The following is a 144179-nucleotide window of genomic DNA, read 5'->3' as shown; positions in this document are numbered from 1 at the left end:
ACTGGTAAGAAGGGAGGAGAGATGGAAACAGAGGTGTCTTTGAGATATCTACTAGACTGATGGCTTTTAGAGCAGGCAGGGAGATCACAGCTCATTTGTCAAACCTTGCTCTCTCCCAACAGTGGGAGAGAAAAGGGGGGGTGTGCGATTCCACTCAGATACAGCATATATCAGAAAATATGGCTGCCAGATAAGAGAACCCTCACCGCACTCAGCTAAACTCTTTGTAAAGTTTGCAGAGACGCATGTGCTGTATATTTTATGACCAATTTGGATACTCAGAAAATATATGTGTTCCCTACTTCCTTACATCTATCATACTTGGAATATTTGGGATGAGGAATATATAATCCAGTAACGTATATAAACATCTGTTTGAGACGTGTGACCAATGCTTAAATCATACTAGTTGTGTGCATGTCATAAAACTTGTGTCCATGAGGCGTAATTACTGTATTATGAATGTAAAATTAATCACAGAAAGAGCTACATATTTGCTGGGGAGGATTAATTCTGTCCCAGTTATGCCAAGGGCTACAGGCATTATTCATAAGCTCCATCTCTTTTCTCTTTCAACGCGGCGCGACTGATGTTTCGCTGAGCCAAGAAGAGCCTGGGCAGAATCAAGGATTTTTCCTCCAATTCACAATTCTCTCTAAAGCCCTGCTCAGATCAAAATGTCATCAGCCAGAGACACGCTTGCAGGAAAATTTGATCTGTGTGAACTACTGTGTTCTCAAAAAGTGCGAAAGTGCTCGCTATTTGCGTATCCAAGATTTAACACAGCGGATCTTGACGGACTCAGGGTAGTTGGAAAAATTGCCAGCCTTGTCTTGGCTGCTCTTTTTAACATCTTCAGAGCGAAGCCTCCCACAGCACAGTGTCCTCAGAGGCTTGAGTAAAAGTAGGTTTAAGAAGGTGTGTGTGTGCATAGCTGGTTTATAATAGTATCAATTTTCAACACTAGACCAATGTGTTTCTAGACATCCATGCCAACAACACCACATGTGTATGACATTATGCTATACATATGGACTAAGATTTATGACATTATTCATATCCACTACTTTAAGCATAGTTTACTTGATTTAAATATGTCTGGAACTGAAAATTATAAAAAAAGAAGACTTTGTTGTAAGTAGGGACTACATGGTGATTGCACCAGGATGTATAGATATAGAGATTTATATATTAAACTGCTGTGACTAGTTTTTAATCACAGTTTTAGTTTTTCAGACACAGATTACATCTCCCATATTAAATTTCCTACCAACAAAGGGGAACCCTGAAGGCATTCTATGCCTTTAGAGAAGGCCTACTGATTTTTAGGAATTAATGTGGCAATTATTTTGTTTCATTGTTAAACTCTTAAAAAGTTTTCAAATACAGCCAACTAAGCTCTCCATTGGCTAGGCCTTCAGAAGCAGGACAGAAGGCCTTGCACATTAAATTAACTACCAACATAATTCAGAACAGGCAGTAGAATCAACCAATTGCATTTTGATTTACAATGGTTGGGACCAATTTCAACAGAAAAAAAAAAAACATCTATCTAGTCCTAAATTCTCTAGTCCTGAATGCAAGCACAAGCAGTAGCTGAAGCAAATTTCAGGCAGTTGTTGGAAAAGGGTAGCACCAGCAGCTCTGTACCAGAACTCTTTAATTAAAGGGTCACTGCAAAACATGGTAAAACAAGGTAAAACACATGGTCACTGTTCAAAGAAAAACAAGTATCTCCAAAATGATAACTTTTCAAGAGAGGGCAAAAAATTTCTTTACTTTTAATGTAAGTATAAATGTCACGATTGGCCCCTCCCAGTCCTCCGTGTGCTTGTGTTTACCTTCTGGTCTTGTCCACGTGCTTTCCTTCTTTTGATTCTTCCCTGTCCTGCCCCTTGTTTCTAGACTCCGCCCTTGATTGGTCCTCACCTATTTCTTGTTAACCACCTGTGTCTCATTAACCTGTGCCTGTATATAAGCCCTGTCTTGTCACCTGTGAGTTTGCTGGTCTTTGTATTCATTATTTGTATTGTTTATGTTGTATCTGCTAGCCACTGTTGTATTTTCTGTTCTCGTGGTTGTGTTTATCCTGTTCCTTTGTCGTCATGCCTGATCCCTAATCTCTCTGTGTTGGCTCCTTGACCCTGGACTGTCTTGACCCTGATTATGGATTTGCCCCTAATAAATCTCGCTTCTCTCAGTATATATGTCCGCCTCAACATTTAATCCACAGAGCTTTGGAGTATTTATATTGGTCCATTTATTATGATGTTTCTTACATAAACACATGTAAAACTGCTGAGCTGAAACTAAAAAGAAAAGAAAGACTGCAAAAAATGGAGATACTCGAGGTTATATTACAGTGACAGTACACTAATGTCTGTTACAAGCTTTAAATCATGTATGTGTAATGCTTTTAAACAAACTTAAAATGCCTGTTTAATCTAAAATGGACAAAAATATTTATGTGCTCCCACTTTAGCTTAGTGCCAGCCTGATATTAGAAATCCCCTAAGAGAAATAGCAGAAATTAGCTTTTAGATATGTTTTGGCCTGAACCGAAGACCTAGCTGTGATAGTCCCAGCTTGCCACTGCTTACCAATGATTAATCAAAATTCAGTTTCACTCTACACTTAGATCTTTAATTTGTGTCTGGAAAGCCAGCCGTCAGCAGTAAAAGTCCTTTGACGTTTCTGTTTGTAGGGAAATCTAGACCATAAGTTTCTTTTTCTGTGTGCATTTCAGACGGCACACACGTTCCAAACTTATGCAAGTTATTGCAAGTACACTAGGAATTGACTGTAGCTGCACTGCTGAAATAAACGCTGAAATACAACATCCAAAATCCTGCCAAACCTGTCAATGAAGACAAAAGAGAACAATTTCATCCATATTTATGAAAAGAAACATGTTAAGCATGAATGAATGATACTGAAATGTTCACCCACAGCGCTTGTGGATAAGTAAACGGTCACAGCACTCAATTGAAACCATCTTGCTCTTGCACGCCTAGTGGTTACATTCATTGAAATATTGAGGGCAGTGCCATGCTCAAAGGAGGAATTACAGGACTTTTACTCCTTATGGAGGTGAAAGACGTTCTGAGCTGAACAGCAATGATATGAAGGCAGATGTGGCTGAAAATCTCAATAAATTAATAAATACATATATAGTATCCAACATGTAGGTTGGATACGTAGAGGTGTCTCCAGACTCCATTAATGCATTAAAAAACATTTGGAGTTCTCTGCTTCAAATCAGTTTCCACTAAGAAAGCTACTGAGAGGCTGAAAACTGGTAATCTTCACTAACATTATTATAAGTACAAGCTGATTCATAGTGACCAGCCAATCCTGGAGCAACTAGTGGATTTTCCACTGGGATGCAGCTGTATTCTGTAATCGAGAGCTTACTATAGCCACCATGGAGTGCAATGTACTATGAACAGTTAACCCTTCTATGTTCGCTGTGGATCACAAGACTGTTATGTTAAATATTTCTCACTCGTAGACCATCAAAACAAGCAGAATTCAACTGAAATTCAACTGAAAGTGCAAATTCTAAACGTATTAGAATTTGAACTGGATACTAAGTTATAGGAAGAATCTTGTACATTACATTGGCATAAACATGTCATGGCAGATGTCACATACTCTCATGAGTTTGATCAGTAATACAACAGTGTTTTCATTCTTGAGAGCTATCATGACAAATGTCATAATGCTTGATGTCACATGCTAATTGTATGTTCTAGTTAGCTGTCATGACAGCAAACATTTTGACATACAGTTCTGTGCAAAGGTCTTAGGCACCTATGAACAATGGGCCTCATTCATCAATATCTTTTCTCAAATGCCTTATTGAGAAAGGTCTTAAGAAAAAGTCTACATCAGATTCATGACGTGTTTTTAAGCTGCAGAATTGTTTGCAGCTTTGTGCTCGAGTGTGCAGATTCTCTTCTTAATAAGAAAACATTGGCTACTACCAGAATCTTCGTGGAAACTGTGTAAGTGGGATTTAAGAACAAAGTTTAGGACGCCTCCAGCCAGCACATGGATTTATTAAATTCCATCATCAGCACACCAGATTCAGCATTAAACATTTTGACATACAGTACTGTGCAGGTGCACGTGGGAACAATTGGCCTCATTCTCCTGTATCTTCCCAAGTTTTTTTTCTTAAATTTGATCTGATTTAACATAATGAAGTTGAATGAGCTGACCCAGGTATCAGATGATGTCTATAAATAATACTGGGCTGCAATGACACGAGGTTTGAAAGAGGGTTAAAGAGCACATTGTTATGTGTAAAATAATGACGTAATGTTTAATGCTGTGTTTGTCATAATACTTTTCTTAGCAAAAACATCAACATTACAAAAAACATAATAAATTATATAAATATTAATTTAGGTTTTATTTAGGTGCCTAAAACAGTGTACAGTATTATACGTCATGATAATTACCAGTAACAGTAACATGACACTGATATATTACTGGACCTGATCTGTCATGATGCCATCTTCTACGACATATGGATGGCATGGTTAGATCACTGTTGTGTAGCAAAGTTCAAGTAAAGTGTTCTTTAATCTTTAAAGATTGTGTAATTATATTTAAATAACAATGTAAACATGAATGACCATGTTATTCCCTTTTCTTTGTTCAGTTCCAGCATGCCAAGTCTCTGTCTCTCTCTCTCTCTCTCTCTGCATCTCCATGGGACTCGTCTGCTCTTTGACTCAGCGTATGTGCATATCAATCTTAGCAATGTACTCAAACGGGGAGACAAATTACCCAGCAGCCCCATCTGTGGCCACTCGCCGTGTGTGCTGTCAGCTCATTGGTGGGCCGCGCCCTCGTTTGTCTGTGACAGACGCCTGTGCTCGGCTCCCTGCCTCATTCATCTGAGTGTCAGCCTCTAAATGGGAAGCCCCATTGTGAGAGCCTGTTCATTAATATAGATTTGATCGGAGCAAGATAGAGGGTGAAAATGTGGGCCTGTAAAATCTCCTGACAGTGAGGCGACACTCATGTTGAACATATGTCTGTTGGCACGATGGAAGGAAAGAAGCTTTGTGACGGAATTTGTTTAAATAAAATCTACATGTCAGAAATGCTCAATCTGAACATTTTGGTTGGTTTAATCAGTTCTGGATTCTGTAGTCTGGATTCTGTAGTCTGGCACTAGTTAAATTGTAGCAGTAGATGAATTTGATCAAGTTTAAAATTAAGTATTAAAATAAAATAAGTAGCTAAATTAACTTGGTCAAAAGGGATTTTAAGTAGTGGTGTTTCAGTGAGCGCCATGGTTGCTGGGCACCCATGATGTTTGATGTCAATTAAATATGTTATGAACATTATCAAGCTATTTTCCTTCACTTTGCTCTTTGAAAGAAGAGACAGTAGTAGCTAATATGTCCCACTGCTTACTCCATTCCTCTGTGTAAGCTAAATGTGCTGTTTCCATGTAATCAAAGCACCAATAAGAAAGTGACTAGCTAGGTATTCACCTATGTAAATATTTATGAAGATTTTTTTATGAAGATTCATGTTGAATAAAAGGATGTGTTCAGACTGATGGCAAAAGTGCCCCATGTGTGATTTACTTTCCAAATCAAATTTTGTTGTTTGGTTGTTTACATCATCTTTTTGAGGTCCCCATATCAGTCTGGCTAGAAGACACTTCCGAACTGGCCCAACAAACATAACCGTTATCCAATCAAATGAAAACAAAGGTTATTTATATAGAGCTTTTTACAACAGGTGTTGTCACAAAGCAGTCTTACAGAAAAATCCTGGTCCGATCCCCCCATGAGCATCGCCAATGGCAACAGTGGCAAGGAAAAACTCCCTAGGAGCAAGAGGAAGAAACCTTGAGAGGAAGCAAGACTCAAAAGGGGAACCCATCCTCCTTTGGTCAACACTGGATAGTAAACAGCGTTAGTATAAAGTATTGGGGAAAATATGTGGATCAATGGTTAATTAGATTAGTTTTAGTTTATGCAGCATCATCATCATCAGGAGGGTCAGTTCATCAGGGTTAGGTTTGCACAGTGTTGTACAGCATGGAGCTCAATGGTGGTCAAGCTGGTTCAAAAGGCTAGCGAGCAGTGGGCACCTGATCAAGGCAGAGGAAGCAACAGCATCAGAGGCACAGGATGGGCAGCTATTCAACTTGGCAAAGAAAGGAAAATACATAGAGAGTTAGTTCTGTAATGAGTGACTGATGTAGTTATTATAGCCCTTTACTAACAGGGAGAAAACAGAAAAGTAACAGAGACATGAGGCTCCCTGAGATGTCAGCACCCCTCTGCTCCACCATCAGCAAACCTGAGTGAATGAGTGACAGCAGCAGGACAACAGCACCAACACTCCCAGTTTACCATAATACTCTATGACCTTGTGAACCTGCAGATCTGCACCTTTTATCTAATTACCAGAGGCTTGACTAAACAAGTAAGTTTTTAGCCAGGACTTAAAGATTGAGGCTGTGTCCTGAACACTGACAGCAAGATTATTCCAAAGCTGGGGGGCTTTGTATGGGAAGGCTCTCCCCCCTGATGTAACTTTATTAATTCTAGGTAATAGTAGTAAACCAGCACCTTGTGATCTAAGTAGACACGATGGTTCATAATAAGAGGCAAGTTCTCTCAGGTACTGAGGGGCGAGTCCGTTTAGAGCTTTATATGTCAGTAAGAGAATTTCGTGATCAGTGTGAAATTTAACTGGTCACCAGTGTAGGGTTGATAAAACTGGGCTGATATGATCAAATGTTCTGGTTCTTGTGAGACCCTGGCTGCAGCGTTCTGGACTAGTTGAAGCTTCTTAAGGCTTTTGCTGGGACATCCAGACAGCAGGGCATCACTGTAATCCAGCCTTCAAGTAATAATACTCTACCTTTCCTTAAGATTAAGATTCCCTTCATGTGGCTTTAAACCTTAACAGGTGTAAACTGCTGCTTTAACACTAGAAAGGCCAAGATGGTCATTTTGACCATTTAAGATTTTTACATTTTAAAACATGACAGTTGTGACAAAATAAAAGTCTCATGTACACTGTTCCCTGTGCACATTTCAGTCTGACATGGTTATGAGACCAATTTTCCAAAATACAAAGAGGTTTTGAGTATTTCCACCTCTTAAGTGGTAATTTTTTCTGTTAACTTCTGTTAAAGTTTTTTTTAAGTTTATAAATAGTTATAGATAGTGTGAACATAGCAAAAAAGACATGATGGAATCCACAAATATTGAACAAAATCACCAAAACTACACAGGAAACAGTCATAAGCTGATTAATGTGCATTACCAAGCTCTTACAAAGTAAAATGCAGTGCTAATATAAAACAACAGAGCAAAGAGAAGCTGCTCAGTATTAAAGACTTCTCTGTAGTTCTCAAAAGCATTTGTATGAAATTTCCTTGTCAATGTTTACAAACCTACATCATATTTATCTGTATCATACCACTAGTAGTGCTAATAGTATTTCTGCTAATTGCGATGTCACTTCATTTGTCCCTGTCCACTGTGTTTGAGTCACTGTGGTGGTGAATGAGATTTTCGAGCAACTAAATGACTTTTTCAAGCAAAGCTTCTGCTTTACGGCTCTCGTATGTAAAGTTATGTAGTGGTTCTTGCAGACCACTAATGTGTACACAGTCTCAGAAATTATACTGATACATTGCAAAGTTATGAAACTGGTCTCACAAGCTTCGAGTCTAAAACTGCAGAAAACCAAGCTGACTGTGTGAAAACACAAAACTCTGAGACTAGAGCTGCCAACAGTTAACAACTCCCAGCAACTGCCACTGTAAATAATGCAAAATAAACAAATAACAGAACAAATAAAAAGAAAGAGGGAGAGAGAGAGAGAGAGACAGGGTACAGACAGACAGAGAGAGAGAGAGAAAGCGAGTATGAGAGAGAGAAAGCGAGTATGAGAGAGAGATAGCAAGAGAGAGAGAGAGAGAGAGAGAGAGAGAGAGAGAGAGAGAGAGAGAGAGAGAGAGAGAGAGAGAGAAAGCGAGTATGAGAGAGATAGCAAGAAAGAAAGAGAGAGAAAGTGAGTATGAGAGAGAGTTAGCAAAAGAGAGAGAGAGATAGCAAGAAAGAGAGATAGAAAGTGAGTATGAGAGAGAGATAGCGAGAGAGAGAGAGAGACAGAGAGAGAGAGAGAGAGAGAAGGGCTGGTGGCTAGCAACAGCGTCCTCTGATGCTTATTACATTTTCATAGTGAAAAATGATTGTTTTGTAATAATGACCTTTGAAAAGAGTGATGGAGGAAAGGAACAAACAAAAAAGAGAAATGAGACAAACTTCAACGCGCCTTCAGATCATTCTTTTCTCTCGAAAACAGCGCCCAAGCCAAAGTCTTACTGCACAACTTCTCCAGATTCCATCCTGCTTTAACATTTGGAAAATAAATGACAAATAAATGGTCAGCTGCTTTCAGCATTGACTTCTGAGATACTGTCTACTTGTAATATGGGTCTTTTTTATAGAAGTTAATGTTGCTGTCATAGTTACCGAAAATGGGGTTCATTTGAGGTCCATTTGAGAACTAAAATGACCGTTCAGAACTGGCATGTGGTTTGATAATGTTTGGTTTGCAGATTGATTTTTGATTGATGTACGATTAAATAGCCTAAAGAGACTCAGAGTTATTACTGTTGCAGTATAAGTTCGCCCACATTGCGCCAACATATACATCAGGCTTTTATTTTTTTCGGTCCAAGTCACAGCTTGAAATCTGCTTCGTAATTTACACCTTTAAGCAAAACATTACTATCCATTGTAGCTAATTCAGGTCATCTCACTTGCACCTTTCCTTCTATTCCAGCTCCACCATTTCCACTCTCTCTTCCCACTCTGTTTAATTCCCTTTAAAAACGAACCTGGGCTTATAAAGTCTGCTATCTGTCCTTGTGCTCTGATTGACCACTTACTATTTACAAGTGTGGAACCTTCAAGGTCATCTAGCATTCAGGTCATTGTATTTAAACTCCACAAGTACTGAATTAATACTCTTATTTCATTGCTAATTTTTGATTGGAAACAAAAGGGTTAAATTCCTGAAATGCTCAGTGAATAGTGGCCCAGATTTTTGTTTCTCTGTGGTATTCAGGTGAATACAGCCAAGCTAGCTTTTCCATTGGTTAGCACTTCTGGAGCTGAACTTAATGCCTGAAGGCTCTATCAGATTAATCACTAATATAATTAGGAACTGACAGAGGAATCAACCATGTTTTTATTTACAGTGAGTGGGAACAATTCTGAGAGAAAAAACATCACTTTACACTCTCTAAGTGAAATACAGGTGCGAAACTGTCACTGGGGTGGGACCCTCAAGGGTACATCTCAGTACCTTTAGTCAGAGAACATAAATGTACCATAATCCCTTGATATCCCTCTTGTCTCCATGCTTTTTATTGCTCTGTTTTAAAACATTGGGTTATGAAAAGTATACAAATATGTACTTTTCTGAAAAACCTTGGCTAGGGTACACAAGTATACCTTAAAAACACTGTTGTACCTTTGAAGGTACATCTACATTGTTTGTATCTTGATGAACGAAAAATATACCTGCACAGAACCTTTTAGTTTTAATAGTACAGGCATTCTGGAAGCTCTAGATACATCACTGACTGCAAGTACAAGGTTTAGCCTGACCAAATGTGTTTCAGTCAGATGTTGCAGCTCTGTGTCAGGGCTTCTTACTGAAGGAGCCAGTGTAAAATTGCTGGTGAAGCTTCTATACAACAAGGAATGCTCCAAATGTTTACATTTAATCTTGAATCATGGCTAATGTTAAAATACTACTGTAGGGGTGGAAGCTGATATTAGCATTGTCATAGAATTGTCCTTCATTCCATTTGACATTTATGGCCCAAACTGAAGGCCTAGTTCTGATAGTCATGGTTCACCACTGCTGTTTACAGCATGCCTTCTTTTGAGGGCTGCTAAACAGGCTCTGGAACGTCCTGCTTACTCCAGCCATCATTAGAAGAGGACTGAGAAGGAAGCATTCAAGATGCTGTTGTCTCTTATAAAGCTGTAGTAATACCTGCCCATTGACTGATGTCATTCTTGGCAGAAGCACACAATTGTAACTGTGCCAAAGAGAAAGCACCTCACTGGACAGTATATTTATTACATACTTCATTCTAGTTAAACACAATGCACTTACTTACTGACAGCATATTATGGTGGGTATTGGCTAAGTAACCAGAATCCTGCCTTTTACAGCAGCGGGTGTTGATGTCAGGGTCTTTACGATTTATTTTTTTTTATTCAACATTGAGCTTTGTATTTATTTATTTATTTATTTGTACTCTTTTAGCTTTAAGCTGGAAGGCAGGCACAAAGATACAAGAACTTTGCACCTTTGGGTTCATTCTGTATAATAAGACAGCAAGACGAACTACATTTTTTCACCTGGAGCACGTTTTTTGAGCAGACTGAAATCTGAGGATCCTGGCTTCCAAGTAAGAGCATGGATAGATACGCTCCTAGTGGAGAGCTCGAACTGTACCACGAGCCCTTCGAGCTTCGAGTACAGCTCGGCTTGACCCACCATCCTTCAAGGCGCGTGGAAGACAAGAATGTAGAGAATGTTCTCTGTACTGGCACCCAAGTGGTGGAATGAACTCCCACTGGCCGTCCGTACAGCAGAATCTCTCGCTGTCTTCAAACTCAGACTGAAGACACACCTCTTCATACAGCACTTAAATGAGCTCTGAATTATAAGCTGCACTTATATATTTTATTGTATTGCACTGTGTATTGTAGTTTATTGTATTGTATTGTATTGCATTGCATTGAATGGCACAGAGTTCTGTGTTAAACTCTGTTCCTTATTCTCTCGGTATCTACAGTGACTTTTTGTTTCTAGCAGTATCTGAGCTCAGGACTCTCTTTTCTCTAAGCTATTGGTAACTAGCAAAGATTCTTTCTCTAGATAGACAAAGTACTCCTTGTAAGTCGCTCAGCATCTGCTAAATGCTGTAAATGTAAATGTAAATGTAGTGGTGTGTACGGAGGGGAGGGTGCATGTGTTTGAGGATGAGAGACATGAATATCAGAGAAAGAGCAAGTTTATTCTATTTGTGACTTCCAATTTCCTGTCACTTTTGAGCACTGTCATCATAATTGCTCTGAACTTCAGTCATTGTTTATGTAGTCAGGAATTGCTTTGATGTAGTTAATTGTGATCTTTCATTATTTAGAAACCAAATTTTATAACTGTGCCTAACAGCCCAACAGTCCAATAGCAAGAACAAATCTTGTAAAAAGGGATTCACTGACATCTTGAAGATTATTTTCAGCAAATATTGCTGTAGGAAGAAGAGCAAAAACAGCTGACTACAGCTGTGACAAGTGATCATTTCTCTCCATAACCATAAACTCCCTCTTAGGGCCCTATGAATTCATGCATTGTAAATAAAATAATGGGCAACCTGTATACGGCAAAAAAGAACAAAGGTTTTTAGTTATTAATGCCATCATCACTTCTGTCACTCCTGGCTGTGAAGCTGGGCCAAAAACAGATCCCTTGAAATTTCCTTGTCAGCTGGTGGTTGAAGATAAGCGAGTGATATTTCACACCCACACACTAATCACTTTGGAGAGCATTAGCTGCGACTCCTTCATGGTCTTCCACAAGCGTGCCTCAAAGCTGCGACTTCACAGAAGGCCTCCAAAGCTCCTTAACTGGAGGCAGCTGATGAGAACAGGACAGGGCCAAGCACCCTGAACCCTACCGCCTGCCTCTCGCAATCAGCCAAGGGGAGATCTTTACCAAATGTACTGCAGCTGAAATTGCTTTCAGAACCAAAAGGGCGTGAGAACCAGTGGGACATAAGGAGTAGGAAGAGCATTGAGCTCAGCTGAAGACTAGCATGTACCTGCGATCTGGAATTCTTCAAGATCTGCCAGATTTCTCTCCTCATCATTTAGGATTAGGCCATCTTGCCATTGCCAAGATTCCCAGATGCTGCTGGAAAAGTGAGGTCATGGAGGCTCATCCAGGATATCTCCTTCTCCAGGGCTTGGAGTCAAGCCTGCTCAAATGGTTCGACTACGAAGCAAATGACTACAATCAACTACATATCAGTAAGAGTTAGTCTAGTCTTCAGTGTTCATGACCAACAGTACAGCCAAGCTCAGTGTTTTTCCTTCTCTAACTCATGATTCAACTTACAAAGGTAGTGATCAGATCTCCAATGCAGGAGTGTATACTTCTACATAGTAGCAGAACTCAATGCTCACGCTTTATCGAAAAGTAACAACTGTTTTTATAAAACCGATAGTGAGAGTCCTAAAATGTGATTGGCTGAGTCACATTCATAGCCGATGCAAAATACATGTACACCTATGACCATCTTACACCAAGTGAATTCTGTATTAATGTGCCATTATGTTGCTCATATGGACCTCAGAGTGAACTGTTAGATAGGACCAGGTATAAGCATTTTTTCAAGCTTATTTTCTTAACAACTAGAACAAGGCTGATAATTTTACAGCAGATAGCTAATAGACCAGCAGGATCCTCAATGTTAGGCTTTGAATCGAAGTGTTTAATGATTCACTGTAAAACTGCAACATGCAAAGTAAATAATGTGGTACTTGAATTTTGTACATGTTCTGTGTTTTAGTAGATCTGACATAAGAAGTATTAAACAGAGTGGAAAAACAGAAATTTTTTAAACATGTAGTTGATAGTTAACTGGCGGCTTATTGCTACATTATTAAACATTAACTATGGTGTATTAGACATTTTACAGAGAACTTGTAGTGCTTTTTTCAGCTGAGTTATTCAAGTAATAACTGCTATTTAACTGGCTGTTTGTTATTACTTTATGAAGCAGTAATTAGGATGATTTAAAACATTTACCAGGGCACATTTACTCCTTTATTAAGCTTTATTGAGACACAGTCAGGAACAAGACCAGGAGCCAACAAGACTGTGAAGACCAAGATTATTTATGTATTTAATTAATTTATTTATTTATTATTGTGTAGTTTGGTTTATGTGCATTATACATGATTGTAATCATGATAAGAATGTCACTATTGGCCCCTACCAGTCCTGTCCATGTGCTCTTGTTTTGTTTCATCCCAGTCCTGGCCATGTGCTCTTGTTTTGTTTCTTCCCGGCCCTACCCCCTTGTTTTCAGACCCTGCCCCTGATTGTAACCACCTGTTTTCCTCCTGTGTCTTGTTAACCATCATTATCCTTGTTGTATTTAAGCCCAGTGTTTTCTCCTGTGTGTTTGCTGGTCTTTGTTTGATGTATCGTTTGGACTGTTTGGTGTTTTCCGACTTCTGTTGTGTTTATCCTGTGTTCCTTTGCTGTTATGTCTGTCCCTCCTGTTCTCCGTGCTGGCTCTATGACCCTGGACCGTCTTGACCATGAATCTGGATATTCACCCAATAAATCTCGCTCTTCTCAGCATATGCATCCACCTCCTCATCGCTCCCAAGCATTACAAAGAAAAATAATATTTAAGTAATAATAATAAGTTTATCAACATATCTTCAATTCTGTATATTGGCTTTTGGAATCACATGGTGGCTAATTACCACTGATGGTCAATTACCATCCACTGGCTCATTATGGTTTACTAATGCTTCTTCTAATTTGTTAAGTGTTAGTATGCACATTATAATGTCACTCTATACTGCAGTGATACCAGAAAATGAATGCTTGATAGCATAGAAAATCACATAGAAACAGATATCAGCATATCATTGCAGTGGTCATGTGATAAGAAAAAAGTTACCTATAAGGCCATGAAATGACTAATGTACACTAATAAAGATCTGAATGTTTGCCTCCAGCATCCCATCACTTCGTGGAGATTTAAAATTAGCCGCTTTGCTTCATGTTGTGCCCATCAACCCCCCTTCTTTTTCTTTTGGGGTCGCCACAGCAGATCATCTGCCTCCATCTTGCCCTATCGACTGCCTCCTCTACTTTCACACCAACCATCTCCATGTGCCCATCAACCCCCCTTACCCATGTTAAATCACTACAAAGTACAGCCTCTCATAGCTTTTTGCTCTTATACGGTGTGATGATTAAACAGGGACAGGATGAAGTACTTTGACTGAGGACCTTAGTAGCAGACACCATCACCTAAAGCCTTTAAGACAGGGTTTTGTAGATAAGCTATAGAGAACAATCAAAATGAAGTGAACAGACACTCTATATACCAGTCATGCTCTACAGCCAGGTTTCATCTCCATCCTCTGTGGCTGGAAAACCCATTTTAAATTGTTCTTAATCCTCCCCAACAAGCCACAGCTAGCACACTAATGTAGGGATTCATTTCAGTGGCGTTAATGGAAGTTTCACCCCTCAAGACATTACAGGAGCTGGATTGGAACAATGTTTCAGCCATAAACAATTATAGTGTCAAACTGAGAGCTCCTAAATAACTGAGTGCTACATTTTACTTCAACATCTGATACATGATCACAAAGTCACTACCAAAAGAGACTAATTCTCCTAAAGAAGCCACAGTCTTCAGTTCCCCTCTTGTCTGTGTGATAAATAGGCTGAACTGTTCCTGAACCTATGACAGATTGTTTCCTCTCTGTATGAAGTGTAAGAGAATCACTTCATTAAGATTCCTCTCCAGCCCCGAAGCCTCTCCTCCTGCCGTTTGTGAAGTCTAGCTCTTCTGCCATGGCCCTTATCGCTGTTTTCATGTCTGTGCTGTGTTTGTCATTTCACCCTTGTTTTTCTGTGGCTCCAGAGATACTGCATTCCTTTTACTGTAATTACTTATCACAAACCAATAAAGCCTGTGGGGATTGGCTCTATTAATGTCTATAAGTCTCAAAGCTTGTCAACAGGTCTTTTTGAAAAGAGTTATCCACAGAATGATGGCTCTACATACTACTTGCTTTTCAATTCGGGACTATGGGTGGCTACATTTAATAATGCTCAGGGGAAGAGTTTGAAGTTTTTCCACACAGGGTTAGAATTTCTGCAGAAATGCATAGCTGAACATTCTTCTTGAAGAACTGTTTTGTCAACGCTGCACTGCAATTTGTCTCCATCTCCGTAATGCGTCTCAGATGTGTCTTAGCCTTTTGTCGCACCACTCTCCACCTCTCACCTCCAGATTATTTTCCCAAGTGGAGAAGAAACAAGGCAACAGTTAGGCAGTGATTACATGTCCAGGTAGACCACACTCACTGCTCCTCCTGTGACTTACACTGAGAGTCCATGACCTCCACTTAAACCAAAATATTAGGCCCGAACATTTCTGGCCCTTTGTCCATGCCATGGCCAGTGTTAACACACTCTCCATCATCCACAGCATGTTTACATGACAAGGTTGTAGCCACTGAACCACTGCAAGACGTTTATATTTCATAAAGGGGGGCAGCAATTGACTTCATTTGTGTCCTCGGACATGTGAACTGATTGCAGTAAACATTCATGCAGCCGCGTGAATAAGAAACAATGGCTGGTTAGTAGTGGGTGATGTGTTTTTGGCTTGGATGGAAATTTCTTCTCACACTGCAGTCAGGCCTTGTTTACACTTGGCATTAACATCCCAACAACTTGATCATGGTGATCAGAGCATTATCCAGTTCAACCCCTTGTCTTTTCAAATGTGGCTTCTGCTCCCAGATATTGATGAGATCCTATTATTATTATTATTATTATTATTATTATTATTAATAATAATAATAATAATAATAACAACAACAACAACAACAACAACAACATTTGTACATCTACTCCAGCCCCACTCTCTAAAAGAGTGATTTTTACCATTAATGCATTAACTATGTATGAGCATTGAGTAATATTGAGAATTGTGTATCCAGAAAACCAAAAATATTTGGTTTATTTGGTTAGCTGCAGGGCAGAACAAAAACTGTAACACATTGCAGTAAACTTACGATTTTTGATGATAACACTGGTGTTATGAGAAAAACTGTATGGCAAAATATTGCAATACAGAGAAATTAGTTTGGAAAAAAATGTTCATTATTATTATAGCTGAGGGAAATTGGTACACTCTTCTTTATTAAAATGTTCTTGAATGTTTTTGTGTATATATATATATATATATATATATATATATATAACACAATGGTTTTATATAGAATGCCAACACTCATAGAACCATTGGAATGCATGAATGCTTCTTTTCATGATCAAATAATTGTTCTCTTTAATGAAAAATTAGTTGGTTTGTGTCACCAAAATGGGTTTCACTATTGTCAAGTCAAATAACCCCTACATAAAACACTTTCTTATAATGTAGGCTTTGGAATACAGATGTTTGGAACAGTTCATCAAATGCTATACCCATGTACACCCCCATCAGCAACACTTGAAATGTATGAATATCATTTTATAGGATATATGGTACCAATATAGTCTCTTATATAGAAAAAGAGGCTTTTTATAAAAGAGATAGTGGTGTAGGTTACCTTTAAGATGGTAACTTACATTTCAACTGTTCTCAATAGCTAGCATGCTTTTTGTTTCTTTAAACAGCATGCTCCATAGGAATTTTATCCATAAGTCAAATCTGATGAACGCTGCTATACAGTGTGATGTTTAATGCTTTTCATATGACAGTCAGTTCCAATGGCACAAACTAATTGGTTGAGAAGAGTTCAATCCACCTGTCCAGGGTTTTTCCTGCTTTTCACCGAATGACCGCTGGGATAGACCGCTGTGTGTGTGTGTGTGAGAGCTCAACTCATGCCATTTCTTTTTCATTATATTCCGCTGAGCACCTGTCACTAAGTAATGACTTGCTTTATGCTGCAGCTAACCATTTTTAATTTAGCATGCATAAAATGAATTAGATTGCTTCTATAAGATAATATAAGACCTGATAATATTTGCTCAGATTCCGAAAAAGACCGTGACCTCGGCTCAACATCATCGTTGCCCCAAGTAACCTTATTAGTTGCTGTGATGGAAGAACAACTAAATAAATTATAATTAACCAGAAAGTGTAGCAAAGAGTGTGGGCTGTGAAATGCTTTAGAGATTGAACAAAATGGCATACATTTTAATCTGTTAAATACTGGAAAAACAACAGTCCTATGTCTCCATCTGTAATGCAAAAGGCTGTTCCTTTTTAGCAGAAGGAACTGCCAATACTAAAACACTTTTGATGCAATGTTTGAGGCTTCTTTGCTTTAGTTTGTGGTTTTTATTTTGCAGAGCTGTGGTGTAATGGCAAGAGAACATTCAATAATATCATTGCTTTTAATATGTGTTTTCCCAGCTGTAATCCCCCCCCCCCCAAAACACCTGACTCAAATAATCAACTAATTAGCAAGCCCTTCCAGAGTTGAAGTGAATGTCTTTTAGCATGGATAACACAAAAAACATGCCAGACAGGGGTACTCCAGGACCAGGGATGGGAACTACTCCCCTGCAGATGAGGGTGTAAGAAATGCAAGCCATGTTGATCATGGAAAGGTTTGAGGATGTTGGCAGACCCATAGATCCTTCCCAAAAGCTGTTCAAATAAATGGAGATCTCTCCGACTGCAAGAGAGGAAGCACATTTGGCAAAGCATTTCAATGCTCACCAGCCATAAATGAAGCAAGAGATGACCACTAGGCACACTAACCACTGGACCACAATGTGTTATTGCCTCAGAGGGAGGTGAGGGTGTTAAAGAGGTATGCAATGGTATTTGACTCTTTTTGACCAAGAACAATAATCACAGTGGGAAGTAGGCATTGCAATTCAAGAGAGTCACTCTGAAGGAGTATTGTGTTGGATACATGCTCTGTAGTGTGTCTACATTAGGGTCTGGGTATACAGCCAATACATGTGGAAAGGTTGCAGTGCAGTGGAATAAGAGTACTGTCAGGCATATTGTAACTGAAGTAAATTTACATAAGGCCTAGACTGTGGTATATGAGCAAGGAAGCATTAAAAAGAAAGATAAGCCAACGCTAGATCAGGCTTCACTGCATTCAGTTTGAGCATATCTGTACCCCAAATCTTTGGCAAAGCACTCTAAACACCGCCACGAAAGAAGGCATGCCTGCTGCTCACATGTGGGAAAGTTTTGCCTTTTCAGGACAGTTGGGATTGATTTTGCAGAGCTAAGCAAGCGATCAGCACTGTTGCTGGAAAAGATGGTCAGTCACTGGCCATTGACATAGCATGCTATTGTCTAAGGAAAATTGCCAACGAGTTTACTGAATGCCTGCATTTCATCATATTTATGCATAGACAGACCACAAGTGAGGGCAGACACACAACCTTATTTGACCTGTAATGTAAATATATTTACTATGCAACCATTACAGAAAAGGATATTATTCAACAACAGTAGACAAACTTTGGCGAGAGCTGAGGAAGAGGTGATTCAAAAGGGGATTTTTTGGGGCACTTCTGGAAGAGTTTATATCAAGATTTCTTTGGTATATGAAAATTTCAGGTATGAAACATGATGGTATGCATTCTACCTTAACCTTATTTCTGCCTGTTTTTTGGCAGTCAGCTTGTTAAAGAGGCTGGCAACGTAACAAGGAGAGAGGAGGTGGACGCATGTGCTGAGATAAGCGACTTTTATTAAGGGCAAATCCAGGGTTGTGGTCGATACAGTCCAGGTTCAAATGGCCAATGCGGAGAGCAGGAGGAACAGAGATGACAAAGAACACGGAAATCCAAATGTTGAACCAAACAAGCAAAACACAAACAAATGAACAATCAAGCACGATCAAACAGGCTTACAAACAAAGACCAGGGCAAACACAGGGCTTATGTATCAGAGGCAAGATGAGGGACAGGTTGGAAACAGGTGGTAACAATCAGGGGTGGAGTCAGACAACAAGGGGGCTGGACTGAACCAAAATAAACACACATGGAAGATCAAAAGTAAAGAACAAAAAGCACATGGAGGAGTGGGAGGAGCTAATCATGACAGGCAACTTGACTAAACATTAAACTATCTAAATAATCTTTAAAAAGGTATATGACATTCAGTTAACAAAGTAAAAAAAAATTTCAAATGGATCTAAAAGCTATAAAATGATCAGAATTGTATGCAAGTTTTTCAGAGAGCAGGGTAATTAAAACCATGGCAAAAACCCAAAGCATCATAGCTTTTATTTTCTGACAGGAGCCAGACTTTGAATTCTGTCTTTTCAAATCTGTCCATAAAATATTGGATTAGGAATGTGATTCATTCTACAAGGAGTGACTACAATAACCACCAAGAAGCTGAAGGTAGCTTCTTCACCTGTTTCTTGTTTGGATTTTCTGTCCCACCTTAAAAAGTGAGACTGTACAGATGCCAGAACAGATGCACCATTTAAGGTGGTACAAGAAACTTAGCCCTTGTGTAACCACTGAGATAAAGGTGTCTGACTAACATTAGTTCCTAAACAGGAATTTGGCCAGAATTTGTCTCTCCTTTCTTGGCATACTGTTAAAACATAAGATAGAACAAAGACATACTCCAAAGCCAACCCAAACTTGGTTATAACTAACTTGAAATGCCATGAGATTTTATCAGTTTTTCAGAAACCTAAGCACTCATTGTCTTTGTATTAATATCAAGCTACATTGCATCTGTAGTCATATTCATTACGGCATACTCATTTCCATATATAACAAACAATGTACCTTACAGTCTCACATGCTATGAAAAGCTGGCTTATGTAAATGGACATTTAAAAGTCAGACAGATCAAAGATATTGTTGACAAACACTGAAAAAATTACTCAAGATAGAACAATGCCGTATTTACATTTTCTGTCCCAGTTTGCCCTGATTAACATCATCTCACCTTGGGTCAAATTAGATGTTTCCATTAATATCTTTGTGATAATGCAACAAAGAAATATGGTTCAAAAAGTTCCTAAATCTGTAGAGTTGCCCTTTCCATTCCATTACATCGCAAGATTGTATGTGACTCACATCTGGAGTTATAAGCCAATGAAGACAAGTTGAGACAAACCATCTGCAAATCCAACAGTCTGGATTTGTGCCTGTAATTGGTGAATGTGTGTGTCTATATTTTGCTTGAAACTGACCAATAGGACTGACCTAAGGACTTACCCATCATGTGGAAAACGATTTTTCATTCAGGTGCCTCAGACATAGACATGAGTAAGGTGTAAAAATGAGTAATGTAAGTAAAGCTATTTTTTCTGAAGAGATTTTAAGAGTTTCTAAATCTGGACTTCAATTTTTCAGCTTTCAGGCCCAATTATCTCTACACGGTGCTCCAGGTCAAAAGGGCCTCATTATATAGAGAGATGAGATTGTACAGAACTATAAAGAAATATAAGTTGCAGGTATCATGTCATTTGCAAGTGCCTTTAAAGCTGAATAAGAACATATGTCCTCAGACCCCAGAGGGTTGAACACCCTGGTCTCCCAAAAGGCCCAAACATAACATGCTGAGGTTTAGTCTTATTCCATTAAATTGTACACAGGAGTACCTTTCAGGAGTTAGATGGTTGCTTACATAAGGGACTTTCAGAAGTTCAATGTTCAATTTTCTGTCTTTCCTTTGTGTGGAAAAAAAATTAGTGCAATTCTTTCTACAGCTTCTTAATTGGGCTGTATTTTGGCAGCCACTTTGCGCATAAGGAAAGAGGTGTGTGCCTACACTCTGCTTTCCCTGGCTGGCCACAGACGTCCAAAAGGAGGTGATAAATTCTAACACAAACACCCATGTGCTGCAGCGTGAAAGACCTCCGCTATCTTTCTGTCTCTGTATTCTTTAGAAATTCTTCAATTTGATCACACTGTATCACTTTCATTAGCCTGTTTGATCTGATGGAAAAACAAAGCATGAGAGGTTGGTTTTGGCCTGGAGAGCCATCAGAACGTCCACAGGCTCGGTATGAGAAGATCTTTCTGTTGCATGTAGTGTGCCGAACAATGGGAAATATTTCTTTCATGATGAACCTCATACTGATTACATCTAGCTTAGATTTTGAGGATCACAAGCTTATAAGAAACAGTTGATGCTTTGTAGTGTGAGAAATGTGCATATTGCATAGTTCAAAGTCTTCAAAACACATTCAATGCATAATCACAGTAATACCTACAGAAGCTATTTCACTATTTCTTGAAGTTTTTGCCAGTTGATGTGTGCCTGTTGCATCCATGAATCCACATAGCTAATGTTTTGGATGTGGATTAGTGTTTCAGAATTTTAAAAGTCCCATTTGAACTAATGAGAAATGGATAGTTCCAAGAATGTGCATTTTATTTAAACTATAAATTGTTTGTATTCCATTTACACTTGAAGATATCTTTCACATCGAACCATTTTTGGAAGATGAAAATGCAACATTGTTTTACTCACCCTCCATTTGATTTTTATGAACTTTATGATTGTGTCAAAGCCATTAGAACTTTTTGACAAACAACAAAAGGATTCATTTGTGCTTCATCACAGACATCCAAGCTATCTATAAATCTGTGAAGTTTCCATATCCTGAATGAGCAAAGGATGTCAGTTACTTGATGATATTTGCTTGTTTCTTATTGCTGCTCTTGGAACAACTTTATATCTCCTTGTACAACCTTGTAGATATTTGTCATTTTTCAGTTGTTGACATAATTTAAAAATGCCTGTTGTCCTTTATATTGTGTGTAAATTTTACAGTGAATGGACCAAAAGAAATGTTCCAAATTGACTTGGAAAGAGGTCTGGTTCCACTGACTTACATTAAAAGTAGGATTTTTCATTCTCCTGTAAAGTTACAATTTTGAAGATATAAGGTTTTGTTCAGATAAAAGCATTAAACTAGGTTAAACAGCCTAAAAATTGCTCTGATGAAATAAAAAAAATGTCTGAATATTTTGCATTTTCATGTAGTTTATTCATGTTGCATTTAGTGTGCGATAACCTTAAAACTGCTGTAAATATTCTGCTTAGCCAATCCATCAGAGGTTTACCCCAAATACCTCATTTATACTATAAAAAACATATGATCTATCCCAATGAACACATTTTGTCCAAAACTGAGGTGTGCATAATTTCCCACTTGGTTGAATGGGACATTTTGTAAAACTGTTATAAGGTTGGATGTCCACAGAATTATGTAGACATGAATAGATTTGTGGACAGGATTTGTTGGCAGTGAACAGTGTTAATGTGGGTTTTAGGGGTGGAGATTGAAAAAGGTCAGTTGTGTATCTGATGAGACTGTCCACATGTCTCTATTCTTTGTATAACTTTACTAAATTAAACCACAAAAAAAACGTCATTAGATCTGATGATATAGAGTTAGTAAGCTAGGCTTTGGCTCTAGACCTGAGCCGACACAATGGGATGTATTTTATAGCACACTTTCAATTTCAGCCTTTAGTAACTGAGATGACCGTCTTCGGTGACTGGACAATACAAATTTTCCTTTAAACAAATGTGATAAGCATGTCCACATCTTGTCTTACTAAACAAACTGATCAGTCAAATTGTTAAATGCATCTGTGCTTTTGACATCAGATCAGAATAGAAGGTATATTAAAGCACCAAATCTCTTATTTTTGGCCTAGAAAAAAAAAGACATAAGCCAGCATTCACTGTCAGGGATGCATTACTGACCTGACCAATGGGGACAGCTTCAAAGGCCGTCTAACTGCCAGGGATCTTGCGAGCCTCAGACCACAAGGCACAAGGTGGCTCAAATACCTGAGAGTTCACAGCAGATATTATTAGATAGCAAATAACCAATGAATATACACAAATTAATTCAATAAAGGAATGTCATGTTTTCTCAGGCCCTGAAAATTTCCCTGTTATTATTGGACTTTATTACTTGGCATTATCATTATTGGATTTTGTTGTTTCCATTCAAATGGGATGTTTAAGATGATGCGTCATAGTGACATTAGCTTTTACCCTTTGCTACATACAAAACTACTTTTGCGTTTGCATTACAATTTAGTTTGGCTTAAAAGAAAGAAATTCATGATTCGTGTTTGTGAACAGACTCACTCTACATGATTTAACTTTCAGAGCTTTCTGAACTATATTACTAAGCACTAAAATGAATGTGCTTTCAATATGGTCCAGAGGGTTTAAATTGAGAGCAGGACGAGTGAAAGGAATAAAACTTTTGCGTAATCATCCAAAAATGTCAAGCAAAATTGGATTTTGTTAATTGGGTTTGCTGTATTCTGTCTAGGGACAGATTTAAATTATAAACTGAGGTAACATTACAGTATCCATGACAGTGGATATTCATGACATCATTATTTGCAAGGCCTGTATCCAACTTCTGGCTATTGAAAAGGAAAAATATTTTCTTTCTCCAAAAGATAAAGTTTCAGAGATCTTATAGAAAAGCTTTGCACTGAAGGAAACTTGACGTTTCTCACTCACCAGAGTCATTATGATGTAAACGCACTCATTTCTGGTCTCTTTCACTCTTCGAAAAGTCAGACACTCTCAGACTAGACCATGATCATACATATCCAGAAACTGTATGACACACTAACATCACAGCACCTCTGGCTAAACCCTATCTTACACTCTGTCAGCTCTTTTTCCACTACTTTTCATAAATGTCTTTGGCACCAACCACATATTAGGAGAGAAAAGTAGCTTTACCACCATTCAGGATTCATAGAGTGGCTTTCAGCTTCTCTTTCCACATCACACATGTCAGCACATTAATCTCCGCACTTGGAGAGTGATAAGTCTGACATTTCTAACTTATCAAAGCAGATCAGATTACCCACGCCGCCACTGTGATTTTTTTCTTCATGGTTCTACAGTCGAATGTAAAAGTCTAGGCAGGCGCTCCACTCAAATTACATTTATTGAGCTAATTGTGTTTATGTATAGTTACTGTTTATTTGCTGAATTTAATATACTGGAATGCAGTGCAAACAGTGAAGTTTGGTGGAGGAGAGATAAAGGGCTCAGGCTGTATTTCAGAGTTTGGGCCCCTTAGTTCCATTGAAGGGTAATGTTAATGCTACAGCATCAAAAGATATTTTAGACAATAATATGCTTCCAACCCTGTGGTAACAGTTTGGGGAAACTCCTGTTCCAGCATGGCTGTGGCCCTGTGCACAAGGAGAGGTTCTTTTGGCCATTTAGTGAAATTAAACGCTGGAGAAAACGTATAAAACCTGAAGGAACCTGCAAAGAAATTCTCATTTAGCAGGTTTAAAATGGTCTAACTGTACTAGACATAGCACTAAAGTTAGAGTAAATAGCGTAAATAATAAAATGATCTTTGCTTGTCTTAAATACCTTCATATACAGTTAGAATCACAAAGACTTTGGCTAGCTACTTCATGCTTCTACCTTCTTCTCTCCAAACAGTGATGTTTTCACCTAGCCTGTAGTTTTTACACTGGCTGTTAAAGCGGCTGACTGCTGAGGGATCAATTACTTTCCAATTTTTTGCCATTGTTGCTGAGCCAATGTTATAAGTGCGGCTGTTTATGTGAGGGAATGGTGACCAATAATATCGTTTTTTCCCCTCACTCTCACTCTTTTTTCCCTCCCTTTCTTAATTAATTTCTGTGCAGCTGTTAACAGATGTTGCAACAGAAAGCCCTGAAATCTGTTTCATTAAAAGTGTTATGGGTGACCAGGGAGAGCCCTATAAACCAGAAACGTGCGAGAAAGCTCGCGGCCAGCAAGACGCGGCCAAGAAAGCCTTTACATAAAGCAACCAGAGCAGAGGGAAAGTCCTAAGTGATTTGCGGGGCTTGGGAAGGTTCCGCTCACTCCGTCACTCTGACCAAGAGAAATAGCACTAAAATTGATATGAATCTGTGAACAAGCATTTAAAATCATCGGGACCTAGAATTCAGCATCCAGAAATGTGGTCTGGGTGTTGTGTTAATCTTACCACTGACTCTTGGATGGGGGGAAGAGGAGAGACGTATATCAGTTCAACACTAAATTGTGCTTAAAATGAAGTGTATCAGAAAATAAACTACAAAAGTATGAATTTAATATGTGGCAATATTAGGTTTTTTGTAGCCTTGATGCTTTTCTAGATAGGTGAGAAATGAAGAAAAACAAGCTTTTAAAAGATTTATTTTGATGTCTCTGTCAATAAAATTGAGCAGCACAGTCTAAATGTTCACTGCAAACAAAAAAGACCATTTTGATGATTTAAAAGAACATTTTGCCAAAGCTGATTTATGAAATGTCTGTAGATCTGAGCTGATTGTAATTAAATAATGCATATGCTCTATTTATGTTAGATCTATGATGTATGGGCAAGAAATCCCAATCCCACCCAGAAATGGCAAAAGTCCTCCGTTTTACACACTGCTGCAGACATATTTTTACTTTGATATCAATCAGAAAGACGTTTCATTGACTACACAGAATTAGCATTAGCAACGAACATTAGCAACTAAGCAATGAGCTATAGCAATGATTAGCTTTATGAGTTTTTCAGTGAGGCAGAGTTACATCCACACCAGATCAGAGCCCAGTTTCCCAAAAGCATCTTAGTATTGAGATCATCTTAACTGGTAGAGAGAGTCTTCAGTGTGATGCTCGCGCTACCATTTCAGAATAATAATTATAATAATAATAATAATAATAAAATATACCTGTAAAAAATACACATCATTTATTGGTCAGGGGTTTACTTAATACATGTTTACTGTTTGCCAGCAAGAACATGATTTACCTAATTAGAAAGAAAACACAGACTTAGGTTTCCTCACTATAAAAAGAAAATGGTCTGCTGTTCCAGTTCATTTCCTCTGTGTACAGGTTTATGCATCATCATCCTGTGCATGCTAAAACTCCTGTAGTGATATGATTTAGCTTTACAGTAAATGGACATTGTTCTCTGTTGGTGTATTTCCACCAGTTTCCCCCACAACATGGACTGCTTTGAAAATCTGGGATTTTTCAGTTAAACCTGGAAACAAAGAGGTCAGTTTAATAATGATGAAAATTTTAAAACAAAGCAAAGTTATTAAAATGATAAAACTGTAAGCAAATCTGACATTGCCCATGTTAAGGCCTTTGTACAAAAAAGTCTTCTCTTCAAATGAAGCACATGTTCAGTCATCTCTCAGGTGGATCTGACCTACTGAGGCTTTCGCACAAACTTTTGGACTCCACACCAGCTCAAGTACACATTCAATGAGATGTTTTTATAGCACACACATTTCAGTCATTTGACCGGAGACAAGAGTCTTTTTGTATCATCCTATAACCATCAGTGACTACAAGTTCATAAGCTGAAGCTCCAACTTGTGTCTATATTTCCTTTTTTAGGCCTAATAAGCCAGCATTCACTGTCAGGGACAGACTCCTGATCTGACCAATGGGACCAGCTCCCAGTGGCCTCTGACTGACAGGTACCTCAGACTATAAGGCCTGAGGTGGCTCAAATACCTCAGAAAGTCCACAGCTATATAAATAGATAGCAAATAGCCATTGAATATGTACAAAACATTTTAAAAAATGAAGTAAATATTATTTTTTCTCAGGCTTCTCATGTTTTATATTACTGTGGCATTCTCTGCTATTAAAAAGGTACACCATTTTCTGCACAAGTCATTGTGCTTTATTAAAGGCTGAAGTTGGCCCCAGCCACACCATACAAAGAGAAACTTTGTCTAATAATTCTCTATAGGCCTAGCTACATCTTGGCCTCCTCTGCTGTCAGAGATAGACTGACTGAGTTCTTCTTGAACTAAGCATAAAAGCAGTGAAAGAAGGCTATTCTGTTTTCACTATAAGCGCCCTTGCCAGATAGAAAAGAATGCAAAAGATAAACATTTTCACTAGTGTCCTCAGTCTGTTGAGTTGATGTGTATACACATCTTTATACACATTTATATGCAAACGTTTCAGTGAATTTTACATATTGTGGAAAAAATATCAAACTCATCAAATCAATAAAAATTGTATTTTACATTTTGGAGAAAAATGCCATATTTTCTGATGTGTGAGATGTGTGAACTTTTCACTTACAAAATCAATAAAAGATGTTACTTGACTAAGGATCTGCAAACTTTTGCATGAGACGGTTAGATGTAGTCTGTCTATGTAAATATTTACTTGTATAGAGCTTTAAGGATGTGTGTGCCAGCTTTAACAGCCATTCCCTGACTTCCCCAGCTAAAACACACTGAATCTTAATACTGCTTCGAGGATGTTCCAAAGTAAAGCAGAAGAGCCGTCAGAGACATGATACAGACTGGAAAATGAGGACGCCATGGCCCCGTCAGCAGGCGAGGGAGGTTTTAAAGCGAGAACCCTTACTAGAGGACATGACAGCTATCCAAAGCAATGCAGGGACTTAAAATGCTCCAAACACACGCAAACACCCCAAAACACTCTACTAACTCCACCAGCGGCCTCATGGTGGTCTGACTCTAGATCTTTAGATCTAATCTCACGGCTGAACTTAGAAGCACATAAATTAAAAACTCTCAATATGAAGAGGAGGAGTGGGATGAAGGAGACAGGAAAGGAAACATGTAAATATGGAAGTTTCAGATGATAAAATAGATGTAAACAAATAAAAACAAATACACTTTCCAGTGATAAAGTAAAAGTTTGGAAAACATACACAATTTTCCTTTTCGCTCAAATTTAGTTGATCAGCCAAGTAATGTTTGGTGTCTGAAGCTACAAGGCTAATTTAGCTAACTAATGGAAGGTCACCACTTTAGCACTGCACAAACTGCGTGTTTAAATGATCACTTTTAAAAGGATCCTGATGCTAACTGGTGGAGTGTAATCAAACATTGTTAGCTACATTAGCCTTCAGTGCAAAACTAAAAAAAACACATCTTGGCTGATTGATGGCCTTTGAGGTAAGAAAACTTTATAAATTTGATTTGTCACTGAACTATCACTTTAAAAGCATTCCTTCAGTTTCAGAGAATAATCCCAAATGAACAACAGCTATGTTTCCTGTCAATCTCTGACTTTAATAAAAACAAGAATGGCCACAATCATGAAAACCATGACCGCACATTCTCCCAAAACTATTAAAGCTACCCGAGAAATGTCAGAGACGTTTGTATTGCAGTTTTACCACAACAAAGGGACGTAATGACATCCCGCTGACTCTCTTAAATGCCTCTACAGAGATGACACCAGTGTCCCAAGACTTACTGGCATGTAAAACCCCTTACAATCCTATGAACTGCTATTGGTCAGAATACTCTGCGTGCATGCATCGAAAGAGAGATGGTTAACAAGTCCCCACAGAACAGACGAACAGGGCCGAATGCACAAAGGGCGCGTTTTACTGAGAGCAAAGGAGGAGAGAGAGAGAGAGAGAGAGAGAGAGAGAGAGAGAGAGAGGGAGGGAGAGAGAGAGAGGGAGAGAGAGAGAGAGAGACTGACTATGTGCAGCTGTGAGAAGAGTAAAGGCATCTGTAAGTCTGTTGTAAATAACAATAACTGGACATATTTCTTGCTATAATCTTTGTGGGCACACACACACACACACACACACACACACACACACACACACACACACACACACACACACTTAAAAGGAATGATACTTTCAAAATTTACGTTTATCAATTTAACCCAATTGACTTTACTTTTCACACAAGCTATGTAATGAAAAAAAAAGGCTCACAACATTATTTAAGGTGGAAGATCAATTGCACTTGTCATTTTATCTTAAATTTCAACTTCAGTTTTGTAAATTTACATTTTTGCATTATTGTGGTAGGATTATGGGTCTAATTTAATCCAAAACCACCAGTGAAACTACACGTCTTATGAGATTCCATCAGATAAGCCAATTATGTCAAGTTGGCCAGTTCCTGCAGAAGCAGCCCCAGACCATCACACTACCACCACCATGTTTCAGTGTTGGTATGATGCTATGGTGCAGTGCTGTGTTAGCTTTAGGCCAGACATAACAGGACATGTGTTCCCAAACTTCTTAAAATCTACATGTTTTTGGCAAATGTGAAATGAGCAGTTGTTGGTACCTTGCAACTTTGCCATGGATACCATTTTTGCCCAGTGTCCTTAACCTTGACCTTATTGATCTTAACTGAGGTAAGTGAAGCCTTCAGTTCTTTTGATGTTTGCCTGTGTTCTTTTTTAACCTTGTCAATGCGCTCTTCATAAAATTTTGCAAGACTGGCCACTCCTGGGAAGGTTCACCACTGTTCCAAGTTTTCTCCGTTTGTTAATAATGGCTGTCACTGTGGTTCCTTGGAGTCCCAGAGCCTCAGCAATCACTTTGTAATCTTTTCCAGACTGGCAGATCCCAATGACTTTGTTTTGCTTCTGTATTTCAATCTCTTTAGAATGTGACATATTGTTTTTTGAGACCTTCATGCTGCTCATGGCCAGACAGGTTGTATTTGAGTGATGTCTCAAACTGCTGATTTGTACTGATTGGCGGTCCAAAGAGTTACCACTGAGCCACTGGGAAACATGGGCAAAAACAGGAAAAACACCTCAAAGAATGGGAAATTAAAAGATGGCGGGAAATAGGCAAATAAAGCAGCATGCTCAAGCAAAGGCTGAAACAGAAAAGTGAAATCAAATATAATCAGACAACATAAAACACTTCCTCTGTGATCATGAGACTTTGTTTCAATTGTTTGCTCTTTGTGGAGCAAACACTTGTGGTATGGCTTGGAGCTGTTTCTTGCTCAAGCTTTGTTTTTGGTTTTAGTTCTAGGGCAATTTCTCGCTTTTCTTTTCTTTACAAACCTGGGCTAAGTACCGTACCAGTCACCCCTCAACAAAGGTGTGACAAAAGGCATCTTTTTTTTTTTTTTTTTTCTTGCCACAGCCTTAAGTAGAGGAATGCACAGGTGTGCCAGGTTGGGCCTAATCAGCCCAAGGGCTTCTGGGAATTGGAGTTCCCTGAACTTCTGGCACCTCACCGCCATCGCCCTCTGCTGGAGGCTGGCTGGGCCCTAAAATTTAGTAGCATGACTAAGTATAAAAGAGCATCCCAGAGAGACCGAGTCTTTCAGAAGTAAAGATGAGGAGGGGTTCACCACTCTGAGAAAGACTGCACAATCAAACAGGAATGCTTCTGAAAACCACTGAAAACCAGTGCATCCACAAATGCAAGTTAAAAGCCTAAAATGCAAAGTAGAAGCCATATATAAACAGGATCCAGATCATCCAGGGTGATGTTGGAAATCGTGGACACAGTATCCTCCAGGCTAAAGACCACTCAGCTTGTTAACAGTGCACAGTTCAAAACCAGTATTCATGATGTTATAGGGGTGCATTAGTGCATATAGCATGGGTGTGTTGCATACCTGCGAAGGCACCATTGATGCTAAGCGATATATTTTATCGACATATGCTGCCACCCAGATGATATGACAAACCACATTCTGCATGTATTACAACAGCATTGCTCCGTATTAAAAGAGTCTGGGTGCTAAACTGGCCTGCTTGCAAGCTACACCTATCATCCACTGAAAACATTTGCCACATTATAAAATGAAAAATACGACAAAGGAGATCCAGAACTGTTGAGAAGCTGAAATTCTATATGAAGCAAGAATGGGAAAAAATTTCACTTTCACTTACAGCGGTCAGTCTCCTCAGTTCTTAAATGCTTACAGAGTGTTGTTAAGAGGTGATGAAACAGTGGCAAACATACCACCCATCCCAACTTTTTTGGAACTTGTTGTCAGCATCAAATTCAAAATGGGCATACATTCTTCAAAAAACAATCAAATTTGTCAGTTTCAACATTTGATATGTTGTCTTTGTAGTTTTTTCCATTAAAAATATGTTTCACGATTTACATATCATTGTATTTTATTTTTATTTACATTTTGCACGGCTTCCCAACTTTTTTAGAAATTAGGTTGTCATTTTTTAATTTTTAGTTCATTCTTATGTAGTCTCTCCTTGGAACCACCAGGGTTCGTCATATTCTTCGTCATATTCTTCATAACTTTCATATTTCATGAGCTACATTCAAAACGTGGGTGTCATATGAGAGCTGTAACTGTCTTCTTTACAGTCAAAGAGATGGGTAATTTTAAACCCTCATAATAAAAGAAGCTGAATTTTTTTGTCTACTGCAAGTCAACCTACTTTTCAACCTAGGCTATAAACTATAAACAAATGGCGTCTCTTCAGTGATCTATAAAAAGTGTTATGTAAAATATTTTATAAAATTTTCTAAAAACAAAGAGCATCAAAGATTTTGGCTTTGATTGGCTTTCAGCAGTGAATTGTAAGCATGTAGCAATATGTGTATTCAGTTTAAAGATAAAAAAATCCTACACGCTGCATAGAAACTTCACTGATTGTCAATATGAGTGGTAGCCAGGTTTCAGTCAGGGCAGCTCCATACTAGGTCTCTTTATCTTAATCAGTTATAAGCTTCAAATAGTAATAAAATTAATAATAAAATTATTAATAATAAAAAAATAACTTTTATGAACTTCAGTTATTAGCATAATAAAGTTACTGTGCACCAGTGTGAACTTAGTGCTAACACACTATTAGCATTATTAAAGATGTGACGTTTGTGTGTTTGTTCTTTAGTTTTTTGGGTTTGTTTTTGCTTTTTTTTTTTTTTTTCATTTATGGCCCAAACTGAACTCCAAGCTCTATAAGGCATGGTTTACCACTGCATATACATGAGAATGAACTAGAACCATTACCTATGTGAGGCATTATATAGAGCTAGAACAGAAAAACACAGAGGAATGTCAGCTGTCAGAAAAAAAAACTTTACACCTGCATAACACTCCCTCTACACTGACGTAGTCTGGCAGCACCAGTGATGAAACTTAGGCATTAACCACAAATCTCATCACTTTAGCAGCCAAGTCTAAGTGTGTAGGGGGATGAAGATCACTCTGATAGCCGCCATGCTGTTTGTGAAAGCTGAGCAGTGGACCAGGGGTCAGTTGGCAGTGGGCACAGTGTGTGGATGTCTCCCACTAGCAGGCTGTGCTGCATCGCGTGTGTCCGACAGCTTGTGGCTCTTCAGGTTCCGTAGATACTTGTTGTAAAGTTTCTAATCGTGAGTACGTGGGATATTACATCCAAGAAAAAAGGTGACAGACACCACGCTCCTCTACACTCATTCACTGCACTGGAAGGATCATGAAGTACATGTGAATGAGTCACAAGTACATCAGACATGCTGTAATCACAGTAATATTGTACAACACAAGTTTCATAGCTTATTACTTTAATTACACAGAATGAAAATGTTTGTGGTCATTTACAGAATTCACTTTTTCTCAGATGTGTCACATTAAGGGTTATTAAGGGGCAGTCATGGCCTGGAGGTTAGGAAACTTGCCCTGTGACCGGAAGGTTTGATTTCACAGATGGGTTAAATGCAAAGATGAAATTTCCCCACTGTGGGGCTAATAGGTATATAAGAAAAAAGGCTTCAAGCCTTTTCTGGCTACTGGGTTTTAATTAGCTCAAAGAAGAAAAGACACTGACAAATTAAGTGGAAAAATTCATCACTTGAATCAAACTGAATTGAATCATTTTGAAATTATGATGTTTACACATACAGAACTGCAGTCTCTGGACTCCAAGTAACATGGAAGTAGAGCCAGTTTTTAACATGAGGATCAGGCAAAAAATGCTCAAAGAAATAAATGGAAATCTTATGTAAACTTGATTTGAGAGCACTGGTGAACTCCTCTTAAATCAAGTTGACTCAGAACAAAAGCTGTGAATGATATTGCTTTAAAATGTTGACCCAGCTTTTCTTTTTTCTTTTTGTTTTCCCCTGCAAGAAAGACACTTTGAAGATTATGAAGCTGAATGTTGCAAGACTTACCCAAAGCATTAGAAAACATCCGTTTTGTTGTACTGTTTAAACAACGCATCTCATCCCATATTAGTAATATTGTACAAATCCATATTCCATTCATGGCTATATGTTACAGTGCTTGGTATCTCTGATTTGGGTACTTGCACACATGCTTTGGGTAGACTGGCTGGCATGTCACCATGGTAACTAAGGGTGCCTCTCCTCTGCTCTCCCTACAGATAACTGATGGCCTGTCTAAAGAGTGGGGGTTGACTTAGTGAAGCAAGACTTGAACATCAGACTTTGTGCCTGCTTATGGCAATGAAGAACATGCTGTTTCACTATCTGTCAGTGTTTTCATGTTTTTGTACATTTGTAATTACATGTTTCATGTAATTACATTGTAATCAGACTGCAACAACAGTTGTTTTCAGAAGTATTTTAATGTTTAAAGTTAGTTAATTTAGTTAATTTTATACCAGTAATTAAATGCATTAACCCCAATGTCTATATTACCAATCCATTAGTCCACAGTACCTACATAACAACTACACAGGAACTGTCCACTTATTTTAAAGTGTACCTTTTACACTACAGGCAAGTTCCTGTGCAGTTGTTAGGTACAGTGCAATTACAGACTGGTATAAATCAATGATATGTGATTAGACTACCTTGTTACAACACAGTTATTCCAGAGTAATCAGGCAAAACTTAAATGTAATGCAAAAAATACTTCCTTTTAGTGCTGGAAAATGCTTCTGATCTGGAGTGTATCAACAAGATACACTTGTATAATTAGTATCTATATTACATAGGCTGTAGTTTCGTGATCCATCTGTAACTTTGACTAAATCATCAGTAGTTACATTGTTGTTACACATGTTATTCATATGTAACTACACAGTTATTAGACACTTAATATAAAGTGGGACCTATTACACACTTCTATAACCTACGAATAGCTCAGCCAGTTTGAAAGTGCTGAGTAATTTGCAGAATTGCAGTGGAAGTGCATTGAACATCTATCAACATAAAAAGTGAAGTGATATTTTCCTTTTGTGTTGTTGATCATTTGAGTCTAACCTAAATGCAAACTCCAAATTAAGAGATGTGTTCAACAGCAAAGCAGTCATGGTGTTGAACCAGCAGAAGTGAATTAAATGAAGCCCAAAACCTATAAAAGTGAGTGATTGAAAGGTAATAAATAAGGAATAAAAAGGCAGATCTCTATCAAGATAAAGCATTATCATTTGAAAATACTCTTAAAAGTCCTAACACAGTTCTATCACAAATCTATCACAGTTTTATTTATGTACAAAGCCACCTGTGCTTATAGATCTTTATAATAGCAATTGTTTATGATTAAACATAAAGCTAACATTTAAATATGTTACATTATGTAAGAAAAAGACCAACAAAAAAACATCTGCGTCAAACTCCTTGTAGTTTTCCTCTGATCTTCAAAATATATCATCAGAAGGGGGCTGTGCAAACAACTTCATGATCCAAACACTTTTATTGTGGTCAAAATGTATTAGTACATTTGTTTGTTTTTAGAATTTGATCTCATTTCCTGGGAGGATGAAAACTGGTGTGAGTGGTCATAATTAATAGAAATGTAATACTGTACAATGCTAGCATTAGTTTGGAGATAAAGCCAGAGAGGCCAGGTTGAGATGGTTTGGACATGTGTTGAGGAGGAATAGTGGATATATTGGGCAAAGAATGTTGGAGATGGAGCTGCCGGGTAGAAGGAGAAGAGGTAGACCTCAGAGAAGGTTTATGGATGTAGTGAAGGTGGACATGGAGATGGTTGGTGTGAAAGTAGAGAGGGCAATGGATAGGGCAAGATGGAGGCAGATGATCCGCTGTGGCGACCCCTAAAGGGAGCAGCCGAAACAAGAAGACAATGCTGGCATTCCATTCCAGAGCAATACCAGTATCTTTCTAGGTGGCACTAAATGAAATCACCAGTAGGGGTAGTAGAGAACAGTAAGTGAGCAAGCAAGTAAATTAATTAAACATACTTTGTAAAGACAGCTTGTGTTTGCAAATCATCTGCTCACATATCCCTTCTAAAAAAATGTCATAGTCCATATTGTTGTTCCATTTTGATGTTAGACCTCATGTTTGTAGAAGACACCCACCTTTTCTAGAGTACTTTATCTGTTTTTCAAACCAGCTTATATATGTGAATAATTTGCTGTAATTATGAAGCTGCCATAATGTTACAAGGGAGCTATATGAGCTACATGAGCACTAGCAGTGAGTAGTGAGTAACAGTGGGCAGCATGAAGGGCCCGGGTTCAGTTCCCTGGCCAGGTCACCAAGATCCTTTCTGTGTGGAGTTTGCATGTTCTGCCTGTGTCTGTGTGGGTTTCTCCACAGGGAGCACCAGGATTCCCCCCACAGTCCAACGACATGCGATGCTAAATTGCCCGTAGGTGTGTATGCATGTGAATGTATGTCTGTGTGTCTGCACTGGAATGGTCTGGCAACCTGTCCATCACATGGTGTGGCCTGCCTTCCACCCAGTGATCACTGGGATAGGCTCCAGTTCCCACTGCAACCCAGAAGATTAAGCGGTTAAGTGGCTCATGAATAGCATGAGCCAAAGTAATGGGATAAACATTTTAATTGGGATTGGTGTGTAACAAGAATCGTCACTACAGAAACACACATTTTCTGCAATTGAGTGAGCTTTTTTGTGTTTTAATAAAAATATGATTTTATATGTGTACACCTGTTCAAAGCTGTTTGTTAGTCAGGTACTGGGTAGTGTTTTTGTGACAAAAGAAAATTTACAGTCATGGTCGTTCAAAGCGGAAGGTCAGTCAAAGGTCTGAAATAAAAAAGGTCTGAACAAATTTGTCAGAATGTTTCATCTACAGCTAGCAGTATCATATCAGTGACTGGCAGTACTTAAACATAACTGGTCTTCAGAAGCATGAAACATTCCTGAGTGAAGGCATAAGAGATGATGAAGTGGGTAATAATGGGATGTGGAAGTTTCACTTGGTCCTCACATTAAAGGAGAATGAAATATTTATCTATTGCTTGGTGGTTGTGGCTGATTATTCTTTAATGGGCTAGAAGCTGGGGCCTCTGACCACACGTATATGTTTCATTGTTCCTTCTCTCTGATGTCTGGCTCTGTTGAACCTCTGCCAAATCTCTGAGCAGCCAGTCCCCTCTGGACCAGGTCAGGCCCAGTTTAAAATCACAACTCAAGTCTAAATCCACTGATGCATCTCGGCCATTTTCTCTGCTCTGAGATACTCTCTGAGGAGCACGGTCTCCTGATAACATCCACAAGAGCGGTCAGTCTGTGTTAAAAAGTTTGACTTTGGATTGATGTCATTTGCAGTTTCAGTGTGTTTGAGTTGGGCCAGAAATAAGATGCAGTATCTATGATTGCGTTCACGCATTTCTGACTTGCACTACATTTACCTTAAAGCAGTAGTTTGGTGAAAATTTAGATGGCGATTTTTCTCCCTCACACCCGACGTCAAGCGGCCAAAATATATTTGGTGTCTGAAGCTGAGTTTTGCCCTAGCACTTTCTGGCTAATGGAGCTAACAAGTAATGGAAGGATGTACCCCATCAGCATCATGTGCACATTTCTGTCCAATTTTATACAAGCCTTAAATCCAAAAAAGTTGGGACATTAAATGAAGTACTACTAAAAAAATAAAGCCGTGATTAGTAAATTCTCTTTGACATGCATTAAATTGAAAACAGCGCAAAAACATTTTTAAAGATTTTCTTTTTTTTATTGTTTTGTAGCTGGACATTGTCATGTTCAAACTAGCATGGATGTCCTAGAAAAAGATGTCATCCAAAAGACCACATGCTGCTCCAAAATGTATACATACGTATCTTTCAGCATTAACAAATCTTCCCTCGTGTCATCACCCATGCCATGGGCAATAATAGACCCCCATATGCTAGGTTTTGAATAACACTGCAGTGATCACATGCAGCTGGACCAGGCCTTTCCAGGATGCTCCGTTTATACGCAAGCAGGACTATGATATTTTCCAAACATTCTTCAATAATCCTGGTCTTTAATTGCTCTTTTCTCAACTTTTCTGGAAGGTGTTGCAGAATGGATTTGAAGTTGATAACATAAAACATTATTTTTTACTGTTTTTTTTTTTAATACAGGTTGAAGCGGATTTGCAAATCACTGCTTTTTGTTTTTATTTGCATTTCGAATTCTGTCTCAACTTTTTAATTGAGTTTTGGAGTGAACTGGTAAACAGCGTGAGACACCACTTAAGCAAGCATATTTTGAGATTACCTAGCAACTCGACATGATTTGAAGCAGGTTTGTGATGATAGGTTACTTGCAATAATGCTAATTGATACTTACTAGCTATCGTGTATGTCTAGTATAAAACACTTCACCAAATAAACTTATCTGTGTTAACAATAAACTTATCTATAAACGTATATGAATACATTTGAGGGTGGAGAACTGGGTGAATCTTATTTTTTTGCCTTTAAGATTAAGCGTATGTGAGCGTGGGTGCATATATGTGTGCTCCCTAAATCCTCCATCCTGGAGGCTAGGCTGGGCCGTCTTATCAGATGCAGCTCCTCTCCTGCACTCCTACATCAGAGTGTTGGGCAGAGCAATCATCTGCGGCTAATGTGTGCTTGCGGCTAATTGCTGGTTAAAGCAGGATTAAGTGCTGGACTCAGGCCCTGAGGAGAGCACTGATAAAGCCCTTCATTAGCTACTCTGCTCCATGTGCCAGTCATGTGCTAGTGCACTGAGCTCACAGATTACTGGAACTCACAACACTGATGCAGAGAAGCCACTCGTGAGCAAGGATCGCAGAGATGGAGGGAAAGAGGTGGCTTCGTTTCCAAGTGGCAGCTAGACCTGGGAATCAGGCCGCTGAACTGGAGTCGGCTTTAAAATTCTGGGGGCTCGTGCAGGTCTGGGTCAAATTCAAGTCATTTTTTTCTAGGGGGTGGAATAACAATAAAGGCAATGTCAGAAAGATACCAAAATAGATCAGCCTAGTTAATTAGCTAGTTAGCTGGAGAACGAGGACCATTTGATTTGCACGGGATGGCAGCATCATAAGGACAAACTTTTAAAGGCCCGTATCCAAAGTTTTTCTTGTAAAATTCATGTTTTCAAGACTGTCTTCTCTTTAATCAGGCTGCTTTCTTATTCTTTGTAAAAAACTGCTGTTGGCTAGATTGGTGGATAAATGTAGACATTGTTGTGAAATTCCATTCAAGTCTTGGTTCTGCTCACTGCTCTTTATACTCATTAGGGATTATCTCCTTTTGTGATTTGGTTCCTCTCAGTGGTTCTTCTTTATGTTTTTAAGGAGTTTCTCATTTTAACTCTTGGTGGTTCTTCTTCATTCTTTCAAGGAGCCCCTCCTTTTGTGTCTTGGTTCCTCTTGGTGGTTCATCTTCTTCTTCTAAGAAGTTTTTCCTTTTGACTCTTGGTTTCTCTCTGTGTTTCTTCCTCATGCTCTCAGGAAACTTGGCCTTTTGAGTCTTGGTTCCTCTCAGGGTTTCTTCATGCTCCTAGAGAGTTTCTTCTTTTGAAATATGAGTACTCTCAGTGCTTCTTCCTCATGCTCTCAAAGAGCTTTACATCAGGCCCTCGGCTTAATCATTAATGGATGGGCTTTTATTTTCTGGAAGTTCTATGGAGCACTATAATGCACTACATAAATAAGGCTGAATTGAAGATGTATTATGCTCTGTATACATACTTTGCATTGATATACAGCATGTATTTTAAAATACAATATATATATATTTGATCAAATATGCATTAACTGCAATCCATACTCTCCATAAAGCTGACAGCACAGTTGATTGAGCCTCTTCATTTCCAATGGTGGTTTATTGTAGATCTGGGTTAGATCTGTGCTCTAAAATCAAGATTCATATATGCAGTTAAAATGTGCATCTTTTACATAGAACATTCTTTACTGCGCAGAGTAAATATGCCTTCATTTACCAGGGTTATACACCCTCAGCACTTAGGTGGGGTCACAGCATCCTTTAATTGTAGAAAGAATATAATTTTCATTAGCCTTCCACACACTGACCTCTATCCATTATATAATTTTATGTGCACGTATAAGAGGATATGAAAATATATCTTTATCCTAAGTGAAGCACTTAGCTCAAGTTGTAAAATGTATTATAAATCTATGTAAATTTCATAGGAAACAATAACTGGTTCTAATCTTAAGTGAACTCTGAAGGTTAGATATCAGAAACACTTTGTTAACCCTCCTGAAATCATTCATAGCTCCTTTGCTGCTCTGACTGCCTTCTCGAGAAAGAGAGCATTCTGTCAAATTGTGTTACCATTAATTTTGTGTTCTGTTTGTGAGCAGGAAGTCAGGGGCAGTGGCTGCTTATGGTAACCTTTCCTGTGTGAATTGGCCGCTTGTTTCTGGCTGTCTCCTACCATCGCGCCGTCCAATCAGGAACTTTAATACCGTTCACCTTTGACCCATTCGTCTCCCTATTTACATCCCTGAGAATGGTCACATTACGACTCTCATCGCTGTTGCCTGTGCGAGTCTGGGTCAGTACGGCTGGCCTGCACTGAGAGCTATTGTGAAAGGCAGGCTACATCATTTACTTTGCCTATACAAGCACATTAATATTGTTCCTCCACTTCAATGTGGACATTGTCTCAACACAGCAGTGCTGTTGCCCTATTTGCTTTTAGGAAATTCAGCATCTAAAGTCATTCATTTCTACTGATGCAGATGTCACCACTGTTTTCTCCAGATGTTTACTTCTGTATAGAATTGGGGAAAATTCTCTCAAATATATTTACTGTCCACATACTGTTACCTTCTATTCATACTCATTGGTCACTATATTAGAAACACCTACCTGCAATTTCAACTGACTGGGCACTTTACTAGAAACAACTAACTGCAATTTCCACTGAAAGGCCACTTTATTAGAAAAGCCTACCTTCTATTTTCCCTCAATAGCCACTTTATTAGAAACACCTACCTTCTATTTCCATTCTACAGAAGTCCAGAGAGGCCATGAGCTGTTGCTATAATTTTCTGGATTGTTATTTTGAGATAACGAGTTACTTTTCTTGTGATCTTGTTATCTAGGACATTTTTCATTTGGACCAGAGGGGGCGACAAAGCCTTAAGACCTTTCCACACGCAGACGCATGTCAAATTTTGAAAACATACACATGAACATTAATGTTGTCTTTCACATCAGGGCTCATTGTTGCATTTGTGGATCATTCACTCATTTTGAAGATCTGAGCTTACAGTTGAAGCAAAGTTTCAAGTTGAGGCAGTTGTGGGCTGGAGGTTAGGGAAGCAGCCCTGTGACCAGAAGGTCACTGGCTCGATCCCCTGAGCCAATAGTACTTGACTGAAGTGCCCTTGAGCAAGGCACCTAACCCTAACAACTGCCCGGGAGTAGGAGCTGCCAGTGCTCCAGGCAAGTGTGCTCACTGCCTCCTAATATGTGTGCATTCATGTGGTGTTTCACTTCACAGATGGGTCAAAATGCGGAGGTGAGATTTCCCCTGTTGTGGGACTAATAAGGGCCACTTAATCTTAATAGAGTTCCACCACTCACACTGCTGCAGAACTTCAGATTATGTGTCTGTCAGTTAAATTCCTCATGCTTATCTGAGTCTTTCTTCTTGTGCTCTTCTAACCTTGTTCCCGTATCCCGCACCAAACTTGTATTATAACCAATGCCCACCATGCAAGTCGACAGGTCTGTCCTAAATGTTTAACCTAGTGCCCTCGACGTCTCTTGCCCTGGAGGTCTGTCTGCACATTGCTGATGTCACTGAAGTGTGGACTTTGATGTCACTCACTAGTTTAATGCATTCCTTTTGAACAAGGAAGTCAGAATTTCTGAGCTTTCAGTAGGAAGTTTCAACTGGAATGCCCCCACAAGTTGGATTTCCTACCTGGAAACTCGGGGAGAGCCTCACCAAGCCTGACTTCAAAATCCAAGATGGCTGCAATGGGCATAAACAGTAAGTACATGGAAAAACAAACATACCTTCTGCACCTTCATTCTTCTTCTCTGATGTTTTAATATTTGTTACATAGTTGTCTGTATTCCAAAAGAGGAAGCTCAACAAATGTTTGCTTGGTCGCGTCTAATTTAGTTTTCTGAATGTTTTACAGGAATGTGATCAACTTGGGCGTGATGTCATTCCCAGCTCTGACTTCTGAGCTAAATGGAACCCATGATAAATGTCTACTGTGTGCGTAAATGAAGGGCTGGTGATTCACCTAGCAGACGTGTTTAATAATACAAAATGGAAAGATTTTGAAAGAAAGAAATTTTTAAATTCTAGTTATTTATTTTATAGCTGTTATCAATAATTATTATTAAATTAATAAGTGATCCTAGCCTAAATAGTATCAAAAGTATCTTTTTACTCATGATTGCTTTCTCACAACAAACCTGACTAGTGTTTAATATGAGAAGCTATTAACAACTGGCAAACAATGTTTATTGTTTTTTTGTTTGTTTTTTAATATAGACATTCCCAAATCTTTGATGGATAGTGTAGATATTCAATCACTGGCTGTAGCACAGCTGTTGTCATGCCACCCTCCAGCCCATTCATCATTGGTCAGTTTCTGACCACAGGACCGCTGTTTTCCAGACATTATTTGGGTGGTGGATCATTCTCACCACAACAGTGACACTGACAGGGTAGTGTGTGTGGTGTTGGTATGAGTGTATCAGACACAGTGGAATTGCTGGGGTTTTTACACACGTCACTGTCTGCTAGGTTGAGGGTGGGCCTCCACCCTAAAACATCCAGCCAAGATCAGCTCTGTGGTCAGAAACTGACCACTGATGAAAGACAAGAGGACATCAAACACAGACTGTACATCAAGAAATGGACAGACACTCTAACTGTAACTGTCTCAAACTGTACACCAGCAAAGTGGAGCTAAAAGGAAGAGGTTTCTAATAAAGTGGTTGATGAATTTAGTGAAACGTGCAGATAAAAAGCTTTTCTAAAACAGTGCTGTCAGTGTCGTTCATCTTACCGTCCAGAATGTGAAAGAGTCCAAACAGAAAAGGGGAATGAGCAACAGATGGAGGCAGTCTCTGCTTGCAAGGCAGACAGTAAGTCAAAGACTATGTTAAATGGCAGGCTGCTAAGTAAAGGTAGTATAGACAGAGAGAGAGGGGGTTGACAGAGGAAAATACTGTTTTTATATGGAAATAATGACATGCTGCTGCAGGAGACTGCTAAATCATTTATAAGTGGCAGTAGTGCAGAAGGAGCTCAGTGGACATGTGTGGACTAAGGGTGCCCCCTACAGGCGGCTACAGTACTTAACACAGTCCACATCAAAATCCTTTTAGAGATGTTTTCCTCTTTTAGTTCTTTATGGGGACTTTATAGACTTTATAGTTCCAGGATGATGGAATAACATGTTATTCTAATAACTGTTTAATAGAAGAAGTAAAAGAGGCCAAAGCTGACCTTTTGGTCACTGAGATTAAAGGGAGTTTCTGTCCAAACTTAAAAATATTATTTTCAGTGCATCACAAACACTACTTGCCTCTTTCAGTGGTGCTACAGTAGCTTCTAAAGCATGATTACCTGGTTTAAAGACCAAGAAAAGCACTCTCTGCTTAGGCATCTTGAATGTGAAAGTAGATTTGTTTATTTATTTATTTATTTATAAAAAGAAAGAGAAAGATGGAGAATATAACAGAGAAAGAAAGTGAGAGACAAAGAAAAAGAATGAGGGTGGGAGTGAGACAGAAAAAGATAAAAAGATAGAAAGACAAAGAGGGGGCAAGAGAGAAAGAGGTAGAAAGGAGAGAGAGAGATGGAGAGTGATAGTGACTGAATGAAACTAAGAGGGAGAGAAATAGAGAGAAAGACAGTAAGAGAGAAAGAGACAGAAAAAGAAAGTTAGAGAGAAAGGGAGAGGACGAGAGATACAAATGAGAGATAGAGATGGAGAGAGTGATAGTGACAGAGTGAAACAGAGAGAGACAGAGAGAAATAAAGAGAAAGAAATAGAGTGAAAGAAACAGTAGACAGAAAATAAAGACATGGTGGGAGACAAAGAAAGACAGAAATGGGAAGACAGAAATAGAATGTAAGACTGTGTGTGTGTGTGTGTGTGTGTGTGTGTGTGTGTGTGTGTGTGTGTGTGTGTGTGTGTGTGTGTGTGTGTGTGTGTGAGAGAAAGAGAGAGAGACAGAGAGAGCACATAAGAGAGTGAGACAAAAGAGAGAGGGTACGAGAGGGACAAAGAGTGCAGCTGAGACAGAAAGAAAGAGGAGAGATGGAGAAAGAAAATGATAGAGCGCTCTCAATCAGACAGAGAGTGAAACTGGTTTGAAATAAGTGGAGAGAGTGATAGTGAATGAGTGAAACAGAGAGAGAGAAATAAAGACAAAGAAAGAGACAAAGAAAGTAAGAGCGAGGGTGAAAAACAAAGGAAGATTGAAAGAGTGAAATAGAATATGTGAGAGAGAGAGAGAGAGAGAGAGAGCGAGAGAGAGAGAGAGAGAGAAAGAGAGCATATGAGGCCGTGTTTGTGAGAGAAAAATAGAAAGAGAGTGAGACAAAAAGACAGAAAGAGAGAGGGTGTGAGAGAGACAAAGAGCATAACTGAGAGAGACAGCGAGAAATGGAGATGTAGAAAGAGAGTGGTAAAAAGAGTGAAACTGTGTGAGAGAGAAAAGACACTAAACTTACCTCGTTGTCTTTTCCTCTCCTATGATCATTCTAAGGACGGAAAATGGAGGGATGTTCTGTCTTTCTCTTTGACCTCAGGGAAGGAGCTGGTACCTATGAGAAGAGAAGCTTACATTTAAGAATAGCTGTCTGAAGGGACCATTTAGCTTCTTGTATAAACAACCTGTCATCCACCGTCGCCCCAGCTTCTCCACCACATCTCTCCAGTCTGCTGGCTTAATCAGGAGCTCTCAGCTCAAATTAAAGCTACCCAGAGACTCCGTCCACAGTGCAGGAGACTCAGTGAGCTTCCCAATCTCTTTCTCTTATCTGGTCAAATAAGCTGGGAGTTAATCAGTCTGATAACAAGTCTCTGATTTTCCTGCTAATTGTCCAGCCTCATTGTGCAAGTATCTCTTTACATTTTAAGATGTTTATCGGTCAGGGCTGAGGTTAGAAGATGAACTGTGGTTCAGTTTCCATTCAACATCCTCAAACAATCAAAGCACCTGTCACTGCTAATTTGAGGATGCTGTAGCCTTGACATTTCTGAAGAAGGAAAATGTTAGTTGAGCCAATTTCAATATGTGCATGTTAGAGAGGTACAGTACTGTGCACAAGACAGTGAATAACTTAATTTATCAGATTTCCATATCTAGAGAGGGAGAGAGAGAGAGAGAGAGAGAGAGAGATAGCATGAGAGAGCATGAGAGAAAGAGAGAGAGCAATGCCATAGAATAACCACGTTGGACTCAGAACCTTCAATGGGTGGTAAGCTTTTTTGGATGGTACACTTTTTTGGATGGTAAGCTTTTTTGCTCCAACCTAGCTCTCAATATGGTAAGGATAAAGAAGGTTGTTAGAAGTTCCTAATTGACTGGATCAGACGCATCAATGTCAAATAAAAGGGGGTGGGAGTTGGGGGGTAGTTGCAGGTTGGATATAGGCCAAGAACCTTTGAGGAAGCTTTATCTTTAAGATTGCTCCTTATTAATGGTTTTTAATGGCTATTCATCTTATTTGACCAAATAACAGGATATTTGATTACCTACACCTATTTCCGGTTCAAATCTGAAAACAGATGCAGATGTCATCAAGTACCAAAAAGAGACATAATACAAATACAGATACAGTGCCGTGAAAACGTATTTGCTCCCTCCTGACAGCTTCTATTCCTGCATATTTGTCACAATTAATTAATAATTAAAAACAAAACTTATTGTAAGACAAAAACAACCTGAGGGAGCACAAAAAAAACTATTTTTAATAAACATTTTATGATCACCAAAGTGAAAAAAAGGTCAAAAACTAGCCTGGTGTGAAAAAGCAATCACCCCTCAGCACTCAAGGGTAACTGAGGTCAATTTAAGTAGACACACCCATGCTTGATTATTGCCAGCACTGTTGAATCTAAATGTCACTTAAGTTGAACTTTTCCAGTAATATGAAACAAGCTAAAAGGTCTCAACAAACAGCAGACTATATCATGATCGAAATAAAGTCTGGAAAAGATGAAAGTTACTAAACTATATCAGCCTGGAAGGGATTACAAAGCCATTACTAAGGCTCTGGGACCCCAGCGAACAGTGAAAAACAGCAAGAGCCATAATCTCCAAATGGAGAAAACTTGGATTAGTGGTGAATCTTCCCAGAAGTGGACAGCCTACCAAAATTCCTCTAAGAGTGCAGCAATGACTCATCCATGAAGTCACAAAAAACACAGATGAACATCTAGAGAACTGCAGGCCTCACCCGCCTCAGACAAGGTCGTCTTGTATTCTCTTATATTACCTTTTGTATGAGGAAGCGAAACCATTTACTGTGATGAATATATTAAAAACAGAGGAAATCAGGAGAGGGCAAATACTTTTTCACATTTTTTGTGTATGTGTGGGTACTTTTTGGCGTCTTGAAGAGTGAAAAGGATGACAGTTCCATCCTGCTCGTGCACCCTGATCTAGCCTCTCTGATCCTTCACTGAAGGGCAAAATGTTCATAAACTGGAATAAAGAAGTGTAGTGGATTGACCAACATGCCAGAGTAATCTCACTGTCCTGAACTTGCACTCACAGCTGCTCTCCAGGAGGCGTCAATCACATTCAGTCATTTTAAGGGTCAGTAGTCTATTGGCTTTTTAATCCCAGCGCTACCATGAATGTGTATTGTTCCCCACACTGACTGAACATTATTTAGACAATTAAGGAAAAAAAAGAGACAAAGAGAAACTATTAATGCATAACAGTCATTACTTGCTTGCATCGTATCAGAAACCATTCTTCATTTCATTCCCAGTCAAAATAACTGGAAATTACAAATGGTCAATTTTTCCACAAGCAGAAAACTACACTCCCAGAAATATAGGTGCACAACTGTAAGTGGGCATTACCCCTCTTGCCACTGAGGTGGTATCTTCAAGAGTACATCTCAGCACCTTTAGTCAGGGCACATAACAGTACTATAATCCAGTGAAATCCCTGTCTCGACTCCAGGCTTTTTATTTTATTGTTTTGTTTTAGAACATTAGGTTATGAAAAGGTACAAATATGTGCTTTTAATCTGGGAAAAATGTATTTAAGGTTCACAATTGGACCTTAAAACCTCTGTTGTAACTTTGAGGGAACATTTATATTATTTGTAGCTTAATGAATGAAAAATGTACCTTCACAGTACTTTTATTTCTAACAGTGTTACAGTATATAGAAAACGATATAAACATATTAAACAGAAAAAGCAGAAGCCTCTGTAAATATAAAAACTTGATTCTGTATGTTATGTGTCTACCCCTCACTTTAATTACAGCTTCCATTCTTTTCAGGACAATCACTCCTGATTTCATTTCAGGAAACCAGTTTTTCAAAGAAATCTGCAGGGATATTTTTCCACATGTTAAAAGCCTTAGAAGTTGAGTGTATTTTCTGTTTTTCATTAATCAAGTAATCCCAAACACATTTAATGATGCTGAGGTGTGTGTGTGTGTGTGTGTATCTCTTGTCACTAGGGTGGTACCCTCAAAGATACATCTTCTATACCTTTAGTTTAGGAACATAATTGTACCATAATCCATTGTAATTACAAATTTTATGTTGTGTTGACTCCGCAAACCCTGTATTGACTCCAGCCTTTTCATTTTAAAACATTATATTATGAAAAGATACAAATACATACTTTTACCCTGTAAAAAAACTTAGGTAAGGTACACAGTTGGACCTTAAAACCACTGTTGTACCTTTGAGGATCCATTTACATTGTTTGTACCTTGCTGCACAAAAATCGTACCCATACAGTACCTTTTTTCTGCCAAAGCTACGTGACCACTAGAAGGCCTCACATTTATTTGCTTTTAGTAGAATCCTGTAGAAAATCAATGTAGTAATAGTTCCTGTGCTTATAGGGGCATCTTGTCTGGGTGGCCTGGGGGCAGTTCTGTCGAATGTCTGCATGCCATGCAAATACACCGTCACTTAAGAGCTTAATCTGAACCACAGGGGCCTCCGAGCAGCCGCCTGCCACGAGCTCCCAACTGCCACCAGCAGGACGGACACACCGTCACACAAATCCAATCTGACAGACAAACCTAACCAAATCCCTCCAGCTTCCAGTCAAATGCAGATCAAAAGGTCAGGCAATGTGGCGATATTTCAGAAGGACTGCTTTACCATGTGCCACCACAAGCCCACTGCTTGGTCTTTTCAACAAGACCTGTCTAAACGAAGCCACGTTTATTTTAATGGACAGAAGCCCACGCCTGTACTTAAAGGAACAGTTTGGCAAAACATCAAACGCACACATTTTCCCTCTTAAAATGAAGTTTGCTTCTTTAGTTTTGCACTGGAGCAATGAGGCTAATGTTGCTAAAGAGTTATGGAACATCATGTTATGTTAACAGAGCAGTTAACAGTTAGTAGCTGCTCCACTTAGCATTCTGCAAACAGAATGGCATACTGGCATCAATAAAAATAGACACAAAATAGATAAAAACAGTAGTTTTGCCAAAAGCCACAAGTCTGTCTGAACTGATTTAGGCATGCAGTTTGCACAATGCTAACCGTTGTGGCATATGCTTCCTTTACTTCTTAGCTACATTTAGCAACATGCAAAATGAAATAAGCAAATGTCAGACACCAAACATGTCCTGGCTTTGTGAAAATTGTATGTATTGTCCCAAACTATTCTCTTAAACCACTGTGCGCACCCAAAGGGCTCCAAGGGCGCACCCAAAGGGCTCCAAGGGCCCCCCCCCTCCCCGACACACACTGCGTCCAGCAGTGATGGACAGGAGGCTGGCAAGCTCTCCTGCATGAAAACTTTCACTTGTTCTCCGTCGTTTTGATTTCACACCCGTTACTTCACCGCGGGAGCTAGTGACTGCGGACAAGAGATCTGCTACCTGGGGGGAACGAGGGGAGGGCACAGAGAAAGGTGGGGGTGGGGTGGGCATTGTCCTTCGTCCACAGGGAGAAAAGAAAGACCCCGTGAAGCCCAATTTTCTGCAGATTAAATCAAATTAGCACAAAGGTGCTTCTGAAAAAGGGGATTTTATGGGTGAGGGGTAGCTGCTCTCGTCCTGCTTCCTTTGGGCTGAAGCCTGTGAGTGACCTGCCCTCTGCCCCCCAAATTCTCCCCTTTTAATCATGCCCTGAAGGCAGCACCCGAGAGCAAGCCGAGGGCTGGAGCTGCTTTTGGTAGAAGATGCCGGTAAATTCTGATCTGAAGTCAGTTGTGCGGATTCTGGTGTGACATGGAGTTTGCTATGCTGTGTACAAAACAAAGCTACACTGATGTAAAAACCTGCAATACTGCACAAGGCAAACTCTTATCCATAAATGGACCAGTGCTGATAGCATTAGAGCTTCCTTTTAATCACCACTAAGGTGTATTTTCATGCAAAAAAATCTGCTTTATGCACTTTTTATAACAATATATAATATTTACCAATTCAAGTGCTTTAGAAGGTCAGCAGAGTATCAATAAAGGAGCTCTAATAACACCATCTGCAAATGAATTACTTCATAATAGTCCACTGAAATGGCACATATTAAGTAGTGATTCCCCGGTAGAGTCCACCATCAACCAACATTAACATGCAGGAGCCAAATAGCCAGTCCTAATAACATACATGGCATAAACAACGGCAGTTAAATTCACAGCTGATACGGCCATTCGTTTTCAGCCCTAGAACTTCACCTTCAGATTGCCCAGAAACTGACAGTGAGCAATTTTGGATTATTGTAGTGTTAGTGTTTTATTTTTGATTTCATCTGACATTATATGTCCAAATGTTTCCAAATTTCTCTTCCAATAAGTGAATCCAGGTACTTTATGGTGCCCTCATAGTTCAGGCGCACACACAGACAGTTGAACATTGTTAAATACTCTCCTCAGAAAAGCCCTGCCAATAGAATGGGGTGGGAATGATACATTAACCTAAGGTCATCATACATAATGCCTGGTGTCAGATGTCTGTCTCCAATTTTACATAGAGGAACAACTTTTGCTGTTTTCATTTTGCTGGGAAATATACCTGTTTGGAAGAATTGACTGCAGATATGCATAAATGGTTTCACTATGCATCCTATATTTTATTACCGAAATATCAGTTTAACAATATCAAGTATTTCCAACACCCCTAATAACGATGGAGTAGGAGCTTTTATGAACAATATTTTCATCTACACCATTTTTCTTTCTCGGTTCCACAACCTCTTTCGCTATATTATACCCAACATTTCCAAAATAATCAAATAATTCATTGGCAGTTACTTATTTATTACTGAATTGTTATGGGAATAATCCCCTTGCTGGGCTAAGAGCTTTGGTTTAAGGCAGTGGTGTATCACATAGCTAAGTAAAGTGGTGATGGCGTAGTTTGCAACGTGAAGTCCAGCAAATCTAATGAAAAGACACAAACTATAGTTGTGGTCACGGCTGTACAATATTTGTAAACCTGTGAATGCAACATTTTCTTGCTGAATTGAACCTACAGCTCAAACAGCACAGGATGTGTTAAAGCTATCATATTGTCGGTAACCTTGTCATCTTTTGCATTCAAAAGATCTGCAGCTTTCAAAGCCTTTACTCAAAAAAGAAAGAAATTACAAAGCTGTATATGTTGAGAAGAACTGTTGAAGCACCAAAGCTTCAAAGCTTTCAGCAGGAAAAACATTACCCTCTTTTACTAGCCAATAAAAGACCCTGGTGCTGTAGTATAAACGACGGTCCTAAAACTCCTAAAAGTATCCTATTGATAGCTGTGATGTGTCACATTGTACACAATAAGATGCTGCAGCTGCTTGCCAAAGTACTACAGATGCTGGAGGGATTAAATGGCCCATCAATACCTTCTACAGAGAAGGAGGAATGGCCAACTGTCTTTATCAGCTCTGAAAAAGGAGAATAGAGAAAGAGACGAGGCAGCTGACTTAATTCTTGCCAAGGACAATCAGCATTAAGCTCACTGAAGACGTTCTTTCTGCTAATTACTCTCTCTTTGTCGCTCCAAGAAGGAGATGTTGATTGTTTTGTGAAGCCTCTTTGAAATGTTTAAGACAGAAGTCCTCTCAGCCTGTGGATGGAATTCAATCTGTTCTTCTGGGCAGCCTGTGCTGCCCTCTAGTGTACTGAATATGACAAAACAGTAAAATTGTAAAGTACTATGCATAGCTTTATACGGAAAAATTTCGGACTTTCATAAACACACACACAGACACACACACACACACACACACACACACACACACACACACACACACACACTCCTGATCAAAATCTTAAGACAAGTTAAAAAATTGCAAGATTTTGCATTTTGCACTATTCGACCTTAAGAAGGTTCTAAGTAGAGCTTCACAATGCTAAAAGAAGAAATTGGAGCAAGAGACAAAAGATTTTGAGCAGGCAATTTATTGAAAACAATAATTTAACTGAAATAGGCTTTTCATCAGCCGATGAAAAGTTTGACCATAGCTCAAAAAAACCTGAAACAAACCCTCAAAACAGAAGTCAAAGTGTCAAAAAAAGGACTCAGTAATGAGTAGCTCCACCTATCTTGTTGATCACTTCAAAAAATCGTTTAGGCATACTTGATACAAGTGCTTCCAGGGGGCTAGTGAGAACGTTGCTCCAAGTGTTGAAGATGGTTTCATGAAGGGCATCCACTGTCTGGGCATTGTGAACTGCAGCATTGTCCTGTTGAAAAACCCAGTCATTACCACACAGATGAGGGCCCTCAGTCATGAGGGATGCCCGCTGCAACATCTCCACATAGCCATAACCCTCAGGATCTTTCAATAAATGCAAAATGACTGTCTTACTGCATCCGACCTCAGCAGCGATGGCATGCTGTGAGAGGCCTTGATTATGCAGCTCAATAATCCTACCACGTTCAAGCTCAGTGAGCTTTTTAGTATTGTGAAGCTCTACTTAGAACCTATATATATATACATATTGTAAGGGGGAGCGAGGAGGCGGACGCACACGCTGAGATAAGCGAGATTTATTACGGGCAAATCCAGGGTCGTAGTCAGAACAGTCCAGGGTCAATGAGCCGACACGGACAGATCGAGGGTAAGACATGACGAAAACAACCAGAACCAACACAAACAAAGACCAGGTACAACGGTACAACGATACAATGATACAAAGATACAAAGACTGGCAAACGGAAGGGGCAAACACAGGGCTTAAATACACGGAACAATGAGGGACAGGTGAGAACAATCAGGGGCGGAGTTACAAAACCAAAACATGAGCACATGGACAGGACTGGGAGGAGCCAACCGTGACACATATCCTGCCTTCCGCCCGAAGACTGCTGGGATAGGCTCCAGCTCCCCCCCGCGACCCTGACGGAGAAGCGGCTTAGAAAATGGATGGATGGATGGATATATAAATATATATATATATATATATATATATATATATATATATATATATATGCGGTTGCAGTGCTGAGGAAGAAATGTGCTGCACACTTCTGTGGTTCCTCTGCTTTTTCAAGTATTTCTGTTGCATTATTATTTATAGTAGTATTTATAGAAGTATTTCTGTTCTATTAGTCAATTCATTCCAAAATCTTCATACAACATACAGCACAAAGGACAGCTGACATTTTCAAATTCTATTGAAAAATATAAAGGGACAAAAATTAAGATACAAAGTTTTGTTCCAACAGTGACAATATACTAAACCTGTCATATTTATTGTTACTATCATATTAAAACCTTGTAATTAAAAAAAAAAACTCAAGCCACACTTCATAGTTTGTGATTATATCATCATAACTAGACCAAAAAATGGTCCAAAAATATCATCACACTTAGAGGTAATTCCACCATTTTTCTGCATAATTATATGATTAAAATACAAACAAAGTGACTGTAAGAGGTTTGAAATGCTCCAAACAGCTACCACACAGAAAGGAACTACATGAAGTGGCTACAAATACTTTGCCTGATGCCATAGTTTTGTGATAAGCTTCTAAAACCCATGTGTCAGACCCATGGCATGGTCCTATTTGGCAAAACAAAAATATTTTAATTTTCTATTCTTATTAGCTGGTTTCGTGTGCAGTGTGCATCCTGACCCCCTTTCCCCAACAACAATCCATGGTCCAGATGCCTTGTGTCTAGTTCAAGCAAATATGCAGTTTAAAGAACTACCTAAAACAATTTATTTAGAATTATTTCTGAATAAGTATTTAATGCCTGTTTTCCTGTTGCAATTGTGGCATATTTTGAAAAAAAAAACAAAGGCCAGTTTGGGTCAAAGCAAAATGTTAAATGAAATGAAATATGGCCCTTTTAGTGGTTGAGTTTGACACCCCTGTTCTAAAGCAAGGTTGTCCAGGTTGCTTTGTAGGAATGAAAACCTGCAGCCACACTGGCCCTCTGCAGATAAGACTAAACACTCATGGCTTAAAACATTATTTTAAATTAATTCAGGACAGAGTGAAACATGCAGCACAATATAAGGCTGAATTACATGTAAAAAATCAGAAGACACATTTTAGTTCACTGGTTTTGGATAGTAAATAAAATGGCTATATTTGTGTTGTAGATATTGTGACTTCTGGTTCCTATCACCACCACTGTAAAGAACAACCTTAGCCTGTAAGCTTCTCCACAGTGAAATCACTCTGAAGGATTCTGCTTACATCTCTACCACCGAATTACACAGAGTTTTTGAAAATGCCCCCTTTAACATACAATAAAATCAAGGTTCTGTTACAAAACTGATAATATTTATGCCAGACAAGGCACAGTATGCCATCTGTTGGTGGATCAAATGTATGTATCCTCCCCCAGCTCTGGGGCGTACACTTGGTCCTCTTTCTTGTAGTCATTAGGTGGCACGCCTTTGATTTTCAGTTTCCAGGCAGTCTTACACTGCCTCTCATTGTCTTCTGCAGTGTGTGTGGGCATGTGATGTAGCTGAGCTTGTGTTTGTATGAGTTCCTCCAGCTCTGTGTCCGTCTTCAGCTGAAAGCCTCCATGCTCTCTGAAGGGATCCAGCGGGATGTGTACGGTCCTGGATTTACTAGGCAGGTCAAAGTCAACATGGCGGCCTGGGTTCTTTACTATAATCTTCATGAACATCTTCTGAGGACTGTGGACATCTTCCTCAGCGGTGGTGGTGAAGGCACCAACCTTACGCACACCACAGGCTGTCTGGGGGAGTCTGGATTTGGGCTTGGGATGGGATAGTGGCTCATGGATGCCCAGTCCAGTCTGAGGTCGGACTAACATCTGGGAAGGGATGGTGGAGCGAACATGTATGGAGTGCAGGGAATGCTGGAGACTCTGGTCAACCATGTGGGTCTTCAGAGGGGTGTAGATTTTAACTGTACCTTTATAGCAGGATTCAGCATGGGGCTTAGGGGTCGAATGTGGTCGTTTAGGGGCCTTATTGGGTGAAGAAGGGGGAGGTGTTTTGGTTTGGGGCTCTAAACCGGATGAAGGCGGACCCCAGGCGTCCCGCACTGCAGCATTCAACCTCATATTGGACATGGCCAGGTCGCAGCTGTGATGCTGCTGAGTCGGATGGACCTTTAAAAGCATCTGGGGAGCAGTCATGGGACGATGGACACCTCTCTTTTTCACACGATCTCGAACTGCTCTCTCACTGGGGGTCATCGCATATTTCTCGTACAGCTTTTCTGTAAAATTCAGTGTGGCAGATTTATTTGTTGGTTCTTGGCTTCACTGAGTGCTAATGTGACTAACAGAGAATGCATGATCTCATTTGTAAAACGCTAACTGGCCTTCATTTAGTTTTAGCAATGTTAATCTTTATGGATAAATAAGGTTATCCAGCTTAAAGGGAAGATATTTCTACATTATCAAGTTATAATCATATAAAAAGTCATTTAGACTGTGCAAATGTGAAATGTGCCATTTCCGGAGAGACTTACAATCAGAATTGGTGATGATATGAACTAGATGTTGGGAATGCTTAATGCCAGAACATGAAATGGATATGCATACATTGCCTGATACTGGTCAGATTGTTAATCACCACCAATGTAAAGAAATCTGAGATCTCTGACTTTTCTACAATGCACCATTTAACATCAAAACACTCTAAATGACTCTGATTACATCTTAATGATTGTACTACACAGAAAAAGTCTGTAAAAAAGGTTATATTTGATATATATTAAATATAATACACAACCCCGTTTCCAAAAATGGCATGCAAATCAAATAAACCCTATATTTAACTGAAAATAGTACAAATACAACAACAAATTCAATGTTGAAACTGAGAAATGTTATTGTTTTTTGAAAAATATATGCCCACTTTGAATTTGATGCCAACAACAAGTTCCAAAAAAGTTGGGACAGGGGCAAGTTTACCACTGTGTTTCATCACCTCTTCTTTTACCAACACTCTGTGTTTGGGAAATGAGGAGACCAATTGCTGTAGTTCTGAAAGTGTAATGTTTTCCCATTCTTGTTTGATACAGGATTTCAGCTGTTTCCTTTGTCGCATCTTTCATTTCATAATGTGCCAAATGTTTTCAATGAGAGACAGATCTGGACTGCCGGCAGGTCAGTTTAGCACTGGACTCTTTTAAAACAGAGCACTGCTGCTGCCATACCTGCAGAATGTGGTTTGGCATTGTGTTGCTGAAATAATCAAGGCATTTCCCATAAACAAGACATTGCCTGAATGGCAGCATATGTTGCCAAAACACGTTTACCCCTATAATAATAATAATATAATAATAAATTACATTTATATAACACCTTTCACAAACCCAAAGTCGCTTCACATAGCATGGGCAGGAAACAAAAAAATACCATCATGAATACTGGCTTGTAAATTGGGGACTGATAACAAGCTGAGTGGTCTTTATCCCGGAGGACACAGTGTCCATGATTTCCAAAAAGAATTTCAAATGTTGATTTGTTGGACCACAGGACACTTTTCCACTTACCCTTAGTCCATTTTAAATGAGCTCGGGCCCAGAGAAGGTGGCAGCATTACTGGATCCTGTTGCAAAAATCTGATTGAAGGGTATAAGCTACCATAACTTGTTAATTTAATTAGCCTTGTAGCTCCAGTACAGCACTTAACACGTCTGGCCAGTTGAGTACAAACTGGGTTAAGTGCGAAAGCTGTACAACTATTTTGTTAAATGGGGAAGCTGTGTCAGCAGAGCACTATGACTCTATTACCTGAGCCGGTGGCTGTGCTCCTGGGCGTTTGGGTGTCCCGGCTGTGTCCACTGATGGGTCTGCTGGGAGACAGGCTGGAGGTCTGCTGGTCGTGCCATTCATTCCACGTGGCCAGCTGTATGGACTGGGGAGCTAAGGGGACACAAAAGCAAGGTAAAATAACCATGCTAAGTTTAATACCAGCTCTATATATTAGCTTCATAGAGCAACAAAGGTAATGTCAAATGAATGATGTGAATGTGCTTCTCAATTAAATAATTCTATGCAACACTAAAGCAAAAAGAGGCAGCATTCTGTGTACAGATTGCATTTCATCATGTACTACAAAAACCCCAGGCCTACTGGATGTCTTGCCAACTGTATGAAGCATGTTTCAAACTATAATTCATGTAGGATTTATCAAAATTCATCATTCTTATACAGGCAAACCAAAATCAAATTTTTTTCATATTTAATACTATGACTTACTCTGTATACTAGTTGTTTTAGACAGTAAATAAATTGGCTATTTGAGTTACAGACATTGTTACCACTGGTTCCTATCACCACCACTGTAAAGAAATCTGTGTTGGTAGGTTTCAATACAATGAACAATTTCATACATCTCAAATGTATTCTGAATGTATTTTGTGTATTTGTCATATTTTATTCATACAAGTATGTTGACTATGTTGTTCTATGTGATCTAGAGAAACCTGGATCACATAAAACAATACAGTAAAAACAAACAGGTCAGTACACACCGTGGACCTGTTGCATGCTGGGGGCTGAGACGCTCCTGATGTGGTGGGAAAAGATTCGTGCTCTGGCTCTCCCGTCCCGTTTGCAGGTCTTTGGTTTGGATGAGCCTGAGAGAGCCTTGCGTTCAGGAATGCCATTAAGAGGAAGATGGAGAGCAGGCCCAGACCCCCGCTCAGACCGAGCAGAGTAGTCCCAGTACTCCTGAGAAAACCTCAGCAGCAACACACGACTGCTGCTGTTCACCAAGATACTGAGAGGGAGAATATGGCTTTTAAATAAGTACAGACAAATTTTTAAATAATAGTGTATGTTTAATTGTTATAGTTTGTCTGACCAAATGTTTGTGTTCTGTGTGTACAGGTGAAACTAACTTGTTGCCGTGTGTGTGTAGAGACAGTATGGGGCTCTGGTGGGTGCTGATTTTGATGACTCGAAAGCAGTCCCCAGTCAGGAAGTTAAAGATCCGGATCTTTCCGTCCACACAACCGGTGATGACCCGCAGGAAGAGGAATGACAGGGTTAGCACTTCCCTACAGGAACACAGAGTGACCACAGAATCAGTGTAGAAGGTCAGTGGATATTTGCTTTCAGGTAGCAATCTGAAAAACCATCAGACTTTGGGCAAATACCATTTTACTTTGAATTGTTCTCTAGATCTGCAGATGCTCAATCTGCTAAACTATCAAGTGAAACACTTGATTCTTAATAGTGTCATGGGCAGGGTTAGAAACATGGGTTTGCTTTAGGATCATCTTCTGCATTGATGTTGAAGTTGAGATTATTACATTTAAAGGACATTCAAGACATATTATACTGTAACTACTGTAAATAATTCAGTAACTACTATAAGATTAATATTCCAGACAGCACAAATACACTGTTGCTACATTGCTGCACTGTATTTAGAATGGTCAGCAATATGTAGCATTTCGGGTGTTTGCTCATTGTCACTATGTAGTGTCGATGAACAAGCGCCCTCTAAAGGATGTTCATCCGATGTTTGTCTGACGGATTTTCCAACATACTGACATTCATCTTTCCTTAATTTCATTTCAGTTATATCGTTCTGGGAGACCACATACTTGTTATAAGACTTTAAGAGATTCACAGATTTTGTTGAATGTAATGTATCTACCCAAATGGACCACCCAAATACGTTTTACCACAACCTGTTTCTGTGAAGCACAACTGTGGAGCTCACTTTGGGTGGTGGAAGGTCATGAGGCTCTTTTTAAAGTCAGAGTTTGTGCTCCACGCCAGGACTTGCCCGTCTGACCCTCCAGACAGGATATGCCACTGGTCAAAGAACAGACACTTCACACAGCCTTGGTGACCATCTACAACCTAGACAGAGACATGAATATGCTCACTGAATGTGCTCGAACCTTACCTGCAACATGTAAAAGTTTAAGGGAATAATTTTGACAGAATTTTGAAATTCATGGCCCAAAACAAAGGCCTAGTTCTGTGACAGTTCATAACTGTATTTATAGTATATCATCAACCTCCACGTGAAAAACCCAGCCACATTTAGGACTTCAGGGAATGGATAAAATATATCTTAACTACCAGTATTCTTAGGAACTGAAAGTGGAATCAACTAATTTTAATTTTCAATATTTGGGAAAATTTCAGGTGGCAAAAAAACTAAAAAACTTCTGTAAGTCATAGATAATAATTTGAAGAGAATAATTTGTAGTCATACAAGGTTCCTATCACTAAAAATGAAAAGCAGTGGTGGCAGGTCCATGGCAGGTCCATGTACTGAAAAAAATCTCTTTTAAAAGCTTTAAATGTCTGTGTTAATCTAAAACAGGCAAAATATTGAAGAGCACCAGCATTAGTTTTTATTAATAATATGTGCCAACAAATGATCAGAAATCCCACAAGGGCACTTGCAGAAATTAGCAAGTGTTTTTTTTTTATGGAGTTTTGACATTTATGGCCTGAACTGAAGCCCTTGCTCTATAATAGTCATGGTCTGCCCATGTATTTATTTAACTCCAGGTCTAAGCTGGTTTTCTCTATGAGAAAAAAAAACGAATAGGATTTTTGAAAAGAAAAGTAAAAAGGTTTCCAACATGACACATTTTCTCCTACATACATTGTTCCACTGAATGTCACTGCTTTGCGTTACAAGGCCTTTAAGGAACTGAAATATGAACATTGCTACATCCATGCTAACAGAACGTTACCACTCCTGTCCATTGAAATGACACTGCATGAAATTAAGTCTACTATCAAATTTCAATTCATAACACAGGCTACTCCAAATGTACTCTGCTACAGCCAAAGCAACTTCAATACCAACTGCACTACAAAGCTTGCTGCTTTGTTTGAGGTATTTCTGTGTAGTTGCCAGTCTTATGATGTCAATTCAGAGTGTGGCAGTGTTAGCTTGCATGCTGCAATGTTCATATTTTAGCTCCTTAACAACCTCGTAATTCAGAGGATCCTGTAAATATGTATGTGGGACAAACCTGTGTCTCAGGTTTGAAATGACTTTATTAACTGTGATAGCATCGATTGTTAAAAATCTCATTCATTTTTGTCATATAGAAAACCAGCTTAGACCTGGAGATTCTAAAATAAGAATTACAGAGCGATGAAATGTCTTCAGCAGTCAATTTCATTTCTAATCTATATTCATGTACATGCTATTGTTTATTACTATTGGTATTCATCTCCTGATGTTTGTGCTCGCACCTTCAGTAGACCTGCTGTCTCCATCTCCCACATCTTTACCTGGCCTCCCTCGCAGCCACTGAGCACCAGAGATGCACTGATCTTCACACACACTACAGGTTTACGGTGCCTAAACTTCAGCCTCTCACAACAGTGACCAGTCTGCAGGTTCCACACTGATAGAGCACAGCACATCGCAAAACTCACGATCAAACAAAACTGCTCACAAGTTTTCAAACTTTCAAAAAAGTGCATCAAAATGTGTAAAAGATTTTTATAATTGAAGGTTGAAAAGAAATCCAATACATCAGCATTAAATTGATTCACACAACGTCTTTCTCCGTGCCCCAAATGTAGTCAATAGGCCAAGACATGTTTGGTGTCTGAAGTTTGCTTCTTAAGTTTTGCATCATTTCTAAGGAGCAATGGAAGCTTTTACCACAACAATTAGCATCGTCCATGCCTGATGTCATGATTGGCTCCTCCCACTCCATGTGCCTTTTTGTTTTTTGTTTGTCCATGTGCATTTGTTTTGGTTTTGTAACTCCACCCTGATTGTTTTCACCTGACCCTCATTTTCCCTGTGTATTTAAGCCCTGTGTTTGCCTCTTGTGTTTTCCGGTCTTTGTTTGATGTCTTGGTCTCTGTTCGTTGTTTGATTCTGGTTTATGTCATGTCTGTTCCCCGATCTGTCCGTGCTATTTGACCCTGCACCGTTTTGACCACGACCCTGGATTTGCCCTTAATAAAAGTCGCTTACCTCTGCACATGCGTCCGCCTCATCGCTCCCGTTACACCTGAATCATCACACTTGCCTCAAACCGTGTCAATTTGCTATATTATCTCAAGTAGATTTGCTTATGTGGTTTGTGACACTCTGGAACATATTATTATCTATAAAAATGGCATAAGATATTGATAAAACTTAAGATGTCAAGATAACTGTTACTACTCTCCTCAGCAATGTACCCTTTTATGTATTTTATATGCTTACATTACTTGTCATTCTTACAAACATGCATTACTTATTAGCAAAACAACAGAAGCAAATTCTGAACAGTGAACACATCTTGGCTGATCAGCTACACAGTAACATTGTGTAAATATGATTTATACTTTTGTTAGTTCTCCTAATACTAAAGATGAGCTAAACACTACAATGAATTTAGGAAACTTGTCCCAGATTATTATATTTATATCAATCAAAACTTTATCTCAAGCACAACTACCAGAAAATTCTTAATTAGAACTTTGCCTTTCACTCTGCAGTCTCTGGCCCCAGAAACTAGAAGATTTGCATGTAGGTCCAGGCAGTTGATGGTACCCATGTGCCCCCATAGCAGCAAGGTACATGCTCCTGTCTTCAGGCTCCAGCACCTTCAACCGAAAGAAGTCATTTTTATTTTATTTTTTTTTATGACTTTGTGTGTGCTGCATATTACGGTCATAGTAACTTCTCTGTTTGTGTGTCTGTGGCCATTTTGTGTGTTTTGCTCCTTGGTGCATTACATAAAGGACCGTGATTGACCACATGGGGCACCTTCCTGTATATAAGAGTTACACCTGTTCAGACCAGCCTGGCACTCTCCACTCCAATCTTAACTTCCTTATTAGATTCTGTGAAACCTTGTCAATTTCTTTGGGAAGTAGAGGACAAGTGCCTTTTGTTTTAGTTACCTTTTCTTATTTACTGAAGGCAGTTAGCTTTTATATTTTTACTTGTTTATGTTTTTGTTTTCAAAGCTTATTTACTTTTCAAAACCTTTATTTGCTTTGTTTATTATTTTCCAGACAGCAGTTAACGACTTAAATAAAGCTGTCCTGGTTTCTTGGTTATAACAGTGTCTAGTGTTTGGTAGGTCAGTAGGTCAAAGGAGAGAGCCCACTCTATTTTCTGTTATGGTCTGACCCTAGACTGGGTCGTAATACTAGCTGAAACTTAATAACCGACCTGACCAAGAGAAATGTTTTGCAAAACATAGGGAAATCTGCATATTATCGCTGGTGATAACAACAGTATATTGCAATTTTTTAACGTTTTTTTATTCTCGTTGTTATGTACTCATAACTCACTGAAACAAGAGGAGAAACATACAGATTATAAACTTTCAATCGATGCCACAATCGTGTTTGAAAATAGAAAAGAAGATATTTTATTATATTGAAAGCTAGAGGTAAGCAATTTGGGGATTTGTCTACTATGACTATAATTTCCATCCATCCATCCATTTTCTAAGCCGCTTCTCCGTCAGGGTCGCGGGGGGGGTGCTGGAGCCTATCCCAGCAGTCTTCGGGCGTAAGGCTGACTATAATTTAAATTACGATAATTTTCCATAATTCAAGGTTCAGTCCAGCCAAAAAGACCAGCCTATCTACTTTTCCTGGAAGAAAAAATGCAGTGAACACATGCTGACCATGGTGTGCCAGACTACCATTTTGTTGAGGTTGTGATGTCACAGCACATGGGAGAGCTTCTCATTGGTCTAACTCATCCATGGGAAGTACACAAGCTCTGTGATATTGGGTTAAATTCCTCCACCAAAAACTTAAAGTAACATTGTTGATAAAGTTAGGCTATAATAAAAATTGCACGCTTTCAAATTGCATTTTTGACAATAATCTTTCAGCTCTGGTCAGAACCTCAAAAAAGGCTAGTAAAGAGTCTTACTACGTGAAGACACAGTACAAATTTAACCTGATGCTGAGGTCGTAGCTGGCGCTGACGACCAAATCCCTTTCCTCACAGACCAGGACAGCTCGGACGCTGCCCGCATGGCCCTGCATGAGCAGTGGGACTTCTTTCAGCAGTGTGACATCCAGCAGGTGTACCATGCGGTCCTTTGAGCCCACCACCACCATCTGGCCTCCACTGTAATGGATCACTCTGCTGGGGTCCTCTCTGTAGAGCAGGGAGAAGGACAGAGAAACACTACAGCTAATGTTTATCCATTCAGAGTAAAATGATCTGGAATCCGACCTCCTCTGTTCATCAGGAAAGGATTAGCTCTGAGGCGGCTTACAGGAAGCACTGTGAAAGCACGTACTGCATGTTTTAATGACAAGGACGTTGAAATCCAAAAAGTGTCTTTGCTACAGTACTCAGTAATTGCATTAGTTCTTAACGTAGCTTGTAGCCCTCTACTTTACCTGTCCAGCAGAACCAGGATGTTGAAGACTCCACAGTACACATTCCGCTCCTCCATTTTCACTGCCTTGGTTTTAACACCTACATAGACTGACTCAAAATCTCTGACATTCTGTGGTAACACACATACACAATGTTTTAGGAAGGCCAACATACACTACATGGTCAAAAGTATGTGGACACCTAACCATCACATTCATATGTGCATGCTGAACATCTCAGGGGATTTTCAAAACCATGGTCATTAACATGGATTGCCTATAGCACCTATTAGAGCCTCCACACATCTGGGAATGCCTGGCTTGCAGTCAGAATTCCAGGTGCTGGGTGCTGGATGGGGTTGAGATCTGGGGTCAAGTCAAGTTGTTCCATGTCAAATTAAGGGCACTTTCCAAGGCTTCTGAGTCCAAGGTATGCTTCACAGCTTTCCAGATAGGGTTGAAGAATTTTGGAAAATATCTTTTTCTATCTTCTAAGCCGCTTCTCCTCCTGAATCGCGGGGGGTGCTGGAGCCTATCGCAGCTGTCATTGGGTAAAAGGCGGGATACAGCCTGGGCAGGTCCATCCATCCATCCATTTTCTAAGCTGCTTCTCCGTCAGGGTCGCGGGGGGTGCTGGAGCCTTTCCCAGCAGTCATCGGGCAGAAGGCAGGATACACCCTGGACAGGTCGCCAGTCCATCACAGGGCAGACAGCCTGGGCAGGTATTTTGGAAAATATCTAATTGCAAATTAGAGTGACTGCAATTTAAATTACAATTATTTTCTCAAGTTAAGGTCCAAGCCTGTTTTTACTGGCCAAAAAGACCAGAAAATCCACCCTTTCTGGCTTAAAGCGAGTAATGTAGGCTATAATTAAAATTGTAGATCTTGCAAATTTGAAAATGTTACATTCTACACAAACTGCAGTCACCGTGGAAACCCATTTTAAGCATCTCCAGACAAACAGTTCTTGCACAATATTTTACAGGCTGTGTGTCTTTACTGCTCTTTAGTACTTTTAAATCTTTTTACTTTACAAGAAAAAAATACGGTTGACCAAGGCAGCTCTTGCAGGGCAGAAATTTGATTAACAAACTTGAAGAAGTGTCGTTCTATGAATGTCACTGAGCTCTTCAGTGTGACCAATTCAGTTGTCAATGTTTGTGGAGACTGGATGGCTGTATGCTTGATTTCACGCACCTGTTAGCAATGAGTGTGCCTGAAATGTCCACATACTTCTGGCCAATTATTGTAGCACTCTACCAAACCAAAGTCATATTGATACTTACGAACCAGTGAGTCTAATTTGATATAGTAATCAATGTGTAAGTTAGAAAAAATCAATAGGTTATTACCTTCTTATTTTTAGGGGAAATCATCAGAGGTTGAATGTACTTCTCCTCTTCTCTGAGGGGCACAAGGACCTCACGGATCCTGGCATAAACAGGATTAACTCCAGGGGAAGAGCTACCCTATGAAATAAACACAGAATATCAGAAACAGATTCAGCAATAGACTGAGTTTATTTTTGGCCAAAATAAAATGATTCTGCTATTTTCAATGTAAAAATATTATAAGTAAATAGTTCACTGAATCACTTTTGGGTATTTGGGGTATAATTCTGAATTATACTCAAATGAGTGAGTCATGATAAAATCTGAGACTTCATAATGCAGCGATTTCTTTTTTATTTAAAATTCGACGTGATGTCAGAAATTTACACAAACTTATTTAGATTAATGTAATACCATCTAAGCAATGTTTGTTTGGACAAAAAGGCTTTAAATAGTCAGAATGAAAATAATAACGCATGAAATGAACATTCTCCAACCAGAACGTACAAAGACTTTATTATTCAGTAAGGTTAACTGAAAACAACTTCACACGGCTGAGTTATTATGAAGTCATAAAAGTAAAGTGATAGATCTCTGTGAATGTTCACATTAATGTATTAATTTCTGCCTGAATATGAAATGTACAAAGCAGCATCACCTGCAAAACCATTGCCTGGTTTTCCACCATTTTCTTCACTTCATTCTCTCTTAGGATTTCCTCTGTTAAGTAGCGCCAGTGCTGAGACACGAGTTTACAGTGCTGAAGAGTGGCTGTGTCCAGCAGACCTGAGAGAGACAGCATAAACGTTTACACTGACCACTACCCTACATGCTTATAAAAAAAAAAAAACAACAACAACAAATAAAGAACTCTGCTGTCATGGGGAAACAGTCCACTCTTGGAATATAGTTTTACTTCTCTATAGTTACCTTAGTGATGACATAATACCATTATATTTATATGTACACAGAATGTTCTCTACTGTACACTAATGTACTCTAATGTTCTGATACTGTATTCTATCTATCTATCTATCTATCTATCTATCTATCTATCTATCTATCTATCTGTCTGTCTGTCTGTCTGTCTGTCTGTCTATTGTGCATTAAAAATTGCTGAAATTTAAAAAAAAATAAAAGTATGTTCTCCTTAGAGGATTTTCACTTAGAAAATCAACAAAACACATTATTTGACCTGGGCTGGGCTGTTCAAACTTTTGCATATGAAAGTGCACTGCAGTTCACCACTCTCTAAAAACAGATGCGTTAAAAAAACAACACATTCTGTCTCAGTTGGAAAAAAACACACTTTAGTTACTGCGTGCTGGGTGCCATGCGTAAAGTGCATAAAAGGGGATTTAAACACTAAAACAAACTGCTTGGCAATGAACAGCAATATTTTATGGTATAACAGATATAATTTAATCAATATATTACTAAAAATATTGTTAAAACTGTAAATATCAATTTCAGAGTATACTGGTGTATATATTGACCAGCCCTTTAGTAAAGAAGGGCACTATCAGCCATATAAGTGAAACTATAATAGTTTTCTGGCCACATTACAAAATTAAATCTGTCCTCTCACCTAAGATCCTCTTGGCGATATCGACTGGAAGCCTTCGAATGAAGTCTCGGTGGAGGCTGACCCCTGACATGGATTTGGAAGACAGGGGGACCACCATGAGGGCAGGATCCTCGGAGCTGTCCGAGTGTGTTTCACTGTCTTTTCCCCTCTGAGCTCTGAAAGTTACATCCTCCAGCTCACTCCAGATTGCATTCTTTGCTGTGAAACAACTTGTGCATGTTGAGTGGCGTATGTGCAGTTGTGCATATGCCATTATAAAATGGCATATGATGAAAAGACCAAAGACACATATTGTGATTATAATATTAACCTCATCTCAAAAATGGTAACTTCACAGCAAAAGGAAAAATGTTCTAAACATCTCTTAATTAGCCATAAAAAATCACAGTAATTTTGGACCAATATTGATGTGATGTAAAGAACAACTGGCATTTTAAAAAAATAATAATAGTAATAATATAAATTAAATAAATAAATAAATAAATTTTAAAGGGTCCATTTTATGGGAAACATAATTTTAGTATTGTGAGTGTGTGTGTAATATATATATATATATATATATATATATATATATATATATATATATATATACATACACACACACACAAAAGAGTGTGATAACACTTAAAAAAGAAATTGTGTAAACACTGTTTTAAATTTTGAAATGTACAAATGTTCACTCCATAGTCCATACAGTCCATATACACAAACAATGTGGAAACAAATTGATCATTTTGAAATTACTGTTTTTGTGATGTCACAAGAAACAACACATTTACATATACCTCCTTATTAGGTCCACCCATACACACCTGTTATAAAGAGAGTTTCAAAGAGTTTTTTGAATGAGGCACAACGCGGAGCAACCAATCACAACAAAGATCATTTACATATCAGTCTTAAAGGGACAGTAACAAAAACAGCTTGTTTAATTGTGAGGGATAAAGAGCTTGAACACTACATAAAACCCCACAAATTTATAAATGGCTCTCAGGAGAAAACAGTAAACATGTATGAAAAACGATACTGGCCCTTTAAGGTTAAATTCTTTTGATAATGTCAGGTGTTCGTCCTCATATATACGGTAAAAAAACATACTTACTGGGTTCTAATCTGTGCAGAATCTCAGCTGCACAGTTATCCTGGGTTTCATGAGGGAAGCACTCATACAGAGGTTTGTAGATGGAGCTAGCCTGAATGAGAAGATCCAGCTCTGGATGATCACCAGAATGGAAGGAGTAATGTGATTCTGACAGAGAGCTGCAGTCGTCATCCATGCCTGCTGAAACTGTGAAAATATATTTTCACTGGAGGTAAACTGGAGTTTTTGTATGGAAGACTTTCAGAAGTGAGTAAATACAGTAGCCTCTACATATATTGGGGCTTTCGGTAAACAAAACGGGCTATAATAACATTCCTGTTTTCTCCTCCACATGTGGTGTGAACTATCAGTGGTTCTCGCACTACTACAGGTGTGGTTATGTTAGGGTAGGGCTCTAAAGCAGAGGGACGTTTTTAAGATTATAACATGTTACAGTGACCTCAACATGTAAAATGTTGATACTTCTTATATTGTATACAGCAAAAACAGACCCCAAAGAACATGAATGTGTACAGGACATGGAAAACACATCATTTTAATTTGATGTTTACCCATGCTAAATCAGGAAAAGTTATTGGGTCATTCTCCATTTGGAGGGGAAACCATGGCATAAAGGTTGCAGGGCTCAAAAAGATGCTTAGAATATTAGGCACAGCTCCAAAAGTCGGTGTGTTTATGCCGTTGACATAAGATTAATTAATATTCCCTTATGATTTCTCTGATTTTTCTTTTTTATTATTTATTTAATTTGTATAAAACAGCTTCATGTTTACTTTTTATATCAATAATGTTACACTACTTTTTAAAAATATATATGTATTTTATTTTTGTCTTTAATTGTCAGATGTTTTGGCCACTGCTGTTATGAGGACTCATACTGCATTTTAACACAGTATTTTCAGCGGTAATCAACTGCTTCTTTGGGTCGAGGCTCATCAGAGAGGAAGCATCTTAAAGCATGAGCAGGCAAGTCACACTTGCTCACTATATTTCATGAATTTATTAATAATTTTGTTTATCAGGCAGCACGTAACTTTCTATCTGTGACTGATGTTATGTAATTTAATGGCTGGGTAATTAAAACTTTGTCAAAATAATGCCATATTATCATTTTTATTACTGACTTCAGTTGCACAAGGTCACCTGACCACCAGTGAGTCTGCCAGCTTACAAAATCCTCAGTTTTAAGCAGAATGTCACTGGCGTCACCGTCACTGGTGTTACACCATATTCATACAACACCAGTGACTGTAAAATATGTTTGGAATTAAACTCTCCTTTTAGCATGTATGATAATAGATGTTAATGGACATATTAAGATTATTTAGCTTGAGGATGAAAGAAAATGATTTCTTAAAAATGTATCCACCTGAATTCCCACACCAAATGGAGAACGACCCAAATACATATGAAGCAAGAAAATGTAAAGCATTAATTTAGAGCTATTAAAAAATGAATTGAGTCAGAGTAATGGGAGGGTGACCACTTCATTACCCATACAATTTGGAAAATGGATGTTTTCCCCTTCCAATGCATCAAAAAACAACTCCTGTCCCTCTGAGATCTCGGAGTTGGCCTCTTACCCGTGTTGAACTGTGGAAAACCTCGTTTCTCTCGAGCTATGAGGACACTGACTAGATTCCCCAGCATGTGCAGCAGCTCGGTGTCACACAGGGACAAGACTCCCAACAGATAGCTCGACTTTGTCCAGTTGGGACTCTTACTGAACCACTCCCACATGTCCATCACGCTCATCCCACAGCCGCAGTCTCTGAACTCCTCCTGGCTGACCGCTTTAACATGAGACCTGGCGTAAGTGAAATCTTTCCCCAAAGTCACCCGAAGAACATTCTGGACCTTTTCCAGTATCTCTACGCTCCGGCATCGCACCAAGATCCCAGTGAGGAACCTTCGCTTCGCCGCCTCTCCGGCTGTGAGGAGCCACTGCGCTGACCCGGACAGGTTAGCGGTGCACACACACGACTGGCAGCGGCCGCATGTGCTGAATTCTCCGCTGCGGGTTCTGCAGCTGAGCCGCGCCGCGCTGTGCGCACTCCCCTCACTCCCCTCACTCCGGTCACACCGGTCACTCCGCTCTTCAGCCCCGGGCTCTCTGTCCACGCGCTGCATGTCCGGACAGCTCCTCCTTCCTCCGCAGTGGTCAGAGAGTTAGACTAACAGTGAGATTTCTCTTGCGTCCTGTGCTCAGCACAGAGAAGCGCGTTACCAGGCAACCACAGAGACACAGCACAGGTTGCAGTTAGTGGAGCTGCTATAGGAACCACCACACAAACCTGGGGCGGGACTCGTGAAAGCCTTCTGAAGACAAACTCTGTCGTTTATAAGAATCTTCTGAAATGTGGTTCTCGAAAAAAACCTAAGAAGTTCTCAAATATTTACGGAAGTCTGAAGAGGCCATGAGTTAGTTATCATCTTCTGGATTGTTATCTTAGATAACAATTTCATCATCTTGTGATCTCAAGATAGCAAAATTGTTATCTTGAAAAAACGAGGCACTTATCTTGTTAAATCAAGATAACAAAATTGTCACCTACGTTAAAATAACAAGTTATGTATCTTGCTATCTCAAGATAACAATCCAGCAGATTACAGCAACAGCTCATGGGCTCTGAGGTAGTTATCATATTTGGATTGTTATTTTGAGATAACGAGTTGATTTTCTTGTTATCTCAAGATAACAAAATAGTTATCTTGAAATAATGTTACTTATGTTGCTATCTCGAGATAGCAAAAGTTGCTATTCTGAAGTAGCAAGTTATTTATCTTATGATCTCAAGATAATAAAGTTGTTATCACGAGATAACGAGTTACTTATCTTGTTATCTCAACATAACAATCCATAAAATTACAAAAAAAAAAACATTCCGTGGGGTGACGGATGAGGACGGGCAGGAGCAGCAGGTGCAGTGTCCGCGATAGATTTAGATGCTCACCCTGTGAACTCTTACAGCCTAATACAAGTGGGAGGCTCTCATTCCGTTAAGCAAATATTCAAGAACCTGATATTTCCAGGAACACTGGTTGTTCTTAGAATTATTCTTCAGGGAATAGTTAAGAAAATAAAAGAAGAGAATTCTCAGGAAGTTATTTGTAACAATTGTGCATTAAGTTGTACATTTATAACAGTTTCTCATAGCTTCTTTTCTAAGATTGAAGTTAAGAAAAAAACATTTAAGGAAGGTTTTCCTTCGTTGAGACTTTTTTGTGAATCCAGGATGGGTCTATACGCTGAAACACACGCACGCAGCCTTGGTCCTATTGGAGCCATCGCATATCATAGATTTCCATTCATTTTCTGGAGACTCACTCACACCTTAACCAGAACTACTCCTGACCTAACCTTTACCCAAGCTTAATCTTACCGACACTCTCACCTTGAAAGTTAATACTTTACATTTTAAGGTGAGGCTCATCTGTGGTTCCCTCAAGAAAGTTACAGCGTAAGTATGTGAACAGGTTATGGTCCCCACAATGTGGCATAAACCTAGTGCACACACACACACACACGCACACATACACACACATACATACATACATACATACGTCTGCGTGTTTGTGTATAAACCCTTTGAGTAAAGATTACGCGATCTGAAATGAAGTAGAAGTGAGTGTGAAATGAAGTGATGACTTGTGCTCGGACACAAAAGGAGGAAAAGCTTGTGCGCCGCCCGGGAATCGAACCCGGGTCGCAAGAATGGGAATCTTGCATGATACCACTACACCAGCGGCGCTGTTAACCAGCGTGGCCTGAATAGTCCTTACAGCGCATAGGACGCCTGCGACCTGTCCCGTTGTTTAATCACTTTGCTTTGTATTTCTTTCGTTTTAAAGGACGAAATTTGAAACATATTGATTTTATTATTTTACGACACGTTGCCTCATGAAACTAACCAGTCACGCGCCATAGAAACACGCACCCGTAACTATCAGCGCGACCACGCCCCTTAGCAACGTGACAACGGCGACGTCATTCGAGAGCCTCCGAGTCAGACCGACTGCTGCATATAGATATATCTTTTAGAAAAAACGTAACTTTTTAATGCGGTTAGTTATTATTTAGTCCTTTTACATACATAAGTCTATAAAATAAAAGCGTATAAAACTTAAGCTGTATGTATGGAAGAAAACCCTTGTTCATGAGTTTCTTTAGCCGGTATATTCAACATGAAAACATTGAAAACAGCAGCTGCTATAAAGATCTATTACGTTTCAACGTGTAGCTCGAAAAATCCTAACGAATGAGACTTAACATAGCTAGCTAACCTAGTTAGCTGACTTACTTTTAACACGCATCAAATGTGAAGTCTAAACGAAGCAGGAGTCTGAATAGAGCCGTGAGTATTATTTTGGGGCTGTGTCTGTGCTGTGTTATTATTGGAATCCCTCTTCCTGCGCTAGGAGCTAAATATTGTCATGTTTTCATGATGTGGTTCTTTATAGACCTTTTTGAAAACGGTGCTATATAACACCAGAAAGAATTCTGCTACTGTGCTTGTACCCCTTATTGTTGCTAAAGAACCATTTTCAAAAATGTTCTATGTAGAATCAGATACACCACATTTCTTTACTAAAGGATGCCTAAGGGTAAAGAACAATTGAAGGACCATTTTTATGTACATACATGTACATATAGAACCTATAGCCCCTATTATGTCTGTGTATATATGTGGTCAGCAGGGCTGCTGTGGTCAGAAACTGACTACTTATGACTGTGGTACAGGGCAGTTGTCATTGTGCAATGATAACAGACAGCAGAGCTACAGTCTGCACGAGTAGATTACAATATGTAATGGAACCTAAAGGAAAGTGGAGCTCAGAGTGTAACCAGTGAGTGTACAAGTTGTTGGAATTTGGAGAATGGTGACTTGATAGAAAAGTGGTCCGCATCGTTGCAGTAAGTGCATGTGCAATTCCACGAATGGCCGCACAGTGTCGCTACAGTTTAAAATTAGACCTGAGCAGAGCTTGATCCGTGTGCAGTAAGGCTATGTATAGGGCGAATACGAGATGACGCATCAGTAACGAGAAGCTATAATCTGCTCAGACTACAGGAAGAATAAATACAAAATACTGCTGTGTCCATTCTGTTCCTCTCGCATGCTCCTAACACCCATCACACAAATAAACCTGCATCTGTGTAGAGCCAACATCCATTCTGTAGTGACCTTCTTAGCCAACAATAAAAGTTTACCAATCTGTCATTATCATCATCATCATCATCATCATCATCATCATCATCATCATCATCATCTTTACTGAAGTAAATTGAATCTAAGAAAACAAAAATAATTTTTAACAAAACTGCATGTCAGAATTATTGGCACACCTGCATTCACTACTTTATGCAGGCCCCTTTGCCAAAATTGCAGCAGCGAGTAATCCCTTCTAATACTTGATGCAGTTGCAAAGCAAAGAATCTCCTCAATACAGAATCTCTCTTGATCTTCCAGGGTCCTAGGTACTCCCTTCTTCAGCTGACCTCACAGGTTTTCCACGGGGCTTCCATCAGGGGGCTAAGGTGGCCATGTCAAAAGCTTGATTCTGTCACCATTTTACCTTTTTGGTGTGAATTTGGATGCATGTTTTAGATCAAGGCTTCTCAACCTGTAGTCTGCGGGCCACCAGTGGGCCTCAAAGCACCCTGTAGTTGTCTACAGGCCTGAACTCTGAGGAGAACAGTAGTACATAGTGGGCTGGAAAGTCAAAAAACCTAAGTGGAGAAAACATTAACTTAATAATTAAGAATCAAGATGCGAACGTTTTCCTCTTCTAGCCTCTGAAAAACCTCAGTTTGGAGGACCATGCAGCCCTAACACCATGTTGTCCTTGGGGCAAGGTGTGAAATGAGATTTGGCCTAATCCTATTTTTGGAGACTTGGTGAGCCCAGAATGTTGCAATTATCTGCAAATTTCCAACTGTGATCTTTGGAGAAATGATGATCTGTCTAACAAATTGTGCATCATAGGAGTAAAATTAACATGCACCATCTTCCAGCAGAGTTCACTATGGCAGTGGTTCCCAAATCGGTCATAAAGAATATGGTCAAATGGTCCATATTATGGCTGTTGCAAGATGGGTTGGAGCAAAAAGATGGACTGTCTGGGGGTCCCTGTACTACAGTTCTGGTTGTTTGAAACTTTTAAATTATTGCAGTAGCTGATCTTTCCCATGTTGATGAATGTTGTCACCTCTTATTTACAACCCAGTGAAACAAGAAGCCATGGATGACTACTTAAGAGTTCCTGAACATTCAGATGGACTAAAAAAGGGGAATATAAGTAAACATATATAAATATAACTACATAATACTAAACATAATGAGAGACATAATGCAGCCTAGTAGCTGTTTTAATATTAACAAAAAACAAGTGGGACTTCCTTGTTGTGTGCAGTGATGTGAAAAGAAGTTTTGAAAAAATGATATTTAGGCAGTGCTGAGGTTCTCACGTAGCATTTCCGAACCCTTTCTTTCACCCAATGCAAATGAGCTGGATTATTCATTTACATCATGCTCTTATCATTCAGATACAAAGTTGTGGCTGCACATATCAATCACCGAGAGTACTGTAGCTTTGAGATATGATCGTTTATGTTCAGCATTTGGCTTACAAAGAGCTATTTGCAACTTGTCACGGTCTGCTAAATCATCAGCAGGGAGAGATCAGAGGCCTGGCAGAGAGCTGTGTACAGCGGAGGAGAGGAAGGAAGATGGAGAGAGAGAGAGAGAGAGAGAGCAGAGAGAAGAAGCTGAGAGATAACATGCTCTGCTGAAAGAGTCAGATGAAGAAACGGTTACAGGGCCAACCTTAAACAGGAAATGGTAACTTCCGCAATACCCTTAAAGACTCCCTTATGAAGATATATGGCTGTGTCAGTTTTCTTTGGGCCCTTTTTGTTTGAGTGGATCGGTTGAACCTGCGTTGTGTTTGTAACTGTTGATGCTTTCCTGAGGAGGAACAATCTTCTGGAGGATTTCGACGGGAAGTGTTTTAGAGAAGGTGGATTGAAGCTTTCTCTGTGCTCATCAGCAACATGGTCTCAGTCCAGGATGGTCCAAACACAGACAAACTGCTTGTTCCACCTCGAGAGGCAAGTCCTAAACACATTTATATCTGACCTGTGTAGACCTCGATGCTTAAACAGAGAGGGGTTGAAAAGATGGACATGCTGTGGCATTGGCTTCTGCCTCTGCATCAGTTTATTACCGTCAGATTATATAGAAATACATAATTCTGGAATGTCTTTACAGTGTTTTACTTTGTCATATAATATAGTGGATATTTCATGATGTTTAATGAGAGTTAGGCTTCCCTTTCTGCCACCTTTGACATTTTATTTTTTGCTACGCCACACAGTTACTGGAGATGACAGTGCAGTGCAGTTAGGGTACTTTACAGTGGGGGCTGATATGGGATGGAGCTGGCTGTCAAAGCAGAATAAAAATCCTGATGCATTGTTACAAAGCTTCCGTATAGCAAACGAGGAAGGGTTTTAGAGAACTGCATGCAACCATCGTAGCGATGCCCTTCTATTTGCATGAACATGTTCCGCATGGGTCTGAAATGAGTGATGTGGAAAAAGTGCAGCAGTCATAACGGTCCTGCTACAGATTTCTTCAAAATGACACCTTGCATAATGTCGAAGTAAGACATTTAATCAGGCTTCAGCCGTGAAGCCAGCAATCAATGAATAGTCTTAAACACTGCAAAAACGAAGTCAAAACATCTAAACATCTGAGATCTAGTCAATATATCTCATATTCACACTGTGAGATTGTTGTAATAATATTTTAGGATTACACAACTAAACATGAACTTGTTCTAAGCAGTTTATCCTATGAAAGAGTCTTGTTTATGTCTGCTTGTTTTATGAATCATTTCTTTGAATGAAAAATTACTTCTCAAAACAAGTAAAATGATCTGCTGAAGGAACAGCACTTTCACTAGATGAATTACTCAAAACAAGTAAAAATGTGTAAGTTGAATAAAATATTCTCACAACAATCTCATAATTAGAAATATTAGATTGATTAGATTCAATTGTGACTGCATTTAAGATGTTTTCACTTGGTAAGATTTCATTTATCACAATGATCAGAGGTTATTATAGCACAGTGTGCTATAATAAAGTTATTATTAGCAGTGTTGCTTTAGGGTAATGGGCCTAAAAAAAATAAATCACATTATCTTTGCTTGATCCATTTTATGGCATTTAAACACAACTTTTGTATCACATATTTTGTACCATAGACTATTGAAATAATTGTTTGTGGCATTTAATCATAAATAAAGAACAGAGTGAATTATTCTGTAATGTCCCATTTTTTAAAAATGTCAGATTCACTGAGTAACGTTTTTTTTTTTTTTTCCCACTTTTTTAAACTTTTTGTCTGCACAGTCAAATCCAACAGGTACAGGATCATCTCTAAGAGCCCCGAGACAGGTAGGGTAACTGAATTGTTTTGTGTTCATGTGTATTGTAAGAACCTCCATTTTGTCTGTTTTGTCACACTTCAGCTTGTGTTACATGCCAGTGAGAAATCATGTTGTGTACTGCTGACAGGATTACTGTAATTAGGAGTGAACACAATGGGAGGGTAACTTATTGCATGTTAGTAACTGACTTAAATAAAACTTCCCGTTTTTTTGGCTGTATGTCCTTTGCAGGGCTCGCCTGCACGGAGGCTGGGAATGACAAGAAGACAGAAGGACAGAAAGGTAAATTCTGAAGCTCGAACAATTTCCAGTCATGTCTGAAATTTGGCATTCAGAAGATGGGCACACATGTACGCCACCACAGTGTCGTATTTGCTGTACTAGGACACTCAGATTTTTTTAATGAGCCCTAAGTTTCCGAGTTGGGGGAGCCCTAAGTTTCCGAGTTTTTTGTTTAAACAAAAAAGTAGCGAGGACCACTCATAATTGTATTTCGGTTACTTCAGCAGCCACAAATGAAAACTGCAGTCTGGTATTATTCACATGTGAATGTACAAATTTAAGCATGTTAACTGATGCTTCTCACGGGATAAAGACATCAGTCTTGTCATACACATTGTCTGCCCTCCATTTCATTGCAGTTACACAAAACAAATGCACAAAAAGCATTATTTCTAGTGTGTCCCTCCTGTTTCCAACCAAAATCACTTGAACACAATTTAAGTTGTACTTATGACCCCCAAAGTAGCTCCTGTATTTAAGAGATTTTTGTTAGTTAGTTAGTTAGAAGCTGCTGTAAACAGCAACAGTGTCTTGTCACTCTGAATTTATACACTGTTTAAAAAAATGTTTAGTATTCTGATTATGTTAAAATGATGCTGTATAGTTTGCTTACTTTGCTTACTACTTATATTTTGTATATAAGTGCCATTGTATATATAAAATAAATCTGTGAAGCTCAATTAATGATTGTATACATTGCCCAATAAAAGTATTATTTACTAGCTTCAATCAGGGAAAACTCAGTGCAGGGGTGCGGCTCTACAGGAGTGGAATTTGTTGATCCTGATGTGTTTTATAGCGATAGCTGTAGTAGGTCTTTTTTTTTTTTTTTAACCTGTCATGTCTGGCCATTTTTGCAATCGGAATGGTAATCCGAATGTACTGATGTACCAAACATATTTGTTTTCACAAGAAAAAGCTCTATAGGTTACTAAAGCCTATTCTTGTTAAAGTTTGTATTTTATTTGTTTGGCCAGGCCTGACAGGCAATAAAAAAGAGGACAGGAAAGAAAGAGAAGAAGGGAGGGAAAAAAAATAGAATAAAATAATAATAATAATAATAATAATAATCAATCAATCATAATAATGATAATTAAATAAGTAAATAAATAAATAGGGGGGAAATAAATAAATAATAGAAACAAAAAAGAAAGAAACAGAAAAAACAAATAAAATAAGTAAATAACCAGACAACTAAAAAATAAATAAATAAATGAAGTAGTAGGTGTAGTAGGTCATTTTTAATGCAGTGATAAAGTGGCTACATTATGATTCAGCTGAACGGAACATTTCATTGTAGGATTTCAAGGAACCTGAAGATCCAGAGGAGAGGGCGAGGAGGTACAAAGAGCAAGAAGTGAGTGTTTTATCTCAGCTTTTAAACCTTGTTTCCAGTCAACTGACTTTTCCCAAACAGGATTTTATTGCATAATTGGGCTGTACAATATCAGACAGTCTGTTTATCTAGTTCTGGCTTGTACAGTTAGGCCCAGAAATATTTGGACAGTGACACAGTCTTCACGATTTGGGCTCTGCAAGCCACCACATTGGATTTGAAATGAAACAACTGAGATGCAATTGAAGTGTAGGCTTTTAGGTTTAATTCAAGGGGTTGCACAAAAATATCCTATGAAATGTTTAGGAATTGCAACCATTTTTCTACAAAGCCTCCTCATTTCAAGGGCTCAAAAGTAATCGGACAAATTAACTTTACCATAAATAAAATGTTCATTTTTAATACTTTGTTAAGAATCCTTTGCAGGCAATGACTGCCATCAATGAACATCACCAAACGCAGGGTTTCCTCCTTTGTGATACTTTGCCAGGCCTTTACTGCAGCTGTCTTCAGTTGTTGCTTGTTTGTGGGTCTTTCTGCATTAAGTTTTGTCTTATGCAAGTGAAATACATGGTCGAACGGGTTGAGATCTGGTGATTGACTCAGCCATTGCAGAATATTCCACTTCTTTGGTTGCTTTCGCAGTAAGTTTTGGGTCATTGTCCATCTGCACTTTGAAGCGATGTCCAATCAACTTTGTTGCATTTGGTTGAATCTGAGCAGAAAGTATATCCCTGTACATATTGTCAGAATTTATCGGGCTGTTTCTGTCTTCTGTTGCATCATCAATAAACACTAGTGACCCAGTGCCATTGGAAGCCATGCATGCCCATGCCATCACACCGCCTCCACCATGTTTTACAGACGATGTGGTGTGCTTTCGTTCATGAGACATTCCAAGCCTTCTCCATACTTTCTTCTTCCCATCATTCTGAGACAGGTTAATCTTAGTTTTATCTGTCCAAAGAATGCTGTTCCAGAAGTTCCAGGCTTCTTTAGACATTTTTTGGCAAAGTCTAATCTGGCCTTTCTATTTTTGAGGCTGATTAGTGTTTTGCACCTTGTGGTGAACCCTGATACACCTACTGCCTGGAGAGTTTTCTTAGCTTGCGTGGATGTTGTGAAGGGTTTTTCTTCACCATGGAAAGGATTCTGCAATAATCCACCACTGTTGTCTTTTGTAGAAGTCCTGGTCTTTTTGAGTTCTTGAGTTCAACAATGGGCTGTTTTTACGCCAGAATGTACCAAACTGTTGATTTGGCCACTCCTAACATTTCTGCTATCTCTCTGATGGATTTCTTCTTTTTTTCAGCTTAATGAGGGTCTGTTTCACTTCCATTGAGAGCTCCTTTGACTGCATGTTGTAGGTTCACAGCAACAGCTTCCAAATGCAAATGCCACACCTGGAATCAACTCCAGACCTTTTACTTGTCTAATTTATGATGGATTAATGAGGGAATAGCCCATGCAGCCCATGAAATAGCTTTTAAGATAATTGTCCAATTATCTTTGGACCCTTAAAAAAGAGGCAGCTACATATTAAAGAGCTATAATTCCTAAACCCTTCCTCCAATTAGGATTAGGATGAGAGTCTGCACTTTAAGCTCATGTTGATTATACAACTGTATCTTGAATATGTTTTGGTAAACAGCTAAAATACCAAAACTTGTGTCACTGTCCAAATATTTATGGGCCTAACAGTAACTTCAGGCCTCAGGGACTACTAGTTGTAAACAAGTTTTACTAACATTGCCACCTTTACCTTTAGGTTGATTGTTATCCTTGATACATAATGTGGCCAACAGCATTTGGACACCTCTCCTAATTATTGTTTTCAGATGTTTCAGCCACACCCATTGCTAAGAGGTGTGTAAAATCAAGCAGATAGCCATGAAATCTCAATTCCTAAACATTGACAGTGGGTTTTACCGAAGCGCTTAGAGGCCTTAAACGTGGGATCACACCTCTGCCACAAGACAGTTCATGCCCTGCTAGATCTGCCCTAGTATCTTGGTGGGACCTAATTGACTGTCTGGGGAAGTTGTGGGCTGGAGGTTAGGGAACTGGCCGGAAGGTTGCTGGTTCGATCCCCAGTGCTGACAGTCCATTACTCAGGTGTCCTTGAGCAAGACACCTAACCCCCAATTGCTCCCCGGGCACCATGGATAAGTGTGCTCACTGCCCCTAGTGTGTGTGTATTCACTAGTGTGTATGTGGTGTTTCACTTCACGGATGGATTAAATGCGGAGATGGAATTTCCCCATTTGTGGGATTAAAAAAATATCACTTAACTTGACTGTAAGTGATATTACTGTGAAATAGAAGTGTGTAAGAACAACAGCTCAGCCATGAGGCAGTAGACCCCACAAACAGAATGTCACTGTTGAGTGCTGAAGTGTTTAGTATGTAAAAATCACCTATTCTCTGTTGCATCACTCATTAAGAGTCAAAAACTGCCTCTGGAAGCAATGTTAGCACAACAACTGTGCATTGAGAGCTTCATTAACTAGGTTTCCATGATAGAGCTGCTGCACACAAGCCTGAGATCACAATGCACAGTGCCAAGCGTTGGCTGGAGTGGTGTAAAGCACATCACCACTGGACTCTGGAGCAGTGGAAATGTGTTCTCTGAAGTGATGAATCATGATTCATTATCTATCAGTCTGATGGATGAATCTGTATTTGGTGAATGTCAGAAGAATACTACCTACTAAAATGCACAGTTTTTCAGGCTTTGGGCCCAGTCCCCTGGTTACACTGAGGGGTAATGTTAATGCTACAGCAAACAAATATATTTCAGATAATTAAATGCTTCCAGTTTTGTGACAGCGGCTTGGGGAAGACCCTTTCCTGTTCCAGCATGACTGTGCCCCTGTGCACAAAGTGAGCTCCATAAACACATAGACATGGTTTGGTGTAGATGATAGTGGCTTCAACCCCACTGAACACCTTTGGGATGAATTTGAGCATCGATTGTGAGCCAGGCCTTCTTGTCCTGCATCAATGTCTGACCTCACAAATGCTCTTTTGACCGAATGGGCACAGATTGCCACATATACATTCCAAAATCTTGTGGAAAGCTTTCCCAGAAGAGCCTCGTTAATAGTGACAAAAGCAGGGCAACTCCATATTAATCGTTTTGGATTACCAATAATCTTGTATAGATGTGATGGTCAGGTGTCCATATTATGTATATACAGTAAATAAAAATGAACCTGTGTAACTGAATTAGTGATTGAATGAATGAAAACATTCTATAATGTCTGCAGCTGAAACCGTTGTACAAGGAGCTCCTGTACACCATTAAATACAAACTAGGGAAGCCCACCAGCAATACAACGTACACTGACACTCAGCTACAGCAGTATATCAAAGAGGTGAGTTTACAAATGACACAACATATATATATATACACATATATATATACATATACATATATGTACATATAGTATGCTAACACTTTGAGTTTGCAACAACTTTTTTGAAAAGGTAATTATACCAAACAAAAGTTGTTGGTATAATTGTTAAAGTTGTTAAATGTTATTTGTGATATATTGTCACTTTAATGCATGAATGTGTTATTTTTTATAGGCATTTGGCATGACAGACACAGAGCATGAGAGCCTGAGTGAAAAAGTTGAGAATGCAGAGGTGATTAGCAAATTGATTTGGCATTGTTGTTTTGTTTTTGTTTTTGTTTTGTTTTTTAATCCTAGTCAATGGAATCTACACTTTTTTCTCATACACACTTTGTTTGATTATTTTGTTCAGAAGCCATTTTACTGCCTCAAGGTCACCGTCAAGGAAGCCAAAGGGATTCTGGGAAAGGACGTTAGTGGTAGGAGTCAATTTCTGCTTTCTGCATTCTCCTATTCAAACGTCTGCACTAATACAAGATCACATGACTAAATGTGATATTTCATTGCTATATTTATCCCTCCATAAATATTCTTTTGCCAAAAAAAGTTACATCACTGACACAGAACAAACACTTCCTCTAATTTATTAGTAATGTTGTTCCGTTTTTTCCTCTGAATGTGCATGACAGGCTTCAGTGACCCATACTGTCTGCTGACCATCATGCAAAAAGGCCAGGAGGCTAAGAGTAGCTCTATCCCATCCAAAGTGCAGAAGGCTGTGCTGAAGGATTCAGCCAAGCGAAGGGAAGTGTTCCAAACAGACATTAAGAAGCAGACACTTAACCCGGTCTGGGACCAAACCTTTAAACTGTGAGTGTCTGGAAACAAAGACAACTTTTCAGTACTTATGTAGTAGGGCAGTAACAAATACAGTGCATTTTTAGCATTTGGTTAGTATTACCAATAACACAATAACACATGTTCATTCAAAACAGAATATTCAAATCCACACATAGGAATTAAGCTCCAAAAGTTTTGAATTTGTTTGTGGGATGTTACTTGAATCTACTTATTTACATGTATCCAATTATACAGCAGTTTCGCCACACCCTTTCTGTACAGGGAGTATTTCAGATCTATGTGCTTTTTGACTGAAGCACAATGAAGACTGCCCAGTCAGAACACAGCCTGTTTGTCTTATCTCAGTCACAGTTACACATACAGTCTGTTAAAAGGACAAAGTGAGGTTAGAAAATGGTCATGTACAGAAGAAATATGGTACATAAAGCCACACAAATATTAGAAGTGGACTTCAAGGGGGAAAAAGTACAAGAAGAACATAGGATATGGGCCCTTTAAACTGCATGCTTATTAGTTTGTTATTAGGCCGTGTTCACAAGGATCCACAAGGATGCATGGCAATGTGTAAAAATTACCCTTAAAAGTTGCCAGTTAAAAAAATATCAGTTAAAAAAGTTCACCAAAGTTGAACAAAGTGTACTCTGATCTACTCATGCTATCAGGAAATAGGAGATGATGCAGAGCAGAGCTCCAGTTATCTCACTTCTGAATAAAATGGAGGAGACATGGGTGACTTCTGCATAAGTTCTGTATAAAAACTGCATAGGAATTTGCATAACTTTCCTGCTGTCATTGATCTCCACCCACAGACACACCCACAACAAACCAGTAGCATGTATCAATGTTTTTTGTTTTGACCTTTGTCAAAAAGGCCTTGTGAATGCAGCATTAATCTTAGGACTTTATTGCTGGTGAACTTATTTGAAAAGTATTAACTCTTGTGTTATGCTAATATACAAAGAAAAGAAGGGGAATTGGACGTCTGTCCCTAAAGCCTTTGCGAGTTACAGTCTGAAAGTTAGAAGAGTGTAAAAAGCTAACATCTGCAAAATGTCTACATACTTTCTAATGTCTGTGGTCTGCCAGGTACAGAGTTTGTAAAAATAAACAATACTTTGTTTTTAGAAAAGTGATTAATATCTTGATTGGTTAGAAGAAGAAAGTGTGCTTCCAAAATTCTCCTCAATGTCCTTAGCCTTCACATAAATTTGTTAAATCCCATCAGAAAGTATTGACTAGCCAAACCAGATATTAGTAATAACAACAAATAATACTGGGCTTCCTCAAAGAGAGGTTTGGAACTGGTTAACAAACACATTGACATATTTAAAATCACTACTCACTGTATTCATGTTAGGAGTAGTTATTCTACTGTTGTGCTTTTATAATCAAACTAAAAGATATTGCCTGGATAAAAAGCTTTTTAAATATAATTTTCTCAGGGACCACATATTTTGCACAGTCCTACATCGTTACATTTAGTTTTTTTTCTGAACTATTCAGTGTTTCACATTAAACAGGACTAATTCTACTCTCTTTATAATGAAACTCGCAGTTGATTATTGGTATTCAAGTACTGATTATATCTATTAAATACTCAAAAAGGCACATTATCATATAATTTATCACAATAAACTAAATATTCTCGACTATGCACTTCTCATTTTTGTATTCTCCTGCTATCTGGTATATATATATATATATATATATATATGTATAATATGCAGGGCATGTGGTCCCCATCATTAGAAATGTGAATCACTTTTATAGTTATGTTTGATTATGGATGCAGAGCAGCTTGGAAAGAAAAGAGACACTGACATCTCATGATCATTTAACTGAAGCTCATTGCTGTGTTTTTGTCTCTGTTACTTTCATTTAGTGTGTTTGAAGACATAACCTCTAACAATTTTCACATGGAAATGTGGTGAGTAAAGCGCCGTGCTCTGCGCAGCGGGCGAGCGTTTCAGCTTTAGTTTTGTTTCGGCTGAGTCACTGTGGTTGAACGAGATGGAACGAGGCTTTGCTGAACTGCTTTCCACTTGCTTCGCAGGGATAAAGATGAGGAAGTGTCACTCGTTCAGAAATTCGACGAGTTCCGGACGAACTTGCACGGTCTGAAAAGGTCAACACTGCATCTGCATTTCACACGCAATCCACCCACCACCCCCACCCCCCCTCCCACATTTACGCTCTTGAAAAAGGTTTCTAAATGATCCTTTGCTTGGACGTATAGAACCTTTATATTTTTCCAACAAAAGAACTATACCAATGAACCTAAACATTGCTACTTGTTTTTAAACATGCCTACTCATCTCAGCGGTTCTACAATAGTCACTAGAGTGAGATCCTCCATTTTAAAGACACAGGAAAGCCTCCATCTGATGTATCTTTTTGATTTCTTTTTTCATTTGCTGGTGAATGCAGAAGCAAAACAGATGGCTGACATCACTGTAAGAAATACCAGTAACACTTCACTGTATTGTTCATAAGGCAATTTGACACCTACGTAAGCTTGTTATGGTGACAGACATAAACCTACATAAATGTTTATGAATGCTTATTCCAATAGGTGTCATTTGCTATAAGGGCTATATTTGCCAGTTTTGATCAAAGTTAGCTATAGTAGCCTGTATGACAGATGATGCCTTTTGGAATAAGCATTCATAAATATTTCTGTAGAGTTGTGTCATTTGTTAAGGCAAGCTTATGTAGGTTATTGTTATCATTACAATGGAGAGAATGGATTATTCAAACAACAGAAATGATGTGTCAGATGAGGAGGACAGCAAGCAAAGATAAAGTTAGCAATGTAGCTGTCTGGCTATCTAGAAACCTAACCTCAGTGTGTATGATTTGCATAATGCATGCTGGGTATTGTAGTGAGAGAACACTGATGAACAAAACCATGGATAAAAAGTTGCAAATTCCATTAACCAGTGATGCATTACAGAATACTGCATAAAACAACAAATAACAAAAAAGTGGTTCTTCAATAGCATCACTCCAAAAAATATTGTGTTTGAGTGTTCATGTGAGAGAGTATACATTTTTAACTTAAGTTGAAAATACCATAATTATGCTGGTAAACCTACTTTTTTGGAGATGCAAGTTTTTGTTCTGACCATGATGAGATGGCAACTTGGATTGATCATAATATGTTTTGAACTTGTCGATATGATCTCATTGCAGGATGATAAAAGATGCAAAAAAAGAGAAAGGGACGGATGATTTTCTGGGAAGCGTTGTTCTTAATCTGCAGGTAGGCACAATGTGATGTGCAAAACATCTTGCACCTATTTCATTTTACGAAACAAAATATGAAATGACAAATTTATCAATTTGTTCATACTAATTATAGGACCTTCACTGTACAGAGGACAGATGGCACATCCTCCAGCCTCAGACAGAGACGTACCCGGACCGAGGGCAGTGCCACATGCAGTTTAAATTCATCCACAAAGAGGTGGGTTTCACTGCTTGTACCTTCAGCTTCTGGTACTTTTTTTCAGGCAGGGCAAAGGGAACTGAATAGAGATGTGAAAACCCATTGATGGGATGCATGGCCTGTAGTAACTATCAGCGCTTACAAAGTGATCTTCATGTTAAGCTGGCATTTGAGTTACAGTTCCTTTTAAAGATCATCTGTACCTTTTGTAACAGTTTCATCACGTTCTACACTTTAGATTAGACAATTATATATTACAAATACAAATAGATGCAGTGAGCGTTGCAGGTGGCACTTAACTGGCATTTTATTTTAGGCTTTAGCAACAGTGGCATCTGGTTTGAGAAAATTTGCACTATTTATCTGTGGTCTGGGTAGTGGACAGAATAAATGTCCAAATTCAACTTTTAGACACTTTGTGTATAAACCGGTCATATCTGACTTTTTGATTGACAATGGTGCTTGATTGATAATGGTGTTCTCTCCTGTATTGTGTGTATGTGATCGACAGAGAGATGAGACACTGAGTGCTGGCCGCAGTCCTTATGTGAACTACAGTGGGATACTGCAGCAGTTTGTTCAAGCTCATATTTCCAAGCAAAAGGTAGGCTAACCTCTGAACTTTAACTTTCATTGGCTACCACTATTACTACTACTACCACTACTATAATTACATATTAACCCAGTCATTTTCCATTGCTTCACATTGAAAGGGGATTCACTAAAACTAGCATTTGATAGGTTATTTATTATGTCATGTAGTGATCTTTAGCTCAGGATTGTATATTCTTCAGCCTTATTGCTTTCACACAATTGCATAACATTTCATGCAACCACTGGAGACCCTTCCACAGTGATAAACAAATGCACTAATGTAATGGCTAATAAATACAGATCATATTCGGCTTCCTGGCAATAACAGTAATCTCTTATTCCCCAGGGTATATTTTGTTTTGTCAAACAAAATTATTTATAAGGCAAATTATTCAGTAACTGCATGAAATACACTATATTGCCAAAAGTATTCAGTCACCCATCTAAGTCATTGAATTCAGGTGGTCCAATCACTTCCATGGCCGCAGGTGCATAAAACCAAGCACCTAGGCATGCAGACTGCTTCTATGAACATTATTGAAAGAATGAGTCGCTCTCAGGAGCTCAGTGAGTTCCAGCATGGTACCGTGATAGGATGCCACCTGTGAAACAAGTCCAGTCATGAAATTTCCTCACAGTGAACTGTCAGTGGTATTATAACAAAGTGGAAGCAATTGGGAACAACAGCAAATCAGCGACAAAGTGGTAGGTCACGTAAAATGACAGATGCAGAGCGGAAGCTGAGGCACATGGTGCGCAGAGGTTGTCAAATTTCTGCAGAGTCAATTGCTACATTAGCTCAAGAACAGCGTAGAGAGCTTCATGGAATGGGCGAGCAGCCACATTACATCACAAAGCGTAATGCAAAGTGTCGAATGCAGTGGTGTAAAGCACCACTCGACTCTAGAGCAGTGGAGACGTGTTCTCTGGAGTGATGAATCACGCTTCTCCGTCTGGCAATCCAATGGATGAGTCTGAGTTTGGAGGTTCCCAGGAGAATGGTACTTGTCTGGCTCCATTGTGCCAAGTGTAAAGTTTGGTAGACAGGGGGTTATGGTGTGGGGTTGTTTTTCAGGAGTTGGGCTCAGCCCCTTAGTTCCAGTGAAAGGAGCTCTTAATACTTCAGCAAACCAAGAAATTTTGGACAATGTCATGCTCCCAACTTTGTGGGAACAGTTTGGGGATGGCTCCTTCCTGTTTCAGTGTGGCTGCACACCAGTGCACAAAGCAGGTCCATAAAGACATGGATGAGAGAGTTTGGTGTGGAAGAACTTGACTGGCCTGCACAGAGTCCTGACCTCAACCCAATAGAACACCTTTGGGATGAATTAGAGCGGAGACTGTGAGCCAGGCCTTGTGAGTCTGACCTCACAAATGCACTTCTGGAAGAATGGCCAAAAATTCCCATAAACACACTCCTAACCCTTGTGGAAAGCTTTGCCAGAAGAGTTGAAGCTGTTATAGCTGCAAAATGTGGGCTGACATCATATTAAACCCTATGAATTAAGAATATGATGTCACTCAAGTCCATATGTGCCTGCCTTCACACACATATGAACTTGAGTGACATCCTAATGAAAGTTGTGAAGAATATGACGAAGTGCGTTTTGGAACCACCAGTGGTCTCTATTGAAATGTATTAGCTAGGTAGAAAAAAAATTCAAACAACCTGCCCTATGGATCCACCCCAAGGCACTTGTAGTTTTTCAAAAGTTCCTCCAAGATACATCATCCAAAGGGGGTTTCCGTAGTGTTTAAATTGGAAAATCTTACATGAGAAACTACTGTGACGACTGCAGGATGTGAGTAGGCATGATTACAGCTATAGGAATAGGTGTAGCAAGAGTGTCTCTCTAAAGTTACTGCTTATACACAAGAGAGCTTAAGCCAGCTAAGATAGTGCCTGTGTTGCCTGTGTTGTGATAGGGAAGTACTGATGTGGTTGTACTTCTCTGCAAGTAAGCTGTGGCATTTTATTATGGTATTTAGCACTGTGTACATTTAAATGATTTACAGAAGTAGATCAAGAGAAGCATGAAGAAGCAATGTGTATGATTAAGTATCATCAGGAGGGTTGTGTGGTGTGAGGGTGAGATTTGCACAGTGTTGTGCAGCAGACATTCCATGGTGGTCAGAGTGGTTCAGAAGGCTGGTGAGCAGTGGCAGCCGATCAGGGCAGATGAAGCAACAGCGAAAAAACACAAGCTGTTAGTTCCATTAAGAGTGACTGATAACAGTACACAGTGCAACAAAGTGCAGCAGAGACTTCAGCAGGTCGAGCTATTACAGCCCAACTCAAAGGGAGAGCCAGAAGGTAACAGATATGCGGGCTCCCTGAGATGTCAGCGCCCCTCCACTCCACCGTCGACAGATTTGAGTGAAAGCATGAGTGCAGCGGGACAACAGCACCAACATTCCCAGTTTACCATAAGACTTTAGACTTAAAGACTGAGTCCTGAACACTGACTGGAAGATTATTCCAAAGCTGGGGGGCTCTGTATGAAAAGGCTCCACCCCCTGATGTAACTTTATTCATTCTAGGTACTAATAGTAAACCCGGACCTTGTGATCTAAGTAGGCCTGATGGTTCATAATAAGAGCTAAGTTCTTTCAGGTACTGAGGGGCGAGGCTGTTTAGGGCTTTGTATGTCAGTCAAAGAATTTTGTACTCAATGTGGAATTTAACTGTCATAAAACCAGGGCAGGTATTATAAAACAGTTTCCACCACTGTTTTCCTCTCTTCCAATCCCTTTGTTGTTGTCTCCTATCAGGACAGTAGTCCCTGGAAAGGTGAACTATGCGGAGAAGGTACCACACTGCTGGAGCACTATGCTGCCCAGAATGACATTTCACCCTTTCTGCAAGACCTGGCGTGAGTTCTGGACAATCTGCCTGTGTTCTAAAAGCCATGTCTTGTTTAAACAGACTCTGAGGCCACAGTAGATGATCAGCAAAGCTTGATTGAAATGTCTGATTGTGTGCGCAGGAAGTGGGTGGCCTACAGTAAGCTCTATCAGAGTTTGGAGGTGGATTCTACAGTGCTGTTTAAGCAGTTAACCAGCATAGAATACCACTGGGACCAGCAAGAACTTCCATACCAACAGGTCAGTGCACTATGATGGACTCTTTGCACTTATATTGGCGTGTGAAAGTCAAGCAAGTCAGATCAACAGTGTTAATACATCAACAGTGTTGCAGTTATCACCAGTGACAACACAAGCATGATGTCATTATTTGATAAATTAATTTTCACCTGTTGCTCATTGAAATAAAACCTACCACATTTGTGTTTTTAAGTAGGAGAGGAGATGATAGAAATCTGTTATTTTGCAAGTCTTGTTTTGAGAACTTTACATTTTAAAATATTTTTTATATATTTTTGTTTTTTTTGGTATTGTTGTTTTGGTGCAGGCATGAGCTATAAATGAAGAATGTAAGTCAAGTGTAAATATAATTAACTGCATTAATCATTCAAATCAAAATGGAATTATTATCTAAACAGCATTTTATAGACCTTAAATGTTTGTTGATACTCCCAAATAGGTCCTTGAATATTCTCAATATCACTCTTAAAACAATATTTGAAGCATTTATAATCTGCCTGATGGAACAGATACCCTTCCATTGTAATCATTGTTTCCATCCACACTAGCTGTACTGAACACACGTGTTACATCCGTCAATTTTTTATTTTTTGTTTAGTTTCATAACAAAGAAGCGTAAACTCCACAAACAATCCAATCAAATGTGCACTTTTTATACTCAAGAAAACTATATATAAAATATACCTTTATGGAAATGCAGTCCTGGTGTGGTAGTTTCAGAGCAACTTCTGCACTGACTAATGATGTGTGGACAAGACTCTTCTCTCCAACAGCAACAACACCTTCTGATTGTGATTTCGGAACAATAAACTTTGCTTTGTTATGTCATGTTGTAAACCTGCTAATTAAAAAAAAGAAGGTGGGGGGGGGGCAAATGTTCCGGCCTGAAGTGGTTATGTGACAGCTGAGTTGGAGGCAATGTGGATTGGGTTCATGACAGTACTTGAATTAAGATCACTCTACTTTAATATTTGAGAAGATTCATCAAACTTGTCATCTGCGGAAGTAGTTGGTGGGTGAAATTCTTCCTTCTGTTTGAGTTTTGTCATAACTGCTACCAAAATCTGACAGACAACCAATGTTGTTTTTAGTCCCTCAGTCACTTCCTGCCAAGACCAGCTGATAACGATGTGTAAATAAGACAAATGACATGAGCTAAGCAGTTTTTTTTATTTTGGTTTGTTTTTTAATATCCCATTCTACCTTAAATGGGTACCAGAATGTAACTGCTGCACCATTTAAGGTAGAGCTGAATATTGTGTGATTCATGAAGGCATATTTATTCTTATCTTTAGTGTCCACATGTAAAGCAGCACAGTGTGTTGCACTCTGAGGAGATGAGGTGACATAAATGCCTGACATGCAAGCTGTAATTTATTTATTTATAACATACAAATGATAACATTAACTGTTCAATCTAAAGGACTTTGCTAATAAAGCTTATTGTCTGCCACAGTTTTTCTAGCTTAAAAAGGTTAAGCTTCCAAATGCTACATAGCAAAAGGAATACCAACGTAGTGAACAAGAGCTAGAGTGTTTGAATTAATTGGGCCAGACTTAGTAATTATGAAATTGCAAAATGACATGTGCATAGTATTGTGAAACAAGGATGATAAGTAATATCTCTCGACTTCTAGCACTTAAATGTACTACAGAGATTCTCAAGGCATATGTAAAACAGAAATCTCTTTTGCTGAGAAGGACAGTTTCCATCGAAATTGTGCCTGTGAGTCACTTCTCTCAGTTTAATCTGTTAGAATTTGTGTCAGATGTCATACAGCATTTGCGGTCTATGTTTAACATTGTATCACATCTCCTGAATGCACTTTAGCAAGGACTTCTTGAACGCTTTCCAAGGAGTGTGGGTTTATGTTAATAAGTGTGCAGAATTGTGCAGTGCACTCTGATTAATTTCTTATGAAGTGCTGCTTCATAACATTTCACAACATTGTTCTTTTGCAGTAATCTGATACGGGTTTTCTGGCCTTGGGCAATCATAGCCTGTGGTTTATGAGCAATCCAACTGTTTTACAGATCCTTACGTTATTTTTTTTTGTAAATGTGAAAATTTTGTTTTTCCTAATATGGAATTTCAGAAACAAGAGTTGGGTGATTCTCTTCACGACTTTCTTCAGTACGGCCTATGTTTAGTGTCCAAGTACAGAGATATCTTCCCTCCCAAAAGCACCCCACGACTACACACACTGCTCAGGTACTACACTGAGGATTATGAGAAAATGTTTCCAACCAAAATTTAGCACTGAAGTAAGATTATTACTACAATACTTGCAAAGTTTAAAAACAAGTGTGATTATGTGATTATTTAGTTGAATAAAAATGAACAAAAAATTATAGATGTGTATTTTCCCATATGGAAGAACATATATGAACATATATTTGGTTATTTTAAAATACATCAGCAATATATATATATATATATATATATATATATATATATATATATATATATATATATATACACTGTACAACTATGTTGAAATATATGCCCATATGTATATAAAATATATGTAATAGTGTCCGTTTTTAGTATCTGCATTTTGGTTAAGCATATATGGAAATATATTTTCTAAGTTGACACACATTTTGAAAAATATCTGAAAATATATTTTGTTTGAATATGAGTTTTAATTCCCAGAACTTATTAGGCCTTCATTGCATAACTTGTACATAGACAGTTGATCTATTATCTGCAGTGTAATAATCACTGACATACTCACTTGTTTAAGCATGACTGGATTTTTGGCTTTTTTAGTATTATTAAATTATGGACTTTCAGAATTCAGATGTGTTTTGTGTGTGTAGGGTTCTGGTCCAGATCTGTAAGACTCGAGCCTTTCAAAAGCTCAACCCTGCACAGTTTGACCTACATGATGAGGTCATTGATGCCGTGCTGGTAAGAAATGTAATAAAAGTAATATGTATTGAATTGAAAATCATTGGTAAATCTGTCCAGATAATTTGGAATCAATGCTGCTGTTTTATTGAAAATCATTGGTAAATCTGTCCAGATAATTTGGAATCAATGCTGCTGTTTTATTGAAAATCATTGGTAAATCTGTCCAGATAATTTGGAATCAATGCTGCTGTTTTATTGAAAATCATTGGTAAATCTGTCCAGATAATTTGGAATCAATGCTGCTGTTTTATTGAAAATCATTGGTAAATCTGTCCAGATAATTTGGAATCAATGCTGCTGTTTTGAATAAATGTTGTACCTGTTATAGAATGGTACAGAGGAATGGTTCAACATTAAGAAAGGATTGCATCAGCCAATGACCAAGGTAAAATCCTACTGCATATCTTTAATAATCCGTTATTCCTTGCAATAGTTGAAGGCTCTTATGATGTTGATCCACATCTATACAGGATCTGCTGGAGACTGTTAGCGCCCTCTCTCTCTTGATCAGGGAAGTGCAGGAGGATATTCGTCTCAGTAAAGATGTGTGGAACAGAGTGTTTGCCAGGTATTATTAAACACAGAACTATAATCGCAGACCATAAAAGTTATGTAAGACTGGAATTATGGGTCATGTATTTATAAATGAATTCTTTTCAGAAACTTCTCCCTCTGTCTCTTCTCAGTGCTGTGCAGTTGGATGTATTTACAGTAGTGTACCAGAAGTTGGACTCTCTGGTGAGATCTTTTCCTTACCAAAATGCTTCTTACACATCAAGAACATATACTGTCCATTAAGGGTGTAAAAGTGTTAGTTCAACTGCTTAAATATTGTAACGTGAGAATCTATTAATAATGCTACTAATATTAATATTCAGTTACATATGTGATAATTTGTTGGCCAAAATAAGATTTGCAGCCTATTTTTAAAATGTGAAAAATGCATGGTATAATATTGTTAGTGTTTACATCCAATTATTTTTTACGTGATGCTTAATAGTTCTTTAAGAATTGTAGCACAATTCAGTAGTTTTTAAAGAATTGAATACTTATCAATTAACCCTCGTATGGTGTTCTGCTCTGTTGGATCTATTTTCATGTTTATCAAAATAAAAAAATTAAGCAATTTATTATTATTTCAACTCCTGATTCTTTGGCCTTCACTCATTTTTTGTGAAGAACACATTTTTTAATGACTTCACACTGTTCACCCCCTACACATTTATATAACACATGTGGTGTTGGGGTGAATCTGCAGGGAATAAAAGTATGATTGTGTGTGTGTGTGCGTGTGTGTGTGTGTGTGTGTGTGTGTGTGTGTGTGTGTGTGTGTGTGTGTGTGGCTGGCAGAGGAGCTTCGGGACACACTGTCTCAGCTGGAGAATAATATGGACCAGTCACTGGCCAACAGTCTCTTTCCTGTGTATCTGAGTCTGCAAGCTATCCACAAAGACAAAGCCTACCTACAGAAGAGGTTAGGCACACTTACATCATGCAGTTTCACAAGGAGGCAAATTTGTATTATGAATTAGGAGTACACAATTCCCAAGTACACTAATAATAATAATAATAATAAAAATAAAGTGTTCTTTAGTAAAGACAATGGTTATATATAGACCCATGAACACTCAAAGTGAATGAACGGTTCTTTGTATAGTGAAACAGTTCTTCTGATTGATGGAGAATTTGTTGTATATGGTTCTATATAGCACCAAAAAGGGTTCTTCTATTGTTACAAGCTTGACATCATGACAATAGCAGAACCCATTTTGGTTCTATATAGAATAATTTTCAAAAAGATTCTATATAGAACCATATCCAACACATTTTCAGTCAAGAGCGTATGAATGTGACATGCCTTCCACTGTCTAATATTACTAAATTAGTTCCACATGTGTGGTGGAAAATTCATAAAAAATGCTGTGTGCACAGCTAATCTTTTGTAAAATACTATAATAAGAAAATTTGGTGTCATCCGCTCCTGTTTAAAAATAGCAATTAACATCTGAACCAAAGATTGTAGAAATCTTAATCTTCTGGCTTATTGGATTTCTCCTGATGGAAATTTCAGAGCATCACACCTTATTCTTGTCTTGTTCAGAGGAAAAGTGCTGCAGCTGACAAGCTTTCATGAGGATTTCCGGGAGGCTCTTCCCTACTGGCTGAATAAAGCATTCACTACCACTTCAGAGCGTGTTGAGAAAGCTGTGCACGTTGACCAGGTAAGTCTACACACTGTTCTTACAGACCTGTGCCCCTCCCTTTTTAGTCATGAACACACCATTGTAATCTATTGAAGTTTGAGCATCAGATTTTCAGATTCTAGAGAATTTACCATGGATTTCTGTCAAATGATTGAGCTCGTCATGTAAAGCCCTGATTTATGAACTCTCAGAGTTGACGAGACTTAATCCAGCATGATTTTTACAGTGAGAAAAAAATAACCGTGGGATCTAGTATGAATCTGCAGTGTGTGAAGAATTTAGATGTGAGTTACTTCATGGACCTGACTTGTAACTCATTTTCTCACATTTAGCAAGTTGAAAATTCTCCACAAGCCTTTGATTCTTCACAAAAGTAGTGCTTCACATGAGTGGCACGTTGTCTCCTTGTTACAGTTGTCATGGAAAAATATCTCCACAGCTTTGCTCTCCACACAGAACTAAAAATAAAACTCAAAACACCAGGCACAATTCAAGCACAATTCTTATATTGAAGATTAAGGCTTCCCAGCCTAAAGCATTAATTTTGAGTTGGCCCAGGTACAACTGACAAACCAACACCTGGCTCCTCCTTGCCATTCCCATATATTTCAGGCCTTTATTTTGCACACCATTATTTCCAAAAGTCATGACTGTTATTAACATCTTTATTTCTAAACCAAGCAATACATTTTTTAAATGATTAAAGACCAAAGGCCATTCTCAGGCCTAAGCCTTCAAACTTTTATTTGCTTCATCTATTACATTTGGATTAATTTGTTTTTATTTCTGCTATATATGTATTTTTCCCTTTTTTTCTCAATGATCATTTTAATGTTCCTGATACTCCAGCTGTATGTGTGTGTCTCAAGTCACAGCCGAGACCTCAAGGCTATTCAAAGAAAGCCTCCTCATGCCCATACCTCAAGGCCACTCACAGACTTACTGAATTTGAATGTGCAGTTTGTGTAATGTTTACAGTCTGGTAATAATGATCTTGGAATGGTTTTAATTCAGTCTGAATTTGCAGTGTGTGTAGTTTTTGCAGTCTGACGAAAAGGTGTGGAGTAATTTTTAATTCAATTTGAATGTGCACTGTGTAGTATTACAGTCTGATGGTAAAAACTATGTAGTAATTTTAATTCAGTATGAATCTGCAAGCTGTGTCATTTAAAATGTTGGATGGTAATAACTGGAGTGAATTTAGTCTAGAATAAACCGGCAGTGTGTGGTTTATACAGTATAACAGTAATTGTAGAATAGTGTTAGTACCATATGAACCTGCAGCATGTGATTTATACAGTCTGACACTATTAATTATGGCACAGTTGTATTTTTGTATGAATCTGCAGTGTTAATGTTATATTCTGTGGTGTAATGCTGACATGAACTTTCAAGCTAAGACTTTTTTATCTGGGCTATCAGCTTAACTTTGTAGAAACTACAGTCCTTTATTCTGTACAAATCAGTCTGTCACATTCCAAAGATAAATTACATGACAGAACTCCCACTGGTGAAATTAGTTAAGCTCAAAAAGCTTTTTATTTTTGACAATCCTTAGGTTAGAAGCAGAGAACTCAGAGTTCAGAGAGGTAGACCTTGGAGACACTGCTGTGCTTGTTTTTAAACTGAAGGTCTCTCTTTTGCTCCATAGTTGCAGCCACTGCAGACAGGATCAGTGCCCGTAAAGCACAGCTCTTCAGCAGTGGACATAGCAGCCTGTCTGCAGCCAATCTGTCAGCTCTGGGAACAGCTCAGCTGGCCTGACTCGGAGGAAGGATTCATGCTCATGGTCAAACTCACAGAGGTGCACATATTTACACTTGTTTATCTCCCAAATCTGTAACCATTTAGTGACTATTTCTGCCAAGATTACTCAATTCTGTTGTTGCATTTATTTGATGATGTAAAAAATGTGGGCTTTTATATGGTTTGTGTTCAAATTAGTATTTTTTTTTCTGAGCAAGAAAACTCATGCATGTTAATATACACTGATCAGGCATAATATTATGACCACCTCCTTGTTTCTACACTCATTGTCCACTTACAATGTAGGTGCACTTTGTAGTTCTACAATTACAGACTGTAGTCCATCTGTTTCTCTGCATACTGTTTTTAAACACCTCAGTCACTGCTGGACTGAGAATAGTTCACCAAACAAAATTATCCAGCCAACAGCGTCCTGTGGGCAGCGTCCTGTGACCGCTGATGAAAGACTAGAGGATGGCCAACACAAACTGTGCAGCAGCAGATGATCTATCGTCTCTGACTTTACATCTACAAGGTGGACTGACAAGGTAGAAGTGTTTAATAGAGTGGACAGTGAGTGGACACTGTTTAAAAACTCCAGCAGCACTGCTGTGTCTGATCCACTCAGACCAGTGCAACATAAAGTATGCAGAGGAACAGATGGACTACAGTCTGAAATTGTAGAGCTACAAAGTGCACCTATATAGTAAGTGGACCTCATAAAATGGACAATGAGTGCAGAAACCAGGAGGTGGTCATAATGTTATGCCTGATCCGTGTACACCACACTTCAGTTGTTTTTTTTTTCGTTACTCTGATTAATCGGTCAGTAATAAACACTTACTGAGCCAAATTCTGTTCTATTTATGTACACTCGCTCAGAAACTATTGCAGTGCATCCAGCAATAAAGGCAGCATAGAGCTGCTTTTACAATGATAATAAAATAGAATAGCAGTGAAAACTCCAGTTCTACATGCTGATCCATTTTACTTTGGCCAGGGACATTTATGTGTCATAACTTCAAATTCAAATGGGAAATTCACCAGAGTCTCTGATGTATCACTGGCAATTTCTCAAGTTTCATAGATCTAATGTACAATCAAGATGATTTTATATATAATAATTCATATAAAATATAAATCGATCACTAACAACACAGTTTAATTCTGCTATCTTTTATGTCTCATTTGCTCAGGATATGTGTAAGATTGCTTCAACGTATTGTCGTTTGCTGAAGTCTCGAGTGAAGGAGCTCTCAGACAACTCCGACCCAGGCAGTGCTGCCAACATGGTGAGCCAAACATGGTAGCATGATGCATTCATTGATGACCACCACTTCCTGTTTCTGGCTCTTTAAGCCTCTAGCACTACTTTTGATCTCTGACACTCACATTCTGTCAAGTTTGTAAATACAATTCTGCTTGACTCACTCTTTATAGATCATTAGTGTCATATGCTGATTGTTATAATACATTTCCATAGTTCCAGAGAGCTGTACACACTAAACAGACCAGTCATGAAGGAGTTCAGTATATGAAGCAGTATAGACAATGGATCATTTTGAAGGTTATGAACTGTAGTTTGTATTGAATATGGGACAAGTTCCCAGTGAAGAAATAATGAGCCTGTAGAGAGCTGATATTTGTTGTGAATAGGACTCCAGCTGTAGAGTTTTTAATAAATTGTAATTTAGTGTGGACTTTGGAAAGGAGGGCAGTAAAACTGAAATTGATAAGTAAAACTGCACAGCTTTTTATATGCATCTAAGCAAAGACTTTTGAGATTTACATGACAGTAAAGATGTATGTGTGTTCAAATGACAGCCTAACATGGCTTTAGTGAACAGTTCTGTGTATACTGTATATTGTTCATTGTCTTTTTAAGGATATTTGATGCTTTTGTCATTGTGACTAAATCTTTGTGCCCCTCTTAAAGCAAATGGAAACTATCCCTGAATCCCACTAAATGCTGGATTCTAAAATAGCTGTTGGCTTAAATACTAAAAATGTAGGTCAATATTTGTCAGTTTGATCTTTCTTGTTTTCTGTCTTTAGCTGTTGTGGGGTAGTCTTTTCTCTGTTTCTTTCTTTTTAGCTGTATGTGGTGGTCTGATCACTCTGGTTTTGTCCTTAGCTATGGTATGGTAGGCTGTTCTCTCTGTGTTTTCTTTTTAGCTGCATATGTTGGTCTGATCTCTTTGTTTTCTGTCTTTAGCTGTGGTGTGCTAGTTTGAGCTCTCTGTGTTTTTACTGTAGCTGTATGTGTTAGGCTGGTCTCTCTGTTTTTTGTCTTTAGATGTAGATGGTGTACATGGTCTGTCTGGTTTTCTGTCTTCAACTGTAGTGTGGTAGTCTGATCTCTGTTATTTCTTTTTAGCTGTATATGTTGGTCTGATTTCTCTGGTTTTCTGTGTTTAACTGTGGTGTGGTAGTCTAATCTCAGCTTTTTTTTTGGTTAAGTTCTATATGGTGGTCTGAACTATCTGGTTTTCTGTCTTCAGCTGTGGTGTGGTAGTGTAATCTCTGTTTATTTCTATTTAGTTGTATATGGTGGTCTGATCTAGCTGTTTTTCTGTCTTTTACTTTGTGTGGAGATCTGGTCACTGGCTTTCTGTCTTTAGTTGCATATGGCAGTCTGATTTCTCTGGCTTTCTGTCTTTAGTTGCATATGGCAGTCTGATCTCTCTGGTTTTCTGTCTTTAGTTGCATATGGCAGTCTGATTTCTCTGGCTTTCTGTCTTTAGTTGCATATGGCAGTCTGATCTCTCTGGTTTTCTGTCTTTAGTTGCATATGGCAGTCTGATCTCTCTGGTTTTCTGTCTTTAGTTGCATATGGCAGTCTGATCTCTCTGGTTTTCTGTCTTTAGTTGCGTATGGCAGTCTGATGTCTCTGGTCTTCTGACTTTAGTTGTGTATGGTTGTCTGATTTCTCTGGTTTTCAGTCTTTAATCACTCTGTTTTTCGTAATCTGGGCCCGTATTCACAAAGCTTTTTGGAGTAGGGGTGAGGACCTGGGATCAGATTTCTCTCTTAGTTACTATTATCTTACTGACAGTAACAGGTCCTAGATCAGTACTCTTACTCAGAGACGCCCAGATCTTTCTGGTTGTCACTTTAGCTGTGTATGATGGTCTGATGTCTCTGCTTTTCTGTCCTTAGCTCTGTGTGGTGGTGAATGATCTGGAACATCTGCGGTCGGTTCTGAACCGCCTCCCTCAGCAGCTAAACTGGGCAGGGCTTCGGGAACGGACGCGGAACGTGATTGGAGAAACTCAGTTTCAGAACACACTTCCTTCACAGCTACAGCACACACAGGCTCTCCTAAACAGAGAGATCCGTGCAGCTGTAGACACACTTGGGAAAAAGGTAACACACTCTAGAGATGCCAGTAGAATTGTCTAAGAGTGGGAGTCTGGGGATAGGTCAAAAAACGTACAGTATGTAATATTTTAATGAATGCACTTCCATGCATATTAAGTACTATTATATACTAATGAATGAACTTCCATTGAGTGCTTACTGATTATGCATAAATGTAAATCTGGAATATTCCATAATTACTCATATAAATTCTCGGGTACCGTCTGTGGTGGCGCAGTAGCAAGAAGGAACCTGCATTCAATTCCACAGCCACACGACCAGGGTTCTTTCTGTGTGGAGTCTGCATTTTCTCCCCGTGTCCAGGGCATTTCTTGCCTTCCACCCAATGACCCCTGGGATAGGGTCCAGCAACCCCTGTGACCCAGAAGGATAGATGGTTTAGATAATGTGTGTTTGTGGGTTCCATCTGATTTACATTCCAAAGTTGTTTGTATAGCAATGTAAAGGATCTGTGATCCTAAATTACTACAAGTCATTTATAGGACTTGTGTTGTTTATTCTCATCAGCTTGTGTTGCTCTTGGTCGTAAAACAAATAAAGATATATACTGTGCTCACATACACATTTCTGAACAGTATGCTAAGAAGCTGTTCTACAGAATGGAAGACCCAGTCCGACAGTGTTTGTGAATTTAATCAAAGTTTGTTGCATCTCTGTCTCTTTCTAGATGCACACGGATATTGAGACGTTCGTCCGCAGGATGGCCACACGACACCGGCTGCCCTCCAGATCCACAGAGGACGTATGTATGATGGCACTGCATTGGAGTGATTAGTGGGACTGAATATGTAGAATCATAATGAACTTCTCTCTATCTTTCCATCCCACCAGGCTGTGGAACCCCTGATGCGTTATCTGGAGGAAGAGCTGAAGTATATGAATGAAAATCTGGTACAGGAGAACTTCAACAGGTGAGCTTCCATTAAATCCATCACAGCATGGATACCTAACAGTGTGAACACTTGCCCATTTAAGATACTTGCAGGACACTTTGTGAAAAGCACATATTCAAACTCTTTTGGCCCAAAGGTGGTTTAAACACCTGAGAGGTCTGAGTGCTGACTCAAACAAAGGGGCTTTTGACATTCGTTTCAGAAAGGCTTTTGAAAGGGCTTGGACAAGTCAGGAGCATAAAGCATGGGTGCTTCACTAAGAATAATTTTGATACACTGGGACACATGTTCACAAGCAGGGCTCCACTGAAATTGAACAGAAAGACTAAAAAATTCAACTACAGTAGAAAAGTCACAGGAAAATTCTCTCTAATAACCTGCCATGCCTAAAAACCTGTACTGTTCACACCATATGGCTGGACTAGGACATTCAAAAACAGTGGCTATCTTAGACATATCTGATCTACACCAACTTATTTGCCAAGAAAATACACTGTAACACATTTTCTTGGCTAGTTTAAGCATAAGAGAAGCGTTAGCCTAATACTCAAAAAGAGTGAGCACCAAGTCAGAAAATGGCCTGACAAATCAGATGAATAGACTCCAAGGTCATCTAGGTTTGCAGAACTCTTTGGTACATTCCCTGAAAAATCTCTGAAAAGTGGCCGGAGCGTTTTTATGACCGAAAGCATAACTGTGTACTGGAGAAAGTTGTCAGGAGTTACAAAAGCAGAAATAACCGAAGCTTCAGGGCTTAATGGAACAGGCCAATATCCTTTTAATAAATCCAATTTACTGACAGACAAAAACACCAGCATAATCAACACAGTCATCCAGTCCAGGAGGGGATACGAATTAGACAAAGTTACAGCATTAGTTTAACCATAATCAGTACAAAAGCAAAAAGTTCTATCTGGCTTTGGAAATAGTAAACATGGAGAGATCCGAGATCCAGGGACTTAGATTGGGCTTTGCTAATCCATGTTATAAAAGATAATCCACATCTTGTTTCATAATGGCCCTCTTTGTACAATTAACCCTGTATAAATGCTGCTTAATTGGAATGATAGTAGTAACTTTTATATTGGAAGGAACATCAGTAAAAATGGATAGATACTCATGTATTACCTGAATGAAGTCATGTCGCTGTTCTGGAGACAAATAACCATCATGTTAGATAATTATAAAAAAGCTTGAGTGTTTGACAAACATTGCTGGGAAGGAACTGGCTGCATGAAGAACAGGCCATCTGCATCACCAGCAACCTGAACTTATCCATGTAAATTATCCACAACAGCTATGGAAGAGCTAGAAGTAGCTATAGTATCTACTACTAGAATATTACGTTTTTAGCATGTTAATATGACATACTTGAACTTCCTCCGCTCAGGAGTAGCAGTAACAATCTGTTTGACTCAGTTTTGTCTTTACGGTGTATGGTCTAGAAAAAAAAGAAGAAAAGACTGGCATGTAACAGTTACGAATGGAGTAAAGTGAATAAAGTGGAAATATTTTAGCATAGTAAACTGTTTAGCTGTTTTGGAGTAAAATAAATACATATTGGTTTAAAATATTAGTCACATCTAAACATCTGATTGCGTGTTTGCTGATACCGCTATGATTCTCATAACATCGTGGATCTTTAAAGCTTTCTTCAAAATGAAAAATAAATAAATAATCTAATAATAATCTAATAAATAAATAATCTAAGCTAGGTATAACTAAACTTTTAATGGACACTGTAAATTTTTCTTCTTTAGTAATGTTGTGTTACAACAAATAATCACACCTAGCTATTCTGTGTGAAGAACTGGTAACATCTTTCATCTTTGAAGGTGCCCAGTTGTCAGTTGTCTGTAAGTGGCCTTTTAGGATCCAAAGGCTGGTTATTCTACTCAACTATTTCATGATCTCAAAATAAGCAAGTATTTTATACCTCTCTCTCTCTCTCTCTCATTTCTCTTTCTCAGTTTGTTGACTGCGTTGTGGACAAACTCATTGAAGATTCTGCACCTGGTCTCTCAGCAGGAGGACAGCAGTGTGGTTTACTTCCAGAGGCTGCAGTTCACTCTGCAGGTTTGTTCTTTCTACACTGGCTGTGATGGGGTTAAACTCTCCTCCTCCTGGTGTGACACACTCTAATCTAAACCACATGGGGCTAATTAGAGGCCCTTCAGTGTTCAAGAACTGTGTGGATCTGTAGAAGATTGCAGACATTATGCCTGATGGTGCAAATGAGAGCGACTCCACACATAATGACAGATTTTACAGAACGGTTTTGTCCATGGTCATCCTTTAGTCATCCTCTTATTTCAGTGGTACCTTTGTGGAGTACTGGGTATAAAATAAATAACCAGGGACGTGGAGCTGCAAGGTGAAATGTGAACTGGTTGAGTTTACTAGTCATTCTGAAGGCACATGATGCAGGGGAAACAAATCCCAAAATTCAGTGCATCAGAAAAATGACTGTGCCTAAAGGGTCAGCACATTTCAAAATGCACAAAATGTTTGTTTGCTTTTCCACTGTAATCTATGCCACATTGTCATTCACTGTCTTTCATCTGTCATGTTTGTTCATGAAATTTTAACTTCATCTAATCCTGACTGCATCCTGGTTATTACCTGTTAAAACTGCAAGTCATTAACTGACAGGCTTAATCCTGAAACGTGTGTTTTGTGTGTTTGGCAGTGTCTGGAGCAGTGTTTTCATGCTGAAGGGAACGGACTTCCTCTGGAGATGCTACACACAGATGAATACAAGGTCAGAACTTAGAACATTTTTATTAAATGTGTTGATCTTCAAACTGTCAAAGTAAAGATCTCAGGTGTTCAGTACAGTGACAACAGTACAGATAACATGTTTTGTTGATATTCTAAGGGAAAATAAGTTAACACATCTTCTACAGAGACGTACTTAAATATGGTATTTGTGGCACATTTTAGTCACAATTTCTACTTATTTGCTAAATTTAACATCCATCCATCAATGGATCTTCTAAGACATTTATCACAGAGGGCGCTGGAGCCTGTCCAACTGTTCATTGGGCAGAAGGCAGGAAACACCTTGGACAGGTTGCCAGTCCACTGCTGGGCGGAAACACACACACACGCACACACACACACACACGCACACACACACACACCTTGAGGCAATTTAGTACATCCAATTTTGCCTGACTGCATGTCTTTGGATTGTGGAAGGAAACCCACGCAGATACAGGGAGAACTCGCAGGCTCCATATAAGGAGGAACCTGGTTGCCTGGCCACAGAACTGAACCCAGGGCCTTCTTGGTGTGAGGTGACAGTGCCAATCACCATACCACTGTACCGCCCAGAATTTAATATACTGGATAAAACATAAAATACAATATGTGCTAAAACTTCCTACATGCCATATTTTATGTATTTTATGTTTATGCTTTTATGTATATAAACACTAATTGTGCATTCAAGTGTGCAGAAGTGCATTCTCTGTGGAAAATGTTTTAACTTATGTTCACTTAAAAAATAAAATCAACATGTCATTTGACAAGGTTGCCCAGAATTATGCAAGCAACTGTATAAGCAATAATTTAACCTCAGTCTGCTCCCTGCTTGTATCCCTCTTTCTTAATTCTTTGTCTATGTTCCTCACTCTAGACGCTGCAAAGCCTCTTAATGCTCAACTCTATGAGCTACCAGCAACTGATAGAGAAGTTCTTTGAGAGGAAGATCTGGGAGCAGGTACAATCTCAGTATTAAGATATTATTGATTACAGTAATGGATGATTCATGCGTCTGTATGTATTTCTTTGTGCTCATGTGAGGCACTTCATTATTTCTGTGTGTAACAGAAAGTGTGTCATGGTGAAAAGTACGGAGCAGTTACACTCATTGTCTCTTACACACGCTCAGAAGAGAAACTGCACGTAGAAGTGCTGAATGCGGTCAAGCTCATTCCCCTTGACTCCAATGGTAAGCAGCCACACATTACTGCCCCAGCCTGAGGATTCTGAGCTGAAAGCTCTCAGGTGCACTATGGAGACTTGTCCTGGTGAAAGGGATGTGAATTAATGAGATAAACTGGTAAACTAATGTTCCCCTCACCTCGAATGGTGCCTGTATACTCTTCTTTAGTTTTGCACTGGAGCTGCCAAGTTCATGGAGTTAAAAAGTAACGGAAGCTTATATCCCACCAATTAGAACAACTTCATTTGTCCAAGCATGTATTTGGTTTTATCAAGTATTATCAAGTGTTTTGCTCCATCTCGCGGTAACACTGCTCTGGGACCGCAGTCTGTTTTCACACATGCACAGACAGAAATCTGAAACAAATCAGAGTAAAAGTTCACATGCAATGAGAAATCTGATTACTGAGCTAAAATCCAGCTCTCTTTAATGGATTTCTTAATTGGATTTCTAGGCCTTACTCTGATCTAAGACATGGGAGTGTGCTGTTTACTGACCACTTAAATAATCTGATAATTGTAGAAATCCAATTATGATTGGGTTATTGAGTGCATGTAAATGCACTCAATGATGTAGCCTTTAGAGGTGTTAAATATTCCAGATGTCTGGTTCCTATCACCACCACTCTTAGCAATTCTGACCACTCTAAATGACTTTGTTTACATCTAAACAACTTAATTATACAGAAGTCTGTGGAATTACCATTTAATAACTTAACTCAGTTAGGTGTGCAGTTTGTACTGTTAATGATGTACAGAAGTTTGCATTACTTGTTGGCTACATTAGCCACACAGGCCTGTGCAAAAACTAAAGAAGCAAACTTCAGACACCAAACATATTTCAGCCGATTGACTATATTTGGAGTGAGATGGAAAATGGCATAAATTTGACTTTTTGCTAAACTATTCCTTTAAAGGTTGTGGGAGCAAAAAGGACATAATGTGATATAAAAACGTTTTGTTTGTGCTCAGTCTTGTCAAATCAGTATGAGTGTAGTAATGATGGGCAGATCTAAAAGCATCAGTAGTCAGACACCTGCCTGTTTGGTTTCAGAATAAAACAAGAGCATTCGCATTTCAATTTATATCGGGCGTCCCTCAAAAAAGCCAGCAGATATCAGTTTAGTGGTGCAAAGCTGAAAAAGGACAGTGTATTTCAGACTGGTCTGTTTCTCTGCAGGTTCCAGTGACCCTTTTGTCCAGCTGTCTCTGGAGCCAAAGCATGTATTCCCACAGGTGGAACAGCGCTACACCAAGATCAAAAACTGTGACCTCAACCCGTTGTTTGAGGAGTCCTTTGAGTTGTGAGTAAAATTCTGGAAGCTATAGAAATATTATTAAAAAATTAGTAGTTAAAGTAGTTATAAAAAAAAAGTACACATGAGTGCCTGTTAAGTGCACACTGATGAAAGAAATTTTGTCAAATTTGGTATAATGCTAAAAAAAAACAACCATATAAACCTTCAGTGCTGGTTTCTCTGGCATGCATTAAGTCTTGGACTAAATTTCAGTGTTTATGTTTTCTGTCTGATGGTTGAGCTGTGGTGGTAATTTAACTCCTGTCCTGTGTGGGGCAGTCCTGTGACATTAGAGCAGTGCCAGTCAGCAGGAGCATGTCTGTTGGTGACGGTGTTGGACCACGACACCTTGCGGAGTGACGATTTTGAAGGAGAAGCGTTCCTCTCCCTGAAGGCTGTGCCAGGGGTTGCAGGAGGAGGAGCCCCAAACCCCAACCCTGCTCAGATCCGCCTCCCTCTGCTGCATCCCAAACCAAACAGTACGACCTTCCTTTTCTTTCAAAAGATACATAAATAAAAAAATCTAATTTACACAATTCTCCAAAAGTGGCCAATCACCCAAGGCATGCTTGGTGGCTGAAGTCTGCTTCCTTAGTTTTGCCTTGGAGCTACAAGGCTATTAATGGAAGCTATTAAAGGATGCAAACTACATCCCTAAATCATCTCCCACTTGCCACAAGCTACTTTAAGTGGCACTTGGACGAAAATGAAAAATGTAAATGAAAAATCATTGTTACATGTGTTTAAGATGCCTAGTCGCCTTCTCATTCAGTGCAAAACAGTCTCAAATGAATGTTTTTGTTTAAAGGCCAAGAAAAGCTCCTTTTAATGATGTATCTTGAAGGTGGAAGGAACTTTTAGAAAACGATGAGTGCTTTGGAGCAGATACTTACAGGAAGACTCTTTTTTTAGGCTAGCTTGCAACAGCAGAATGAAGCCAGATAGCTAACAGTACTGCCAGAAAGCCAAATAGCATGTCTGTATTTATTAGCCTCTACTACAGTGGATTTCTTGCTGTGGCAGGATCCCCCATGGTCATAGGACGCGTTTGTGTAGTACACAGTAGGTTGTAGTCAGACAAAAAAGAGTGGATGAAAACAGTGTACAAACATGTAAATACTGCCAAACCCAAGGCTGAGGGATAGAGTGTTGCCCTACAGATACTATTACATAACATGATAAGACTGATGATGATGCCCCTTTAGGGAAGAAGTTAAGTGGTTTCTAAGACTGTATGCATTTTGTTTATTTACAAAAACTTACATGAAAATAGTAGTAGCAGCCACCTTGAAGTCTGATTAAAGATTGAGATAACTGCATAAATCTGATTTTACACTAACACAATATAAACAGTGTGTTTACAGTGTTCAATGACAGGCACACAAAACACATTCCCTATGTGACTTGTAAAAGAACAGCTGAACAAAGCAGTGATACAGAAAACTGCAAGGTTTATTGTTTTTCATATTTCAGAACACCCTGTATATTCATTGTTTCATTAGTTCAAGTGTGAGTGTTTTTCAAAGAGGGCCAGATCGTATCATGTCAAAACACCAGAGGGCCTAAATATTTTTCACTAAAGTTTTCAAAATATTAGTGGAAAGAATTGGGACTTTGTGTGCTACCATGTTTCCTATCACTGTATAAAAGATGCAAAAGATCAGTAAGGGCTCATAACAAATAAATTGTTTAAGAAGAACATTAAATATGTCAAATGTGTATTCCTATTCAGAAGTTTCCTTGTTAAATATCATTTGTTAGACAAACTAAACAAAAACGTATACATTTCAGCTTTCTTAATGTGCTTTTCATATCAAATAAATGCAGCAACCGCATTCAGAAAGTTTAGAGAAGAGCAGAGGTTTTTGTTCCAGCTTAAACAGTTAATATTTACTTGAACTACTGAATTTGCTCTCACAGTTGCTGTAGTTTCTCTGCTCTCTCCTGAATATTTATTGTAATGTCTATTGATATTTAATTCCTTACAGCATTTTGACATATGTATGAGGCACTCTCATTTGCTTTGGCTCTCAAAGGAAAACGTATTCAAATTTCCATCGTGCCCAAATCGCCAACTGTCTGTGTTGAGTTTGTGCTTTATGGCTGTGGTCTTGAATAAATGTATTCAGTAAAGTTGCAGGTCTAATCAGAGGAGAACAGCTCTTACACTTCAGCTAACTTTGTGTCTACAGTGCAGTGAATTACAGTGTAATTTTGCACTCCTGCCACCACCAGTCGAAAGCAAAAGCTGCAGCGTATTGGCTGGCGGGTCACTTATACCCTTAAACAGAAGCCACAGGCCAATTAACATCTGTCCTCAGGCCACATTTGGCCCTGCGGCTGGACTTTGGACACCACTGCTAACAGTACGAGTCACGGTTGTTCTCTGTGTTTATAGGTGAAGCCACACTGAAGCTGCTCGAGGCCAGAAAGGGCGATCGCGAGGCTCAAGCCTTCGTCAAACTGCGCAGGCAAAGAGAAAGAAAGTCTCAGGAAGCCTCAAACAATGAAGGGACAACAAAATAACAAGCCAGTTATGTGAAAAGCTTTGCCTTGCCTTTGCTGTATCTGTGTCTGTCTCTGTCTGGATAGATTGTTTTTGAAGTTGTAAGTATAATAAAATCTACTCCAATAAAATAACCATTATAATAATCCAAAGACATTACTATTATGTGGAATTTCTGATACAACTACTGCACTGTAAAGTTGGCATTTTCTATTCAAATATCATGCAGGAATACAAACGACTGAGGCATTTTCATCCAAAAATATACATTTGTTTATTGTCTCGTACAAAATCAGATCGAAACACTGTAGGTGAACGTTTCAGAGCAGACGACTACAGAACTCACAGTGAAGCTCTGATGTTGAAGAGGTCAAATTCCCCCACCTTCATACTAAGCTGAATGGAAATCCTCCTAGCACCTCTGCTCCCACTCGGGCCATGTTCCTCCAGGACAGAGCATTTAATAACATGATTCATCTCATCAGCTAATTATCAACTTCTTGATGAGCTGAAAGTTTTCTTTGTAGGAAAAGATGAATCTGTCCAGTGAAGCATCACTGCAAGACTGGAATTGAACACTTAGTGAACTGCAGCATGAGCCTATTCAGATTTTGTCTTTATTTAGACCTAATCCTCACCAAAGTCTAAACTACAACCATAACCTGTGGTGTGATTTCAAAACTGTACAGTCAGTATTTGTTCAAAATGTCTGTATAGGCTCACCCAGTACTGCTGGCATATTTGAGAATTCCACAGATTTTTTTTTCTTTTTCATAAATGTTTGCAAAATTCGGTCTTTTGAGAAATAGACAAAGTCCTTCTGAGCGTTTTGATGTGAAATGATCCACTGTAGAAAGGTTTACTGACTGAATTCTTTACGATGTTGGTGATGGGAGCATGGGGTTATGATGTCTGCAATGCAAATATATCCCTTTTATTTTCTGTCCAATACAACCAGTGAACCTACACATATCTTGTGAGCTTTTATATGTGATATAATATAAAAAACATGTTTTTTGTGGACTACATTGCCTTAAACACCCTGCATGTACCCATCCACCATAAATGGATCTAAATAATTTGCTCTAGGCCAAAATCTTTTCTCAATGATACTGACATCAGGCAAAGTCTGACTTTCTGGGAGGGAGCTTTTAGAGGCATTAAATGTTTCAGATGTCTGGTTCCCATCACCACCACTGCAAACAATTCTAACTCTGTAAGTTTCTCTAGAATGTTTCACAACATACCACTCTGAATGACTTTACATCGTACTCACTTGATCATACAGAAATTCTGAGAAATCTGTGGCAGTCTCCTGCAATATGCTGCCCTTTCAGTGGGTAACTGGAGTGTACATAAAGGATCCTGAATCAAACTTCACTGTTTGACACCTGTTCACACAAAAAATATCAAAACCAATCAAAAGCTTGCATGAAAAAGAGCAGAAAGCTTCAAACTGGCTTGTTTCATAACACAGAATCAATATCCTATATAGGGAACTATGTATAGGGCTTTAAATGCTTTCTATAGTTTCCTGGCCCCCTATTGCAGATTCATGGATCCAATGCTTCAAGAAAAAACCTGAGTGTATACTGAGCTGTATGAACGAGCATGTTTTCCATCTCTGCTTAAAGAGCACAGTAATCGTGTTTCTCTGTAGAAAACCCTGGGATTCTTTTTAAACAAAACTTTAAAAAAGACCCTACAAAAGCAATGGTTAGCTTTCAGTACTGTTATACTGCTTCATTTGTCAAAGACATCTGAGCTTAACATATAAAATCCAGGACCTGCACTGAGTAGACAATGAAAGCATGCCATGAATGTTCATTCTGAACATTCTGGCACTCTGCTGTGTAAATGCTGAGGCAATAAGCGGTGATTGTCACACTTTACCCTTTTTTGCTGGGCCTTCATCTGACGCTGTATCACAAATCTATATAATAACCACATTGTTGGCTCTAATGTCTCCTCATTTTTCTGGAGATGTGCTGCTGTTCACAATCATGTCCACTTGAATCAGACACATTAAGTTGTACACTGTGTCTGAGGGAAAATCGTATTAATAAACTAAATATAAGCTGAAGTGATAGTGTTCATAACCTTCAAATTCAACATCATTTGTTCCCACAATTGACAATTTTATGACATAAAAGGAAATTCTAAATAGAGTGAGTCAGTTCAAACACTTCTTATTTGCTTCTGGGCTCTGAAAATAAACAAAATGGAACCAGCCAATAGCCCTGTATGCGGATGTATATGAGAAGAATGGGGATTAGATGAGACATGGTTATGGTTAATAGGACTTAAAAGGTTAGGGCAGGATCCATGTCATGAAAGCTCCTCTGCAAATGGCCTTTTAATTTAAAGCTTGCCATATTAGAACAGTCTTCAGTCAATACACTGATTAGTCGAACCAGGTGTTCATGAAACAACTAACTTTACACCAGCTGTTGGAGAAGTGCCGAATATATTAATGCCAAATCAAGGTCATATTAGCCGTAATGTTTAAGATTAATTTACAAGATTAGGATTAAAATCAATAGAAAAGAGCTAAATGTTAACTCTACGCGTGCTGAAAGATTAAACGAAATGCTGGACAAAGGCACAACCAGCAAGTGCCATTCCTGTCTTGGGATTAATTTTGAGTCTCACACAGTGCATTATGAACATTAATATTTGTTGTTCTTTGTTTCTTGAAGATCAAAAAATTGGTTCACCAGACATTGTGATTCTTGACTAGGTTCTTCAAGAAATACTCCAACAGTTTTTTCAACCTCATATCTGTTTGCCACATCTGTACTGTATAGTTAAGTACCACATTTTTGACGTTTCTCCCTGTACTTAAGACCAAAACACGTGAAACCACATGACATGAAAAGAAACTCACTGGTAAAGTCACTGGGCAGCTGCTACAATCCAAGTATGATTCCCTTTGAAAACTTCATGCATACCTTTATGCTGGTAATTTCTGAGTGCTCTACAAAAATATATTTTGTATAAACTTTTACTGATGGAATTCTGCAACTGACCCACAGCTTGTTTTTTTCTAAGTACAAACAAAATTACTGTCCATAGTAATCAACTGTACGCAACAGATGTGGCATACAGAGATTAGGCTGAAAAATGCTGGAATGTTCCTTTAAGAGCAGGACTAGCAATGTGGATGAGAGCTGAGGTAAAGGTTTAGTTTAGTGGGCACAAACCTCCATGTGAAGAGTTCCAGCACAGTTATGTTTCAAATAAAACCCACCAGGAGGGATGTTGAGCTTTAGCTGAAGCTCAGAGCAGTAGCTGAGGCTACGCTCATGGAATGGTTCAGGGCTATAGGGCTGCTGTTTAGGACTGTGGTAAATTAAAGCTCTGCTGTTGCTCTGAGCACACCGGGCACTCCACCGAGGCCACACACCGTTCACAGCACACGCCATGTTGGCACGGCAACGCCACCGAGCCCAATTCCTCACATGACACGCAACACAACCTCTGCTTCCTGTATACGGCCTAAGAGAGAAAGAGAGAAAGAGGCAGTGGATAAAAGTTCAATCGTCACAATACATAATTTCAGCATATCAATAGCAATGATTGAGCTTTTCTGGCCTTTTATGCAAAAATAACAAAAGCTTTTATGGCCCAAAGGTGGTTTAGATGCCCAATGTGGGCTGACATCACAACTTTGGGAGAAAAACGTGGCCTTTAGCAAAGGTTTGAACACCCCTGGTCAAATTACAATGTTTATGCAAATTTAGTGCACAAATTCCATTTATTTGCTGAATTTAACATAAAATACGTTAAAATATAAAAAAATAATGTGCCATAACTTTTGCACAGGCCACACTTGGTTTTTTGTGTTTAATTCAGCAAATAAACAGTAAGTGTAAAAATGTGCAGAAATTTGTTCTCTGTAGAGGACGTGTACAGGGGCACCCAGTTTTAGTAAAAAAAAAAAGTAAGACATTTGCTAGTTGTTCCTTCTTTTCTGCAAAATTGTGTGCTCATTTGTATTAAAAACTAAGTGCCCCCAAACATTTTACAACATGCATATAATGATTTGTGTACTTTACCTGTTCCACTGTGCGTAAGCAGGAGCAGATTTGAGCTTGTAGGCTACAGATGGAGCTAAGTGGTAGTCTGTGCAGTAACTGGAGTTGATGAAGCTGCATGCGGGGGTTCTCTGCATTGCGCAAGCTCTCTAGTGCCTCCTCCAGGAGAGTGGCCTGCTGCTGTGCCTCCTCTTCAGCTTGCCGTGCTCGCTCTGCCTCTATCCCCAACCTCCCCGCCAGGAGACGAGCCTCTTCAGCATCAGCCTTCAGCACTGCCCATGACTGCAAATAACAATAATGGCCATTTACTTCAACATCTCAACTCAAAACACAGAATGACCTACTCAGCATCTCCTACTGTAAGTTAAAATAAGAAACATTTTTGACATTAATCATCATTTTTGAAGCCTTTGTTTAAGAAGATACAGAACCAAGCCAATTATACAAACTATTAGACAAAGGTATAAAAAACCTAAGCAGTTGTTTTGTGTGAAGATAGGAAATATACCAGTGAGTAGCAGTCACATTAAACAGGACAGTTATAAAAATAAGGTTGATACAAAATAAAAAGAGGAATATATACACAACAAAAACACTATCTACAGGCATATATAAAACTAGAAATACACAAAATAAGCAATAAGATCTATCCTGAGATGAAAAAGGCAGTGCAATAATGAATGGACCAGGAGGAGCAGGTAACAGCATAAAACAATGCTAAATAAATGTCTCTATATATATATATATATATATATATATATATATATATATATATATATATATATATATATAGGTACTGAAATTAATAAGTAAGCAAAAAATGCCAATGACAAATCCATAGATTTTATTGTGCTAAAAATTTTAAAGTTTATGCTCATAACATTCCTTTTCTTGTGGTAGTTTCAGTTTCACTTGGCTGTAGTGATATTTAATGGGACATAAAACCACAATAAAACACATTCCTAAACTTGTCTTAAAAAGTAAGATTAAGATTAAGTGACCCTTATTAGTAATTATTAATCTCTGTGTATTGTGTAGCAGGGCTCGGCTGATATGTTTTTTGCAAGGTCAATTCCTTGTCAATTATTAGTAATCAAGGATACTGATAACCGATATCTGAAGCTGATATTCATTTAGCATAAATTTGGCACTTGTAGTGTAAAGATTTACAAGAATGCAACTCTTACAACTTATAATACGTGAATATTACAGCATTATAAAAAATAAAGATAAGCTTTAAACAGTATAAAAATAGGCTTCAAAAATAATAACAAACACTCATGTTTGTCTGTGGAGACTGCATGGCTATCTGCTTGATTTTATAGTCCTGTTAGCAATGGGTGTGACTGAAATACCTAAATTCTGGCCTTCTGGCATAACTTAGACTAGCCTTACAAGTCAGGCAACCATTTTGTAGCTTCTTATAGTTCCAATATCTGATGGTAACTGAAAGACATACAATGAACCTATATAGAGATGGCTGAAGCACTGAACACAATTCATTTCATACTTCTGAATAAGCAAATGAGCTTAGAACAAACAGCAAACACACCTGAGACATCTGCCTCCAGCTGTGGTCCCAATGCTTCAGCACCCTATGAGCCTCTTCCACTTCCTGTTTGAGCCGAGAAGCCTCAGCAAACATTGCCCCCGTGGAGAGCAAGGCTGGAGGAGTCCCGGGAGAGCTCTGCCCAGGGGGGAAATGCTCCCAAATACTACTGCTCATTCCATTCAAACCTGCACAGCATAGAGACATAAAGGATATTTGCACACTAACTTACTGAAGTGCTGCTTACAGCTTATAAACAGCAGCTTATGAGTATGCACATCAGATCTGCCCTTTCTGAAACAATAAGTGCTAAATTTAAGGCTTGCAAAAACCTAAAAAATTCCTGCAGAAACGCAAGAAGAGCAAAATACAGACCACTGCTCATTCGATTCAAACCTATATACAATGCATAGCAATTATCACAAGAAATTGCACAGCTGCTGCTTACAGCTAGTGTACAATACATCTATACTTTATACAGATAATTACAATGTATACTGGCAGTCAAAAAGGAAATACTTGCATACATGGTGCACAATGATGTTTATCTCTTCTTTTTGGTGTATTTAGACCGTCTGAAAATCCCTAACCAGTAATGGATATTTCAACAAGACAACAGAAGTTGCCACTTAGTTCAATGAAGTGAAACTCAGGCATGATTTAAAAGCCATGGAGATCTTGTAGGGGAAATGTATGGAGAAACAAATTCCAACCATTATGGATGGACTGTAGACAGCAATGAAGAATGTGTATGAAGCAGTTCCTTTAAAACATTTATGTAACATAAGCTATAAGACAAAAGGTATATAGAAACAAACCTAATGAACTATGAGACGCTCCCAAAAAGCTGCTCTCCGATTGGCTGGGCTGTGACAACTGAGCAGACAGAAATGGAGAGGTATGTGCTCTGATTGGAGGTGAGGGTGAGGGGGATCTAAAAGTGGAGGAGCTGCTGAGGGATCCGGGAATATTAACAGGAGCCGAACTCCGAAGCTGGCTTCCTCCTGTTTCAAGAAACACAAATTCAGTTCAGAAGAGTTTAGACAGAGGTGGGTGATTTAGGTCCAGAAAGTAAATATCTACAAATTTCACTGCAACTTTCTAGCTTCTCTAATTAGCTAAAAGCAGCAGCAGAGGTACCAGGGCAGTTGGAACAAAATCCTGGGGAAGATTTTTAATTCCTGGATCCGGATTACCTACCTCTGAGTGTAAAACATGTTTAAAACATGTAAAATCTAAAACAATTGTGCACAGGAATGTAGCATGGGAGGAAACAGTTTACCCAAAACCACTAACATTTCTAATAAAGAACCACACGATTGCAGTCATCGAAATTAATATTTTTATGAAGCAGGATGAGACAGTTTGTTCTAACCTATCATAAGCCCCATGCTGGGCATAGAGCTGCTCTCCAGGCTCTTCTCCAGTGCTGACACTCCAAAAGCATTCAGGTCCAGATCATCCAGTGCAGACTCTAAACAATGGGAGACAGAGAAAGCATGAAACAGTTCTTCAGTCAGTTCTTCAGAAACTAACATAAATCAACACTCCAAACTAAGACAGCATCATCACAGACTAAATTTAAAGATACAGTCTTTGCTTTAATTTGTAACAGATGCTTAAATTACAATGAGAAGCACTTTACTAGTCAAGTATTAGTCATCTGTCTTGGTGCAACTGATGTACATAAGACATAATAAACAAATAATACAAATAAACACAAAGTAAATCCACTATGGCTTAGATTTTTAACTTTAATAAGGCTCACTTACCCACTACAGACTCCACAGTATCGCTAGTGGGGTAGAAGGGCAGCGCGTTTGCATTCATGCCTGTTGAGGATCCTGGAAATGCCGGGCTAGGAGGGGTTGCAGCCAGACTTGATGGCACACTGGACGATAGGCTGAGGGGGCTGCCAACTGGCAGAAATACAGACAGTTCCTACAACAGCAGATTACACTGCATTACAGAAACCATGTAACCATTTACTCCTTAAAGGATGCAATGCATAAAACTGCTACAAAATAAGATTTAATTGAGAAGAAAGTACATGGTAAATAAAAATACAATGGCACACATTCTGTTTTTACCTAAGAACAAACCTCCAATAAGAAAACACTAGCAAATGTCAGAATCTTTGTGAAAACTGCGTAAGCAGGATTTAAGAAGAAATTTTGTCCAAGCCGTATTTTGTCTTTTGGACAAGACTGTCATGGCAGTTTCATGACTATGGCAACCAGCTACACTGAGGGGTACTATATCTGCTGTGGAAAACAAAACAGCTGGTACCAAAAGTGAATCGAGCAATATCATGCAGTGGAAAAGCAACTTTAGTGAGCATACAAGCATGTTTTTTTGTTGTTGCTGTTTGTTTTTGCTTCAGCCCTTGTCAGTTCTGTCCTATAATCAACTCACAGTTGACCACAGTGGCTCAAGCAGGTCAAAAATATAACAAACTGACCTATTTAAAAGGCATGGCATCCTTCTACAGTGCCATGTTGAAAGTCTTTAAGCACTTCAGTCTTCAGTTCTACCCCTTCTCCTGCCAGTGTTTGTCTATGGAGGCTGCTTGATCGTATGCTTAATTCCATGCTCCTGTTAGTAATTGGTGTGGCCGAAATAGCCAATCCCACTTATTAGAAGGGGTTCCAATATAGAATATTGCCATGTAGAGTATTGGGGGGAAAATAACACAATTTAAAATATAATACATAGAAAGGCAATGTAGTACCGGCTTGCTATGTACAGGGACAATTTCTTTACTGCGATGTTCCATTGCAAATGTCTTCTGTTTAGCCTAAAAAACAAGAAAATAAATAACAAACCATAAAGACGAGTTGCACTTACTATCATTGATTTAAATGCAGACAAAACACTAGAAGATTTCTTGCCTGGGCTATAGCCTTTAGCATCTGTGCACCCTGCTATACTTAACAAACTTCCCGTTTTATAGGACACCTTCCCTGTACCATAATGCTCAGTGAAAAATGTTTATATCATTGTGTAATATATGACTGTTTATGTACATATTCACATTCATCTCTTATAGCACCTTTATTATTTATACCTTTATATTGGCTGTTTGTTGTTTACTCTTATTCTTTAGATCAATCGCTTATTTTCTTTGGAATATTTGCTAATACTTCTCTAGTCTGTTTAGCATGTTACATGCCATACATGTGTAACGTACCTAGCAATATAAAGTGGATCTGATTATTACTCAGTTCAATTTAAATGTAGTGTACTCATAATAATACGGTGATATGAGCAGTGTAGCTAAGTACAAGTCAGAGGCTAATCTTTGGCTAGTAAAGCAGGCCACGATGCAGTATTAACCTTTTGAGGCACATGCAAAAATGTCCATTTCTGCTATTGTATCTACTCTTTTCTGTTAAAATGCAATTCATGAATGCCGTTCCTGTTATTGAATGCCCTTTTATTTGATATGTAAAGAATACACATGCAGTATAACTCATCTGGCATTGGGTTCATGTGGTTAAGAAACTACAGTTCAGTGTACCCAATGATGCTCATGAACCCGATGGGTCTGATAATTCACTCCCCAGTAAAAAGAACACTGTTAAATTGGCTGCCAGAGGAGTTATACTGCATCCTTTTCTACATACCTGGTCCTCTCTCTCAAACCCTGGGGCTTTCCCATAACCCCCTTCTCCTGCCCAGAGGGAGAGAGGGGTATCCAGTCCCGAGGACTCCTCATCAAGAATCCTTCCCAGAAAGCCGTGCTCTGAGGTTGTACTGTCTACCACTGTCGAGCAGGGGATTGTAGGAGACGATCCGCACTCTGGAAAAGGACGATCCTCACTCACACTCGCTTCTGAGGAAAGAATACAAAAACTTACATACACTTCAGCTACACACATTCTACCAAGACGTTTCTCCACTAACATCTTAATATCATTTTCTTAATATCATCATCATCTTAGTAATATCATCATCTTAATATAAGTGTTGTTGGAACAAAGCCTTGTATCGCCAAAATGGTAAATTTACAGAAGGAAAAAACATACTTTACTTTTAATGTAAGTCAATACAACCAGACATTTCCACCAAATCATTTTTGACTGTTTCTTTGGGTCCATTCAGGGCAACAATTTCAAATTATGTCAAAAACTGAAAAACGCCAAAAATGGAGATACAAGTTTTTGTCCCGACAGCAGCAATATAACAACTTAACAAGGGAATTCAACCATGTATATGCATTCCAACTCTGTATTTTGTCAAATTTTATTACGTAAGCACTGAAATTTCAACTACTGATAAAACCAAGTAAAAATATCTCTCCTGTGCCGTTCAATACAGCTGCACTCAAACAGTTTGAGTACTGCAGGTCAAACGTGGTTCCCTGCATTTTTATTGAGATTAATGGAAATCAGAATAATAATACAGTGTAATTTACTGTCTTTTGTTAATAAACCTTTTCATGTTTGGTTTAAAAAGATGTTCCAGATCCAGCTGTTGTCCATGGCTGTTTCTAAAGTGACTTGCATGCTAATAGCGCTCCCTGCAGGAGGAACAGAAGGTGGAAGTTCCAAAATCATGTTCATGTGCTTTACATATAAAAAAATAAGGTGCTTTCTGTTGTTATAGCAGAGAAGCCTTTGGGAAACAAAGTTGATTTACATAATTTAACTTTTTTTATTATTATTATTATTTAGCAAGCTGTTTAAAATTACATTAGTTTACACTTCTGTGCGAAAAAACATAAGTACAACCCAAATTCCAATGAAGTTGGGACGTTGTGTAAAACATAAATAAAAACTGAATACGATGATTAGCAATTCCTTTTCAACCTATATTCAATTGAATACACTACAAAAGACAAGATATTTAATTTTCAAACGGATAAACTTTATTGTTTTTTGCAAATATTCACTCATTGTGAATTTGATGCCTGCAACATGTTCCAAAGAAGTTGGGACAGGGGCAGTTTACCACTGTGTTACATCACCTTTCCTTTTAACAACACTCAATAAGCGTTTGGGAACTGAGGACACTAATTGTTGAAGCTTTGTAGGTGGAATTCTTTCCCATTCTTGCTTGATGTACAACTTCAGTTGCTCAACAGTCCGGGGTCTCCGTTGTCATATTTTGTGCTTCATAATGCGCCACACATTTTCAATGGGAGACAGGTCTGGACTGCAGGCAGGCCAGTCTAGTACCCACACTCTTTTACTACGAAGCCACGCTGTTGTAACACGTGCAGAATGTGGCTTGGCATTGTCTTGCTGAAATAAGCAGGACGTCCCTGAAAAAGACACTGCTTGGATGGCAGCATATGTTGCTCCAAAACCTGTATGGACCTTTCAGCATTAACGGTGCCTTCACAGATGTGCAAGTTACCCATGCATTGGGCACTAACACACCCCCACACCATCAGAGATGCTGGCTTTTGAACTTTGCGCTGAAAACAATCTGGACAGTCCTTTTCCTCTTTGGCCCAGAGGACACGAAATCCATGATTTCCAAAAACAATTTGAAATGTGGACTCATCAGACCACAGGACACTTTTCCACTTTGCGTCAGTCCACCTCAGATGAGCTCGGGCCCAGAGAAGCCAGCGGTGTTTCTGGGTGTTGTTGATATATGGCTTTCGCTTTGCATGGCAGAGTTTTAACTTGTACTTGTAGATGGAGCAACAAACTGTGTTCACTGTCTGAAGTGTTCCTGAGCCCATGTGGTAATATCCGTTACAGAATGATGTCGGCTTTTAATGCAGAGCCGTCTGAGGGATTGAAGGTCACAGGAATTCAACGTTGGTTTTCTGCCTTGCTGCTTACTTGCAGAGATTTCTCCAGATTCTCTGAATCTTTTGATATTATGCGCTGTAGATGATGAAATCCCTAAATTCCTTGCAATTGCACGTTGAGAAACATTGTTCTTAAACTGTTGGACTATTTGCTCACGCAGTTGTTCACAAAGTGGTGAACCTCACCCCATCCGTGCTTGTGAACGACTGAGCCTTTCAGTGATGCTCCCTTTATACCCAATCATGACACTCACCTGTTTCCAATTAACCTGTTCACCTGTGGAATGTTCCAAACAGATGTTTTTTGAGCATTCCTCAACTTTCCCAGTCTTTTGTTGCCCCTGTGCCAACTTCTTTGGAACGTGTTGCAGGCGTCAAATTCAAAATGAGTGAATATTTGCAAAAAACAATAAAGTTTATCCATTTTAACATTAAATAGCTTGTCTTTGTAGTGTATTCAATTGAATATAGGTTGAAAAGGATTTGCAAATCATTGTATTCTGTTTTTATTTATGCTTTACACAACATCCCAACTTCACTGGAATTGAGGTTGTAGTTTTCACTGATGGCTTTGGCCTGGTCAGTGTCCAGAACCCTATAGATAATATTTGGTCTCATATTAAACACAACCTATTTTGGCAGTGTTAAGTGAATAGTACTGACTCTTTCTGTAAAAGGAAAAATCTGCAAATGTACACTCAAAACAAACATTTAAAGAAATCCATGGGAAAAGGATTTTACAAATGTAATTTCTTTTTTAAAAAGAAGCAACTGTAAACTGTGAATTCAGGCGGCTCAGAGTTATAATCCTCAATGTGCTGATTTAAGGACAACTATTCTGAATAGAGTAAGTGAAGATGTTGTGGGCTGTTCACAGCCGAGCTGGTGGGATGAATGAGTTCTTACTCTCCATGTGGGCGAAGGCACAGAAGGGCCCTCTGGGGCAGCTGCCACTCTGCTGCATATCATTACATTTGGTCGATTTGTAGATCTGGAAAAAGAAGTTAGACATGCTCAAAGATTCTGTATATCAACACCATGTTCTTACATTTATTTTTATCTTCTCGTATTATCATCTTACAGTTTGCCTGCAATGTTCATGCTTTTTCTTTTTTTTCCTTACATAAGCAACAAGAAATTTTCATCATGTAAACATTCACAGTGAATTAATTAGTTTTCAAAACAACTGTGTATAAAAAACAATTTTCATGCACAACAGTCTCTAGTGTTACTCAGAATGGAGGAATAAAAAAACATCCAGTGAGTGGTGTTTCTGAGGCCTGTTGATGAGAGAAGTGCACAAAGAATAGCTAGACTGTTTTGAGCTGACATGAAGGCCACAATAACTCAGATATGCACTGTGTACAACTGTGGTGAGCAGAAAGGCATGGCAGAATGCACAATGTCAAACCTTGAGGCAGATGGGCTACAACAACAGAAGACTACGTTCTACTTCTGTCAGCCGACAACAGAAAAATAAGACTGTAGTGGGCATAGGCTGATCAAACTGGAAAACTGAAAAAACATAGCCTGGTCTGATAAATCTCAATTTCAGCTGAGGTCAAATTTTCACGTCAACAGCATGAATCCATGAAGCCAACAGTCCAGGCTGGTGGAGGTGGTGTAATGGTGATTGGAATGTCTTCTTGGGACACTTTGGGCCCATTAATACCAATCAATGATTGCTTGAATGCCACAGCTTACTTAAGTATAGTTGCTGACCACAGGCATTAAAATACACCATGTAAAGGAACTGCATTATGCAATGATATCAACATGGACCCGAATCTCAAAGGGATGTTTCCGACATCTTGTGAAATCCATGTCACGAAGAACTGAGGATGTTTTGAGAGCAAATGATAATAGTATGGTGCTCATAATAAAGTGCTTGGTGAGTGTATGTTTAGTCTATAAGAATGACTGCCGAGCGCAGGTGGTCATTACCTCTGGGTGAAATTGCTGCTCTGTTCGTGTGTGACAGTACTGACAGCTCTCCCCACTCTCGCACTTACTGGGGTCACCCCACTCATCACTGTGCTTCACTGAAGGACACGGCAAAGCCCTACAGACACATACAACACAAACAATAAGTCAAAGGTTTTACATAAAGCAAACATTTACCTTCCCCATCAGAGTAAGAAAACTGAATTAAAACCCGATTGGCTAGGTGTAGGGCTGGATATCAAAACTCAACACTTATGATACTGACAGAATTACTTCACTGCCACCAAGTATCTAAAAATTCCAATTCATTGAGTATCAAATTATAGTACCCAAGAATTTAATAAAAAAAGCATTAATATTTATACTTCACAATTCTGTTCAGTCAAACAGAGTAAAGTCTGGATGTATGGGATGTCTTACCAGCATCTGAAAGTCAATGAGCAAAAATGATCTCAAAGCTAGACTGGTAACAGGCTGATAAGCATGTTTTTAAAAATCAGCAGTCTGAGGAACAAACATAACAGCAGCGTGTCTCAATTCACCAATATACTGTCTTTTTGTAAAACTAGATTTTGTTTACAGGACGTAGAGATGTAATGTTTTATGTGTACTTTTTTATTTACACGAAACACTATCTTAGTCAAAGTACTGATAGGTATTGATCTGTAACAGTAAAATGTTTTGTGATATCCATCCCTCATTAGTTGTATAAATGACTGGTATATGGTGTCATCCTGACAAATTATCGTTGTTCCTAAATATTTGTCTTTTAATAGACACTTGGTACAAACCTATATTTGTGCTTGTGAGGGCATCGCCTGCGATCTTTGCTGTTGTGGTAGTAAGGGCAGGCATAACCTTGGCGACAGAGACGTGGTGGCTTTTTGCAGAGTTCGGTCTTGTAGTGAGAAAGCACATAGCTGTTATCTTTAGCCAGAAAAGAGAAAAGGTTTTGGGGGAAAAAAAACAGACTGAGTGAGTGATTACACTCAAAAGAAACAGGTAGATAAGAAACAAAAAATATATATCAACAAAGTAGGATAACCCACACACAGACGCGCAATAATGTAAGTGACCAAAATCACTCACATGCACAGTCAGAGTAAATTAGAGGTTTATGGTTGCAAAAATATCAAACATCATAATAATTCTGATGACATATCATCTTGAACTACAGGTTTATTAAAACTATATAAACTTAATTAATATTAACAATTTACTAAGTACTATCAATTTAATATGCAAGTTATTTAGCAATTTTAAAGTTATTTTAAAGTGTTACATGTTGTTTTCACCTTGCCAACGTGGTTCCTCGCTCAATATCTTCTCTATAAGAGCTGTACTGGCCACTAAACCAGACTGTCCCTCTCCCACTCCACTCTCAGCCAATCCAGAACCAACCTGGGCCTCCAAAGACTGCACCTCCCTGCACGACAGACACAATGATATCCCAATAAATATGACTATTTATTGTGATAACTAAAGACAACGGTAACTGTTTTATAATTCCAGAAATACAGTGGGCAAATCATCTCTTGGTATGCAGAACCTCACAGCCAAGGCCGAAACTGTCATCAGTGAAGTGTACCTGATATCGTATACTGGAGATCGAAGATCATGGGAGCCGTGCGCGAAAGCACAGTGGGGGCCGTTCTTACTGCAGTGGCCTTTCGCATCTGTCTCATGGATACAGGAGCCTGTCTTATAGTAACGCAGATGGTACCGTCGCTCCGTGTCCCCAGCTGTCCGGTGCAAGAATGGACATCTGAACACAAACATCATAAAATAAGAGTGGACAACATAAAGATTTTTCATTATGAATGTGATACATTACATCACAACATGCTTTTCTGAGCACACTGTAGATACTGCCACTTTAAGAACTAGGGACGTGCATTTCCACTGATTTTGAGGTTCAAGAATCCATAAGTGTTAAATAACAGATAACTGATTAACTGATTTCCCGGGGAAGGGAAAAAAACAAAGACAATAGAAAAGGACTTCAGCCAACATTAACAGAGCTCTGGCTCATCTTTTTAGATGACAGCAATGAGGTTTCACAAAAAAATAGGAGGACCCAGTGGAATATATTTGAAAATGTGTTTTATTAATTTTTATGATTAAAAATTTGACAGATTTAATTAAATAGCTGATGGATACAGGTAGGTTTTCATGCCAGATGTGTAACCGAGGCCGCCTGATCAGATGAGCTAATGAGCAAACCAGTACAATGTTAAATGCTGACGGCTGATGCTGAATGCTGATCTGTCATGTTTCGACATGCAGTCTTTTCTTCTCAGTGAACGATGGACAAGCATGTAAGTTTGTCAGAGAAATGTTTCCGAACCCAGCTAACATCAGCTAGTAATAACAGTACTTTTGGCATCACAGGTTTGAGTGAAATCACCACATTTTACAGCTCTCTTTCACAGAATTGTTGGTCTGTGTATTTTCTCATCTTCCCATGATAAAATAAGACAAAGACCTGAACAGTGATGTCAGTATTTAAATACTGACTTTAACAGTTAACAGAGTTCAATAATATCCAGGCACAATCCTACTAAAAACACTGGTCAACTACATGTTTCATTACATTGGATTTTCTGCAGTGCAGCATTCATTCATTCATTCATCATTAACTGCTTAATCCAGATAGGGTAGTGGTAGCAGTTGAGACAGCAGAGAATCTCAGATGACCTTGTACCCTGCAACTTCCTCCAGATCATTCCCAGGGACCCCCAGCCGCTCCAACTTGGAGATATAATCCCTCCAGCAGGGGCGTAGACCCCGAGGTCTCATCCCAGTAGGCCGTGGCTGGTACGCCCCCACCGGGAGGCATCCAGGGGCATCCGGATCAGATGCCCAAGCAACTTCAACTGGCTCCTCTCAGCGCAGCAGTGTTTTTTTAAACGTGGTTCCACTCTTTGCTGCTTCGTTGTGCTGGTTCCGACTTAGCAAATCTCACTAAAGTGTGGGACCAGTGTGAGATGTTTAGAAAGATGCTTCAAAATCTGCTCTTTTGAGGACAGCATGACAATTCACAAAGCAAAATTTCTCAGTTAGACAGTCATAACTCCTCTGTCCAGTAGGAAGAGAGTTAAGGGACAAAACCTAGACCACCTTCAAAGTTTCATTTCTTTGATTTTGGCTTATTTGTTTACCTGCTTATGTAATGCTTGACTGATCAGAAATTCTGTGCGTAGGCTGTTTCACTAGAAATCACGCCATTATATTACATGTAATGTTAACCACATCTTTCATTTTGAGGCAATCTGAGACCACAAAAAATCTTAATAACAAAGGGGAATTTCCCAAAAGCATCATGCCACTAAGAGCTACATACAGTGGTAGAGGACCTCTTTCTTTCTATTAGTCATGGAGAAATTAAATGTTTTCTTATTAAGATTATTCTTGCTCTTGTGGGTATACAATATACATGTACAAAGTGTGCCAAGAATGTGTCTATGCCAATGTCTATGCTGTTTTTTTACCAACATTCTCCTCTGTCAATGTAAGCTGGACAGCCTGGTTTAATGGGTAGTATGTACATAAGCAGTTGTCTCACCAATAAGGTAAAAGAAGCTCTCCTGCCGCTCAGTTTTAACAAATTGTGCTCCCCAATGGCCTCCTTCTCTCTGTTTAACTCTGAGAAAATGACTGTGAGAAAGCTAACCACCAAGCAAATGCTAACACAGCAAGCACAACCAAACTTGCAAGAACGTTCATTCTTGCACGGCAGCATATCCAGGATGCAAGTTCAGCATTGAACTGAATAAGACAGCTCTCAAATAAGTAAGATATCTGATTTTCAAAAAAATATTGTATTGTATTCCTAGCTTGTTCTTTCATTCAAACAATAATAGTTAAATAATAATATTTAACACTAAATTTAAGCATCATATACACAGTTCAAATATTTTACATGGTGTTCCTTGGGACTTTGACACCTCTTTGCTTTCAGGACACTGTGCTCAGGATATAAGAGTGCTAAAGTAAGCAGAAGCTGTGGAGCGAGAGGACAGCAGTTGGAGTACTCACTCATCTCCGTCAGGGCATGCTCCCGTGCCCTCATCATATTTGATGCAGTACACATCAGGGCTGTAGTTAAAGGTGCCATCCCGTCTGCGGATGGGGCGCCGGCGACGCTGGTTAAGAAAGTGCCAGTGGAAGCAGGTGAAAGGGCGATGCTGAGTGCACTTATGCTGCACAAAGAGAGGACACTGCTCTGTCCTGAACTCTTTCAGATATCTGAAAAGACACCATGCAGGCAGTGTCAACACAGAGATGATGTGAACAAAATGAGCATCTCTATCACTGTGATACAGCAATTGACTGTGTACAGACAGCTTGAATAACATAGACAGAAAATTATGGAGCAGCCACATGTGAGCCTAAGGTCACCATGCTCAATGCCCATCGGAGAGAGGGGCATAAACAAAGACCCTGTGCAGCAGTGAAACTGTTCTCTCTGAAGTGATGGAGCTATATCCAATACCTCTATGATGAAATGGAGTGGAGTTTGGATCCTGAACTAATTGAACATCAGTGCCTGAACTCACTAATGCTCTTGTGGCTTAATGCAATCAGATCCTCACAGCAATGCTCCAACATCTATAGTTCTCCCAGAAGAGTTGAGGCTATTGCTGCGGCAAGGAGTGTGGGGGTGGGCATAGCTGGCAAGCTGACTTGGGAGCTCCATAATATTGATACAAATCATCTACCTTTGCCTACAGAGGGAATGAGATAATTAAGCCTTGACCACGGCTTAATAAAGCATGATCTCATTCCCACCCCTTATTAAGTCGTGGCCAAGCATTAGGATCTTACGGAGCCCTGATGATGTCAAGCTGTACGTGTGCCCTCAACTTAGTAAGGTGTGAAAATGAGACGATTAAGTCGTGGCCACGCATTATTTTTTATTTATATAGGATGTCACCAGCGGGGCTCCGCAGGATCTCGTTCCTACGGCATCACGAAGTTATTTTTATTTATGTAACGTTATGATGTCACTAGCAGAGCTCAGTGTTTTCCTGATAACTTGACCCCAAAGTGAAACTTGGCTAACAGGAGGACAGTTAAAGGGATGCTCCTGTTAGCCAGTCCACAGTCTGAGTTCAGGTCATCCGTCTAGTCAAACAGCTCCAAGCAGATGATTTGCTGTCAATATTTTGGCAGCTCACCACTCAGCTAAGCTAACTAGATAACCGCTGTCACCACACTTCAAAACACAGAAAGCAGAACGAGGCTGAAATTGGCTTCCTATTCACCAGCTTCTCTTCCCGTTCCACCTTAAATGGTGAAGCAGTTACACCTTGGCTGCATCATTTAAGGTGGAACGTAAAATTGTAATATGGGAAACAAAAAGAAGCTAACTCCAGCTTCATAAAAGCAGAGGGTACTCAAAAAGAAAGCGGAATGTCTCAGTAAAGCCAGATCACTTAAGCCAAAGCTTAAGGCTAGGACTGTCCAAAAGGAATAACAAACGTCCGTTTACCTCAGTTTTCCAAGACAGCTAAGCTAGCTAGAGCTGGCTGTCAGCAAACTTGAAAACACAGGTTAGGTTAACTAACAGAAAAATGCACCCCTGCTAGCTCCGCAGGCCTCCACTGACAAGAACGGGACCAAAGCGGTCTTCATAGCGGAGTAATTTACAGAGCTCACACTGAGAAGAGCAGCTAAGGCGACCTGTTTATGCCACAGGTCAGTGAGTTTACGCGCACGACTCGCTGTTTTGTACGTACGTGTAGTGCTGCGGTTTCTCCAGCGCGTTGGCGGGAGACGCGGAGCCTCCGGCCGAAGGAGAGGAACAAGAGGAGGAGGAAGGTCCCAGGCCGGCTGCAGCCCCAGCAGAGCCGGGCTGAGATGACGCTTTCGACATTATTCCTTAATTTTTAAACTCTAATTTTCTCCGTCGGACTGTTTATTATTCTCATATTGCCAGAGCTTCGGAAATCCGCATTCTTTTTCCATGTGCGCATGCGCGGAAAGCTCTGAGGCGGGACTTCCGGGGCCATGACGGTGACGTTAACAACAACAACATCAACAACAACAATAAGACGCACTGATGTCGAAACTTCAAGATAAGGTCTTTATTGTGAATTTACAGTTATATTTGACCAATTCTGTACACAAATGTAAATGATCGAAATAAACCTCTGTTTTTGTTTTGTTTTTAAAGAGGACCTTGAAAATGCTCTTGTGCCCTCAGCTGTTGTTAAACTGTAAATTATTTTGTAGGTACATTATACATTGTTCCATAAAGCATGAAAACAACACAACAATAATAATAATAATAATAATATCAAAATTTCTTGAGTTAGTGAAAATATTTTATTCTTTCAAAATAATGTCAATGTTTGAAAAAAAGGCAATTATTTGAGCATTATTTCGGTTCCCTGGCAAGGGATTAAATGGGAATTCTGTTAATTTTTCAAAATTTATGAAACAATAATAAAACAGTCCTGTACTACACAACATTCTGAATAGAAATTGTGACTGCAAGGAAAATGTAGCCCGCTGGAAAAGACCTTTAGAACCATAAAAAATAAAAGGTGACGGTTTTGCTTTCTAATGGATATTGGCTTAAAGGTTGGAGACCACTAGTTTCCTTTATAAACACCACATCAGAAAACTATAAAATGTGTCTATAATCTGTCAGTTATTTTGGACGCTGGTATGCTGGTCTGCAGCAATGGAAGCTGCATTATGCTGTGTTTCGGAAGCTGGGTGACCAGCTACACCAGCACCAGACCAACAGAAACCAGCATGAAATCTTTGCTGCTCTGAGCTGTTTTTATTTTTTTTTTCCCCCAGCAGGGCTGTTAAACCATTCAGATCCTTTCACTGGTGACATCAACCCATAAGGAAAACACTAAGTACTATTACTAATCTTTAAACAATTTTACAAAACCACCAGAACCCACAAAACATTCAATCCTCTCTGTCTTTTGTTTTTTCTCAACAGGAATTTTTTGAGATAAAAAGACAAAATGTTGACATACTGCTGTCAGAAGCTGAGAAGGGAGAAAAATAAAAACAGGCAATTGGGCCTCCATTCCATTTAAACCAAAAGAAGGAAAAGAGAAAGAAAGTTTTTAGAGAGAGAGAGAGCAGAAAGTTTGAAATGTCCACAACCATTCGTTTTTAAAGTAACTTTTACACTTTTGCTCTGAGTCTATATTACATTTCTCAAATTAAATACACGCCTCCACTGTAAAAAATGTTTTTAATCACTTATGAGATAATCATATGCCTTCCACAAGCACTTCAGAGAGAGCATCATTACCCTGAACCCCAGATTTCCTTAATCTAATTCTGTCACCTGGAGGCAGAAGACAGTAGTAACTGAGATAAGTGAGCCATTTACTCAGAAATGTGAACTTAAATACACTGGATTTGTAGTTTTCTGAGTGCCCTCCAACTTCTACTGTAAGTATATTTGTCATAAGGAATCGTTTTTTCCCTGGTTTCTTTTTCTGTCCTTCCCATTTTGTTCTTAATTTCCTTCCCTGGTTTAATTTCACTCTGTTGTTGGTTCAGCAGATGAGCTCTCCATTCTCACTTTGAGCTTTTATTACTACTTAAGTTTTTCCTATTGTTGCTTTAGCTACTTATACGTATGAGTCAGTATTTAATTGATGCAATATTGTTTTTATTTCAGTATAATTTTAGGCTGTACTAGCCAGCGTTGCCCCAGGTATAATTACAGTGTAAAAACAATGTAATCAGAAATAGTCAGGCCTTTTATTATTCTTTTTTACTAAAACAATGTAATGAACGAGTAACAAACTGGGATTACAATACTTTGTCATAGAATTTCTCATACAAAAGTTACATCTTACAGTACAATACGTTTTCAAGAAATGTTTAAGATGCATGTAGGCTAGCGTTAATAAAAATAGTAAACAGAAAGTAATAGTCCTGCAAGAAAACATGGAAACTTTCCAACAGTGTCACAGTTCTCAAACAAACCACTCTGTGTTTTTAAAGCCAGCAGCTGTGGAAGTGAAACAAGGTCATTAGTATAGTCACATGAAGAGGACATTAAACACAAAGAGGACAATGAAAAGCACTAGAGGGATTTCATTGCTCACCTATACGATGGACGAGCTCCTCACATTCGGTGCTGGACGTCGCCTGTAGAACCACACAGCAGAATCCTTTTGGCTGGCCTGTGTCTGGAGTGTCCCTGAAACAGCCAATAAAAAGCTCAGTTTCAATATTGACTCAGCTAATCAAGCCAAAGTTCACAGCCATGAAGCCTTTTACAAATTGCGTTTACATTTCCACTGATAAGCAGCTGGAATGCAGATACACTGGAACTTCCACCCCCACAGGCTTTCACAGGAAACAAGTGCAGCAGTTAATGCAGAGTATTCCAATAGCAGTGACCAGGATCCTTACATAGTCTATGACCTTACATAATTTCTGACCTGTTCCTTTGTTTACTTTTGGGTGTCATTGGTTTAACTGTTGGTAACCGTGTCTTAATGCTTTGTCTATTGTCCCTCTATATTGCTGGTACCTGTACAGCACTTTGTAGTATTTAAAATCTGTGATAATTTTAAAATTTCCAATCCAAGAAAAATAGCAGTAAAGATAATATTGCACGGCCAACATGTGAACTAGTGTCTTCTCACCTGAAATAGCATTCAAAAGTGTGGAATTATCATTCCAACTAGTTTTCATTAATATAAAACCAATTTTGTAGCAGACACTTTATTAAGATGCTACTACTGTACAGCTTCACAGATTCCCCAATGGTGGAACAAGCTACCTTCCACTGTCAGAGCAGGGGCGTCCCTCGCTATTTTTAAGAAACTCCTGAAGACAGAGCTCTTCAGGGAGCACTTACTCTAATCGCCTCTTGCAATCTAACCACTACCAACCTCATCTCCTTCTTGCCCTCCTTCCCTTCTCTACCCCGCTATTACCCTTTGGCCTCCTTTAAGGCCTGACTATGTTTGTTCTATGTACCTCATTATTTGTAAGTCGCTTTGGATAAAAGCATCTGCTAAATGTAAAATGTAATGTAATGTAATGTAATGTAATGTAATGTAATGTAAGCTTTCATAATATTGGCAGAATAATTCTCACTTTATATAAAATGTCTAATAACTGTGTAGTTACACATTAACAATGCATGCAGCGTCAATGAAACCTTAACAATTGCTAACAATGTAACAATGTTACAGATTGATTTATGTGGTACAGCTTAAATACCACAACTTTTACTCATGTCAGTATTTCCTGTGCAGATACAGTGTATACTCATGATGTAGGTTATTATGCACCTTTTGATACAATCAGAAAGGTCTTGTTGGAAAAACTGCAATTCACTCAAATGTAATTACCCTCATTCTATTACACATGTGCAATTACATAAGAGAAAACAGACTGTTACAACTATCAAGATACACTTGTGCAATGACATAAACTGTGCTACTGTAATCCATGTGTAACTAATAGTCCACTAATAGTTACATTGTTGTAGCATGTATTTTTAATGTGTAACTACACAGTATTTAGAAACCATTACTAATAACATCTGTATTTATAAAGCACTTTTTATACCAACGGAAGCTCAACGTGCTTTATAGACAGGTGGTAAATCAGTTAACTTGAATATGAATATACAGTAAAGTTATAAAAAATACGCATTGCATTTGAAAAGTGGTGATCAAATCTTGAGGCATATCAAGGAAACACTATAAATAGATAATTACAATAAATTATTACTTGATAACTTCTTGATGTTCCCAAAACACTTCAAATGTAGTATCCTATCTTAGTGTTTTATTCCAATCTACACTGTATAAGTTATTATTGAACAAAATAGCAGCAATTTTTAATATTCACAACCTTTGAATAGAAATGTATTTAAGTATTGAAATACATACACTACGCAGAAAGCAAAGATGGTGAAGTCTGGCTGGCCAAACCTCCCCACGCATGAGATCTCAGGAAAGTGATGCTGGAAGAGCTGCTGTTTAGAGTAAAAAGAGACGATGAAGATGATCTTCTTTAAATGTGTGTCAGTCGTCATGTCTCTGGTCAATAAATGCTACAGACCTGTTTATTGGATTTATCAGTGCAGGTCATGTGAGTCTCCTTCACATCCAACAGCACCTCCTGTGCAGAGAAGCAAAGTTGAACAAGGAATAGACACAAGAAAGGTGATAGATACAAGAAACATGTTCCTACATGGTTTTCCCATATATCCCACCTTGTACCGTGATATGCGAACCCAAATAAATGTCTGTTGCACATGAAATAGGATATGTCCCACATTACTCAACTCTTTTGGGTTAGAGGACCTGTTTTTGACCTGTTTTTGTTCTTTTTTTTTTACTTAGTTCAGTCTGTTTCTATTATCAGCTGGAAAGACTGATACATTAGACAGATGATTTTATTGACTCCTTGCTCCATCTATTTGCAAACTGGGCACAGCGTGTGTTGTCTTTCCTCCCAGGCTATCTACTACTGGGCGTAACATTCTACAGTTTGGTTCATTGCCTAGCCTTGTTATTGTTGGCACATTACCATATTCCCTAGCACTGGGCATGGCTCTAAACTGACTGGGCTCTACAGTAACTGTAAGAACACAAAATGTGACCATCATTTTGCAACAAGTTAAAAGAAACACCACTTTTGAGCCCAAAGAGTTTTAACCGGTGCCTTTAATAGTAGTTTTGAACATATTTAAGCCAAATTTGCATATCACAAACACTTTGATGGACATAAAGCTGAATGATACATAATATACTCAAAGACCCAAATAAGCATATATTGTGTATTAAGGAATTATTGTTATATGTTAATTTGTTGAGAATATTTTTAGACATGGAGCACCTCATGGACCTGGCTTTTAACTCACTCAGTGACATGTAGCAGGCTGAAGATTCTCCATAAGGGGGTGTTATTAGCATAATAATAATAATAATACAGCAAGTTTCCAAAGCTCAAAGTCACAGACCATCAATGACACTGTGTGCAACTGTTTCTTATTTAAAGGGAAATTCCATCTATTTAAAAATTCAGCATAATTCAACTGCTAAGATGCAAAGTATTTCCGAGTAGTTTGATGTGAAAAGGGTGATTGTAGAGACTTATAGACTTGGCTTTCTTTACAATGGAAGTTGTAGGAACCTGGAGGTCAGAATATCTATAAGACAAACATAGCTTTTAATTTTATTATTATTTTTATTTTATTTTAGATTTCATTTTATATTTTATTGTATGTTTTATTTTATTATTATTAATACTTGAAACAACCAGTGTCTTCTGGGTTTTAAGATAAAAAAGTTGATGGTGAAAAAAGTTGATGGTGTTACATCTGAAAAAAATGCCAAATTCTTTTTGGGCACTATTTTGCCTTATAATGCCCTGCATGTATGTGTCTGCCTTATGCCAAACTTCATCATAACTAGTCAAAGTAATCTTTTTTGAGAAAGCTTTTAGAGGCATTAAACCCTTGAGGCACCTGGTTCATACTGCCACCACTGTGAACAATTCTCACTTAATAAACATTGCTAAAATGGAGCATATCATATCAAACCACCCTGAATGACTCTGCTTACATGATGGAATTATGTCGACATTTTGAAAAATTTGTGGAATTTAATGAAGTAAAATGTGTCCCAAAATTTAATTAGTAATGTATATCATAGAGGTCCATTGACAGCTGTCTGGTTTATTATATTCTGAATTTAACCAGCACACCGGATGCATGTGTACCTTGCTATTCTGCCTCATTCGCAGCACGGCAGGAATGGCATGCTGCAACACCTCCTTCCCTCCATACTAAGACAAGAAGAAATTACACTTCACAGTTATCAGTCAGTCAATCACTACACTGCAGCAATGGTGTTAATCTTCATTTAAACTGTATCTGAACTGAGGCTAATAAGCTCCAAAAGCAAGAAAAGAAAGCATATGTGCATTAATATATCGCTGCTATCATAACAAAACATCGTATCTCCAAAAAGATAACTTTACAGGAGAAGGAAAAAACATAGTTTACTATTACTGTAAGTCAATAGAACCAGACTTTTTTCCAAGTAATTTTGGGCCATTACTTTTTGTCCATCCTTCTTGAAATTTACGCACAATGTTCAAATTATGTCAAAAACTAAAAATTGGCAAAAATGGAGATACGAGGTTTTGTTCTGACAGCAGTGATATGTATCTTCTTTACCATTCCTATGTTTGTTTTCCCTAAGAGCTGCAGAGCATACAGGATCCTGTTAACAGATGAAAGCGAAGAGCTTGGTCATTATCGTGGTATTTGTAACGAATACATTAACAAATACACATCGAAAAATATATTTATGCAATAAATTCACAGTCAGGTGCGCTTACCGGCCCTCTTTCACACACTGGCTCTGGCTCTGGCTCTGTCGCTGCGCTGCAGGACTGGGCTGTGGAGCTGAGCTGAACTGGAGCAAGGGGTTTTCCTGTTTCAGCTGCCGTAACAATGGCACCAATGGACGATACATGGCCCCATCCTTGCATCTCCAACGCAGTAGCCGGAGAGACAGAGGCTGACCCTTCAGCCTGGACAGCACCACACCTGCCTTTACACAACACAGCATGACATAAATACTCATTTAATACTGATAATATAGAACAACACAGTAACATGAATAATTCATGAAGAATAATAACTGATTAAAGTAATGCTGGGGATACAAGTCAAATTTATATAATTTCTCCCTCACCAAATGGAATCAATTAGCCAATATGTAGTTGGTATCTGAGGTTTGCTTCTTTAGTTTCGTACTGGGGATATGAAGATAATGTAGCTAACAAGTAATGTTTGTATATATTCTTCTATTACTTGCTAGCTGCCCACATTTCTCATGTGTTGGCTGATCAACTACATTTAGGTGAATCCTAGACTCCTAAAAAAGATGGTTCTTCAAAGGTTCTTTGCATGATTAGAGGGGTCTTTGCATTGTGAAAGAGTTCTTCGGATTGATGGACGATATGCTGCAGATGGTTCTATATAGCACCAAAAAGGTTTCTACTATGATTATGATGTCAAGCGTGTAACAATAGAAGAACCCTTTGTGGTGCTATACAGAACCCTTTTCAAAAAGGGGTTTAAAGAACCATCTGTAGCATATTGTCCATCAATCTGAAGAAGCCTTACACAATGCAAAGAACACTTTAATCATGCAAAGGGTTCTTTGCGTGTTAATGGTTTTATACAGAACCATTTTCTTTACTAAAGAACCTTGAATAGCCACCTTTTGTGTGTATGTAAACCGGATTTTTCGCCAAGCTATCGCTTTAGGTCAGTCTCAGTAAACATCACCAGACCTGGCCATTGCTGGAATTCCTCAGCGATATCCCATTAATTTCATCAATGATGTCACCAGGCTCTGCAAACATATCCACCTGAGCCATTCCACCGTGAAGCAGTTCCAACACAAACACACGTCCATCCAGGTACCTGAGACAGAGAGAAAGAGAGAGGGGGGAGAAAGGGAGAGGCTGTAGGTTTACATTCACCAAGAACAGAACACATACACTATTAGAACACAGAACTTGTGGCATTCAAGCAAAACTATCATCTTATAAAGTACAAAGGCAACCTGCTTTGCTGAGTGTAATATGGCCAGTTTGTTGCTCTGCCAACCATGCTACTATAAGCATGCTAACCTGAGAACCATCCCCAACTCGCGACATGGCACGGCCTCATAGGTTTCACACACCTAAAACACATAAGTAGGCTTTCAACATGCATTTAACATGCACAGACTGCCATACAGTGCTCAGGGTGGGTGTCAGAATGCTTTGGACTTACTGGAAGTAGCCAGCTCTCATCTAGGAAGCTGCAGTTCTGGAGTAGCGGATACAGAAAGGAAATGTCCCATTAAAGTGGGGAAAACAAGGCTCAGTTCACTGAGGATAAAGGGTATTACTAAAATTTCAAAGCAGGCAAGACATACAGTGAGTTGCCAGTTTAATATGTACACTTTATCAGATACACCTACACTGTTAGAAGAGAGTTTACTGTCTAGGTTCATTTTAGCTTCCCAAGGTGCAAACAATGATAATAATAATAATTATAATAATAATAATAATACTATATTTTATTTATATAGTGCACTTTTCATGACAACATCAATTCAAGATGCTTTACAGAAAAATAAAACAAAATTCCTAAAAAAAAAAAAAACATAAAAAATATCCATGAAAACAGTTCTAAAAAGAAAAGTCTTAAGACTCTTCTTTAGACCCAAAATGACTCAAAACAAAACCAAAATTAACTATAAAAACACGTCTAAAAAGAAAAGTCTCAAAATAAAAGTCTCCAATAAACTAAAAGTACGGTCACCCATGGAGCAGAACTTTGAACCGGCAGATTTGAGGATCCAGACCTCAGTAAAACTGTAGCAGAGTCTGAGGCTGTAAAAGATTCTGCAAATATACTGGAGCTCAGGCATGTAAACATTTATAAACCAAAAACACAGTTTTGATGAATTCTCTCTCTCTAATGGATAACCAGTGCAAAAACTCTAAAATTAGAGTGATGTGAGAAAACGCTCTAGTATTGGTTAAAATATGTGCACCAACATTCTGCGATCTCTGTATACTCTTATTTAGATGTCCAGCCAAGAGGGCATTGTGGTAACCTAACCATGAGGTCACAAACACTACTCAGCATCAACACAAGTTAGAGAGGTGCTGTGTACCGCAATATTCGGTAGTTGGTAAAAAGAGGTTTTACAAACGGAGGTAATATGAGAATCAAATGATAGTGTAGGATCAGTGTAAATGTACTGTCAAAAGGTACAGTCATACGCAAATGTTTGATCATCCTTGGGCAAATGAAATTTTTTTCTTTTCTATTTTTCTATTTTTCTAATTTTCTTTATTTTCTAAGAGAAACTAAGTTAACAAATCTTTTAACAAACTTAAATATGGCATTTTCTGCTCATTTTAGAGCATAATTTATATTTATCCGTTGAATTCAACAAACTGGAAAAAAAATTATACATAAAATATGAAATGTGTCTGAAGGCACATGCCACGTTATGCTATTTTTTTCCAAATATGTTCAGCAGATGTAGCAAATAAACAGTATTTATGCATTAAAATGTGCTTAAGAGCGCTTTCTGTAGAGGATGTAGAGGAAAATCTACAACTACAAAGAGTAATTTGGCCAGGGTGGATACGACCACATGTACCACACACATTACCATGTTACTACCACGTTAGTGTCTCCGTTGCGCTGAGAAGTCAGTTTCCGACCTGTATGGCTACAAAGTGCATCTGTAGACAGGTGACAAATTAAAGGAAAAATATGAACAAAAACACAGAGTGATAATACTTCCAGACAGGTGTTGCTGCATGATGCAATCAAGCAATTAACATCCTGCTATGTTCTGTGGCATGAATAAAAATGCTGAGCAGGCCCAGTTGAACTCAATTTTGGGTCAAGATGGAAAGGGGAGAAGATCTACATGAATTTGATGACCATGGACCGGTTTATGAGTGTGAAAATGAAACATCATGGCCTGCACAGTCACCAGATCTCAACTCAGTTGAATACTTATGGGAGATTTTGAAACAATGCACTAGACAGCACTCTCCTCCACCACCATCAGACTGGTGTTTCATCCCTCTGGTACAGTTGAAGAGGCTTGTAGAATCTATGCCAAAAAGCCCTGAGGCTGTTCTGGCAGCTCTTGGTGGCCAACTCCTTACTTTATGTTGTTTTTTTTTCTTTAATGTGTCACCCATCTGTACATGGTGGAGTGGGTGTAGGTGTTTCTAATACACTGGCAACTTGTACAATAAAACAGACACAAACATTGCCGAATACTTACAGTTTCAAAACAATTTAAATTAGTACATTGACACGAAGGTGCATACCTCTATGTTGAGCTTGAACTTAATTTCAGAGAGAACCAGACACAGCGAGAGAAAAGGCTCTGTGCGCAAGAAAATACACACATAATACAATAATTTCTCAAGTGTGATATGCATCAAATGATAAATACATATTTAAGCCCAGGGGAAAATTACTCACCTACAAATTTCTCATTCCTCAACACAGAAGTTTCAGGACTATACCACTGCAAAGGGAAAGAATTCTTATTGTGATTCAAACAGAATGGGGCAGAACTCGATTCACTGTAACAGTATGAAGAAAAAAGCGCATTTAAAAAGATTTTAATTTTTAAGAATGAATGCAGTCCCAGATCCGATAACTGTGTGACTGTAATTTCACTGACCTCCATGACCCTGCCTGTGTGTAACACATGCTTGACTGCATTTTCCAAAGTTCTCTTGGCCAGCATTAGCCGTATGAAGAAGCGACCACGGCCCTGAGCGGTCAAGAGCTTGGGACAGGCCGTGGTTTTCTGCACTGCTAAAGAGACTGCACTGAGCCTGCAGGCAGTAAGAGACAAGAGAATGAATAAGAATGCTCAATGTTAAAACCTTAACTTCATTAAGTGAAATAGGAAGGCAATTTGTGTAAGTGCACAAAGAACACTTTACAGATTTGATTTTCCAGAAACTTTACACTAATCAGTATTTTCAAAAGAGAATCATCTGTGATATTGTAATCTAGTCCAGTGCTTTAAGCACCAATCAGGATCATTTGATTACTAATTCTTTTAAGGGCATTTTCCTAACTGCAGTGGCCTCTTTTATGCAGGATAATGCCACACTGGCCTGTCACATTGCACATACTGTATGGGAATGGTTTGAGGAACAGGACAAAAAGTTAATGGTGTTGACCTGGCCTTCAAATTATCCAGATTTCAGTCCAATTGAGCATCTGTGGAATGTCGGGGGACAAGATATCCAATCTGCAGCTGCTCTATCTCGAAACTTACAGGACTTAAAGGATCTGCTTCTAATGTTTTGGTGCCAGATAGCACAGGGCACCTTCAGAGGTCTTGGAGAGCTCAGTGAGTCAGAGCTGTTTTGGCAGCACAACAGAATATTAGGCAGGTGGTTATAATGCCTTGGCAATCAGTTTACAGCTAATTTAGCTCAACAATCTTTGAAGATTTAACCTGCCTGTATGCTGTGAAAACCTATTTGAACATTTTGTTTAATTATTTATCATTGAACCAAGCAGAGAAAGTCTGTTGAGAGTGTTAGTAAATAGAAAAATACATTTCATTATGGTTTCAATTTGATGAAAAGTTTAAAGTGCAAAACTGGTGCAAACTCTTCTTCTTCTTTCGGCTGCTCCCTTTAGGGGTCGCCCCAGCAGATCATCTGCCTCCATCTTGCCCTATCCATTGCCTCCTCTACTTTCACACCAACCATCTCCATGTCCACCTTCACTACATCCATAAACCTTCTCTGAGGTCTACCTCTTCTCCTTCTACCCGGCAGCTCCATCTCCAACATTCTTTGACCAGTATATCCACTATTCCTCCTCAACACATGTCCAAACCATCTCAACCTGGCCTCTCTGGCTTTATCTCCAAACTGCTCCACCTTCACTGTCCCTCTGATCTGCTCATTTCTAATCCTGTCCATCCTTGTCACTCCCAATGAAAACTCAAACCTCATTATACTGAATGTAAGCAAAGTGACAGAAATAACTCACCTGCACTTAGAAAGTGGCTTCTAAATCTTTGTAAAAGTTTTTTTCATCACAAAAGATGGTTCTGGTGCCATTTTAGCCATGTTAGTGTACCTGGTGTATTAGTTAGAGTAGGGATGATTCAACTCCTCATCTAATTAGCAAGCTCAATTTGTGATAGAGGAACGAAAACACCAATTACTGCAGCGGTGTGTCCCTCCAGAGCCTGAGTTTGTTGCCACTCGGTTATAGGGTTAAGGTTATGTACAGACACATGGACAACAGATTTGCACATGTCATATAGGCAACCATGACGCGATACTGACCTGCCACATGTGTCATGTTGCAGTAGCTGCTCAAAACAATACCAATAGTCTCTGTGTGTCAAGCTCAGTACTGGCTCTGCAAGCAAGAACAATATTTACATAATTACAATAGACCTCTAAAGTATTATGTCATTCTGCAGTCAATGTTATGCCCATATTAGAAAAAAATGTACCCAGAAAAAAAGTGCTAAACTGTCACTGGGCCAGCACCCCTCTTGTCACTGGGGTGGTACCCTCATGGATACATCTCAGTACCTTTAGTCAGGGAACATAACTACCATAATCCACCGAAATCATATTTTCTAAGTTGTACTGACTCCACACACCCCGTCTCGTCTTTGGGTTTTCATTTTATTGCTCTGTTTTAAAACATTAGGTTATGAAAAGTTACAAATATGTACTTTTCCACTGGGAAATACCTATTTAAGGTTCTCAATTGGACCTTAAAACCACTGTTGTACCTTAGAGGGAACATTGTTTGTACCTTGATGAACGAAAAATGTACCAGCACAGAGCCTTTATATCTACCAGTGTAAAGATAATACTTTTGTCTTGTAGACATTTTCCTCCCAAACGTCATTGGATCTTCTGAATTATGAGGCTGTAAGGGAGTTGAAATACGAATAATGCTACATCCAGGCTACAATCAAGCTAACACTCCTGTGCATTGACAGGATATTGCAGACAAGCAGAAAAACATAAAAAACACTCCAAGTGCAATATTAGAACTACTGCCAAAAAAACCTTAACTACCACATTGGACAAAGCTTGCTGGTTTATATTATGTATATTGGTGAGGATGCCCGTCTTAGGATGTGAGCTGAATGAACAGCAGCTTACATGCAGTGATATTTCTGTGTCACCTCCTTAACAACCTCATAATTCAGAGGATCTATGAACATTCAGAAGAAAAATGATAAAAAACATCATTTATTTTTTTTTACACAGATAAATCTGCTTAGGCCTTAGAATCCTTAGTATCGGAATAAAGCCGACTGTAGAACAGCGATACAACTTCAAAGGTCTATTGTCTTATCCATGGTTAGTGTTCTTTCATAGCAACAGTTGCTAGGTTGGACAAGCTTTACAGAACTTTGACAAAAATCCTTTTCAAACCTAACAAGAGCTTCAGTCCACTGCTGCTTCCACAATCCCTTGAGTCCAGTACAACACGGATATTAAATGTATCACACATGAACATGTCTACTACTGTAGCTCAGTAATACTGAGATATATTAATGGTTTTTACATTGATTTATCAGTGTAATGGTTGTTAATACACCTCAGCATTACTGAGTTATAATGCTGAGGAATGATGACATATCAATTGTCTGTAATGCTGAGATATATTAATGATCATTACATTGATTTATCAGTCTGTTCAGGCTTTAGAAGCACTGTGTAACACTGAGATTAAAAGCTCTCAGTCAACTCAGGCTTCAACAGAGCTCAATATGACAGATTAATAACTGATCATCACATTGGTTTATCAGTCTAGTCAGGCTTTAGCAGAGCTCAGTAACACTGAGATTAATAACTGATCATCACATTGGTTTTTCAGTCTACTCAGGCTCTAGCAGAGCTCAGTAACACTGAGATTAATAACTGATCATATTGATTCATTAGTCTACTCAGGCTATAGCAGAGCTCAGTAAAACTGAGATTAATAACTGATCATATTGATTCATTAGTCTACTCAGGCTATAGCAGAGCTCAGTAAAACTGATATTAATAACTGATCATATTGATTCATTAGTCTACTCAGGCTATAGCATAGCTCAGTATGACTCAGATAAATAACTGATCATCTCATTGGTTTATCAGTCTACTTGGGCTTTAGCAGGAACTGTGTCAAGAAACCATTTGTTTGAGTTCTTCTTTAGAGTCTATTGAATAAAGTGTCTTCTACAAGCCATGTGCTGGTTAAAAACAGAAAGCATTCTGTTAAATATAGAGTCCTGCTGGTGTCAGCCTATATAAATAACAATAATACATGGTCAGATTTATGGTGAGATTTAAACCACCATTATGTAAAGCTTGTCCAACCTAGCAATAGTTGCTACAAAAGTCCAGAGAACATGGATACGCCAACGGCAGCAGAACTTAGCATATACACTGATCAGGCCTAATATTATGACTTTGTTTCTATGCTCACTGTCCATTTTATCAGCTCCACTTACTATGCAGGTGCACTTTGTAGCTCTACAATTACAGACTGTAGTCCATCTGTTTCTCTGCATACTTTGTTAGCCCCCTTTTACTGTCCTTTTAAAGAAGGAGGTGGTCATAATGTTATGCCTGCTCAGTGTACACTGTGATGTAACAACAGTACTTTGTGACGCATCGATGTAACGGTATATATGTGTGAGTGTGTGATGTGCGTGTATATACAGGTGCTGATGAAGTAAAAGGGTTGCCCACTCACGCTGCAGTCCTTTACGCAGAATGAGCTCCAGCAACTCACAGCAAGTGGCCAAATGAGGGCTGGAGTCTGTCACTGTTCCTTCAGCCTGGAGCTGCAAAATACACACTGGAGACAAACCGGTTCAGGCAGGTTGGGAATAAGGTTATGATTAGGAGGAGAAAGGGCTAAATTGTTCAGGGATGAGGTGAGTCAGACTCTCTCACTGCCTCTGCACTCCAGAACATGCATCATTACTTACTGCCTGACAGATATTCTAGTCATAATTTACCTGTTTAGTCGAGTCTGCTGCATCACTGACATACCCCAGCATGTTTTAAGGACAAATGTCCAGTGACCTGCGTCCACTGTCCAGCATTAAAGAGCATGGTCGTTTCAGAGGAGAGTGCAAACATCATGCATAAAGAAATGACGGCTACAGGGAAGGACAAGCAGTATCTAAACAACATAATGAAATCTTACCTTTCAGCGTCTCGATAAGAGGGTCTTTAACTGGCATGTTTCCCCCTCTCTCTGTAATGATCCTGTTATAAACAGAGCACGGCAACTGGATAAGGTTGGTAGAGCTGATCGATCATTTTCCACGCACCAAACAGTGGAAATATGAAGGCATTTATGGAGAAGCATAGAGTAAAACGGTTTAGAGCAACATAGCCAGACTATACGCAGCTATATCTGCGAGATAAACACAGCATTCCGAAGCTTAAAGTTCAGTCGGCCGAGCCCAGGACCTGAAACAGGAAAGTATGCAAAATACTCTGGAGATGAGAAACGGCGCCGTGCATGAATATTCATTACGCTCGTCTCTCTAATCAAAGTTCATCTACTACACGGCACCGCCCCTTCATTTCAAGCACGTCTCACTGGCGCCCTCTTCTGGCAAAAGGTATTGTTACCACTGAATTTAGCGTGGTCTACAGCGGGGTTTCTCAACCCTTGGGACTGAGGACCACCATATATATATATATATATATATATATATATATATATATATATATATATATATATATATATATACACACACACACACACACACACACACTCATTAGGTGTTCAGTTGTTTATTAGGTGTGCAGTTGCTTGTTAACATAAATAGCTAATCAGCCAATCACATGGCGGCAACTCAATGCATTTAGGCATGTAGAGGTGGTCAAGACAACTTGCTGAAGTGCAGACCGAGCATCAGAATGGGGAGGAAAGGTGATTTAAGTGACTTTGAACTTGGCGTGGTTGTTGGTACCAGATGAGCTGGTCTGAGTATTTCAGATCTACTGGGATTTTCACACACAACCATCTCTAGGGTTTACAGAGAATGGCCCGAAAAGAGAAAATATCCAGTGAGCAGCAGTTGTGTGGACGAAAAGGCCTTGTTGATGTGAGAGGTCAGAGGAGAATGGGCAGACTGGTTTGAGAGGAACTTTTCCAACACTTTGTTGAAAGTATGCCACGAAGAATTAAGGCAGTTCTGAAGGCAAAGGGGGGTCCAACCTTTTACTAGCAACCTTTTTCCTAATAAAGTGGCCGGTGAGTGTGTGTGTGTGTGTGTGTGTGTGTGTGTGTGTGTGTGTGTGTATGTATGTATGTATGTATATATATATATATATATATATATATATATATATACACAAATATAAATGTCATGTGACAGTACATATTCAAAGTTTCCCAAAAATGGCATTTTAAGCACAAATGTTGAGCTGTTTTCTTGGGGGTCTTCATGCTTTCTAGTGATAAACAGGTGGGCCTTGAAGTGGAAAAAGTTGTTACCCCTGGTCTACTGCAGTGGTCACCACCTGTCCTCCTGGAGATGTACTATTCTACTATACTGTCCAAGACTTTTTGTCTTCTATAACTTGACAGTATTTTACATCATAGAAGCTGAATGTATGTGTGTGATAAAGGTTGTATTAGTCATTATGGAGCACTGATATTTCTTGTGCGTGTAAAGCCTGCTACCAACAACATATATGATGACAAACATTTAAATAAAATTCTCTAATTAGATGGTTGACTGGATACTTTCGGACATGCAGTGTAATGCTCTGAGCCTAATGCTCAGGAAACCACAGGAAATCAATACAAAGACAGCAGGCTCAGAACTCAGGATAACCACAGAGTCTTTACAACAGTCCATAAAACAAAGTGACATATAATAAGTCCTAGAATCACCTGCAGGTGTGAGTGGGCGGAGCCAGGGAGAGTCCAAGTGTAGTCTCTCCAGAGGGGAGAGACAACATGACATCAGATCTTCAGCTGGGCATGTACTTATAGGTTTTAAACAGTCATTTGCAAAAGTTTAGTTACCTCAGGTTTAATGACATGTTTTGTTTAACACCTCCTCTTCAGAAAACACAATTCTGCACATTTTATCACACAATTACAGTTTGTTTGCTAAATGTAACATATTGATGGGAAAATAAATGTGGCCTTTACAAAAGCACTTTTTATTTTGTTTTATTTTTCCCAATATATTAAACTCCACACATAAATAGAAGTTGTGCACTAAAAGTTTCAGAAAAAAATATCATATTTAACTGTGTTCTCCGTAGAGGATGTGTCGCTTTCACTCAGAAAATCAAACATGGAATTTGACTGGTTGCTCAAACTTTCACATACATCCGCACAAATTTTTTTTTGAGTCTTGTACATTTTGTACTTGGCAACTAAAAATAAAGAAATAAATGTTCTGATCCTGATTACTGAATTATTTACCTGAACCACTGGGATCTCTTTGACAGTTGACCAAAAGTCAAATGTCCAAGAAAGCCCGAATTTAAAAGATCTAACCTGAATTAGGCAGCAATGTGAATGCAATAGTATGAAGCAGAGCACATCTTTGACTAATAGCCCACCTAGCCATCAACATCTTTAATCATCTCTCTACCATCAATGCGATGGTCAGGAAACACGGTGTTCAGTGGAAAATAATTCATATGGTAATAAGCAGTTTACCTGATTATATTCAGGTCAAATAAATCATTTTTAAAGCAAAGAAGAATAAAGCAACGTTCTAGATTAAGTCAAATCTCAAAACCACTTCAAATCCACTGCTCTTTTCCTTTCATGCACTATTTTAGATTGAGTTCTTCAGGTTTTGTAAGGTTTGTAAGGAACTCTCTACAATACACTGGACAGAACGGCTTCAAGCAAACAATGTAGAAGTCGGTTTAATGCAGGCAATTTTACTCAGGTAAAAGAACATTGAAAGAGAGTCTTTATTAAAGTTTATCTGACCCACTTCAGTGACAGGCAGTGCTCTGTGGGGGGGCTATGGTGGGCTTTCTCTTTGTAGCTTACCAGAGCACCCTTCACCCTCCTGCTGGCTTTCAATGGCGCTGATTTGGAATATAAGATGCAGGTCATCATGTTCTTGTACTGATGAGACCCACAAATGTGGAGAAGCGTTTGACCCTCGTGCCTCCTGCTGAGAGGGTGTGAGGATGGAGGGACACAGATCAATACGAGGCACAAGCTCCACAAAGTGCTACGGAAAAACATGTTTACCTGAAAGGAGATGGGTTGTGCCTTGACATACATGAAAACAAAAGAAAAATCATAGTACTTTTCATATTCTATATTTCTCTTGCATTTTATTTTTTTCCCCTAAATTCCATTTATGATATTTTTGTGGGTGTATGTATCAAAAGCAGTTGCATCATCATTTCCAACCTCTCTTTATCCTTTAGTATCATGTTAGAAATATGCCAGAATTACGGTTCTGTTACTTTCCCTTTTAAGACTGATATATGTAAAGAACCCATTTTCTAACGGGCTGTCTTGTATTTTATACTGTTCATAAAGTAAGCTGGGCTAAACAAGCTGTTAAAGCTACACTATGTAAGATTTGCAGAAATGTATAATTTCACACAATGTGCAGAAGAACATTTTTTCTTTGTACCAACAGCGATTGCACTATACAACACCTCATCACTGTACCAGGGCATTATTGTATATCAAGCCATTGACATGACAGGCTCACTGAGCACCCGCTGGACATTATATCGCTCTACTTCAAACCAGCTGCCCACGTCCCAGCTACCACCACTTGCCTTGGACTAGCTGCCCACCCTACACTGAAGTTTCTCATGGAGTCCTAGCTATTACTACTAATATTACTACTATTAATATTAGTAGTATAATAATTTTGTAGGTAGTTTGACCAGAGGAGGATGGGTCCCCCCTTGTGAGCCTTGGTTCCTCCCAAGGTTTCTTCCTCAGCTCTGAGGGAGTTTTTCCTTGCCACTGTCGCCCCTGGCTTGCTCACCTGGGGGTTTTTACATTCATGTCAAAACTTTGTCCTTTCTGGAATTCTGTGAAGCTGCTTTGTGACAACATCAGTTGTAAAAAGCACTATACAAATAAATTTGATTTGATTTGATACATTGCTATGTATTGCTACTTTGTTTATACATCTATACATCTTGAATATTGCTCTGCCACTTTGTTTGTATGTCCATGAAGATTGTGTATTGCACTGTGTTATTCCTTTATTGCACTACCACTTGTTTATGGGTCATTCTACAGAAACATCCACTTTTCTATCTATCCATAGGTGTCA

At 38.9% G+C, this 144179-nt stretch overlaps 4 protein-coding genes and 1 non-coding gene across 8 annotated transcripts; 1 reads left to right on the top strand and 4 right to left on the bottom strand.

The window, feature by feature from the left end:
• Positions 1–51437: 51437 nt before the first annotated feature.
• Positions 51438–67841, bottom strand: fbxw10 (F-box and WD repeat domain containing 10). Its single transcript, XM_017700682.2, has 14 exons — positions 67265–67841; positions 65682–65867; positions 64580–64777; positions 63650–63777; positions 63013–63129; positions 61680–61789; positions 61228–61431; positions 59788–59909; positions 58554–58708; positions 57049–57191; positions 56219–56377; positions 55850–56097; positions 55107–55238; positions 51438–53581 (listed from the first exon to the last, which is right to left on the bottom strand). The coding sequence occupies exons 1-14, from the start codon at positions 67809–67811 to the stop codon at positions 52707–52709; spliced, it is 3324 nt and encodes a 1107-aa protein (XP_017556171.2). The 5' UTR covers positions 67812–67841; the 3' UTR covers positions 51438–52706.
• A 1521-nt stretch (positions 67842–69362) lies between these two features.
• trnag-ccc lies at positions 69363–69433 on the bottom strand. Its single transcript has one exon. It is a non-coding gene; the product is annotated as a tRNA-Gly (tRNA).
• A 352-nt stretch (positions 69434–69785) lies between these two features.
• Positions 69786–106170, top strand: unc13d (unc-13 homolog D (C. elegans)). Of its 3 annotated transcripts, none has more exons than XM_037544428.1 (35): positions 69786–70036; positions 72655–72792; positions 74101–74145; positions 74370–74420; positions 75721–75777; positions 79026–79133; positions 79348–79407; positions 79528–79594; positions 79805–79985; positions 81859–81903; positions 82030–82101; positions 83169–83238; positions 83338–83442; positions 83936–84028; positions 86791–86891; positions 87006–87123; positions 89220–89335; positions 89947–90037; positions 90369–90425; positions 90511–90608; positions 90727–90778; positions 91384–91514; positions 92142–92262; positions 93896–94048; positions 95187–95282; positions 97150–97356; positions 98039–98113; positions 98203–98282; positions 100235–100340; positions 100954–101025; positions 101905–101988; positions 102099–102219; positions 103393–103516; positions 103790–103989; positions 105909–106170. In XM_037544428.1, the coding sequence occupies exons 2-35, from the start codon at positions 72736–72738 to the stop codon at positions 106034–106036; spliced, it is 3342 nt and encodes a 1113-aa protein (XP_037400325.1). In that variant the 5' UTR covers positions 69786–70036; positions 72655–72735; the 3' UTR covers positions 106037–106170. The 3 variants fall into 3 exon arrangements, with proteins under 3 accessions (XP_037400325.1, XP_037400324.1, XP_017557280.1); XM_037544427.1 differs by lacking the exon at positions 69786–70036 and adding an exon at positions 72330–72523; XM_017701791.2 differs by lacking the exon at positions 69786–70036 and having other exon boundaries at positions 72540–72792.
• Positions 106171–106265: 95 nt separating this feature from the next.
• unk (unk zinc finger) lies at positions 106266–125286 on the bottom strand. The gene is made up of 15 exons (XM_017701801.2): positions 125055–125286; positions 123352–123561; positions 120902–121078; positions 120609–120739; positions 120105–120240; positions 119314–119431; positions 118276–118360; positions 115229–115437; positions 114334–114399; positions 113375–113543; positions 112978–113076; positions 112421–112606; positions 111606–111790; positions 110075–110335; positions 106266–109514 (listed from the first exon to the last, which is right to left on the bottom strand). The coding sequence occupies exons 1-15, from the start codon at positions 125189–125191 to the stop codon at positions 109353–109355; spliced, it is 2331 nt and encodes a 776-aa protein (XP_017557290.1). The 5' UTR covers positions 125192–125286; the 3' UTR covers positions 106266–109352.
• A 101-nt stretch (positions 125287–125387) lies between these two features.
• On the bottom strand, positions 125388–140458 carry si:ch211-250n8.1. Of its 2 annotated transcripts, none has more exons than XM_017701819.2 (16): positions 140084–140458; positions 139625–139729; positions 137200–137275; positions 135561–135717; positions 135356–135401; positions 135199–135257; positions 133124–133159; positions 132979–133031; positions 132637–132769; positions 131674–131888; positions 131510–131555; positions 131050–131115; positions 129385–129444; positions 129213–129295; positions 127407–127501; positions 125388–127309 (listed from the first exon to the last, which is right to left on the bottom strand). In XM_017701819.2, exons 1-16 carry the CDS (start codon positions 140118–140120, stop codon positions 127275–127277), a joined length of 1302 nt encoding a protein of 433 aa, XP_017557308.1. In that variant the 5' UTR covers positions 140121–140458; the 3' UTR covers positions 125388–127274. The 2 variants fall into 2 exon arrangements, with proteins under 2 accessions (XP_017557308.1, XP_017557299.1); XM_017701810.2 differs by having other exon boundaries at positions 129213–129298; positions 140084–140457.
• Between the last annotated feature and the right edge of the window lie 3721 nt (positions 140459–144179).

Source organism: Pygocentrus nattereri, chromosome 13, assembly GCF_015220715.1.
Source record: "Pygocentrus nattereri isolate fPygNat1 chromosome 13, fPygNat1.pri, whole genome shotgun sequence".
Taxonomy (NCBI): Eukaryota; Metazoa; Chordata; class Actinopteri; order Characiformes; family Serrasalmidae; genus Pygocentrus; species Pygocentrus nattereri.
Note: the sequence above shows the minus strand (reverse complement) of the source record. Positions and strands in the feature narration are given on the sequence as shown.

Bases quoted from the DNA above. Each gene is read 5' to 3' on its own strand.
- fbxw10 (XM_017700682.2), bottom strand. From the start codon at position 67,811: ATGCAGCGCGTGGACAGAGAGCCCGGGGCTGAAGAGCGGAGTGACCGG. The intron at 63,130-63,649 runs GTGATGCTGCTT...TTTATTTCATAG, and splicing joins ACCAGGCAATGGTTTTGCAG to GGTAGCTCTTCCCCTGGAGT. The intron at 53,582-55,106 runs GTAATAGAGTCA...TGAATTTTACAG, and splicing joins GAGCACAGCCACCGGCTCAG to AAAAGCTGTACGAGAAATAT.
- unc13d (XM_037544428.1), top strand. From the start codon at position 72,736: ATGGTCTCAGTCCAGGATGGTCCAAACACAGACAAACTGCTTGTTCCA. The intron at 74,146-74,369 runs GTAGGGTAACTG...TGTCCTTTGCAG, and splicing joins CTCTAAGAGCCCCGAGACAG to GGCTCGCCTGCACGGAGGCT. The intron at 95,283-97,149 runs GTGAGCCAAACA...TTCTGTCCTTAG, and splicing joins CAGGCAGTGCTGCCAACATG to CTCTGTGTGGTGGTGAATGA.
- unk (XM_017701801.2), bottom strand. From the start codon at position 125,191: ATGTCGAAAGCGTCATCTCAGCCCGGCTCTGCTGGGGCTGCAGCCGGC. The intron at 123,562-125,054 runs GTACGTACAAAA...GTGTCTTTTCAG, and splicing joins GAGAAACCGCAGCACTACAC to ATATCTGAAAGAGTTCAGGA. The intron at 120,241-120,608 runs GTGAAAACAACA...TTCTGGCTAAAG, and splicing joins CGAGGAACCACGTTGGCAAG to ATAACAGCTATGTGCTTTCT.
- si:ch211-250n8.1 (XM_017701810.2), bottom strand. From the start codon at position 140,120: ATGCCAGTTAAAGACCCTCTTATCGAGACGCTGAAAG. The intron at 135,718-137,199 runs GTCAGTATCGCG...TACTGCCTGCAG, and splicing joins CAACATGACACATGTGGCAG to GCTCAGTGCAGTCTCTTTAG. The intron at 127,502-129,212 runs GTATGTATTTCA...TGGCTGTTTCAG, and splicing joins ATCTTTGCTTTCTGCGTAGT to GGACACTCCAGACACAGGCC.